The sequence below is a fragment of the Cupressus sempervirens genome, chromosome 7 (assembly GCF_028749045.1).
Source record: "Cupressus sempervirens isolate cs-2001-9-10 chromosome 7, ASM2874904v1, whole genome shotgun sequence".
Classification (NCBI taxonomy): Eukaryota; Viridiplantae; Streptophyta; class Pinopsida; order Cupressales; family Cupressaceae; genus Cupressus; species Cupressus sempervirens.
In genome coordinates, this window is record NC_143124.1 from 332,192,445 (window position 1) to 332,336,623 (window position 144,179).

General features: G+C 36.9%; 1 long non-coding RNA gene across 1 annotated transcript; it reads left to right on the forward strand.

Annotated features, from left to right (window-relative positions):
* Window positions 1-12,860: 12,860 nt before the first annotated feature.
* On the forward strand, window positions 12,861-87,481 carry LOC149546783 (uncharacterized). The gene is made up of 5 exons (XR_016354371.1): window positions 12,861-13,304; window positions 13,659-13,741; window positions 13,957-14,068; window positions 14,210-14,304; window positions 86,238-87,481. It is a non-coding gene; the product is annotated as an uncharacterized LOC149546783 (long non-coding RNA).
* The last annotated feature ends 56,698 nt before the right edge of the window (window positions 87,482-144,179 follow it).

The window sequence follows — 144,179 nt, forward strand, 5'->3', positions numbered from 1 at the left end:
TCTTCAAACTCAACAGGGATTTTTGCATTCATTATATATAATTCTATATGGAATAGATAAATATAGAGTTAAAGTGAAGTGAGAAAGAAATAATATTTTGAATAATACTTGAAGTTAGCATTGTGAATGCATTGCAATATTAAGCATTGACACCAATATTTTATTTAGCATGTGAAATATGGTGCAAACTAACAGAAAACATATTTAGAAAATATGAATTCAATTTTCTCATACAAGAAAATTCAGTTATTGATCGATATCTTAGTACCACTACACACATATATTGGTGAGAAAATAAGATGTCTTCCAAGACTTTAAAAAAAAATTGATTACGCATCTATTAATAATTGAATATCACAAATTTGTGCTATCAAATATATATATATATATATTCAGATAAAATAATTTTAAACAAAATAAAATATATTCTATAATATCAATTTTAATTGTACTTGTAGCTTGATTCTTTAATCTCTCAAAATAATAAATAAATTTATATTTGTAAAACTTAAATAAAAGAACTTTATTAAAAAAAATTGATTATGTATCTATTAATAATTGAATATCACATATTTGTGCTATCAAATAAATTAATATATTAAATATTTAATGAAAATAATTATAAAATACAAAAAAATAATTTTAAACAAAATAAAATAAATTCTATAATATCAATTTTAATTGTACTTGTAGCTTGATTTTTTAATCTCTCAAAATAATCAATAAATTTATATTTGTAAAAGTTAAATAAAAGAACTTTATTAAAAAAATTGATTATGTATCTATTAATAATTGAATATCACATATTTGTGTTATCAAATAAATTAATATATATTAAATATTCAAATAATATAATTTTTAAATATAATAAAATAATTTAAAACAAAATAAAATAAATTCTATAATATCATTTTTAATGTTACTTGTAGCTTGAATTTTTAATTTATCAAAATAATCAATTTATTTATATTTGTAAAACTTAAATAAAAGAACTTTTATGATATGACATATGTTTAAAATAAAAATTAGTAATAAATAATTATTTTAATATTATTACAATTATAAATCTAAGAAGTTATAATTTATGGATAAATGATCATTCTTCTACTTTATTATCTATTTTGAAATAAAATTAACTTTGCATTAACTAAATATATTTTATAATTGTTTTGATTAAAATTCAACCTAAATGTAATTTTTGCAACACAATTTCATAATTTTTGCAATTCAATAAAGTTCTAAAACTGATTTTGATTTTCCAAATTTTTGATATCAACATTTAAAAAAATACATGAAAAGAGGAACAATTTTTTCAGTCACTTTTTTTTTTTCTCCAAGATTATGATTTTTGGAAAAAGGATATGGAAATTCTCCAAGTTTAGATAAAGTACTAAAATATTTATAAAGAAAAATATAAAATTATAACATTTATTGTTGCTAGATATCAGAAAGATTGCACACTAGAGCATTTTAATTTTAATAATTTTTTAAAACTAGAAGATATTAGAAAATGGAATTTAGTTTCAATTTTCAAAAAACATGCCAGTTGGCATTGATTACTGAGAGTTGTATGTGGCCTACTAAATGCTTCCCTAGTTTGCATGCCAAACACGTATGTTACCTTGGCTTGAACATTTTGTTTATTGTATAGCAACTTTGTAATGTAACATTTGGTCAAAAATAATTAGTAGAGTAGAAGTTAGGCTACTATGGTAGTAGTTTGCAGACATTTGAATATCTTTATTCGATTCTATGCTACAAACACAATGCCCATTGTTGTAATTGGAGTCACAATGTATGAAACACTTCTTAGGATTCTCTATGATGCAAGGGAAAATACGAAAGGAAGAGGACTTAGAAAGCTTGTGGTAGCCACCCAATAGAAAATCCTTAGTGTTGTCCCCTATTTTTTTCCACACGCTTTACAAGCCCCTTCACAACAGATAGAATGTGTCCCTCTACCTTGGAAATTGAAATTTCAATTTGTGTCTTTTTTTCTTCACATTTCCAAGTTGCAAGATTTGGGTTTTGGTAATGAATGCTCTACTATTTTTATTTTGCATGATAGTTTTAGAAATGTTGTTATAGAGTAGGGTATTTAGAAGAAAATGAGAGAAGTCTACAATGTTAGATGGAGGATTCACAAAAGAAGGCATGACATTATAGTCTTGTACACAACAGATTGTAGAAGATGAGAGAATGGATTGCAAATGACAACCAGATTTGAATGGAGTGAATAGAACAAGCAAAGGGCTATAGACTAGGGCATGTATATATGGTTTGTTGGTATATATACATTGCATGCATATATATCTTTACATGACATGTCACTCAAGGTCAGATGATATATATGTCATCTGACCTTGAGCGACATGTCATGTAAAGATATATATGCCATGGAATGGGTGTGTTGTACAGATGGGCTAGGGGGTTAGTGCATTATTATGATGCTCATGGTTACAAGTGCATTTTCATGGTGTTTTTGCATAGATTTTGAGTGTGGTTACAATGGGTATGCATACTATGTTTGCACCTAGACTTAAATGTAAAACCTTCCACGCTTCTAGAAAGATTGAGATTCGGATTATAAATCAATGTATTTGCAAAGGTGTTTGAACAATCTATATTTATATTTATATGTAATGAAAATTATTTTTACTCCCAACCTATCACACTTTTTTTCATATTTTAAAATGATAGATAAATGTACGAACATTAGACATTTGTATATAAGCATTAATTTACTATCGGTCAGATAAAAAAATTATTTGCATCAAACCGATGTGTTACACTACCATTAGTGATGATTGCACTTGGAGCTGTTAAAGAGATTGTACTTCTTTGTAGAGTAGAAAAGCCAGTCATTTATGGGAATTCAAGATATTCAACATTTTTTTAGACTCAATTGATATTTACATTGACAGTGGTCAAGTACTATTTTACATTTATGAAATATGCTTCTTTCTTTATATGTTTGAATTGGTTATGTATCATGAGTTTAATGCTTTTAGTGCAGTTTTTAAATCTCTTTGTAGTGTTCAAACTTGCTTTATTTTAGCAGGAGTGAATTCCCTTGTTATTGTCTTTGTTTTGTGTAGGATTATATAGCTAAGCTATCTGATTTTGGACTTGCAAAAGATGGACCTTAGGGGTATGAAACCCATGACGGGCACACATGATTATGTTGCTCTTGAATATGTTATGACTAGTAAGTTTAAGAATATTAAGTGTTTGTGCGCATTAAGCACTTTTAATTGGTTCCCTTACCTGTCGTGTCTCTTGCAATTTAACTAAAGTCTTGAAACACTCAATTGTGAGAAAACATACATGCTTTAGATTACTGATTTGGCATTTGGCATTAAGATAATGCCTGAAATGATTTTCTGATACTCTTGTAATATAGTTGACATTTCAAGACTCAATTTTAAGAAAAAAAGTGGTATTTTTATATTACTATTTTTTCATTTGGCATTAGGCCTATGTCCAAAATGCTTTTTTGATACTCTTAGTTTTATGTCTTTGGTATTTTTTGCCATAGGTCACTTGATCGCTAGAAGTAATGTCTATATCTTTGGTGTTGTGTTGGTCAAGTTGCTTATTGGGAGACAATATGTGGATAAAAATAAAACCAATAGGCAACATAATTTGGTAGAGTGGGCTCGATCACTTCTAAATGATAGGTGAAAGATGGTACAAATTATTGATCAAAGGCTTCAAGGACAATATTCTATGAAGGGTTCCTAGAAAACTTGTAGCTTAGCTTATCATTGCCTCAGCCAAAATCCCAAAGCAAGACATCTGATGAGTGATGTTATGGAGACATTGGAAACTCTACAAAATAGGAAGGAGACAATAAGTGCTTTATGCTTAAACACTAGAGTAGCAATATATCAGATTCATAGTAGTGGTAATGGTTGTCATAAGTACTAGGATTCTTCTCCTATAGATAGAAATGGTCCTCTACTATGCAGGCTTAGGTAAAGTATGAATAACCGATTCATATAGACCACCATAATCATTAGCCATGAAAACATCTGCAGCCATTTAAAGGTTGGGATTAACTTTCACAGTGGCTTTTCCAGTCACAAAGGTCACATGTATACTGTTCATTGTGAGGCAATATGTAAAGATTATTTCTAGTTTTGGTTGCTTTACAAATATGATGTTATATTCTGCTTCTTCTATTGTATATATGGGTGTCCTAAGTCACTAGTTGAATCTATTTTTGTTTGAGGAAAAAGTTCTTACTAATCTCAAGCCATTAATAAGCAATAACCTCACATATTATATGCCCATGACTAATAAGTGTAATAATTTAGGTTGACTCTAATATGATACTGATGGAAGTCCTTTGTATAAAACAAATACATCAACATCCACAAAATATAGATTTATTTGGAGAATATCTATCTTTAGTAGGCATGAAGTTAATAGGTACAATATCTATCAATTCAACTCAAATAGATACAATTTCATTACGGCTTCCTTTGATTTAATTATTTACAACCAACAAACCCTAATGCTCAAACTAGGAAGAACCAATATAAAAGCCTATTTGATGCTACCATATATATATATATATATATATATATATATATATATATATATATATATATATATATATATATATATATATATGTATGTATGTATATATATATGTATATATGTATATATATATGTATATATGTATATATATATGTATATATGTATATATATATGTATATATGTATATATATATGTATATATGTATATATATATGTATATATGTATATATATATGTATATATGTATATATATATGTATATATGTATATATATGTATATATGTATATATATATGTATATATGTATATATATATGTATATATGTATATATATATGTATATATGTATATATATATGTATATATGTATATATATATGTATATATGTATATATATATGTATATATGTATATGTATGTATATGTATATATGTATATATGTATATACATATATATATACATATATACATATATATATACATATATACATATATATATGTGTATATGTATATATATATATATACATATATATATATATATACATATACATATACATATACATACATACATACATACATACATACATACATACATACATACATACATACATACATATATATATATATATATATATATATATATATTCTCTCCAAATATAAAACAACAAATGAGGGAAAGTGAATCGAGAAGAGATTTGAGGTACCTATGTGTGAGTAGTTCAAGGCCTATGATTTTGATGCAATTCCCTTAAATTTTATATGATGACATGATGAAGGGTGCTCCGCTTAATACCATGAATGCATAACAGAAACAAAGAAACAACAACAAATACAAGAATAAAATATGGACTTCTTATTATCACCACAAATGTGGAATTACATAATTTACAATTACAATATGCTAACCCAAATGGGCACTTCATTATAGTAATCTACTAGATAATGTTGTGAACTATCACCCAAAGCTGTCCTAGACAATGTTTGGGCCTTTCTTAAATAGGCAATTTTACGCTGTCTGGGAAGGTTCTAGATGCTCAAACTTAACACCTAGGGCCAATAGACCCTAGCAAAACATATAAAGTCAGCCAAATACATCTTTAACATTTATTTTTGAAATTTCAGGTAGCCCAACTGTGGAAGGCCATAACTCTCAAACTATTGCTCTGATCGGTTATTATAAGTTCCACTTTTTGGAAACACCATCTCTTGATCTACAAGCCCAGTACACTACAAGTGCCCTTCCATTGAGTTTTTGGACCTCATTCGGGCACTCTAAAGCTTCCAATGATAAGCTTAAAGATTTTTCTACAAATTTTTCCACCTAAAATCCATGATAATTTCATTAATACTTAAGTTGGACCAATGAGATTTTTATGGTGGGCTTATAATTCTAAAATGAACCTTAATGTAGAAAATGAGAACATTCTGAGCTCGTATGACAAACTTACTAAAAATAGTAAGCTCCCATAAATAGTAACCACCTTGTCTACTAGTCATTATTAAAATAGAAAAAAATGAAAATAAAAATATTTTTTGGGTGATGCAAGATTGCTCTTACACCTAGGATGCTTCTACATCAGACACCCAGGGTAATTTGAGAAGTGATCCTATTACGCCTCAGGTATTCAGAGGAAAATCAAGATGGTTAACCTCCTCCCTTTCTAGCCATGATGAATCCTCTACTGGCCTCACTTTCCATTTGACCAAGTAATCTTCATAAGTTTTGTTCCTTGCACTTTTGCCAATACGACTATCCAATATCTCCTCAATCTCCTTTGTACTTTGCTAATACAACTATCCAATATCTCCTCAGTCTCCTTTGTAGCTAAACTAGCTACTAGAATACTCCATTATGCTTCTGGAACTTCATCTCCATCACCTCCTTCATAATACTCCGTCAAATTTGAAATATTAAATATTGGTGAAATATTCAATTTAGCAGAAAACTCCACTTCATAGGCATTTCCAGTGCATGCCTTTTCATTATCTTGCACGGTACAAACTTCTTCTTCATCTTTAGCTTATTATATGTACCCACTAGAAAACACTCCTTTCTCAAATCGACCAGGACTTCATCTCCAATCTGAAATTCCTAATATCTCCTTTTTACATAAGCCTTAGCCTTGTACTATGTATTCATCTTTATAATGCGCTTCCTCACCTCCTAATGGATATTCTTCAAATGTTCAACAAATTCTTTTGCTTCTACACTACTTATCTCTCCTTTATCCAACAATTGCAATCTAGAAGCATTTTTGGGTCTATTCCCATATGAAATATGGAATGGTGATTCACCAGTATTTTAGTTGACAGAATTATTATATGCAAATTCTTCCTGTGGAAAAATCAGATCCCATCCTTTTGGCTTGTCTCCAACCAAACATCTTAGTAAATTTCCCAAACCCCTCTTCACCACTTCTGTTTGTCCATCAGTTTATGGATGATGCGATGAACTAAACTTCAAATTTGTTTTCAAGTTCTCCCATAATGTATGCTAGAAATACCCAACAAATTTGGTATCTTGATCTGAAACTAAACTCTTTGGCAGACCATGTAGTCTCACCACTTCTCTAAAAAACAACTCTACCACATGAACAACATCACTAGTCTTCTTGGAAGGAATGAAAAGTGCCATCTTTGAAAACCTATCAACAACCACAAAAATAGAATCATTCCCATGTTGTGTCCTCGGTAATCCAAGAATAAAATCCATGTTGACATCGTCGCATGACTTCTTTGGTACAAGTAATGATTGATACAACCCTGTATTCTACTTCACTCCTTTTGTCATCTGACATACTCTACAACTCTGTACAAACTTCTTCACATCTTGCTACAATTGCTGCCAGTAATAATTCTCAATAACTAAAGTTATGGTTTTATCTCTTCCAAAATGTCCAACCAATCCTCCACTATTCTTCTCCTAGATGAGGATATCTCTCATTAAACTTTGGGGAATGCACAACTGACTTCCTTTGAACAACATACTATCCTGGATCATGAAATCCAACCACTTTGTCCTATCAAGTGTAATAGGTTCTATACAAGACTTCCACGCTTCACCAAAATCAAGATCATCTGGATACAATATACTGAGTTCCTTGAACCCAACCACCTCTATCTTTATTTTTGTTAGCAAAAGTTATCTTCTACTAAGAACATCTGCAACTATGTTAGGCTTCTCACTATTCTGTTTCAAAACAAAAGTATAACTGAGAAAAAACTCAACCCACTTCAAATGTCTTTGGTTTAATTTTCCTTGACAATTCAAATATTGCAAAGCTTGATGACTGATATAAAAAAAAAAATCCTTAGGAAGAAGACAATGTCTCCACTTCTTCATGGCTTGAACTATAGCATAACATTTCTGATCATAAACAATATTTTTTTGCATCATTCAATTTCTCACCAAAATAAGCAACAAGTCTACCTTCTTGGCTCAAAATAGCTCCTATTGTAGTACTACTAGCATCAAAATCTACTTGAAACGTCTTGTTAAAAGCAACAAGTGTTAAAACAGGCTACTCAATAACTTTCTATTTCAACAGATTAAAACTCATATCTGCTCCTACAATCCACTTAAATTCTTTCCTATCCCCTCTCATTGTTTTAGTCAAGGGTCCACAAATACTGCTCAAACCTCTTATGAACTTTTTGTAAAAACTAGTTAGTTCATGAAAATATCATACCTTAGTCGCACTCCTTGGAGTAGGCCATTCAAGGATAGCCTTCACTTTCTTTTGGTCCATTTTTGTTGAGACTAAAAATCTCAGGTACACCAACTCCTTCTTTACAAAATTACACTTCTTTAGGTTTATCAATATCTTTTCTTCCCTTAACTTATCGAAAACACCTTTCAAATATGAATCAAATACTCCTTCAATGTCTTACTAAAGATCAAAATATCATCTATGTAAACAATGACAAACTTACCTAGAAACTTTTTCAATACCTCATTCACAAGTCTCATGAAAGTGCTTGGTGGATTGGTTAGTCCAAAAGGCATGACTAACCACTTGTACAATCCTTCCCTTGCCTTGAAAGCAATATTCCACTCATCACCTTTTCTAATATGAATCTGATGGTACCCACTCTTCAAATCTATCTTTGTGAAATATTAAGCCTTACTCAAATAGTCCATAATATCATCCATCCTTGGCAATGGAAATATGTACTTGATTTTGATCTTGTTGATAGCGCAAGAATCTGTGCACATCCTCCATTCTCTATTCTTATTTGGTTCTAATACAACTAGTACAACACATGTACTTAGACTCTCTTGAATCAACCCCTTCTGCAACAACTCATGAACTTGTCTGTTCAATTATTCACTTTTTGCTAGTGTCATTCTGTGCACTACGTTGTTTGGCATACTGGCTTCTAGAATCAAATCCATCTGGTGATTGATCTTCCTCACTAGGGGCAATCCATCATCTACCTTAACTAACACAATGTCAGAAAACTCTCCCAATATATTTGCAACTTTTGCAAACACCTCCTCTACTTCTTCTTCACTATCTTTTGGAATCATAGAAAAACACATATGCTCACACTTCATTCCTTTGAGAAACTCTTTTTCATCAACAAAACATATTCTAATAGTACTACATACCTTTTATTCTTTCTCTGTCAATGACTTGAACTTATGTTTCACTCCATCCTTGGTCAAAGTGTAGTTATTTGCTCGCTCATCGTATACAACATTCCTGTCAAACTGCCACAACCTACCTAGAAACATATGGCATATGTCCATAGGTATGATATCACATAGTACCTCATCCTGGTAGCTCCTAATCTTGAACTTCATTGAGCATTGCTCATTGATCATGACCTTGTGGTCATTTTGCACCCAAGCAATATGGTATGGACGTGAGTGTTTCTATCTCTTCAACTTTGACCATCGTTTCTAACACCAAATTGTTAGTACTTCCACCATCAATGATCACATCACAAAATTTATCTTCATATTTGCACCAAGTGCGAAAAAAACTCCTCTGTTGATCAAGTTCATTCTCAATACTCAGTAGGACTCTTCTGTTAACTAGGACTTCTTCTCTTTCAACATGTTTAGAATGTGATGATTTGACATCTTCGTCAACATGTGCAACTCTAGCCTGGGCTTTAGTTCTTTGATCTGTTCTTCCTTGGTGTTGGGAACATTCAAATGCTCTATGCCCTTCTTCTCCGCAGTGAAAACATTTCTCATAGAAGCCTCCTCTTCTAGATCCTTGTCCTTTGCCTTTTCCTCTCTGATCTCTATTATCCTGATCATGGAAATGAGTTGAATTATTTTCCCTTTGGTCCGGAGTAATACTTCCAACCTCATCCTTGTTCTTTTGGTCATCATTTTGGTCACCATAAGATCATCTACTAGGCCTTCCACCATGACCTCTTCCACTATTCTTGTTGTCAAACTTCTTTCTCAGTTTCTCATCATCTCTTAGGGAAAACTAGTATGCGTCCTCAATATTGGCCACTCGAACAAGACTTGAATCTCATCATGAACGCTTGGCCTTAACCCATTAAGATAACCAACCACTTTCTCCTTATTAGCTTCTGCATGGCTGGTTCTAATGAGAACTCGGTAGAATTCTTCGCTATACTCTTGAACAAATTTCCCACTTGCTTCAAACCTTGCATTTTCTTCAACATATCAAGCTCATAATTGACAGGAATGAATTGTTGGTTCAGTTTAGCTATCATCCGATCCCATTTGGTGATTTTGTCATTTCCCTTCCCATTCCACTCCAACTGAACCTCATGCCACCAGATCTTTGTATGCCCCTTCAATTTCACCTTCACAAACTTGACCCTATCAAGATCCTCAATATCTCCATACTCGAAGTACTCCTCCAATTCATTGATCCAATCGATCAGCTCCTCTGGGTTAAGATTTCCCAAAAATGTGAGAACCTCAAACTTAGGTCTTTTTCCAATCTTGGAGATGGCCTTAAAAAGCCTCTCTTCCTCTGGGTTTAGAACTACCTCTGCTTTGACATTTTCTTCTACTTCGTCCTCATCCTTGCTTTCATCTCTTATAGGAAGATTTATTCCTCTGTGCATTTGTTCTTCCAATGCTTGCATTTTTCTTTGGAGGGCTCTGAAACCCTTAGGTGTAACACCTAAAGCTTTTCTGCCACACTCTCTTTGTAGAGATATTTTTGCATTTCTACTAAAACCCTAGAGCAAACTGCCTCACAATCGGTGATCTATCTACACGCTCAACCCAAACCATGGTCTTGGTGCAAACTGCCTCACAATCAATGATCTGTCTACACACTCAAGAACTCTAGCTCTAATACCACTTGATGAAGGGTGTTCCCCTTAATGCCTTAAACTCATAACAAAAATAAAGAAACAATAATAGATGCGAGAACAAAATATGGACTTCTTATTATCACTGCAAATGCGAGATTACATAATTCACAATTACAATATGCTAACCCAAATGATCGCCTTCATTACAGTAATCTGCTAGACAATGCTGTGAACTATCACCTAGAGCTGTCTTAGACAATGTTTAGGCCTTTCTTAAATAAGAAATTTTATGCCACTTGGGAAGGTTCTAGATGCTCAAACTTAATACCTAGGGTCAACAGACCCTAGTAAAACATATAGAGTCGGCCAAATACATCTTTGACATTTATTTTGGAAATTTCAGGTAGTCCAACTTCAAAAGGCCATAACTCTCAAACTGTTGCTCCGATTGGCTATTATAACCACTTTTTAGAAATGCTAAGTTGTGATCTATAGACTTTAGAATAGTGCAAGCATCTTTTCGTTGAGTTTTTGAACCTCACCCAGGCACTCTAAGGCTTCCAATGGTGAGCCTGAATATTTTTCTACAAATATTTTCACTGAAAACCCATGATAACTTTTTTGATACTTAAGCTAGAGCAATGGGATTTTTATGGTAGGCTTATAATTCTAAAATGAACCTTCATGTAGAAAATGAGAACATTCCGAGCTCGTATGACAAACTTACTAAAAATAATAAGCTCCCATAAATAGTAACCACCCTATTTACTAGTCCTTATTAAAATAGAAAAGATTGAAAATAAAAATATTTTTTGGGTGATGTAAGATTGCTCTTACATCGAGGATGCTCCTGCATTATGGCATAAGAAACCTGCAATACAATTTTCATAAATTGGAGAGCCAGATGACAGAAGCAAAATAAGCTAAAAGAAACATTTGGAGAAATTGCTCACCTCAAAACAATGAATGACTATTCCGTATGGACAAGACAAAATGTGTGTGCCCTAGAATGCAGTAAGGAAATTAGCTTCTTAGAATTTGGCGACCCTGTAGGTTGTCTCAAATGTGCATTTATATGCTACAAACATCAACTAGAAAATTGATGTGCTTGCAGTAGACAAGTGTACCATTGTTGATGGGGAAAACTTTATTGCAAACAATATTACGTGGCATGGACATTTATTGTGGGGAACAAGAAAGTTACTTTGCATCTAAGCTCTTTTAAAATGAGATGGTGCACTCAATGATGGTCCTGCTCCTGCAAGCCTATGGAAACCACTATGTGACTACAAAGTCTACCTAACTGTTCAACATCATCATTTAAACGAGCAATATAATCTGTCTACTTTCTAGATTTTTACGTCTACCCATAGCTAGTATTAAATGTGAGGAGATGAATCTAGATACTCTAGTGCCTAAAAAGCAGTTCCATCTGTCTAGTGAAAACATATATCTATGCCTATTCTACATAGGTAACAAAATCCAAACTCAATCATAGACAAGTGATAAGATGTGACAACTTGTCTTCTTGTAACAAAGTATTCAACTCCTATTTATTAGTTTAAAACATTTACCGTGAACAATAAAAGAAACAAATAAAGAAGACCAACAAATCAAATCCAAACTCAAAGCACTGACTATTTAGCAAATGAGAGAAATAGAATTATAAAAATTGGAAAATATAAAGCTCAATGTTAAATATAAAAATCATATACTTTAACAGTGACTATCACAAATATTTGAATTCCATTGGTTGATTAACTATAGCAAATTTACATGCACTCAATGTTACTTCCTTGCGAAGAAACTAATAAACAAGATAGTCAAGATATTACTCATTTAAGAGATTTAGAATTATATTTATATTTATTTATTACTTAAAAAATGCATTGGTTTAGCTATCTCTCTTTTATCATGTAAAACGATGCCATCTAAAATCACGTTGTTAATCTAAACACATCCGTTGGGCGCGACCTTTCAAAAACTATTGATGTGCTCGCGCAATAATAAAACCATTTTTCATATAAGCAAAAAGAATAAAACGATTTTTGAAAAAAGCAAAAAGAATAATACCGTTTCTGAAAAACAAAAATGCACGTGCCCAAGAAAAATTCGCCTGCATGATTTTAAACAAAAATTCTGAGAAGCGGTTCTGGGTCGGCTATGATTTATTCATAGGAGAGAGGAGGTCGAAAAGGCATAATAATAAATGCTGTTTTGCTTGCTAGCTCTATATAATATTTAGTGTTTCTTACTTTGATTTTTTTCTGTTTTGTCTTGAAGAAGTTAGTCATGTCGTAGGAAGGTGGGAGTTCTTCTGAATCTTATATATATACAAACTGAGAGAAAAGCTATCTGTCAAAGAATTTAACCTTGTTAATTTTACAGTGGTGCTTGTAGGGTTGGAAATGCTATCACAATTTCTGTAATCCTTTTCGTTGTGTATCTTCTGTCGGATTTTCAAGACAGCCAGTTCCTCTTTTGCTATTCTCTAACAATTCGAGTATACAGGTTATTTTGATACATAATTTTATCGCTAATTTGGTATATTTCCACATTATTGGGTATAGTCTTTCCACAGTCCATAAAAAGTAGATATAAATCTTTTGGATAACAGCTTTATGAATTTTTACTTTATGATCTAACTTGATATTGGTTTTACTTTTTTGTGCATCTAGTAGAGATTATCATGATTTGCATGGCTCAGAAATTTAGGCTCCTGTTGCGGAGTTATTTTAGATTTCCATATTTGTTTTTCTTCTTTTTTGTGTAATTTCATCGTTAGATTTACTCTGATCTCGGTACTTTGTGCATTGGCCATTTGCATTGTTCGTTAAATCTGATTACCATAATACGAATTATAAGATGAAGGGAAGCAGGGATATTTTGTGAATTCGACCCTGTACCCTATTTGCAGAATTTGAACAGATGCATTCCTCGTCTCACACGTAAGTTTTCTATTATTAGAGTTACTTTACTTCTGTATCTACATCAGTTGAATATATTAAGCAAGAAATTTTTGTAAAACACGTAGGGTGCATTCTGTACACATTACTTGGGCTGCAAATATTTGTAGAGATTTGAAAAACGTGTAATGTAAGCTCGAGGGTTAACCCCATTGCCCATTCCATTATGTACATATCTTGCTATCTTTGTTTTCCAGATTGCTCCGTCTCTTCTTTGCTTTGCATGTTTGCAAGGGCAATAACACTCTATTCCTCGTCATCAAACGAATATGCTTTGGATTTTGTATTCCGATAGTTTGAGGGAACAAGGTTATTCAAATAATATTATCTTATTTAGTAGGTATTTTTATTAAGTGTGAATGCAATTTTGATATTATTGTTTGTGAAGAGTTCCTTAAACTCTCCCCATAACATTGCTTATTATTGTTTTTTGTTTCTATCTTGTCTTAGCATGATCTACGTGAGTTTTCCAAGTGCGTAACTATGTGGGTTTCTAATGACGAGAAATTTGGAGTTCCCATTGTAGATTTTTATTTGGTTATCAGGTAGGGATTGATTCTTCTAATCTCTTTTGTATTTCTTTCTTTTGCTTTATTTTACAGCTGGTACTTTTTGCATTGATCCTTTCCTTTTTGTTTATTAAAATTATTGTAGAGAGGTGTTCATTGGTTACAGAGCTGATTTAAAGCCTTTATCCATTTAATCAATTGTGCACATGTTTTCTTCTTCTCACATACTATCCTGCTGCTGTCACTACGCTCATGCATTACCATATATTGGAAAATTGTTGACAGGCATTTTTTCAGACACTTGGAGCATATCCTACACCATGTCATGCTTGCAGAGTTAATAGTCTCAAGTGTGGCCTTTTTACTCTCTCCCCGAACCCAATTTTTTTGACTCTAGTGTTATACATGCTTCAGACAATTAGCAAAGTTTTACTGGCTAGACAAAAGACATTCTAATTTCATTTTTTGAAAAAGCTCTTCAGCCTTGTCACCCTTTGTGTTTGGTGTCCTGTAATGATTGCATTCCACGATACTTTACCCCTTCCTTGCTTTTTCCTGAATAATGTTAGTCAATTTGTCTCCTGCATTGCTAACAATTGGTTCTAACATTTCATTTTTGTGTTGTCTCCTAGAATCATCTGCAAGATATTTAAGTTCACTGATGTTGGTGAATCTCAATGAGATTCAGATTATTTTTGAAGTGTCACAAGAAACAATAAATAGTCAATAGTCACTCAATATCAAAAATATTTTATTGACTTTGAAGTGTTTGTACCTTACGGTTGAAATGTTTGCTATGGCATTAATATTCATTTTATTTTATGGAATAAAACTGACATTGGTGCATAAATGCAATCAATTCCCTGTGTTGTTGGGTAATGTCTGTTAGGTATTGGCATACATGTCTTTCAATAAGAATGACATCATATGCTTTTCAAATTAATTTTTCTGATATGACGAGTTTATAAATCATGTTTAATGCTCTATATGATTATGTATCTGGTCCTCAGTCAGTAGTTCCCTAGAGAATCATCAAAATTGCTTTCCCAACCTTGCCACTGTGCTTTGAATTTATTCTTTACAACCTCTCTGTTTACTTTCTACAACATCTGTTTCATTCAAATTTAATTGATTGCTTGCTGAAGTCAAAGCAGTGATCCACATTATGTAAGAACCCCTGCTAATTTTGATCTGTATTCTTCAAGTTTGGATATTTGACATTTTGTCAAACACTTGGCACGCAACTCACTGTTATCTGATTACAGATTATGTTTTTTTGGGTTTATAACTATTGCCAATTCAGATGGAAATGCATCGAAAATGAATATAATGTTGTCCACAATCAACAACCTTCATTTTTCATGGATACATTGTTGTCCTCACATAATTTTAAGAGAGAACGTAAACATAATAAAATAATTATAACATATTTGCAGATTATAAATCAATAACGAGAGTATCTGACATTGTTTGCTGAATCAAATTCACGATAGTGCTGTTAAATATTTCAGTCCTTCAAGTCTCATGGAGTATGCCAAAAAGATGTTGATAAACATGCCCTAGCTGGATGAACCTGTCCTTCCAAACAAGAAAGATGTATTACAATCAAATGACATCTAATAAACTCCAGAATTACCTCCTAATGGCAGTGCTAGGATTTTCTGAAGTGAGATATGCAAGGCTATCCCAAAAAGGGATGAAACACTGATCCAAATGTAGGACTCCTCCAAAGGTCTACTTTAAAAATCAGAATGTCAACCAACCCCTAGCAGCCATCATATGCACTAAAACCCTCCTTTGATTAAGTTGCTTCCTTCCTGTGCAAATGGTGCCAAGCTTAGGGTTTGAAAGCCTAAGTCTTCAGGTCACAATGCCACCAAAGAATTGTTGGAAATGTAAGAGGAGTAACTGAGAGGGGAGGGCTGAATCAGTTACGACAAAAACAAATCCAAGTCCCTTAGATGTCAACAATAAACTTCACTGCTTGGTTAGAACTAGATATTCTCTGTAATTTGGTTAACAAAGTAGTCGTAAGATATTATCTTTATCAACCTTTAATAACTTAGTTGCAGAAACATAAACCATAAAACAAATATCATGAACACAAGGAACATCGAGATTTAATGTGGAAACCCAATTTGGGAAAACCCACCAATGCAACTAGTTACAATTTTTCACTCTTTTGAAATGAGCTCTGTTAGGAGCCAACCTTGTTAAAGGTTACAAAACACACTATTAGGTTTGACCCTGTTAGAGGATTTGAATCACCTTATTAGGAGTGGCCTTGTTAGAGGTCTTTAGATACTTCAATAAGGAAATGCTACCTTGTTAGAGGATTTGCAAAATGACTATTAAGTCAAGTCCGTTAAGAGATTTATTCATTGTTACAGTTGTTAGAGAGTAACAATGATTGACCTGATTATTGATGACCTGATTATTGAAGCAATTGACTTTGCAGATTCAGGTCACTGTTCTAGTTTATCCTCGTGATCATCCCTAATTAGAATATTCTTTGCAGCTCCTTGGATGTTCTATCTTTAATCAGATATCAGAGCCAAGGTAGATCAGACCCGAGGCTTTCAGATTTGTGCAAAATTTAAAAATCATATATATATAGATCTATATAACATAACATTTCTCCAAATGTTCAACGCTATTAGATTTGAAGATAGACTTGATGGAGGAAGTAATTTTGTCTCTTGGAAATTCAGGATCATGATGGTACTTAAAGAAAATAGAGTACAATCGTTTGTAATTGAAAAACCTATAGAATTACAAAGCGATCAAGAAAAATCTGCTTGGAATGATGGCAATGATAAGGCTTTGAAGATAATAGTGGATGTAGTTAGAGATCACATTGTACCTATTCTAATGAAATATGATACTGCTTACAAAATGTTTAAATCACTTGAGAGCACTAGCAAAACCCTAGCATAAAAAAGACAAATGAATCACATAAGCATGAAGAAGGGAGAATCCATCAATGCCTACTTTATGAGACTTTCAACCCTAAGAGATCAACTCTCTAGTCTCAAATATATAATTGAAGGTAAGTAGTTAACCCTAATAGCACTAGATGATTTACCTAGCACCTGGGAAACCTTTGTACAAGGGATCAGTGCCAGATCTAAATTTCCAAAGTTTGACTGTCTTGGAGCAGATTGTCCTAAGGAGGAATCTAGACAAGCCAAGAAAGGGTTCAATCGCAAGAGTATTGATGAAGACCTTCAAGTTCTTAATACCAACTTTCACAAGAAAGGTAAGAAGAAACAATTTAAGAAGAGGAAGGGTCATCAAGGCAAGAATAACTCCAAGAAGGATCTCTCTCATATTCAATGCTTTAGATGTGACAAATTTGGGCACTATGTTGCAAAATGCCTTGAAAGATTAAAACAACAAGCCACATATGCTTGGGTTGGAAAAATAAAGGGAGATGAAGACTTTGAGAAATATGTGTTATACTCAACACTTTCAAATCAGGTATTAAACAAAGCCAACTCATGGGTGATTGATAGCGGTTCATCTAGGCATATTACATGGATTAGGGAAGTATTAGACTCCATGATAGAGGAGATTGATGAAGAAGTAACAATTGGAGATGATTTTGCACATCCAGTTAGAGGAATTAGAACCTGCACCATCAAACTAAAGACAAAGATATCACTATAACTTACAAGAGTACTATATGTTCCAAGTATCAACAAGAACCTATTCTCTATTTCAACACAAGAGGATGATGGGTCTAGAGTAACCTTTATGCACAACAAAGTGTTGACTTGGCCTAAGAATTCATCTATTAAGAAAGCCAAAACCATTGGTCAAAGACAGGGCTACCTATATGAGCTGTACACAGAACACAACTAGTCCTAATCCATGAAGTTGCAGATGCGAATGAAGTTTGGCATAGAAGACTAGGACACTTGAATTTCAGAGCCTTATCATCTATGGGAAATCTTGTCACGGGTTTACCCAAGTTGAAACAATATCATTCAGGTGCTTGTAATGGATGTGCCCTAGGTAAAAATATTAAGGGATCCTTTCAAAATAGTACTAGGAAAACAAGTAATGTTTTAGAAGTAGTACACTCTGATGTATGTGGACCCATGTTTGTACCCTCTTTTGGGAGTTTTTTTGTACTATGTAATATTTGTAGATGACTACTCTAGAAAGACCTAGATCTACTTCCTAAACTGTGAGGAATCAGAAGAAATCCTTAATAGGTTCAAAGAATTCAAATCTCTAATTGAAAACTCATTAGGAAATAAAGTGAAAACACTAAGAACTAACAATGCGGGGGAATACACTTTAGATTTGTTTAAAGATTTTTGTAAAAATGTTGGGATTAAGAGGGAGTTTACTGTACCCTATAATCCTCAACAAAATCTAGTAGCTGAGAGGAAAATAGGACAATTGTAGAAGCTACCAAAGCTATGCTCCTTGATCAGAACTTAGATACACATCTTTGGGCAGAAGCCATCAACACTGTAATATATGTACAAAATATATGTCCTCACTCCCACCTTGAAGACAAAACTCCTGAGGAAGTCTTCACTAAAGCAAAGCCAAATATCAACCATCTTAGGATATTTGGATGCCTTGTTTATATTCATATCCCCAAAGAGAAAAGGACAAAACTAGAACCTTCTGGGACAGGGGTATCTTTGTTGGGTCTAGTGAAACCTCCAAAGCTTACATAATTTATATACTTGGTCAAAGGAATATTGAACTCAGTAGGGATGTAACTTTTGAAGAAGACTTAGCTTTAAAAAGAGCCCAGAGTTCCATAGAACCTAAAATCCTTATTCCCATTCCCAGTATAGATATAGAACCTACTCTTGAGTTTTAGATGGAGAATCTTGAAGAAGATGAAGGTGAAAATCAAAACCTACCTAGAGAAAATCTTACGAAAAGACCTCTATGGGCCACCAAAATTGTAGAAGTTTAGTAGTATGTCGCTCCTTCAGGAAACTTCAGAGAAAGCAAAAGACCTAACAAATTCTCAAGCTATGTTGCACTCATGAATGATCTTTCTAAAGCTGAACCTACTAATGTATCAGAGGCACTCAAAATCAAGTATGGAAGGATGCCATGTTTGAGGAGTACTAGTCCATAGTGAAAAATGTTGTTTGGGAAATTGTTAAAAGGCCAATTGGATTATTATAAAATAAAAGTATTTGGTTTCGATTTGTTGAGACATGAGTCTTGATAATATACTTGGCCTTTCATACATGGATTCAAATTGTAATAGGTTATGTTAGGTTTGATATTAGTGTTGATTGATAATTCATAGTATATTTTTTGTTGTTTTGTGGGTATTTGGTTATCTTCGAGCTGTTTAATGTAAACCCAAATTATAAGGGTTTTTTGTGCTCTTGAGATTGTCCATGAATATTCTATCGATTGTATCAATCTCATTTCTCCTTTGTATTAGGTAACAACTGAAGGGTTTCTTGCTGTGTTCTTCCTTTCACGAGCCTTTGAACCAGCTTTTAGTAATATATATATATATATACATATATATATATATATATATATATATATATATATATATATATATATATATATATATATATATATATATATATACATATATACATATATATATATATATATACATATATATATATACATATATATATATATATATATATATATATATAGTGGCTTGCCACTTTCACCAAAAAAAAAGAAAAAAAAAGGCCAATTGGAAAATCTGGTGTTTCTTCCAAGTGGCTCTTCAAGATCAAACATGTTGCAGATGGTTGCATTGAGAAACAAAAGGCAAGATTTGTAGCTAGAGGGTTCTCACAAAAGGAAGGTATTGATTATGAAGAAACCTTCGCACTTGTAGCTAGATACACCTCAGTAAGAATAACCTTAGCCATTGCAGCAACAAAGGGGCGGAAAGTGCATCAGATGGATGTAAAGACGACATTCCTAAATGGAAAAATTGTAGAAGTATATCTAGAATAACCTGAAGGGTTTGAGACGGCACAACAATCAGACAAGTATTTCAAGAAATATTAAAGTTCAAAGTGACTTAATAGATTTATTTAAATATTTTAATGTTATAAAGTTATAAAAAGACGAAATAGTCTTTTATCCCACATTGCTAAGTTGTTTGAGCCTCTCCTCATTTCAAAGTTATAAAGGAAAGCATTTGCATTGGGATTGTTACAACGAATATATGATATTTTCATAGATCCTAAGGTTGCTTCAATGTGACTGGATATTTCCTAAGGACGAAACCCGTTGAGGAAAAGAGTGAAACGAGATGCAAACCTAGCATCTCACATTGCACCTCTGATTTGAGATTCCAAATTGATGCATTGAAGGCTTATGAGAAGTGGAAGTTCAGCGACATAAATATAGGTGATTGAAGATATTTCTAGGTAACTAGCATGTACAGGTCAGTAATTGGTATTTTGGAGGTTTATAAGAGATTGAAGCTTGGACGACAGACAAGTGTGCAGTCATCCCATAGCCGTAGCCGAGGAAGGAGAGGTTAATGTGGGTTGTGAAACCTACAGTTTAGATTTACTAGAAGTTGGGTCAACTACAACCAGGCACATTACAGTTCAACAATCATATACCATAGCCCATAGGGAGTATAATAGTCAGCAAGGTTATCAGATAGTAGATTGAACACGAGAGTTGCCTTCATCACAGTGAGATCATAGGCCTAGGCGTCACACTAAGTTTGAATTTAGTAGATAGGATGAATGTAGAGTGTTTGGGTGTTGGCAATTCCGGAGTTGAGATCATTGGAGGCATGTTGTAAACAATAGTACAGATTTCCAGCTATATGCGATTTGACCAGGTTCCAATTATTACTCATTGTGTTTGAAAGCTTGTGTTAGTAATATAAACATAAGTAGTACGTTGGAAATTCTTTCAGTATTCCTCTATGATTCAAGATTGTTAGAATATTGTATAATGTTTGCTATAGTGGAGAATAATAATATTTTTAGAACTATTATTTCTTGAGTTTTCATATTGTTTGCACATTCCTTTGGTCTCGTTACTATATTCCCACGAGTCGGATTTCTTACAGTAGTATCCAAGCGTAAGACACGGGTTACATTCCAACTGTTTAACAAAATACTTCTAGCCCAAACTTGATTTCCTTGATCAGAACAAGTAGGGATTATTAAAGTGGTATCAGAGCTGGTCTTCCTGCCAGCCTGTGGATTTATAACAAAGGAAAATGTTTATAAGTATTTATTAGAAACAGTTTAAGTTGAGAGATGGAGATTGTGGAGTGAATTTGTAAGGAGTGTTTATGCAAGTAGAAGTTTGTTTGTGAATGCAATAGTGCTATGAAATGGAGTACTGTTCAGTAGTAGGTACAGGAAAGAGGAAGTGAAACACATAAAAGACACTTGAATGATTCGTAATGAGAATGAACAAGGACCGGAAGTGAGGGAAACTTTGAGGGCTATTAGAGATGGGCAGAACAATATAGCCACTACACTTCAGTAGCTTATAGGTGCTATAGAGCAGTTAGCTCCGCCTCACAGGGCAGCCCTGAGTCATCACAGTGGAGGTTGTAGTGTGGTAGGATCACCCTAAACTGCTAGGGCCCCCACACGGAAGATTGACAGGCCGTTGATGCCCGTTTTTAATGCAGAGGAAGAGGTAGCACCGCCTGCAGCACCAAACTTACTACTAGATAACGTTATGGCAATGTATGATGAATGAGATTTATTCCCTGATCTGGTTAAGCAAAATTTGTCCTTTGTTCAGTACTTAAATAAAAAAATGGAGAGCTTGTTAGATCCAGAGTCAGTTGAGAGGACAATGTGGTATACGGTTCCTGCCTTTAGAAGGCCGACATTGAGATTGCAAGGAAGGAAACTTGAGTTTTCCCCAACAGTTGTCTATGATGCAGATGTACCTGTACTTAGTACAACACCTGTTAGTCCTATCTGCTGTGTTGATGATGAACCCAGTTCATAGAGATTAGTAAATGTGTCAGTACCCTTGGTGGATAGCGACACTAAGCTTCAACATGTTGAGGCCCCTATAGTTGTTCCAATTAGTGCAGAGACAGTTGATGCAGTTGTTATTACTGATACTTCAGGCTTTCTTGAGGAGGGAATTATTATTGGAGATTTGTATGGAAGTTGTCATAGTGTTGCTCCAATGCAGGAGGTAGTTGCTTCCTCAGGTGGGACCGCTGCATGTATGGAGTCACCTAGTTGGGATGCCAGTGATTTGGGTGTTATAGCGGAGTCAATATATGTGGGTTCATGCTCTAGCGTTATTGATTCACAGCCTGGAATAGAGTCCTGTGTGCAGAGTCAGGTGACGACAATTGAGACTATATTAGGTGATGGGGATGCAAACAGTGTGGACACCTTTGGTGATTGTTGGATGATGCTATGACTTGCACTGGGTATGATACCCCCTGTCAGATATTGGATGATGACTCTCATGAGATTTTGGATGAGTCCCGAGATCAATGTTTATAGGATCTTACTATTGAGGTGGAAGCTGAGACATGTGAGAAGATTGAGATTGCGTCTTTTTCTTTGGAGGAGTTGTTTGAGGTACATAGTAGTTGTATCTCGGATGAAGAGTTGTGCAAGGACGATAGCACATGTATGAGTGATCTTGTGGTGCACAATTCTGATTCAGTTTCTTATCATGGTGTAGTCAACATTGTCACATTTTTAGAGAGATCAGCTATGGATTACGGGGGAACAGATTGATGCTTCCACATATAATTTCTATTGTACTGAGTCAATCATGGAGTATTTGCTTGAGAGCTCGGATTTGTGGGATATTTCATACAGTATATCTGAGGGTGCTCTCATTCGGGGCTCTCATGCTATTCGGTGATTGGTGAAGAAGATTGTAGAGACCTTGGCTACAATACTTCCCAATAAGGATTTTGTGGTTGGGTTTGCTAAAAGGGTTGCCCAGGATCTTGCGCGACCAATAGTTCATAGTCAGAGATTGGAGCTATCTTCTGATTTCTAGTTTGATGACGATGAGCCCTTGACAGAGATTGGGAGTTTTTATCGGCATGACATTGTGAGGAGTGCTCATCACTTTTCTTTTGACCCATAGGTGGAGGACTTGGTTTTCAGTGTTAAGGATGGTGATAGAAGGTTTGGTATTCATTACACCCACAGAGGGCGTACTTCTCCACTAATGGAGGGAGATTTTGAGATACGGAGTATTGTGAAACAGTTGGATATGCTAGTGAATGAGATAAATCAAAATTACAAACAAATGACCCAATTGATTTCAAAGCCGAGATTTGAGCAGAGAGTGATATCACTTTTTCTAAGAGTAGAAGGTGAAAATACAATTGTGGCTTCAGATTTGCGAGACATTTCTTATGAGACACTGCATGTGTTGGGCACAATTGAGGTGGAATGTGATGAAGATTTATGTCAGGTTAAGTTAGATGATGTAGTTGTTGGCATGAGTTTCCCAGATCATGTATTTGATGGCGATGCAATGTAGTGGGAGTAGGAGCATGTGAGGATACTATTCTATCAGCAACCTCTTCTGTGTTGGTTGAGCCATCCAAGGAGGAGTTTAGCAGTATGCAAGCGGTGGTATATGTGTGCTCTGATGGTAATACACTTGTTATTGTTGATGAGGTGAGCAATGTAGTGATAGAGTCATGTCATACTATTGATCAACAAAGTGTTGATGTTCACTTCATGAATAGTCCTATGTTTGACATGGATGCAACATTGCCTTATGATAAATCTGTTGTTTGAGGTTGATGTTGATCACTCACCTGAGTGGAGTTGGGTTCAGTTTTCACCATTTGTAAAGATTTAGTTTTGTGTTGCGGCAATTAGTGATGTTCCTGTGTCCACAGATTTTGACGTGGCAATAGCTATGGTTGATACAGTTGGCATGAGTGCCTATGGTTCTCCCATAGCTATGTCTCTTCAAGGGATTGTTGATCTAAATTCCAGTCCAGTTTATATTATATGGGTGAGAACCAAGATGAGGATATTTCTTGTGGGGAATTCTTCTGGTGATACTCTAACTCGTACATCATTAGAACAAGTTTTGAGTGCTATACTGCAGGTTATGTTGTTGGTTTTGATGATGTTAGTGGTATGCAATTGGTTCAATGTTAATAGGGGTGTCACATACTACTTTATTTGGGATCTAGGTGGAGGTTGGAGTTCACTGTTATTGCTAGATTGCTTGAGGCAAAGTAGTATCGGGAAGGGAGGATTGTAATGTCCTCATTGGGTTTCAGCACCAAAATTTTAGGGATTAGCCTAATATTGGATCCTCGTAGGCTAATGAGGATGGTTAGAGGGTCTTCTGAGGATTGATTCATCTCTAGCATTCAATGATTTATGGATTTGACCTTCGTTCGATGCCATTTGGAGTCCATTTGCCATACTATGTATAGTAAGTTAGGGGTAATAGAGATGGACCCTTTCTATTTTAAGAAAGTGTATTTGGTCACATGGAGAATTATGAGGAGAGATTCCTATTTCAGACGGGACGACAATCAAACAAGTATTTCAAGAAACATTAAAGTTCAAGTGACTTAAGTGATTTATTTAAATATTTTAATGTTATACAGTTAAAAAGTTACTTAAGTGACTAAAAGACGAAATAGTCTTTATCCCACATTGCTAAGTTGTTCGAGCCTCTCCTCATTTCAAAGTTATAAAGGCAAGCATTTGCATTGGGATTGTTACAACGAATATATGATATTTTCATAAATCCTAAGGTTTGTTAAATGTGACTGGATATTTCCTAAGGACGAAACCCCTTGAGGAAAAGAGTGAGACTAGACGCAAACCTAGCATCTCACATTGCACTTCAGAATCGAGATTCCAAATTGATGCATTGAAGGCTTATGAGAAGTGGAAGTTCAATGGCAGAAATACAGGTGATTGAAGATATTTCCAGGTAACTAGCACGTACAGATCAGTAATTGTTATTTTGGAGGTTTATAGGAGATTGAAGCTTGGACAATAGACAAGTGTGCAGTCATTCCATAGCCGTAGCCGAGGAAGGAGAGGTTAATGTGGGCTATGAGACCTACAGTCTGGACTTACTAGAAGTTTGGGTCACCTATAGCCAGGCGCATTACAGTTCAACAACCATATACCATAGCCCATAGGGAGTATAAGAGTCGGCAGGGTTATTTTATAGTAGATTGAACATGATAGCTGCACCTTCATCACAGTGAGATCACAGGCCTAGGTGTCACACTAAGTCTGAATTCAGTAGACAGGATGAACGTAGAGTGTTTGGGTGTTGGCAATTCCAGAGTTGAAATCATTGGAGGCATGCTGTAAACAACAGTACAGATTTCCTGCTATATGCGATTTGACTAGGTTCCAATTATTACTCATTTTGTTTGAAAGCTTGTGTTAGTAATATAAACATAAGTGGTATGTTGGAAATTCATTTAGTAGTTATTCCTCTATGATTTAAGATTGGTAGAATATTGTATAAGGTCTGCTATAGTGGAGAATAATATATTTTCAGAACTGTTATTTCTTGAGTTTTCATATTGTTTGCATAAACCTTTGGCCTTGTTACTATATTCCTGTGATTCGGATTTCTTACAGCAGTATCCAAGCTTAAGACATGGGATTACATTCCAACTGTTTGACAAAATACTTCTAGCCCAAACTTGATTTCCTTGATCAGGGATTATTATAGTTTCTCCTTGAAGTATGCGAGTGATGTTCATACTGAAGATGTCATTTAGCCTCCTATAACTCACCCCTCCATGTAATTGCAACCCAGGATGAGAATCATAGATCTTGAATTGCCCTTTTCCATTCCCAACGTCGCCCTGACATATAAGGCGTGGATATTTTATGTTCCTTGCCAACAGGTAGACTATGCAAGAACTCATGTAGAACTGCATTGTTTTCCTTAGGTCTCTTAATTGTGCATTCATGTTTTCACTTATCATCTTGGCCCAATTTATTATTACTTCACCTGCGGATATCTCCCCAATGAAGTAGAACATCCAAGTATCGAAGAAGGCTCCTTGGGGTGATCCCATTACTCTGTTCAACATGAATACCATATCATTGTATTCATCCTTGAAATCTTCTCTTATCAACTTCTTCGGTAATTCGGAATGGTACTTCTTTGGCTCATTGACCCATTTCTTATTTATGATATCCTTGCAGGCATTTGGCCTTTCTTAAAGCCTCTTGGTCTCTTCCTTAGTCCTGATCCACATTGCAGAGTAATATGGGATTCCAAAAGTCTCTCTTATTGCCTCCTCGCCCAAGAATGCAAGTACCCTTCCTTGAGCCCTGATTTTCCTAGTGTTTGGATCATAGTTCTTTGCACATTTGATCACGAGCTCGCTGAACTGGATGGCTGGAGAAAATCTAGCTGCCTGGTAAAAGCCATTCTTCACTATATTCATTGCTATCTGTGAATTTAAGCAATAGCTGTGCCCATTCATTCACCTCCTTAACTTATTCAAATCAAGGTGCTCCATGTTCATGTCTATGACCTTTCCCCACTTGGATACTATTGAGGACTCCAGATAAAAGCCTTTGGATAGCCTCTTGACAAGCACTGTCCTTGCTGTGAATTCCTTAGGTTCTGCCATCCCTGTACAAAGCTTGAAGTTAGTAAGGGTTAAATAAATAAACAAAATCATAAATTTCAGACTTCACAATTCCTGAATTAGTCCATGGATTCAGTATGAACTTAATCCCCTCAAAGGTTGTAATTAAAATAGATGTCTTGATAAGAAAACTAATACAAAGTTTGGTCAATTCTTAGCCTCAAAATAATAACGAAATTAGTATTGCATCTAAATCTGATTTTCTGAGGACAAATTGGTTAAGTCCGAAGATTGGCTATGGATTTAGCCCAACAACTTGTTAAATGTATCAAACATCATGTTCATGAATTCACTAGAGAATGATCAACCCATTTATTATACATTGAAACCATGTTCACCATCAAAGCCAACCTTGAAATGTCTGAAGACATACTTGCAACTGCCTTTTTGTGAATGAATCCTTACACTAAACTTATCATTCTGATGCTTAATAGCCTCAGGAATGACAAGCAATGTCAAATTTATGAGTTGGAAGGGCTGGGATTTCATTCATTTTAAAGGGAATTGCCTATTTTGTTTATATCTGCAGACCTGGGTCTGCAACTCAAGGTTTTCAGACTACAAAGTGGCTCAAGATGAGCCTCAGAATGCCACCATAAAATCTGCAACAAGTTCAAATTGAATACACATCACAAAACAAACCCATGTTTAGGTACAAAAATACCGATTTTCACACCTGGTCTTCAGACATTTGCATGTAGCAGCCTTACCTTAAACCCCAAGTGTTTGCAAATGGTAGTTTTTGGTGTGGGGATTGATTTGTAAACAAGTTTGGAATGCTTTGGGGACTTAGTGACTTAATATTAATTTTTTGAAAATCTCCCCTGTTTGAGAATATTCAGATACTAGACCTGCAACATGCTTCTATCTTAGTCCCTTCATAGCTGCAAAATGGTGCTGAAAATGATGGGAGAGGTCTGCAATAACTTTGGATCAGGATGCAAACAAAAGAAAACCCAGATTTTTTTGAAAGAAAATTAGGTTTTCAGACCCATGTCCTTAGATTTTTTATTAGGCAGTCTTACTGCAGACTTTCACTGTCTAGAAATGGTTTGAAATGATGAGCAACGGGCAGGAGAAGACTCAGCAAACAATTTTGGACAGGTTGGGCATGCTTGTTTAATTAATTGGTCTGAAAACTAGAGTTTACACTCATAACCTATGGATTGGACATCCATAAGTGGCATCCAAATACCTCATTGAACTCATTTAATTGATTAACTAGGGATAAAGAGTTGCAAAGTATACGCTCTAAACCTTCTTAGTTGCCATTTCTAATCTATAAGAATGGAAATGCTGAACTAATGGAAATGAAAATAATGGACTTAAATACATAATTAAACAACTGATCTATTAAATGGAAATTGAAATACAAACATGACTCTACATCGTTTGCCTTTGTTGCACCCTAAACCAATAGTTCTGTTACCAATGGCTGTAAGAGCAACATAGTTCTATCTATTTTAAGAGCAATGAAAAACTACTACTAACTAGATTTACTCACCAAGAGGGCCCCCTTGGATGAGCAAATGAGTAAAAACTCAAGATAAAGTGCTAAAAAGTAAGAAAATCATTTTTATTGATACTGAACCATCAACAGTATGAGCTGAAAATAACAAACTATATATTGAACGTTGTCGTGAATTACAATCACTTCTGAACTAACTAGAAGTTCAAATCAACAACTTATTTATAACATCTAAGGAAAACCAACTTCCCTAAATCTAGGATCCTTCGACAACAAGGATTTAGCAACAACATTAATGAAATACATAGCGGAACACTTTTGTCCTGATTGAACAAGTCTTCATCAAATTTAGGGCACCATAACTCTGTATTTGCGCATGAGCGATTTATGGTGGCATTGACCCGATCTTGTGGTAAACCATTTGTATAGGGCTGCTGGAGGAATCTGTCATTACTTCCTTTGATCGTGCTTCTTCCAGTTCTTTTTGACTTGTTCTTGCAAGAGATTAGTGCAAATGCCAAATATCGAAACATATATTCATCTCAATAACTCATAGAAAGCATTAATTATACATGTAGACTAATCTTTAATCATGGCATATGGGTACAAGAACCCACCTCATAAAAGTTTTATGGAAGAAAGTAAGATGTCTACTAATAGACAAACATGATCTCATTTTTCACACATAAGTTCTAACCATAGCATTATATATATGAAACCATGTTATGTCTTCAAAAACCATAGCAGAGCATAGTAATTATAGGTTTATACAGAGTATATGATAAAAAGTCTTTGAGCTTAAAGGAAAAGACTCTTCCAAATAACCATAAAACCCATAAAATTATATACTATTATATGGCCCATCATTCCCCCCAACTTAAGGTCTTGCTAGTCTTCCAACAAGTATATGGTTTTTGACCTGAGCTCTCATTCTGAAATCTATTGCAATGCTTTGTCCTACTCTTTTGTCCTAGCTCCAATAGAATCCCATAGAGTCCCTCAACTGTTCCCAGATTTGTACTTCAACAGCCATATCACGTTCAGCTGCATCTTCATGGATACCTAAGAGTGGATGCATAAGGAGAGGAGGCTGAAATATGAGTGGAATCTAATAACTCTTTCTAGATCTTCCCGATAGTACATAACATGGAGCTTGTCTACTTGCCATAATAAAATTTTGAAGTGAATGTGGTTCTCATACTGGTAAATGATGGGGAAGTCTTATCCACCTCTGGATAATTGATCTTTCTGCTTCCTGCAGCTCCCTTGCCTATAATTCATCAAACTCTGCATGGACAACTTTTTTGAGAGACTTAATCTGTCTCTTCCCTGCTTTGTTGTCTGCTATCTTCAGCTAATCATAATAGTAAGTCCTTGGATCCCTTGCTTCACACGTAAGAAACAAAGGTGTTGTCATTTCCTCTTCCCGGTATGGCTTGGCTTGATTTTCCCTACTGATTTCATTTTGGACAAAGGACATAAATGCCCTTGGCTGAATGGCTCATACATACATCAAGGGATTCCAATCCCCATCATCTGGAACTACTAGATTATGCAAATATAACTCGAAAAAATGATTTTTAACTACTGTAGGAGAGTGTTGGAATGCATTATAGAATTCATGTGGTGTATTCAAAGATGTATTGAGACCCTGAACAATCCTTGTCAATTTAAAATTCAACATCTGCACTTGAAGGAACATAGTGTATACCTGCGGTGAAGGCCTACATTGAAGCAATTTAGGTATCAGCTTAGTGATTTGAGTGACCTTATCCTTGAGAATTGTGATCTCGTCCTCTTTGTCCAATATTCCCTCTGCTGATTATTAATAATTTGCTGAAGTTTCTATTTCTCTTCTAACCACATGGCCTTTTCCATCAAAACATGTTGGTATAAGCTCAATCCTGCTGCTAATGGTGTAGAGAGATCTGGAGGAGGCATTGGGCCTTATTATTAATATCAATCCATCTAAGTCCTGTAGTATCTTGTGGTTCATCCTTTTTAGGTTTATCTACTGGATTTCTAATTCCTAAGACTAGTGCTCTTTCAGTGTTATCATTTACTGGTTGTTGTGGAGGATTTTCCACCTCCATTTGTTGAGCAGCTTGTACCAAAGTATCCAACCCTTCATTAACCATCTGCTCCATAATTTGATCAACAATATTCACATTGAATGTAGGATAATCCTCATTAAGATCTTCAGGATTATCAGTTGTGGTTGTAGGACATTATTCTTGTTTCTTACGAGAAGCAAAACTAGTTGCATTATTCAAAACTCCTTGTTTATCTTCAAAAGATTCATGCACAACTTGGGGAGCCTTTCCTTTCCTTTTAAACACAAAATTATGTGGACCAGATTCATCATTACCACTCTCATCTTCAATATGAACAATATCTTCACTTACTTGAAACTGGCCTGAATCGTGTTGATGATTATGTGGAACATTTCCTGAACTCCCTTCCAACAAGGAAGGTTTTTAAATCAAATTCAAGAATTTATTTTCAACTTCAGGAACAACAGTATGAGCAAGATTATCAACAAGGGTGTCAATTAGGCTAGGGTTTCTAGCAATTCTTTCACTCCTCATAGGTGTTTCATACAGAGTTTTTGACACTTTCTTCCTCCTTGAAGACTCTCCTTTAGCAGATGCTGCAGGAGTTTCGTTTTGGACTTTCTTCCTCTTAATAGGAGGTGACATTAATATACTCTAGATCCCTTGATTCCTTTGGTTGTTCTATGTTTTCCCCTACTGGTTCCTGGACCACTTCTTTCCTAACTCTTTTTGCAAAAGACCTGGTTATAACACCGGTTTGAATTTGAGTAGTAGGGTTTTCATCTAAAACAAATTTATCCTTACCCTTCCCAGAGGCAAAAATAGATGGGGATTTCTCAACCTTCTTTTTAGACAGCCTAGGATTTTCAGAAGAACAAGAGGGTGAGGGCTTGAACTGTTCTACTATTTTCACAGTGCCTGTTGCTGTAACAACTCTTCTTCCTAGTCTTTGACCTGTAGGCCCTAGTAGCTTAGGTGCATATTCATTCATCAATAAGAAATCATCCTATGAAACAATAGAATTTTGTTTCAAAGCCCTTAAGCAATTTAATCAAACGGTGATTAGACATAAAGTTTGGCTTACCTTCCTGTACAAGAACTACTCTCTTTTTCAAAAGACTGAATAGAAAATTTAGGAGGTTCACTGACCTATTTTCATGACTAAGGCAATTGAGAAGCTTAAAATGTAAGTCGTACAACCATTGATGCCTACCCTCGCAAGTGATATATCACATGATGTAAAAGGCACATTGACCATAGGGTTCTTGCAAAGATATTCTTCTTGTGCTGTCCTTCCTATCAATTTCCAGCTGCCTATCTGTGTGTAAGATAAATTGGGCCCTAGCTGATCTCGAGTGCAAATCTTCTTTGAAAATTTCCCCTTCCCGTGGCAACCAAGAAATGTTATTGGCAAAAGTATAGCATAGTCGATGGGATTAGTTAGGTATTTGTAAGGTTGCATGACAATTGAGTCACCCCTTCGGGATATATATGTATATCGTCCTATTGAACTATGGATCATCATTATTGTACTAATGATTGTATACTCGGCTTATATGAATAAAGTACTATCTTGTTCTATGTCAATTTCATGGTTTTGAATGCAATAACTTTCTGTTTACCCTGTACGATAAACATTTGGCGCCATTGCTCGTCGAACTTGGTATCAAAGATGTGTTATGAAGATTGATGCCTAATTTACTAAGGATTGAAATAAAAGAAAAGAAAATGATGATTTACACACAACACATGAAGCATTACTTCGCACACAACAAGAAGAACAAAGGTATAGACTTCAACAACTTGTCGACGGGTACCGAGGGGGTGTCAGTGAAGGTGACCACAGTGCCATGGGACCATAGATGGACGGAGTGCATTCGCCTAACCATCTACGAGAGGACATGATAGAAGAGACAAGGGAAGAGTTTCAAAGACGGAGGTTGATCGAAGAATCAAGGGAGGAATTCTTGGAGTTGTATACGCGAAGGGTGAAGAATCCAAATAGAAGAGAAGGAATCGACACGGTTCGAGGTGCTGAAGGAGCACAAGCATGAGGTGAACTCTTTGTCCCCGACACACCAGACGAATGGATACAATTTGATAATCGAACAACTCGGTTGTTAGAAGAACTCATCACACCAACATAGAGTAATGCGGTTATGCAAAATGTTGGCTAAATATTTTGTAAGCCACTGTGACCACAACTTACAAAATGAGATTTTTAGGCAATGATATAGTGAGATAGATCTCTCCTTTCAGGAATTGGGGAGGTTCCCTTCTTACCGTAGGTGGCTACAACAAAGACTTAATTGGAATTAACAACAGGGTGGTTCACTGAATCAATTCATCTTTCTTCAAGAATGATCTTATATTACCAACTACTACTTGCAATTAAACAAAAGGAATTTATTGCTATGGTAATACCGGTGGCTTGAGTGTTGATGTAAGAACAACCTTAAGACAACAGTTATGTCTTGACTTGTGTAATTGATAGCAAGAGCTCAAAATCTCCTACAAACAACCTTCTCGAAATAAAAGAGCGAAGAACTAACAAAGCTCAAAGTCTTTGTTCAATTATCCAAATATGAAATAATATACTAAGAAGTTAAGCTCAAAGTCTGAAATTCTTAGCATTTGCAGCCACTATTTAACTAAATCAATCTCGTTTATGAAAGCTCAGAGTCTTTCAAAAACATCACCAAAATTCTCAAATGCTTTCAAAGAGAAAGTAATAAATATGAACGAATCAATGTAACATAAGAAACAAAGATCAATTCCAAGTATCTCAACACAATGTTTGGGAAAAACTTGCTTCTTTATTCACTTCATAAACTTGTAACAAGAAATACAAAGCCTTCTAGTTACGAGCTCAGCCTTCTCCTCTATAGCAAAAGATGATTATTTATAATGAACTCTCTCCTTTATATAGGAAAAATGAAGAGAGAAAGGTGGAGGAAAAAATGGAACAACCTTAAGCACCCATCCTTATCCTATCAACTACTTCAACTTTATTCAAAATCGCTTGCCTAATGCGATTGCGACTACACTACATGAGCTGGATATATAGGTACATGTTATCCTGTATTCACAATTTGGATGCTTTACATTTAGTCTTCCTACAACTATTCTACTAAAAGCATATGAAAATGTAATTTGGAGTTTTCACATGGTATCAACCAACTCTCCAAATTTACATAGGGACTCTCGTATAATTGTAGCATCCGGTTCACTAATGTGTTGCAAAATCATGATGACTTTTCAGAGTGTGCTTACTGCCCTAGATGTTTCCTTGCTTGAATCCTCCACTTGATTATGCAAATTCTTTAGTGAAAACTTCCAATTTGCAAACTTGTCAAGCACATGGATGTTGAAATCATCCAACTCAAGTTGTAAGCTAATGGCTTCTACAAGCTCGGTGAGAACTTCTTGTTGATTTCTTACTTTGTTGTCCTCATCAATTGCTTCACATGGAAATTGTTGTAAAGCTCCTTTAATCTTATCTTCTTGAGTAGACATTATGAGTGTCGCTGCCTTTGCGAAAACTTGTTTTCCATCACATGCATGAAGTCATGATACATTTCAACAAATTTAATAACATTATACTCACACAAAAAGTCCAAATCAACTTCCATCATGCTGTTCCAAGTACCAAAATCTCCGTCTATCAACTCAAATTGATGATAAGCGATTTCAACATATCATTGAGTTTAGCAGTGATTTCAACATGTCATTGAGTTTAGCAGAGATTTAACCTTCTTTCTTCAACTCTCAATACACTTTGAGAAACATTCAAATTCCCTCTTTTTCAATATTGCTGCCCCACTCATCAACAGTATGTGCCTTTTGCTTCTCCCTCTCTATGCAGTCAACTGAAACAGGTTCATTGGCAATAGAAGACCTCTTCATCTCTTCAATGATCCTCAACAAACAAGCATTCTCTTTTTTGAGTTTTGCTTTCTTTTCCCACAATTCATCATTCTTTCAAGAAATAAAGTTTACCGCCTAATGTGCATCTTGTTGATAATTTAGCGTTGTTTGTTTACCAAATTCTACCCTAGTAATTCTGTAATCAGCAGGTTACATATCTTTGGTAGATTTCTTCACAAGCGGTTCAACTACTTCAACATACTTAATATGATTATCATCAACTACCACTCAAGAAACCATTTTAGCCTTCTTGTTCTTTGGAACCCTTGGTTTGCTTATTTGTTTGTCATCTTCTTCAAGAGGAATTTTTTATTTTTATTTTTTGTGTAACAACACTCAACCACGAAGGGAGACTAAAGGAAGATGCACTAATTGAAGTAGTAGTTACCATAGTAGGATCAGTTTGCATTACAGTAGTAACTATAGCTGGTGTCTTAGTTTGAATGGCCACAGGAGGAGTGCTATGTGTGACCTCAGTCATAAATTGTTCAAACTGAGGTGAAGTTACATCCAACAATGCTATGGACAGAATAGTGATAGAAGGAATAGACAGAATATGGATCAAATCCATTTTCAAAATCATGCTGATCTCCTTGTGCCTCTAATGCGGGAGCGACCGATGATATAGACAAAGATGGTGTAATAGTCACAAAATCCTCAAAGGATGAATGCTTAACAGAGAATACACCCATAGCGATGCCTAAAGGTGAATCATGACATTCATCTGATATTGGAGCTGAATCTGAAAGACAAGTTGTAGCAAGAACTTCCAAAGGGTATGAAGCAAAAGGGGATGATTCCTTTGATTTCCTCACTTGGTCATCATTTGAGTCAACTTGAATTGATTGAGATCCAATCTCTTTCACTTCAAGTACTCTCGAATCTTTTTCGCCTTTGATAGACAGCTTAGGAAAACTTTGAATAGGGGTTTCAAATTCAGATGAGGATGTACCATCTTTTCCTTTATCCTTTATCTTTGATCTCAAATCAATTGGACCGACAGGATCAAAATCTTTGCCAAGTTTTATCATTATGCATTTACGACCTCTTCTCTTCATCCATGTGTTGGTATTAGTGAGAATAGACTGAAACCTATCCCAAATGGATGTATTTTCTTTCTATGACCATGTAGGAGGAAGAATGGGGAACTTCTCCACATCATGCTGAAAATATTCAGGATCCAGAATTTGATCATCATCTTCAAAACTAGGGGGAATTGGTGCCAAATGGAAATGTACAATTTGCTTCGTAGTTAATCGGGTAAAATTCATACGCTGTATTTTTACCTCAATACGTACATCAATCCATAGATCTAAATGATGTATGTGCAAGAACTGCTTCCTCATCTTGTCATGCAATCCCCTCCAATCAAAACAACTTCTGGCTGCAATCTTTTTCAGTATGATCCTCTAAAGTTCAAACTCCATGTTATTGGCCTTAGGAATAGTGTCAATTGAATATCCTCCACTCTTTAATGGGTTTCGAGATAAAATTCCCACTCCGAGCCAGTGCAAACTAGATTGATAAGCCTGGACTTGCATAAGTTGTCTCGCTAACTCCATCACTATAATTCTGTTAATAGGATACCTTGGTAATGTGCATGGTTCTCCTTTGAAACAACCAACTTGCAAATATGTAAAGTTGGGAAATTGTAAAAACATGTAACCATACTTATTAACCTTGTTCTATGCCTCATCATATATTGATTTGTTAGGGAGCTCTTTATCAAACATGCACATAAAATGCCCAAAGAAGGCATCGTGAACTCTTCTGAAGTGTATCCGACTTTGTTTCAAAGCCATCTATTCATTAAATTCCCACACATGAACTATAGACTTGTCATGCTTAGTTGATAACCTAGAGAAGGTACCGAGAGCAACAATAATGTATACCATGTAGGAGTTCATGTTGAACACACTAGTTGAAAGAACATTTACCAATTGTTCACTGTTGTCGGTAAAATCTATATTGTAGCTGATGGGTAGAATTGTATCCAAAAAGGCGCGTGATGGTTGAGTCACCCCTTTGGGAAAGTATATGTACACTGTTCGGAAGGGACTTTGGATCATCATTGTCATCATCATAATCATATTGTAAGCATTGGAGTGCATATTGCGTATATGAATAAAGTATTTGTCTCGTGTTGTATCTTACTATACTATATGCAATAAGTACAATCTATGGTAAACATTTGGCGCTATTGCCAGTTGAACTTGGAATTAAGGAAGTGGTATGAAGATTAATGCCGAATTCGCTTAACAAGGATAGGAATAAGATAAAAGATAAGGATGACATACGCACAGCATAGGAGGTTTTAATTTTAGCACAACAGGTGGAGCGCAGCTAGAAGCTTCAATAGATTACCAATGGACACCGAGGGAGTGAAGGAGCATAGATGGAGGGAGTGCATTCACATAGCAGACTAACGAGTGCCAAGGAATTGCTAGAAGAGACTCGACAGCGATTGAATTTGGTGGAAGAGACAAGGGAGGAGTTCCTTAACTTGTATACGCTGAGAGTAGAGAATTCGAATGGAAGGGAAGTAACTCGCACGGCTTGAAGTGCCGAAGGAGCACGAGCATGGAGTGAACTCTTCGTTCCCAATACACCCGACGAACGAATACAGGCAGAGAATCAAACTTCGCTTGAGGAAGATCTTTTCTCACCAGGTAACACGGTTGTTGAAAGTAGGGTGGTTGTCCGAAGTAGCACGGTTGTGTAGAACAATGCCGGTGCACAGAACAATGTGGGTACTCAGAACAACGTAGGTGTGCAACGAGCACCACCACTTCAGAAGAAAGTAGTAATGACAGGACCAAAGCAAAAATTGTTGAAGTTCAATGGTGACGGGATGATAGATCCGATCAGACACTACAAGACATGTGAAACAATATGGATGGCAAACGGTGTAACAGACAAGGATGACTGGGTCTGATAGTTTCCAGCGACCCTATAGGGTGTAGCAATTGATTGGTTCGCGGATGTCGATCCTTAGAAATTAACTACATGGGCAGACGTTAGGAAGGAGTTCATAGCAGAGTTCTGACTGTTAAGGGACGATAATGAAATTGTAGCAGAAATATATAGTAAAAAGTAGGGAAATAATGAAACGATTTGTGTATATGTAAGAAGGCTGAAAGAGTTGGTGGGGAAGATGGAGAGCCCACCAGTTGACGGATTAAAGAAACGATGGTTTGTTGAAGGGCTAAGACCAACACTAAAGAAGAAAATGAAGATTTTACCTCCAGCATTGTACACATATGCGTATAATCGGGTGATAGATTTGGAGAGTGACTAAAAAAAGGCAAGAAGAAGCACAAATTGTTGGACTTAGACGATTCATCTTCCGAAAGTAGCAGCAGCGACGAAGAATCAAGTAAGAAAGTTCGTGTGTTGCAGAAGGCTATGCTACGAATGATGAAGGAATTAAAAAATCTAAAAAAGAATCCTGACTCGGTGAAGGGGGAATTGTGGTGTACGGAAAGCACAAATTGTCGGACTCAAACGATTCATTTTTCGAAAGTAGCAGCAGTGACGAAGAATCAAGTAAGAAAGTTTGTGTGTTGCAGAAGGATATGCTACAAATGATGAAGGAATTTAAAAATCTGAAAAAGAATCCTGACTTGGTGAAGGGGGAATTGTGGTGTATGGACTATAAGGAGGGCCACACAAAGGGCTCTTGCCCAAAAAAACAATTTTGCGATATTTGCTAGATTGTGGGACATTCCACAAAGGAATGCCTGTTCAATATGAAGACGAAGGGACACTAGCAAGTATTGTTGACGTAGGAAGTGTCTATTGCAGGAGCAGGAACAAACACAAACAATGACCCAACCTTAGGAGGGTATCAGAACAATAACCTGTGCAGACAAGGTGGCAATGATAACAATAACAACAATGGAGGCTGAAGTCGGATAAAGTATGACTCGAGTGGATGGCCAATGATACAATGCTATGAGTGCAACCTCTGGGGGCACTTCGCCAGAGATTGTACCACGAAGGAAGCACCACAATTGTTATGCAAAATGGTGTGGTTCGGGAGACCACAAGGATTCAAAATGCCCTAAGCAAGGGGTGAACTTGTTAAGCATCGAAGCATGTGATGAGAAGACACCAGCCATCACTCACGGATAGGCAAAGAAGGCAAAGTACCCTGATGCTAAGGAAGAAAAGAAGAGGTTGCAACAAGCGCAAACGGAGTTGGAAAAACAAATGGAAACGGAAAAGTTATAAACAAAAGACACTACAGACACCTCGAAGAGGAACTTGGTAGAACAAAATATGATAAGGTAGGTAATGCAAATAAAAGTTCCTATAAAATTAAATGACCTTATAATGCCTCAGTTGCGGACGAAAAAACAAAACATGACACCACTTCTGAAAGCAACGGAGGGAACATGAAAGGATGGCAGTGAAACGACTGCAACTAACCCAATGCTACTGGCACTCGTGACGGGAAGACATCCGACAGTATTAGAGATGGGTATCTTGGGAACCGTACTTACGGACACAATTGTGGACAGAGGGTCAAGCGTAAACATGTTATGGGAGGATATATGGAAAAAGTTGGGACCTACATTATGGCCACCTACATTTTAATGACTCACTGCAGATCAACACAGAATCAAGCCATTGGGAACCCTGATGGCATAGCCTATAACTGTTGGCACACAATCATTCCTATTGGATTTTGTGGTCATTCCGTTAAAAAGAAAAGGGTATGACGCCATCCTTGGATGGGGTTGGCTGGTACAGGCGAAGGTGAAACATGATTGTAAATGAAATAGCCTGTCCATGGAATGTGAAGGTCGAAGATTTGTAATTGACTTGCACACATAGATGATAGGTGAGGAGGTAGTGTCGTTGGATTTCGTAGGCAAAGGTGGAGGGGACGACGAAAGGAAGTAGAGAATGGAACCTGATGAAGAGGGAGTATTGAGATTGGAAGGAGGGTCTAACGATGATGACCTGGACTCACTGAACGACCTACTCCATTGGCAGATGGAGGACTATGAGCTCTTTTCGAGTTGTAATATGTTAAGGGTCAACAAAGGTAAGATAGGAGGGGAAAATGAATGTTCGAAGGAATATAGAGAAGTGAAAGAAGGCAACGGGGTTATGGCTGAAGCTGAAGGAAAGAACATATCATATGGCCAATACAAGAGGAAGAACATACCATACGAACCTAGAAAAAGGAAAGATTCCACTGTATAGTACACGATGAACGGACTGCGCAAAAAGAAAAAGTTACAATGCACCATGGATTTAGTAGAAAGGTACCGGTGGCAAGGAAAACACATTGTACGGTCTGCATAGGAAACAAAGAGGAAGGGCTTAATAAAAACTGTAGCAGTACGGTGTGAAGGTTCTAGAATCAAGAATACAGTTATTGACGGCAAGTAGTGGTAGCCAATGGAATTCATGGTACCAAGTTCGAGGATTGCGATTGAAAACAAGCCAGGAGATATGGAAAGCCTAAGGGAAAGATTGTATAATTTAAATAAACTTGATGAGTGACGACTGCAAGCACCATGAGCCACAAAGGTTACATAGAATAGGTGTAAGGCACAGCATGACAAGCACTTGAAGTTGAACAGATTTCAACCAGGCCAGTTAGTTTTGAAGTATAATGGGCAGAATGAAATCAAACCAAGAAAATTTAAAGTTAAATGGGTCAGACCATACAAGATACGTGAAGTTGGCAATAATGGAGCAATCAAATTATGGACGTTTGACAGGAAGGAAGTAGCTGATGCAGTGAATGGGTCAAAGCTAAAAAGTCTATCATGAGAAAAATAACATGCCTCAGCGGACGAACACTTCAGAAACAATATTAAAGGGAATAAAAAGTAGTAATGTATATATGTAAGATAAGTAGATGTAAATAATGTATAAAGTTAAACATTAGTAAATATAAAAGAAAATTATAATATAAAATAAGCTAAAGGCTATATAAGGTACCGTACGACCATGGAAGACTAGAGATAACCATATAGTACAGTTGCAATAGATCATATGCATGAGTGCAGAGGAGATTGAGCCACTGTATGGACACCAAGGAGAAAGACGACAATAGGGAGATATAGCAAACTATACTGTACGACTGTATGATATGAAGGAAGCATGACCAACAAAAGATGCATAACACTGTATGGTCTGAGTGTTTTGAACGGCTTTGAAAGGACACCGTACAACTATTAGTTGGAGGAAGAGATCACCGTAAGACCCATGCAATCTCAAGAAGGATACCATTCATAGAAGCGATCATTGTACAAACCATGTGGACAACAGGAGAACACTATTAGAAACCAACCGCATGACAAGCAAGTTACTGGATAACATAAAACAAAAGTAGATGTACGGACTTAGGAAGCATGAGAAGAAGATTACCGTACACCGTATGGTAGAGAAAATAACATCATATGGTTGGGAAGGTTGCAGGAGGGGCTTGTAAGCACACTGTATGACCCTACCATCAAAGGAATACAAAATGCATGAAGCTTGAGGAGGGGACCGTACGATGAAGAATAAGGTGAGCGACTGTACGACAAACTCCAAAGAAGAAAGTAAAAATCGTATAGCTATCAGTAGTGAAGATCATCGTATGGCCTCTGAGAGTAAAATAATGGCTTCGAGAGGGAACTTGAGACAATCGTACGACCCGATAGGAGATATATAGACCATTGTACGACTTTTTGAAATATGGAGCATGGTAATTCGGAAGGGAAACATGTGCTAGATGTGCCATACGATCAAGAAGGTTGATCAAAGGGAGTGACCGTACGGCCATACAACAACAGGAAGGTATAGAAAGAACAACAATAACATCGTACACCATACACATCTCACATTGGGTACCGTACGACAAGCAAAAACAAAGCCAGTCAAAGCATAAAATAGTAACGTACGACCTACACAATCAAGGAAATAGGGCTATAACTACAACATACCAGAGTATGGCAGGTAGGTGCTAAAAAAAAAATGACAACAAATTGAAACAGTTCACAATGAAAAATGTACGATACCGAAGGGAAGGGAAAGATTTAAATAGGTAGTAAAACGTAAGCGGTTGGCAGAAAGAGTATGGGATTGGAAGAAAATCACAAAAATGGTGTGTTCCATGGACTTTTCTGTGGGTTTGAGGGTGCTAATTTGGTCTTGGCGGCGGAGGCGCTGCCCCTCGACCCCACGGAGGGCATTGTCCCCTAGACCCCTGGTCAGTTCAGTTATCAGTCATGGGAAGTGTGCCAGTTGATGAGACCTGGAGCTACTACAGGCATGGAGTGTTTGTTTGCCAGAGGTGGAGAGAGCATTGGAGCAAGCCTTTCGAGAGGGGTGCTACGTTTTGAGGCACGCTTTGAGACACTCAAAGTAGGTGTTGGACGTGAGTCTATCTTGGTGGATGCATAGAGAGCTTGGGAGGAGCTGACCATCTAGTTGGAGGCAGTAGAGTGACACTTGGCTCAATGTACCCAGGCATTGGAAGTAGAGAAGGCAGCATAGGTGGCTATCAAGGTTAGATTGGCTAGGGAGACAATATTGTGTTAGTAGAGGCTACAAATACAACGTGCTTTTGGAGACCAGTTTGGTGTAGGCATGGGAGGAATGTGAATGTGATGTGATGGAAAAAGATCTATCCTATTATAGTTAGTCACAGATAATGTATTCTATTTTGTTAATTTGTCTTGGGAATGTTGTAATTTTCGTCTGGAGACGACTTTTTGTTTTTTGGGGGATGACGTTGTTGGTAAAATCTATATTGTAGCCGATGGGTAGAATTGTATCCAAAAGGGCATGTGATGGTTGAGTCACCCCTTTGGGAAAGTATATGTGCACCGTCTGGAAGGGACTTTGGATCATCATTGTAATCATCATAATCATATTATAAGCATTGGAGTGCATATTGCGTATATGAATAAAGTATTTGTCGTGTTATAGCTTACTATACTAAATGCGATAAGTATCCTTTACCCTGTACGGTAAACATTCACATATGGAGTCACTCACCTATTCAGCCCAAAAAAAGTTTTTTTTTTATTGTATTATGAGTGAGATGTACTTGTACATCTAGGGTTCGAAGGTGTTTGAATCCTTCAGCCCTGCCAAGTGATTGAGAAGTGTGATGAGGTCCTTGATTTCCTCTTTAAAATCACATCTGTAGACTCCCTTGATCAGCCATCTGACAAGATTCAATCTCTTTGTAATTAAACAGTTAACATTCACAAACTTGGTGCAAGATGAAGTATCTTCATTCCATCGCTCCATAGCTTTCTGTCTTGTGATGTTTGTAACAATAGGAGTTTGAGGAACATGAAATATATGATTAATAGTCTCGGGATCAAGACTATTGTCATCTTGATCTTTGCTGGTTGGTGAAGCAACATCAAAATGTCTTACGCAAGCAAGGATGAATTCTAGTTCATGAGCCGACAAGGGGAAGATAGACAAATGATGAATATGATTCCGTTTGATCCACACCATCTCCTCGGTAGTTGAATCCTCAAGTCTTACAAAAAAGTCTTCAATGTTCATATAAGAAATATCAGTATTTCGTACTTCATTACAATATGAGGTTACTTGTGATGAAGGGATGGAGTTATGATATTAATCATACTGGTACCTCATCTTCTTTTTGTCTTTTCCCTCCATTGGAGTAGATTCTCTTGACATTGCATAATGGTACACCTCTAAAATTGTTGCATGAAAATCTCATAAAATGAGAACATCAGCATATGAAGGATCCATAGCAAGATTTTGATGGATTTTGAACAAAGTACGAGTGGAAAAAATGATGAAATGAACCGGGATGGATAATGAACAAATGGGTCAAACTCAAAATGGCTAAATTATGTATAAATTTGCCCAAAACATTTTTTTAGGATGAATTGTATATGTGACCAGCAAGCTTGGATTTGAGTGAACTAGGAGAAAAATGAATAACACATTGAACACCTCATGTTGAAATAAGTGCAAAACGTGAGATATTATCCAACAAGCTTGTGGGAAAGACTTTATCCATAGGGCAGCCATATGGTGATACATGAAATGCATAATGGTGGGGTTTTAACTCGCATTTGTATGTAAGAGAAGAGCCAAACTTATCTTTTTAGAATGAGATTTTACACCCGACTGCATATGCAAGTAAGATGAGATCTTGCATATGCAACTTGGAGAAGAAGACAAAAGATAGAAGGAACAACTTCAAGTATGAAAATCATACAAATCTCAAAATGGAAATGTCAGTGACTTGCATGAACGTTCAAACAAAAATTTACAAATGCCTTATAGAAAATAAGCAAGAAAAATGACCTCCACTTCACCAAAAATGAGAAAGACAAAAACCTTGTCCAAACCTTGAGCAAATCTGAAAAAATCCAAGAGATGTTCGAATTTTAGAGTTGCCCAAACCAAGACTTAAATATATTTAGAAATCCTCATTACATGGTTCAAATTTGGACATGTGGATATGGTTAGAGAAATGCAATGCCCAAAATGTGGAACAAATTTTGACTTAGCAACTTCAAATGCAAAGGCATATAAAAATGATGTCTAGGGCAAGGTTGAGCTTGTAAAAATGGTAAACAACAAGTTTGGAATTGATTTTACTTACCCTAGATAACCTCTTGAAGAGATTCAATACCAAAACGCACAAGAAAGAGCTGAAAACAATGGAGAAAATGCCTTAGATGGGCTGTTTTGACCAAAACGCATATGTTAAAACATATGCAATCCCTCCAAAAATTGCCACTTGCTATGAATAGGGAAAATGCAGATTTAAAATGCCTTTTGGGAAGCATTTTCATGTTACAAGATGCATGTGTTTCCTTTAAAAATCGCCGCTTGTTATAAATGGAAGTGTTTGCTGGTTTAAAAAGCACTTTTGATATGTCAATGCATTAATAAAACTCATGCATTTTGAGCAAAAATCACCACTTGCCTTGGATAGAGCAAATTGCGTTTTTGAAAGAGAAATACATGTGTAAAAAACATGTAAACTCACCTAAAATCGCCACCACTTAAAGGCCTGCCTCTAAACGCACCTTTAGGAATAAAAAAAATTCATGTAATGACATCAAAAATCACCACTTCTGCCCTTCTAGAGAAAAACACATTTGAGCTTCATTAACATGTGTTTAATATATATGCAAATCCTTTAAAAATTGCCACTTTTGGCTTGAAGACCAAAACACACCTTTTAAAGGCAAACACATGGGGTTAAAAACATGTAAAATTGTTAGAAAACACCGCTTCAGTCTTAATCGCATTTCTAGAAGGCATTTACATATATATCAAACATATGCAAAATGATAGAAAATTGCCACTTTTGTTTTGAGATCAAAAGAAAACATATTTATAATTAAAAGCATATATATTTGGGTACAAAATTACCATTATAAATTAAAATGAATAAAGAACTCATTTCAATTTAATATTTACATGTGAATGAGTTTCAAAAATCCACTTTTAAATGATGATAAAAAACACATGTATTTAATTATAAAAAATGAACTTTAAACACAAACATATATGTAATCATATTTAAAATACACACTTTGAATGATGTTGGGGCCTAGATTTTAATGAAAGTGGATTTTCATGAAGTAATTTGCATGTGGATATATGCAAAATGGAAAAAAAAATTGCACTATATTTGCATTTAATATTTAACAATAGTTTTTGATAAAGTAACCTGAAAAATAACCTAGAAAAAGGCTATTTTCATAAAACAAAAAACTATGGTCAAATTACTCAGAATGAGCTGAAATTTTAAAATGGACCACAAAATCCACTTTAATTATCAAATATAACTTTATATTGTGCAATTACCAATAAAAAACCCACTTTTATGGATTTTTTAATAAAAATATGTAGTTGACCTGAAAAACCCCACTTTTTCCCTTATAACTTGAGCTAGGCAACTCTGATTTCAACCTAAGTTGGCTCAAATCGAGTGGAATTCCAAGGGCTATTCACCTAAGGCAAAAAAAAGAGCAAAAACTATTTACAACACAAAGAAAAACAAAGAAAAGACATGAAAGTTAAAAAAAATCGAGTGTTTGAAGTGCAAGAAGGAAAACTCTTACCTACAAACAATTGAGGATCATCTTGATAGAAAATTCTAAAAAAATGCATAAATAAGACTACACAAAGAAAAACCACGAGATAATGAATCGTCTTCATGACGTCTTATCAATGCATTGAAACAAAGAGGATGCAACTACGAATCCATGAGAAAATTCCGTAGGGTTGCCTCAATTTTGTGATGTCAAAATTGAGGACAACAATTGGTTCTTATTGGGGAATGTACCTTTTTTGTTGCTAGAAACAATGAGTGATGTAGAATCTAGACCTTTAAGTGCCTTTATCTACTCCATTGGGGGCTATAGAGTTAGGTGACTAAAAACAAAAAGACTCTAAACTAAAAAGACTTGGACATTATTTAGTTGGAGCTTATTCGAATAACACTTCAGATGTTGTACACTATATGGAAGTGCAAATGGAGTTCCATTAAGGTATGCCAATAGGAAATTGTTTTCTCCTGCAACTGAGTGAATAGTGAAAGGATAGCGTCAAAGAGAATTGAACTTGCCACGCATGCCTTTTGGTTCTCGCCGTTTATCCCATAGTAAAACTCAATCTCCAACTTGAAAATCTTTGGATTTAGCTATTTTATCAAACAAGATTTTAACTTGTTTTTGATGTACAACAAGCCTATTTACCACCTGTACTCTTGTTCTTCAAGCTGCTGAAGATACATGATTCTTTTATACAAAGAACTTCCAAAAGTTCCACCTCAATTGCTTTTACTAACTTGTGAGTGGGAAGCTCTAAAGTTATGGAAATTTCTGCATTCAAACCATAAAGAAGTTGAATTGGCGACATCCCAATAGCTCTTTTTGGTGTGATTCTATTTGCCCACAAAGCATCAAACATTGCTTTGTACCAAGTTGTCTTATTATCATCCACGAGTTGGCAAATGATTGTAATCAAGTTTTTGTTACCGGACTCGGCTTGTCCATTAACTTGTGGGTAATAATTGGATGCATGAGCTACAGTAATACCATGTTCAAAACAAAACTCTATAATCTCGGATGATGAAAATACTGAAGCATTGTCTAAAACAATCTTATTAGGTATGCTAAAATGAGAAATAATATTCTCTTTTAGAAACAAATACACTACTGATGATGTTGCATTCTTCATAGGAATTGCCTCCACCCACTTAGTGAAGTAGTCAATAGCAATCAAAACATAAGTATGTCCCGCACTCGTGTTGGATTAATTGCACCAATGAAATCTAAACCCCGTTGCTAGAATGGTTCTTCTATTAGCACCAACTTTAATGGAAGTGCTACTAACTTTTGTTTGCCACAAAATGTTGACATCTTTCACATTTTTGTACGCATTCACAAGCATCTTGAAAAAGAGTTGGCCAGTAATACTTTTCATAAGATCTTATGAGCAGTCTCTAGTGCTGAAAAATGACCTCCACAAGCTGAATCATGAAAAGATTCCAATAATCTAAGTTGTGCTTTATCAACACAATGAAGGAAAGTGCCATCAATTGCATGCACCACTATCCCAAAGAACAAATGAGCTGCTCTAAGCTTTAAACTCCTTTGCTTATAAAAAAATGAGAAGAACATTTACCATAAGTAAGATAGTATGCTATATCGAAATACCATTCATCAATTGTGCTGACAAACAAAACCTTTGGTAGTACTTCAGGTGCTTCTTCATGCTCTAATTCATTTTCAGCCATGAGTTGACATAAGCCTTTATGTCGAACTGACATTGTAGGCTTAATTTCAATATCATACTCTTGAATTTTAGCAATTCAATTGCCTCTTTTAGTTCCGAACTGTTGTTGTGTCAAAATGAATTTGATAGTTGTATCAGGAACAAGAGCCACCACATGTGAATTCAATTTATAAAATCTAAATGACTTAACTGCTTTCACCACCGCAAAGGCATTCTTTTCCATCAATGAATATTTTAACTCATGTGATTTGAGGGGACAACTCATAAACACAATAGGAGATTCTATATCTTCAGCATTCTTTTGCATGAAAAAAGCTAACATAGGATGCTTTGATGCATAACTGTGCAAGATAAAATCTTTAGAAAAATTAGGACAACATAGTACTGGCGCATGTGCAATTGCTTCTTTGATCTCTTTAAAGGATGCCTTTCCTTTTGGACTCCAACGAAACATTGTTGATCCTTTCATCGAGTCTTTTTTGCAAAGTTTGGAATTGATCTTTTCAGAAAATTCACCTTCCCAAAGAAAGAATGAACAATTGTTTTATTAGTTGGTAGAGAAAGATTTTGGATAGATTTCACCCTTTCAAAATTAGTCTTAATTCCTTCTTTAGACACAATATGTCTTAGAAGCCTTCCTTTTGTATCTCCGAAATAAAACTTCTTAGGATTAAGAGAAATCCGATGTCTCTGACAATTCTGCAACACTTGACGTAGATGGTGAACATGATCTTGCCTTTGTTTAGAGAACACAGTAAAATTATCCGAATACACAACAATAGTTTTGTCCTTGATATCATCGAAAGCAAAATCCATTGCACATTGAAAAGTAGCACCAACGTTAAGCAACTTGAATGGCATCCTATTATAAGCAGATATGCCCCATGGAGTTGTAAATGTTGTTTTGTATTGATCCTCATCTTTGACTTTAATTTGATTATAGCCAGAAAATCCATCAAGCATGGATAACATTTGTGAATCAGTAACTGTTTGCAATACATGATCCATAATTGGTAATGGCTAATTATCATTCAAAGTTGCCCAATTTAAATTGCGAAAATCTACACATATACAAATCTCCCCATTCTTTTTCCTTACAAGAACAATATTTGCCACCCAAGTAGAATGCTGAATCAGAAAAATTATTTTTGCATCCAACATCTTTTGAATATCTGATTAGATGGTACCAGAAATCTTGAGATTATACTATCTCTGTTTTTGCCTAAATGGAATTGCACTTGCTTTTAGGGGAATATCATGCTACAACTCCTTTGGACGAAAAGACTTGACATCATCATATGAATATGCCAAACATCTCTGTATTCTGTTAGCAGATCAATGAAACGATCCCTTTCTTCAGATGTACAACACTAACCAATGTTCATGAACTTTGAATCAGCATTGGATACAAGATTGTATTTCTTAAACTCCATTGCTGAACTTGATCTAGCTTCATGTTGATTTTTAACATATCAATAATGCTTATCAAACAATCTTTCTAGATAAACTAAACCATGAGGAATCTTGTTACCTTTGAGCTGAATGAATTCTTCACTTGTGATAGGATCCTTGTTAGGAACATTCTCTTGAGTAGGTGAACTACTTCCTCTAAAATAAAAATCATCAAAATTCTCTTTTGTCTCAAAGAAGTTGATAATTTGATTATCATCATTGAAGATTTGCCAATGCTCACAGTTGTTTGCAACACTGGGATGAAAGACCAATTGAATATAATATCTATTTTGCTCAAAAATCTCATGAAGAACTAAGAGTGTTGCCGAAACAACAAGGGAATCAGCTTTACCATTGAATTCAATTGAACCATAGAAACATTGAAAGCATCCAATCCATCAATAAAATCCCAAACTAAATTTTTGTAATGCTTAAGCCTTTCATTCTTTGTTTGATACTGATTTCGTACTTGACAAAACTTGAGCTTAGCATCTCAAGCATGCAAATTACAAATTCATTTTTTTTGTGCAGCATTTATACCAAGTATCAATGCTTGATATTTTGTAGTATTATTGGTGTTATCGAACTGTAACTTACAAGAATAAGGGACCATTTCTCCATCTGGTGAAATTAGGACCACCCTATCACCAACACCAATTGATGCACAAATCCCATTGAATTCTAAAATTCAGACATCATTACTATTAGTAGCTTCATCACTTGGCTGGAAAATGCTTGTAATATCTTCCTCTTCCATTGTAGGATGCATAGCTTCCTCAACCATAGTAATAGGCATTGTTGGTACAGAAACCTCCATGGCATCCTCACTTGCATTTGCAAATCTATCACTATCTGAAATACATGATGTAATAGAATCATTGGAATGATAATCTTCAACAAATTTGTAAATTTCATCAGCATGGAGGTAATAGTTTCTCATTCTAGCTGATTCGAAAAGAACTTGTGCACGAGGATCTTTTGATTTGATGATTGTTTACTTCGTTTCGCTTTCAAGAAGTTGTTTCTGCGTAACACCCTTAATGGGTATTCTTGCTTCAAGCATATCCATGTTAAGTTTCTGTACTTAGAGAGTGAACACAAAACCGAGAAAAAGAAGAAAGAAAGATCTTCGGAGTCAGAAGACTCATCCTCCGAAAGCAACGGTGAAGAATCGAATAAAAAGCTACAGGCATTACAAAAAGATATTTTGCATATAATGAAAGAATTTAAAAACATGAAAAACCCTGGCCAAAACAGAGAAAGTGTTACATCCCAATTTTTGACCCAATTTAAAATGTTCATATAGTCATTAAGGTTTCACGTGAAGTTAGTTGACAGTTAAATTTTTTTAAGATCATGTGAAATGGTAAGATGGTTAATCGTTATAATTTCATATGAAGATGACATGTTAGTTAATCGTTACGATGCTACTATATGATTATCTTGAAATCTTAAAAAGTTGGTTATTCATCATGGGACGTAGAATGATGGTTAGCTGTTATGATGGTTTATGAATAATAACTTGTTATGGTAAACTGTTATTATATTGAGGAATATGATATAATTGTGGAGAATTCACTGCATGAGCACGTCGAAGGGGTGGAAGCATTGTAAGAAAAGAAAAGAATTGGGCATGGAGGCACCACCATCACTGGGAAAATAGGTATGAACCTTGAATCACCATGGCTAAGGGTAATTGACTTGGCAAGCAAGAGTGTACGTTGGACTATACCATGAGCTACTTGGTCAAACATATAAAATATATAGCTATCATTACCATAATTCATGTTCAGAACCATTACCTTTGATTGTTCTATGTTGGCATCTTCATTATATATATATATATATATATATATATATATATATATATATATATATATATGGTATGATGCCACCATGATATTAAATCTCCAAGCTCGTCTCTATTAACATATGTATAAATATATACATGCATATATATACATCAGGAGGATATGAAGTTAAGAGAAATCATAATTCTTTGAATTATGCACGTATATAGATATGCATATTCTAATAGGTATGACCTTGGACATAATAATAGTATGATGACATTATTTCGAAGATTATATATATATATATATATATAGCATTCTTCTTTTTAATAAGGAGCCTTTCAATTTTGTTTATAAATTATAAGTCTCTATTAGAGATGATGAGGTACACTTGGCGCTATTTTTCTTATTTTTGAATCGGGGAACTAAGAAGCCGATGATCTTGTTTTTAACTGCCATTGTGGGCTGCCGCTTAAGTTTAAGTCTTCTTTCTTTTCTTAGAAATATATTGGACTCCATTCTTCTTCCTTTTAGTTTTATCTTTCCATCCGACTCCCTCTTCCTATTCATTTTTATTCTTTTCTTTTGACTCCCAATATTCATGTGAAACTAAGCCTTGCTATTAGACAGAACTCTATATCAGACATTCGCCTTGGCTGTACATAACATTGAGAGCTGGCCAGTCGGGACTACCCGGTTCCTACCATCATTCTTCAGGTTATGTAGATACCTCTACACTTATCTGATATATATGTCCAAAACTCGATGCAAGTTTGTTTTAAATATGCCAATTTCATTCCTCAAGGAATGTCTATGATACAAAATGATAAATAATGTTCAGTTCAGTACGACCAAGCTTTCTCATTTATATTGAGCTATTCCGAATTAGAATCAGATCAGATATGCAATGTGGGCATTCTTATTCTTGAATAGCTTGTCTTTTCCTTCCGATAATACTGATAATGTTATAATTCTGTCGGATAAATTATATTATATATATGAGATATGTAATATATGACAAATATTATATGGAAAAATTAACTTATATTAAGAGTGATATATATATCTTATTATATAATCATTATAATATATTGAGGGTATATTAATTGTGTTACAACTATAACTAATGTAAGTTAATATATTAAAGAGACATGTCTCTTCAAGAGGCATGCCTCTTTATATCACATGTATATTCATTCGTATAGTAACTTGGAAAACACATAAAGTATCCACAAGTGCTATTACAAGTTACACAATATATTAATCGATCCTATTTCACTAACATGGTATCAGAGTAGATACATTCCTGAACTTGTGCATTAGTTGACAGCAAGAAAGGTTCAACAACTTTGTTGATTCATTTGTCGATTATTGTAAGTGGCTTGATTTCACGGATATTACTCTATTGCATGTTTGACAATTATAAATCTTTGGCTTCATAGCACTTAGCGATGTAAGGAAAGAGGGACATATATTATTGATAGAGTGAAAATTCTTCGAGCACTTTACCTCACAATTATCAAGCATTATTATGAGTTCACAGGAAGCCTTACTAATAATGTCGTGATTGGACACATCTCTTCAATAATCATTGGAAGCACTGAAATTTATTTTTTAGTCTGAAGTGATAAGAGACTCCTTGCAAAGACTTGAATATTCTTGAGTTATATCCTATCAAGGGTTATATTTTTCTCCAGGCTTGGCGATTATATATATGCGAGACGCAAAGTACAGACTAGCATAATGCACTTTCATGATATTCGCATCTTCATATTGGAAAATACTCTAATTCCCTATGTTGAAGATTACAGGGTCATTTCTTTGAGAGTCAATGTCGACTTGCTTGAAAGATCAAAATAATTACTTTTAGTCTGGCAAGATGTTGATATCGGTGTTACCATGGATTGGCATATAATATTATATTGATGAGGATAAATCATTATCTTATTGTAAGCGTTGTTGAATCTATTCAATAGGAAATTTGTGTCGTTTGTGGAAGGAACATTATGATATATGGAATTATAAACTATAGGATTAGATTTGTGGATGACAATATCACAGATCGAAAGCTTATTGAGAAGTTGCTCAAAATCTCGTCTTACCAAGTGATCACGGTTGATAGTGGAAGAAGAGTAGAATTATGATCTTGGAGGAGTTATTCTCACAGGCATATCAATATTGATAGGGTTATCAACATTCATGTAGATAAAGTGAGTTAACAAAATCCTTGTGTTGCGTGCAAAATCAGATCAAGTCATAGTAGGATCTCTATTTCTCAGCGTGAGCTCCACTTACAGGCCCCTATGTGGAGATGGAAATAGTGATTTGAATGTTGATATCATAGTACAATTGTCAAAGATAGATCAAGAGGCAATAATCCATGGATAATTTGATGTCATGCGAGTCTTCAAAAATCAGATATCTTATTTGCATTCAAGAGATGCTACCAAGATCAGTGAGTGTTGTAAACAAAGCCCATAGACAAGGTTGCAGGAAAACATAGTCATTATAGAAGTCTAAAAGCAAGATGCTATTGGTAGGTGTTGATTCAAAATCCACAACCTTTGACTCTTTCTGCCCACGCCAAAGAGGGACTGCTAAGAAGGGTATAGGAAAGAGATTATGGTTGGGAACAATGTTATGCGTGCAAAGTGATTCATACTTACCCATTGTTGAGTATTACTGTAAAATGACCTAAATAAGGAGGAGTTGATGTATTTGGTGGAATGACATTGATGTCTAGATGGTGTGCATATTGATAATGACTTTCTTTCTTGGAAATGGAGAAAGGTACCCTCCAAGAGGAGAAACTTCATTTGTAAGGACTATATGATTAGCAAACTACAGTTTGAACCATGGTTGTAATTCATGGCAATATTGGTCTTGTTGGACATTCTACTAACTTACACATTTCTCAAAGATGCATTGTAACTATTTGTAGAAATGATGGTAAACAAGCACATGGGCATGGGACACATTGCGAAAGCCATACCAATGAGGCTTGAGCTACAAGGAAATAGGTTGTGTGTCCAAATATATGCAACTTTGTTGGTTTACCTCATGTTCAATAATATGAGAGTGGGAATCTAACATGTAAGGGGGAATGGTAACCAATGTTCTATTCCCATTTGAACCGTCTTTATATGGGAGTAGAAAAGACGTTCTCAAATTGTTTGACAAATTCTTACATGGAGGCATTTCCTAATTTGATGCATATGGACCTTCATTGGAGCAACTTGTTCATGTGCAGATAAATATTTATTATCTTTGGGTATTGCATGTATCTACTCATTGTAGTCTCTCTCTTATTTTGTATTTCTATAATTATTATAAAGAGCTATTTGCCTTGATCTTTTCTTTTGTCTTTGAGGATGTTCTCGTAGGAAAAGAAGATTGGTACATTAGGTATTCTGCTGAATATTGTGTAAGATTCAATCTTATGACAATAGCTCTAAAGAAGTTTATGATCTAGAATTCATTAGTCACTTGATGATCATGCTAGATAAAGTAAGGCTTCTTGAAGTGAATATATTTGACTATTGAGATTATGAGTAACCTTCTATATCAAGAGGGAGTTTTGGCAGTTCATTAGAGACAATCTTGGATAGAGAGAGGGAGCAGATAGGTCAGAAGACCTTATGATATCAGGATACCCATTGAACTAGGGAAGCATGACATGACTTGCTACCAAGAGGTTAGAAAGATGATAGCAGATTCACAAGAAGTTTGACACTTTATCGGAGAGAACCTCATACTAAGAGGTCAGAAAAGTTGATATCAAACTAAGAGGGAGAAACCTTATTCTCTGATATGTTTTATGGTGAATATTGTGACAAGACCACATGACAGTATTCGTGGAGACTTCATGCGAACTTTTGATGTCATACATCTATGAGCCTATCTGCTGTGTACATCATGAAGAAGTGACTACTTCTAAATGATTATCACTTGTATTAGAAGAACTTATTGAAAGGTGGCGACCTTACAATAACTTGTATCATGATATATATTTTGTGTAAATGTTGAAATAAATCATGAAAAGCTTTATCTTATAAATCAACAACTAGGCATTAGATATTATTAATTTAACTATCTACAAGTTGTTTGTATAGATATATTTTAGGTATTTGGTGAATATCTTGCCTTGATATTCTGATAGGCCATTCCCACATTGAGTACTTGGTGAATATCATTTAGTTGATGTTCTGATAGGCCATTACTAAGAATATTTGGTGAATATCATTTGATTGATATTCTGATAGGCCAATGCTCATGCTACCTAATATGATATCAAATAGTACTTGGTGAATATCATATGTTGATATTCTGATAGGCCAATACTGACATGATATCATATTTCTGATCAAAGATTTCTTATATGTATTATTTTTGAAATATTACCTATGGTGTAATATCTATGTGTTTTATCCTTCTTCATTAAGAGGGAGTGTTAATGTTATAATTCTGTTAGATAAATTATATTATATATATGAGATATAATATATGACAAATATTGTATGGAAAAATTAACTTATATTAAGAGTATATATATATATCTTATTATATAATCATTATAATAAATTGAGGGTATATTAATTGTGTTATAACTATAACTAATGTAAGCTAATATATTAAAGAGACATGTCTCTTCAAGAGACATGCCTCTTTATATCACATATATATTCATTCATATAGTAACTTGGAAAACACATAAAATATCCACAAGTGCTACCACAAGTTACAAAATATATTAATCGATCCTATTTCACTAACAAATGCAAACCTTTGATTTTACAAGAGTGAGGTCTTTGAGTCACAAAGACGATTTGATGCTAGTAATGAATTATCATCTTTGCATTGGCTAAGTGTCAACAAAGAGCTGCTAATGGAAGGATTCAATTAACAATCAAATACCAAGGACTCATCCTGGTTGGATGGCCAATGGAAGAGGGTGAAGAGGTAAAGGGATTCCTGCAAGAAAAACAAAGATCAAAAATCAGAATTATCATGATAACTTATTTACTTAAACATAAAGAACTTTCTAGTAAGCTCATGTTTGTCCAATTCATATGCCCTATTGCCAAGTTGAGTGGTGGAATTAAGAAACAAAATGCTTAGTGGCTGGACAAGGTGACCCATGTCTAATCCTGGTAGGGAGGGCCTTTTTCGAATGAGATTATGTGGGGATATTTTAAGGGTCGGCAGTTGGGAGGTTAAGCCCCTGGCAATGTTTCCCCTCTCCACAAGATATTAGGACTTGCACTAGACAAAGATAAGTTATGCTTTCAAACATTCGTTGATAAAATGTATTTCACTTTTATGATGTTTATACAAGTAGAAGATATGATAGATTGATTTATATCACTGATTCAGTTATTTCCTTTAAATGAAAACAATTTTTCTTATCAATGAAATTGACAACTAATTAGATCGGTTGATCTTTGAAATAAACATGGAATATATCTTTATGCAAGAGATAGGATTATTTGATGGATTGCTATTTATGTCTTTCATTTATGTGAACAATGAATATAAATGTATCTTCATATTGTATGTTATTTGATGATACAATGGTATTTGTCATTTCAATAAAGTGATAGCTATTTGTTCCTAAGCGATATTTATAGACTAACTTGAGTTTTGCAAAAGCATCCCTAGGCGAATTTCAATTTTGAATTCTACGGTATGTAGATCTTTAAATTTCGTATTAAATTCATTGACGATATCTTCAATTGTTAGTTATGAAATTACCCTATTACTGAATGTAACCATTAATCTAATTCACATGGATATATCTGTTATAACTATCTTCCTATGAATATGAAGTATTAACTATACTTCTTTGATATGCTAGTTGTTAGTTAAGACCCAAGAAAAATGTTTGTTATAGAAGGGGAACTATGGTGTACGTTCTGCAAGGAGGAAGGCCACACAAAGGCCTCTTGCCTCCAAAACCAGTTTTGCGATATCTGCAAAATTGCTGGACATCCCACCAAAGACTGCCTGTTCAATATGAAAACAAAAGGTCACCAACAATTGCTATTGACACAAGAAGTGTCCACCTTGGGAGATATAGGAACAAATACAAACAATGACGCGACAACTTTAGGAGGGTATCAAAACAACAACCGACGTGGAAGAGAAGGCAACAACAATAATAAGGGGGGTTGTAGCCAGATACAATATGATCCAACTGGATGGCCAATGATACAATACCACATGTGCAACCTATGAGGCTACTTCATGAGAGTTTGTACCACGAAGGGAACCACAACTATTGTGCAGATGGTGTGGTCTTGGAGACGACGATGACTTGAAATGCCTCGAGCATGGGGTAAACCTATTAACTATAAAAAGATGTGAGGATGAAATATTGGTAGTCATTTGCATACAAGTGAAAAAGGCGACATACCTAGATCTTGAAGAGGAGAAGAAAAGGAGATGGTGGCTGAAAGAACATGAAAGAATAACACTGCGGGTAGCTCAAGGAGGAACCAAGCAGAACAGATCATTATACAAGTAATACAAGTTGAGGTTCCTATAAAATTAAATGACCTTGCAATGCCTCAGTTACAAACAGCAATCTTAAACATGACACCATCCCCAAAGACGGTGGAGGAGCCAGGGAAGAACACCCACGGTGGAAGCGAAGTTGCCACGATAGATCCAATGCTACTCATACTGAACACAGGAAGACACCCTGCGGTAATGGAGATGGGCATCCTTGGAACCATCCTAACGGACACCATTGTAGACGGAGGGTTGGGCCTAAATGTATTACTTGAGGAAATGTGGAAGAAGTTGGGACAACCAACTTTGTGGCCGCCTAAATTCCAATTTCTTAGTGTCGACCACCACAAAATCAAACCCCTTGGGACTTAAATGGCGCAGACTGTAACAATCGGGACACAACCCTTCCTATTTGACTTTGTGGTCATTTTGCTCAAAAGGAAAGGTTACAACGCCATCCTTGGAAGGGGCTCACTAGTACAAGCAAAGGTGAAACATAACTGGAAAAGGAACATTCTTTCGACATAGATAAGCAGTCGCAGGTTCTTAATTGACCTACACACCTAAATAGTGGGAGAAGATGTGGCCTCCTCGTTAGACTTCGAAGGCGAAGAAGGAGACGACGAAGGAAAGAAAAGGATGGAACTTAATGAAGAAGGAATTCTTAAGCCTAGGAGGATCTGACGATGAAAACTTGGACTCATTGAATGACCTACTTCATTGACAAATCGAGGACTCTGGACTCTTCCCAAGTTGTCACATGTTAGGGGTGGAAGAAGAAAGTAACAAAGATTAAAAGAACGATTTTCCGACAGAATATAGAGAATTCAAGGAGATGCACGGATAGATGAAACACTTGCGCACACATTCAATGAAGAGAAACCTATTAGATATGAAGAACCTACAGTGAAGATTGTGAACTTAGGGGATGATGCCAACTCGAAAAACATTTTTGTGGGTGATGACTGGAATCCTGTACTAAAAGCGACAACATTCAAAATATTCATAGAGTACAAGGATATTTTTGAATGGATGTATAAAGACCTAGAGGGAGTGTTGCCAAAATCATGTGTCCACCAGATCCCACTAATACAAGGAGCGGTGCCTGTACAAAAGTGACCATACCGGATGAATAAAAACTATGTTGCATAGGTAAATGATGAGATTAATTGAATGCTCGAGGCATGCATTATCTTTTGAGTACAAACAAGTGAGTGGGTGTCTCCAATGGTAATCTCAATAAAAAAGGATTCAACCCATATAAGAATATGGGTGTCTCCAATAGTAATCTCATTGATAGCATTTTGGAGGAAGTTGCCGGGCATGAAATATACTCGTTCATGGATGGATTCTTTGGCTACAATCAAATATCCATTGTCGAGGAGGACAAGCTGAAAACAACCTTTGTAGTGGAAGATGGAGTTTGCGCCTACAACTGGATGCCATTCGGTCTGTGCAATGCCCTGACAACATTTCAAAGGATCATCTTGCACATATTTGACAAGATGTCAGTAGGTAATTTCAAGGCTTTCTTTGACGATTGATCAGTTTTCAGCATGGAGGACAAACACCTGACCGCACTCAAGGAGTGTATGGAGAGATGCAGACACGCATGACTTGCACTAAATCCTAAGAAGTGCAGATTCATGGTCCCTCAAGGAAAATTGTTGGGACATATCGTGTGTAAGGTAGGCTTGAAGATAGACCCAAACAAGGTCCAAGTGATATTGGAAATGCCATCGTGGACGAACGTGACCGAAGTAAAATCATTCCTTGGACACATCGGGTACTACAAGAGGTTCATTAAATTTTTTGCCAAGGTGTCTTACTCTCTTGACAGACTAACTTGCAAGGACAAGTGGGAAGCAGAATAGAATGAAGCCTTCCAAAAGTTGACAACAAGATTGGTCACAACACTTATTTTGGCTTTCCCAAACCACCTGCTGTACTTTGCAAGTAGACTCTTGTCAAAAGTCGAAAAGAACTAAAGCACAAGTGAGAGGGAAGCTCTTGGAATGGTGTATGCTGTGCAGACGTTTAGACACTACATATTGGTAACCTCGTTCGTGTTCTAGATATACCATCACGCTTTGCTATAGTTGGTGAATAAACCAATCAGGTAGGGGCGGATAAGTAGATGGTTACTTCTCCTACAGGAATTCACATTTAAGATTATAGTACGCCCCGAAAAAAGCCATGTGAGCATAGACCACCTCTGTAGAATCAAGTCAAGGGAACCTTTTGAGGGAATCAATGATGACTTTCTAGACGCATAGTTGTTTCAGATCGTCGTACTCCCATCTTGGTATGCAAGTATTGGAGAGTATCTTTCAACGAGTCAGGTCCCTAAAGAAATGAAACCAAACAAGAGACGAAAACTCATACTGAGAATTCAAACATTCCAATTGATCAACAAACTACTATATAAGATAGGACTTGACCAATCCTATGGTGATGTGTTCTCGAGGAGGAAATACCGAGAGTATTAAAGGAGTCACACGAAAGGCCCGCAGGCGAACATATGAGGCTAGACACAATTGTGTGGAAGATACTTCTAGCAGGCTAGTGCACAACGACACCAAGGATTGGGTCGTTGGATGTTATACATGGTACTTGAACCAGGGAGAGGGATTTTATGCCCCTGAACATCTCACAGGCACAGGAACTTTTCGAACGGTGGGGATTGGACTTTGTTGGACCCCTGAAGCTAAGAAAAGCTCGTAGATGTTGAGACATTGTGGTAGCAACCAAATACCTTACAAAGTGGGTAGAGGCACGAGCCCTACCAAATAACTATGCATTGAGTATGGCAAGATTTATATATGAACAAATCATTACAAGGTATGGAATATCAATTTAGCCGACAAGCGATTGCGGATGACACTTTGTCAACCATGTCATTAGACTACTTACGACGGAATTTAAAATCAACCATTCCCTTTCAAGCCCATACTACTCAAGATCGAATGGGTTGGGAGAATTTGTAATATCCCTGTCCAAATCTGATTAAAACATGCTATATTTGCTTTTAGAAATTTTGTCAAACACTTGTACAACAGAGGGATATATGACTGATTTTATTTTCAATTTGTTTTTAGAATAAGAAAGATGACTTCTCTTCCGCTTAGTCTACACCTAACATGAAATGCAACTCTTTTTTTTGATGCAATATATGACATCTATTCAATGCAAATTAACACTTACAACCAAGCGACATTATGTCAAATAATTGGCATGCAAACTAACATTATATTTCAAACTTCAAAATTGATATTTTGCTGATATAAAAATTCCGATATAAAATCAGGTTACAATGCCTTCAACAATCTAACTAGATTGTCCATACAGAACCATGTAGATGTATTTTCAAATAATGCATAAACATGAAGATAAAATGAAGAGAACCTAAGATTGGTAGGCAGCTTTAAAACTGATCAAATCTGTTATGCACTATAGTGGTAACACTATTCACGATTCCTGTAGCGATGGCACTGTAGCAGATGGGTATAAACTTCCTAATATGCCTCCGAATTAGCTGCTTAACTCCTTGCAAAGTGTAGATAAAATGAGGGCATCGAATGACCCTTAAATCTGAAGTGTATCTTCTTCATGGATTGCTGCAAAAACTCAATAAGCTTCAATAAGATGACTGAAATATCACCTCCAGCAAATGCAACAATATCAGCTAATATTTTCATAGCCTCAAAGTTGCCAATCAAAGAGAATTATCGTTCTCAATGACTGAAATGTCCTGTAGAAACCCTTGGCTCCACAAGTGCACAAGCAAATGTCAATATCAAATCGGGATGCCCTACAATGAGGCTCTCTCCTCTATTTATTCTATTCCTTCACCCCTTCTAGAAGAACATAAAATATTATTTTATTGCACTTTTCTAGAAGCTTCCTCCTTTCCAACAATAATTAGTTGTTCCTCTAGAAGATTCTCTTTTTCATATAATATTATTTTAGTGATTTATGATTTAATATTTATTTTAGTCACTTTTTAATTAAATAAATTAAATATGTCACCTTTTAATTTTTAAATTATTTAATGACTTTTTAAGAAATTAATTAAATTATTTCACCTTATTTCTCCACTTAGCCTTCAAAGAATGAAAGGCTAAGAATTCCATTGAGAGGCTAAAAAGATGGGGACATTACAGAATCAACAAATAAGATCTTAGTTGTAGTAATATAAAAATCTTGCGGTGTTGAAGGCAAAGATTGGGAAGAAAAGTTGCCATCAACATTATGGGCATACTGTACCTCCTATAAGGTCACCATGGGACACACTCCATTTCAGTTAATGTATGGGCAAGAGGCTATAGTACCAACAGAGATTATGTTACCAAGCTTACAAATAACAATTGAGAATAAGGTGGGGGACATGGAGAGTCTCAAGGAGAGGTTGTACAACCTGAATAAGCTCAATGAATGAAGATTACAAGCACAATGGGCTACAAAGATTTCACAGCTTAGGCGCAAGGTGTGGTATGACATACATCTAAAACTAAACAAAATCACGACATGCCAACTAGTACTGAAATATAACAGGTGTAAAGAGATCAAATCCGGTAAATTCAAGGTATGTGATGGGCGCACAGGAGAATCCCACAATAGGCCCATCAACGTCCATTGGTGAGGATGTAGAGGCATACTTAGCTGACATGGTGACTCGAGGTTGCCAAGTGGTGATTTTTGCGCAGGCACGTGCATTGGAGACAATGGTGTAGGAGTTGGAGCAAGCTCTATTGTTTATGTGAGTCGGCTGCTCAACTACCTTTACAGTATGCTTCAAGGTATGAGGGTGGCCTAACACAGAGACTCCGGAGATGAGGTAGGAGTAGACTGATAGAGAGCCCATAATAGAGAGCCGAGTGAAGAACCTTACCCGAGAGATAGCACAGGTGTATCGAGATGCCTACTATGCTCTATAGAAGAGTTAGGTAGATCATGTAGCAACAAAGAGGGCTAGGGAGGAGACAACTACCTGATTAGTGGTAGTAGAAGCCAGTTTGGCTATGCAATAGTCAGTTTGGAGGTCAAAGTAGGCAACACATATTGCCCAGTTGGAGGCAGTTAAACAGGAAGGGGAATTAGAGAATCCAACATTCTTATCTCAGCTTGATGAAGCAAAGCAAGCAAACAGTCAGCTACAGATGGAGTCAGATGCAAAAGTGGTGGAGCTCGGGAATATAACAGAGATGATGAAGAGAGCTTTAGAGATTTAGATGTAGGTTGAGGCAGATCTAAATACATGGACTGAGTAGGTGCACGAGTTATGAGCACAGTTGAAGGTTACTACACCTGCACCACTAGGAACATACCCTTCTTCTTAGTCTTGTTTTGATGTACTTAGTTGTCTCTATTTTGTCATCCAGAGACTACTTGTCTTTTGGGGGGGATGATATTATCGGAAAAGTTATAACACAGTCGACGCGATTAGTTAGTATTCGAAAGGTTGCATGATGATTGAGTCACCCCTTTGGGATATATATGTATATCATCCAATTGAACTATGGATCATCATTATTGTACTAGTGATTGTATATTCGGCTTATATGAATAAAGTACTATCTTGTTTTGTGTCACATTCTGGTTTGTGAATGCAATAACTATCCGTTTACCTTGTACAGTAAACAAGAAACTTGTGATTATGTCTTCATTGCATTCCACTTTGAGCCCTTTAACTATGACAATGCCATTGTGTAGAGAATTTAGAAATTAGAATACTACCTCGTCGTTCCATGCTGTATGTTTTAGGAAATACTACAGCCATCCTCGACCTTCAAATAAAGGTCGACAAACATTGTCTTGCAAAGAATGTCATGAATTGTTGGCTCATGGTGTATCAATTCTTCTCCCATAACTACTATCCTTCAATCTTACCAAATTGAGCTAAAACCCAAGACAAGTAATGACACAAACATTAAGGAAATTTGTTTTGGGAATTTGCAAAATAAAGGTTTTTGAATTTTTGCTTAAAAGCAATTTGTGAAACAGAGAAAATAGAATGGGTTTCTAAAAACGCAGCCATCTTTGGCTCATGTCATATCATTATTAAACTTTTACTAATGTCCTACCTTTTAATAAATTCATTCCTTTTGTACTAGCTCGTATGATTAAGTTGTCACATCAACTCATGATTTTTAATCTCTTTAAAAATATGAGATGTCCTTAAATCATTTCACCAAGATCGAACTAACATATGAAAATGATATAGTATATGCATAATCAATAGAAATATCACACAATCCCTCCAACTAATATAGAGCATGGATCCCACCATGCGAATGTGAGCAAAAATAACTATGTACAAAATAACACTAAGCTATGAAATTAAATAAAAGAATTATATGTACGAAGGCGTCATATTGACCTGGCAATGTAATTGATTAAAAGTTTGCTGCTTCATTGTTTTAATGTTGAAGTGAGGATGAAATGGCAAATTGGAAGAGAGAGAAGGTGAAATATAATTATTACAGAGAAAGGTGATTATTATGTTGCTTTGAGCAAAGTCAAAGAGATAATGCGAATTGGGTAGAAGGCCTAGATGCCATGGCTACAGGAGGAGTATGTGGTTCGTCAAATTCAAACTATTACAAGAACTCCTCCTTACTTTGTGGCTTATGATAAAGCTTAAGCCTATGACCATTCACCAACAATTTGAAACAGATAGGATCAATTGTAGAGAGTTGTACTGCACCTTTGTTAAAGATTGATATTACTTCGTATGGCCCCAATCACCATGTTTGAAACTTGCCTGGAGTATGCTGATAACAAGAATCATACAATAATGCCCAATCACCAATAAAAAAGCGTTTATCCTTGATAGACTTTTCATGTCACTTCTTCCTTTTCTACTGGATAACTTCAGTATTATGCAGGGCAAATTTCCTATACTCATCTAGGCCATTTAGTTGTAGGATTCGTTCTCACCATGCCTCAGTGAGATTAATATTGAGTCTTAGCGCTGTCCTTAGTGTTTTATGCTCAAACTCTACAGGCATGACAACTTGTTTACCATAAAACAACTCAAAGGGAGTGAAGCCAATTGTAGTCTTCCATGTCCTATAAGCCAAAATTGCTTTAGGTAGATGGTATGCCCAATCTTTTTTATGGATAGCTATTGTTTTGGTCGAAATGGGTTCAATTTCCCTATTGGTAATTTTTGCTTGGCCATTGGCTTGAGGATGATAAGGGGAAGATGTGCAATGTCTAATGGTATATTCATTCATGAAAGCAATAATCGGATTGGAAGTTAATTGTGCACCTTGATTAGTTACTATTTCCCTAGGGACATCAAATTTAGTGAATATTGCTTCATAAAAAAACTCTGCAAGATTGTTGTCTCTAGCATGTTTCATAGGTTTAGCCTCTACCCATTTAGTAACATAATTAGTAAAAATTAAAATGTAGGATTTCCCATTTAATGAAGGTTCTATGGGGCCAACAAAATCAATTCCCCATTTGTCAAAAGTTGTAACAATTACCTCTGGTTGCAGGGGCATTTCATCAAACTTAGCAGGCCTTCCCATTCTTTGGCATCTGTCACACTTTTTAGTATACCTATTGCATCCTTGTGTAGAGTGGGCCAGTAGTAACCTAATGTCATAATTTTGAATGCTGTTCTCTTGGCTGCAAAGTGTCCTCTACATGGCTCATCATGACATGCTCTCAAGATATCTCATGTTTCATCTTCCCTAATACATTTGTGCATCACTTGGTCAGGTCTAGTGTAAAACACACAACCAACAATCGAAGAAGAGTTGAAACTTTTATCTGCTAACAATTTGCTCTCCTTAAGAGAAAAAATGAGTTGGTCTCCATTGTGTTGTAAGGTAATTTGTAATATCAACATACCATGGGTTTTGTGCTGATATAGAGAACAAGGTTCATCTGGGAAGCTATCATTAATTGCTGTAGGATCTTTTGGAACATGTAAGCATGAAAGGGAATGTAGATAGAATGGCTACCGAAAAATAAAATAAATATCTGCCTTAGACAAAACAAATGTATCAACCACTACATTAGCTTTCCCGAGCTTGTCTACTATGGTCAATTCAAATTTTGCATGAGCAACAACCAACAAGCTGATCTTTCAGAAATAGTAGGCTTATTCATCAAATACTTGATAGCAGAGTGATCTATATGCGCAAATATTTCATAACTAGTTATATACTGTCTGAACTTGTTAAATGTATAGATCACTGCAAGTAGTTCCTTTTCAGTGACATTATAATTGAACTCTGCTCCTTGCAAATTCTTACTGATATAATAGATTGTATGTTCAACAACTCCTTTCTGTCCCAAGATGACTCCTATAGCATAATCAAAAGCATTATTAGCATGGATATGGAATGGTAGGCTCTAATTAGGACCACACAACACAAGTGTTGTAGTCAGTACTTCCTTTAATTGGTTAAATGATTTGTCACAATATGAATTCGATAAAAAATCAGCATCCTTTTTCAAGAGATTGTGTAATGGAGCCGCAATTTGGCTGAAGTCTTTAATGAATCTCCTATAATAACTGGCATGCCCAATGAAGCTTCTAACATCATTTTGCTTTTCAGGAGTTGGCAATGTGCTGATTACTTCAATCATAGCTAGATCAGCTTGAATACCCAGGGAGGAAATGTAATGCCCCAAAACAACTCCTTTGATCGTCATATAGCACCTTTCACTATTTAGAGAAAGATTATAATGTTGACATCTTTTGAGATCCTTTTCGAAGTTAGCTTCTGCCTCCTCAAGGGTGGAACCATACACAGTAAAGTCATCCATATACGTTTCCGTGGAATTAGCAGATATGTCAGAAAATATACTAATTAGTACTCTTTGAAAAGTGGTAGGTGCATTGCATAGTCCTTAAGGTAGAACTGAATAAGAAAAGATTCTCCAAGTGTAGGTGAAGTTAGTCTTTTCTTGATCTTCAGGTGCTATTTTTATTTGATTATAACCACTAAACCTGTCTAAAAAGGAAAAATATTTCTTACCAGCCAAGATATCAAGGACATGATCAATGAAAGGTAGGGGAAAATGGTTCTTCTAGTTGTTGAGTTTAGTTCCCTATAGTCCACACAAACTCTCCATTTACCTCCCTTTTTAGGTACTATAACTAGAGGAGAAACCCCTTGACTGTTAAAAAATTTTGTAGTTCAGTTTTCGCTATATCCCTTAAGGCTGGATTCATTCTTCTTTGAGGTTGTTTAACTAATTTGTATTTTGGACCGATATATATCCTATGAGTACAGAGTTTAGGATCAAGGCCCTTCATGTTAGTATAGTCCCATTTGAATGCTTGCTAGTTTTCCTGTAGCACTTGAGAAGACTTTGTTGGCAGATGGGAGAAAGACTTTTGCTAACATTCAAATCTTTCCCTGGACTGACTTCAACTTTGGATATTTTATCTAACATGGTTACTTTAGAAAAAGTACGTGTGAATCTCATGAGGTAGCAATGTATGAAGGCATTGAGATGTCTCAGAAAAGTGGGGTGTATTCGGAGGTCGAAGGATTGTTTCTAAGAAACAATGTTTGTCTTGACATGGAGAAAAGTTAACACTATACTCATTTGCCAAAATAGCTATAATGATATCATCATCCTCCTGTGATACCATAAATGGATTCCTATCAATTACCATGAGTTGACTGATTGAGTCAACTTCTAATTCATTGTTACCTAAATCAAGCCATACAACTTTGTCATCTTGTAGGAGTGGTTGAGTAGGGGAATACAAAGTTAATTTCTATGTGTTCATTCCATTGGAGATTGTCATTTTGCCAAATTGGCAAGCCATAAAGGCATCAACAGTGGCGAGCCATGATCTTCCTAGGATAATAGGATAGCCATCGAAGGTGACTTTAGGGGATAAAATGACAAAGTCCATTGGGTATTTGTAGGAATCTAAGGTAACTATTACACCTTCAATCATTCCATCTGGTTTCACGGTAGAGCTATCAACAAGCTGAAGGATTGTGGGGGTTTCTTTGAGGCCAATGATATTGAGTTGAGACAAGACTTCCCTTGTCATGACATTAATTGATGCTCCCAAGTCAACTAAGGTATTTTGAACTTGAACCCCATTAATAAAAATAGTAACCATAGGGGATTTAGGATTAGAGTATTTGGGAATTGATAACTTACCCAACATCAAGTCTGACAATTGACCCATAACATGTACTGCTTAAGGATCCTTTCTCTTCCTACTAGGTTGTTTAATGCAGGCTTCTCTAATGGCCTTTCTGTATGGTGGAACCTCTTGAATAACATCCATCAATGGAATTGTAACGATCATTTGCCTTAACTGGTTATGTAAGTTAACAGGAATAGAAGGATTAGGAAGCCTTTGAGGGAAGGATTGAGTCTTTGTTGCACATGTAGTTGCTGCAAGAGTGGATGATGTAGCATGTGCGTCCTCATTTTCAGTAGGAGAATCATCAACAATCACCTCTGTAATGAAAGGACCCTCGGGTGCAAGAAGAGAAGTCCCTGACTGCAAGTGTATGTCATTAAGAGTAACAGAATATGTTTGTTGGGGATTGGGTCGCTTACTATTAGGATTGGGATTAGGTTAAGTAGGAATTTGGGTTTGCTTTGACTGATTTGCATTGGCTGCAGGAGGAGGCAGTATAGCTTGCTGTTGAGGTAATATCACTATGGCTTGCTAGTTAAGTTGATTAGCTCCCTATTGAAGTGACGGTTGCTAGTTTCCTTGTCTATATCTTATTCTGAAAGCAGTCTTAAGAGTGTCTTCATCTTTAATGCAAAGCTGACGATATCCCGACCTTAGGTCGATCTTAGAAAATATAGTTACACCTCTCATTTGATCAAATAAGTCATCAATTCTAGGAAGCGGATAGCTATTCTTAATGGTAACCTTGTTAAAAAATCCTATAGTCAATGCACAATCTCATAGTACCATCCTTCTTCCTAACAAACAACACCGGAGCTCCCCAAGGTGAGATACTAGATTGGATGAGTTTCTTATCCAATAAATCTTGTAGCTGCACTTGTAGCTCCATTAACTTAGTAGTGGTCATTCGATAAGGTGCTCTAGGTATAGGTTTTGCCCCGGGTACCAAATCTATGGTAAAATCAAATGCTCTCTAGACGAAGGTAATCCAGGGAGTTCTTCTGGAAGCACATCCTAAAACTTGAGGTAGCGATTCTTCTCCCCAAAGGATTCCCTTTGTTTTTCTCTAATTTTTCTATCTTCGAAGATAGAGTCACCCTCGCAAGTGGTATCTATAGGTTCAGTCAGATCTTCAATTTTTACTACAAAGATCTCACATCCCTTCCTACTACATCTTCTAAGTTGCATCTTTAATATCTGGCATGATTTGATCTTATGTATAAAATCCCTTTGATTGTTACAGGTTTGCCTTTGTCATCTAAACATTCTACTTTCTTGGCAAGGCAATCGAACTTAGCCATATGTTCACTAAGCCAATTTATACCCAACATGATGTCATAGGACCCAAGAGGTGCTACATACATATTTAGCTTTGTTGGAAAATTTGGAAAGTCAACCCGGCCCTCAAATAGGATCTTCTCTACCTTGCCGCTTGACTGGTTTGCATACTCAATAGTCCATGGGTTTTGCATAAAACTAGTTCTTTTAGGGAATGTACTTAAATAACTTTGGGGATATAAAACATTTTTTTCACCTTTGCATTAATTAATATAGAGATAGGGTTTCTGTAGATCTTACCCAGAGTTTCTAGTAGACCCACTTGCTGTTCTGCTTGCTGATTTTTCAGTGCTGCATGAATCCTCTGCTAGTAGACAGTCTGCTGCGGTGGCAACGGGGGTCGATGTGGCTGATTGGCATTTGTCTTGTTAGGGCACTTGTTGGCATAATGATCCCCACCACAATCGTAACATGCTGATGATTTGATCTTATGTATAAAATCCCTTTGATAGTTACAGGTTTGCCTTTGTCATCTAAACATTCTACTTTCTTGGCAAGGCAATCAAACTTAGCCATATGTTCACTAAGCCAATTTATACCCAACATGATGTCATAGGATCCAAGAGGTGCTACATACATATTTAGCTTTGTTGGAAAATTTGGAAAGTCAACCCGACCCTCAAATAGGATCTTCTCTACCTTGCTGCTTGACTGGTTTGCATACTCAATAGTCCATGGGTTTTCCATAAAACTAGTTCTTTTAGGGAATGTACTTAAATAATTTTGGGGATATAAAACATTTTTTTCACCTTTGCATTAATTAATATAGAGATAGGGTTTCTGTAGATCTTACCCAGAGTTTCTAGTGGACCCACTTGCTGTTCTGCTTGCCGATTTTTCAGTGCTGCATGAATCCTCTGCTAGTAGACAGTCTGCTGCGGTGGCAATGGGGGTCGATGTGGCTGATTGGCATTTGTCTTGTTAGGGCACTTGTTGGCATAATGATCCCCACCACAATCGTAACATGCTGATGGTGGTCCCTTCTTTTCATTCTTTTTACTGCCTCTGTTTGAGTTGGAGTTACCTTTGAAATCTTTACCATCATTTCCTCTAGACTCTAGTTTATTGGGCTTGAAAATTTTAAAATGCCTTTTATGGAATCCTAAATCTGATCATTTTGTGTTCTAGTTAGTTTTCCTCTTCTTATTCCGGATAAAGGCATCCCTTTTCACTTTGCGTTCTTGACGAACAACTCTCTCAAGGCCTTCCACCATAGTTTGGGGAGCAAGAAAATCCGCTGCTTCCTTGATCCTATTGTTCAACCCCATAATGAACTTCCTAACCTTCAGGTTTTTGTCTTGCTGATACGGGGGTTTATACTCCAACAACTGAGTGAACTTCTCTCAATACTTATGTGGAGACATATCCCCTTGTTTAAAGTCTAATAGTTTCTGGTCGTAGAAAGTCTAGGGTAACTATTGTGACAAAAGCTTGCACGCTGGCCTAAAGTTTTTATCTAAAGGCAACCTTGTGAAACATGGAAACAATCTCCAAGTTGTGGGACTTGAACAATGAGATTGAGTCTTCAGAGAAGGTCAACTTCCTTATTATCAAGGTGCATCTAACTACTTCTTGAGAGGAAAAGGGAGAAGGAATGCATGAAAGCAAACTACCTAATCTAATCTAGAGGGGATGATACACCGAAATAGTTTGTTCAGCTTTATCTCTGCCTAACGATGCACTATTCATCAATACAATCTCAAAATACATTGATTTAACCCTTGTTTTAACTCCACAACCACATGCAAATCAGGAACCAAATGAGATGCTACAAGGAAGGAACTTCACTCTATAACATTCAAGGTAAAGCAGATGCTATCATGCAGATTGAAGAATGAAAACAAAACATCAACAAAGGCAAGAAGGTTTTGCACTTATATTAATGGGAGAATGAGGTATAGCAAAGAATACATTCACTCATAGACAAAAGGAAATTATAGTAGCAAAGCATAGAATACAATGCTATAGAATCAAAGAAAAGATCGTCCCTAAGAAGGGTTACAAAACTTGCTTTGACAGTTCAAGCATAACTGAGATAGCTTTTGCCCTAAGGCAAAGCTCAACTACTACCATTAAGGCCGCAGAGAACAATCACTACAAATCTGGAGAAGATTTGATCTTGGTACACATCCAAATGCAAGGAATCATATCTTTCATAGCCAACAGAGTCTTGAGGAGAAAGAAACGATGAACGTTATCGTTCTAATTGGGTAGATGGATTACTAGGCGGTGGGAGGAAGTAAACTGCATTTAAAAAGGCATGGAGAATGCACAAAAGTAGTTGTAGATGATCCAAAAGATCCACTTTGCCATTAAAGAGCTGTCTTTCTTTATTATCAATAGGCCAAGTCAAAAAGATCAGCAAGTTAATTATATTCAACCTCCACCCTGTACCTTTCCTACAATTCCATTGGTGAAAGATCCTCTGTCACATTTCAGCTCGGGCAAGTAAAATACCTTTATTTTGGTCAACCTAGGAACCTACGATCTTACGATCGTTCATGTAGTCAAACCTTTCGTATCATCTTCAATTGAAAATCCAGCCCTTACGATCTTACGATTGTCAGTTTATCTTATGCAGTCAAACCCTTTGTATATGGTCGAAGGTGCCTTTTATAATCTCTACAATCATACGGTTGGAGCTTATCGATACATTGGGCCCTCCTTGAAACTCTCTCACGATCTTACAGCACACCATTGCTTCGTAGCTTTGTAAAGCACTGAACTTGCCCTTGTGATCTTATGATCATGCCCTTCATTGTATCATTAGAAAATTGCCTTTGAAGATTATACTCATGATGCTATGGCAATTGGGTTGACTGAGTTGTGTTTGACTTTCGCAAGGTCGCAACTTAAACATTAACTCTCATCATTAACCCTACGAGTGAGCGATCAAGGGAATCGCAATTTTGCCACCTAAACGTAGGTTAGCTTTGAAACTCCTGCGATGATGCGAAATAGAGAAGATTGCTCCATCACCACTTAAACCCAAGTTGATTGATTTAACCTTGTGAATGTGCAGACAAAGGAAATACGCAACTTCGTTGCCTTGATCATGGTTAACTGTTGACTCCTTGCAATAATGCGAGAGCACTAAGATTGCCACCTCGCAGCTCAATTCCTTAACTCAACATTAATCTTAGTGATCACGCGATGAAGGCATTCGCGGCGTCGCCACTTGGAACTGCATGTTTATAAAAAAAATGTTGTGAAGCTGCACAAATTGAAAAGATAACCTTGTCGCATCCTTGCAGCTTGAAAGATGGTGAAGGCCTAACCACGTGCGACTGGGCGATGAAGTGGTAATCGCAGGATCGCAACTTGAAACATTCACCAAGATATATCATGAAAGACTTGAAACTTAGGGATATAAAGGATAAGCTAAGATTTTTAATCTATCCCTATAACATTTGAATAATTGAAAATATGATTGTTGGCCATGCTGGTCAGACCTAAATTCAAATTTTGACGGGAGGGCAAGGATGGCTAACAGTAACCATTAGTTCTTAAAGATGGATATAAACTTGTCCCCTGTAAACTTAGTTGTCTTAATGCTGGATTCTATCTTGGTGTTTCCCTATCAAGTAGCCGCTTCACTTGAAAGGTGGTATATTCCCCATACTGCCTTTGAAGTTTCAGAAAAAACTCTTGATTTCAAAGTATTGTTCTATCTTAGTTAACCAAGCTTTTGTACGCTCTCTAGATTTAGAGCCATAGAACCTAGGTGGTTTGATCTTTTTAATATTAGAGATCGCTAACTATTTCAAGTTTCTTTTGTTTCTCAGTTTTTGTGGGTGAGACTTGTGCGCTCTTTTCATTGTGGCCAAAATTTTCATGTTCGGTTCTAGGTGGAGGTGATGATTACATCTCCTCTTGACCTCACCCTATTTGAGCTGCTAGATCATTCATTTTCTTTTTTATGTTTTCCAGCTTCGTTTGTGTGTCTTGCAAAACTTGAAGCAACAAATCCAAAGGAATCTGTGGGTTGACTTCATAGGTTGCTTCATTATCTATGATGTTCCCATTGCTATTCATGCTCCCTATTTTGAAAGCCCGTGAAATGTAAATAAATTTCTTAATGAACTTCATGTTCATAGTTTTAAATGTGTATATGTTTGTTCAAAAGAAAGTACAAAAACAGTAAGATATTACTAATTTCTCATTTGATTGAATTCACCAATTTTCTAGTTACATGTGTAACAAATTTTATGTACAAAAATCTTCTCTTCTGAGGACACTACAAAGGAAATACTAATTTGAATGTTCAGATACTCTATTCCTGAGTCTTTTGTTCAATTTCATTTCTGTGCTTATCCTACACTATCCAAGTTTTACTAAAGATCACGAGGGGATCAGTCTGTCGGGCATTCCATGCCTTGATAAGTTTGTTCCTTGGTATTGTCTTCCTGGCAGGAGTCTATTTAACCTTTTCCTTCTTCATTCGTTTCATGGCTTGAGCTAGGGTTTCATCATCTTGGGGTATGGAGCAATAGGAATAATCATGCTTCGACATGTTTTTATCAAATAAAAGAATACGGGATGTCGGGTTTTCTTGTGTGGAGTCTTTTGGAGATACATCCTACTACATTTAAATTTGTATTTTTAGTTTTCCTAATTTTGTTAAGTGATAAGCTCAAGGTTCAAAGTTATTCCCAATGCTCTGATACCATATGTAACATACCATTTTTACTAAGCTGAAAATAAAGAACATATTCTAAGATTGTAACTAAATATCATAACGGAATGACAAAGTAATTTAAAATCAAATATCACATAGGAATGAAACTATTTATGAATTTATTATACAAGGTATAAAATCAGATTTAAGTAATGACTATATCCTTTTCATATGAAGGCAACGGAATTAACTTCCATAATTGACTTCTACAATTACATTTTGAAAGAAACAAATCAAATTAACCATATTTACAACTATACATTTCAAAGTAATATAAAAGTACGTACAAGTAATAGGTTTAGAATTTCATACATGAATTGAAATAATTGAGGATGTGTTGTGCAAGCCTCAACATCTGGTGAAGAGGAGAAGCATTGCCATAGGCTTAACCTCCCAACCATGGACCTTAACATATCCCCACACAATCTCTTACGGGAAAGGCCCGCCCAACCTTGGGTTAAGCTTGGGGCACCATAGTCTATCCATCTTGAGCATATTGGTGTTAGAGTGTCGGCTAAGTAGCAGACAAGGTTGAGGAATTCTTTCGTCAACCTTCCCTCTATTAGTTAGTACTCTTGACCTCTATTGATCATTTGTGGCAAGCACGCCTCTAGTCTACCTTGGGCAAGGGTTTAGGTGGGCATTGAACAACCCGATCACCACCACTCGACTTGACAACTGATTATATCTTGGACAATAATGAGCTAACTTGGACTTATGCAATTTCTTTCTTTAAATGTTCATACAATTAAGACATTGATTAATTGTTTATCTTTCTTGCAGGAATACCTCTCCTCTTCACCCATTTACACTTGGCTCTGCTAGCCTTGGGTGTATCCTAGGAGACTGCTGGTAATTATGAGATTCTTATCAATCAGATTTGTTTGTGAGTACCATTCTGATTATAACCACAGCTGGTATATAACAAGTACCAGAGTAATCAAAAGATACTTCAAGCCAAAGATGTAGCATACCTTATAAAACATAAAAATATTATGCATTAACAATTGCTGAGCATTCCTTTCCAAGGGGACTATAGTAGTTCAGTCCCTACGAGCACACACCCGATATACATAGATAAGAACTTGTCATACATAAATAAAGAGCAGGGTCAATGCTTCTCAGATACGCAATCGAGCTTATAATCATGATACTGCTTCATTTGGAAATGACAAAAATAAAAAGAGAAGTTTGGCATTGAAAAAGGCATAGCATGAAATGAGAATAACTTGCGAAATGTTTCATGACCTGAGAAAAGAAACAATGCAATCATTGACGTGATTCTTCGGCAACAAATCTATGCTCTATGGCTTCCACCTATGCGGCTCAATACTGTAGATTTAGTGTTGTATTACGCTCCAGAATATAGGCGGAAAGGTGAGAGGATACTTGGTTCAAAGAGTAATCACATGCAAGAATGGGGCGAAAAAAGTGAGAATGATCCTTCGGCCACATGAAAGGGAGATAAAGCTTCCCACCTCCGGTTACAAGAAGGAACTCGTTATCGGTTACAAGCACTCCATAAATTCAAATTTAAAAGTTGATGCCTATAAGGTAGCAACACTCATCGATGTGGAGTCATAATAAAGCATAAAGATTATATTTTTTCATGGTTTAAAACAAATATATATGTGTGTGTGTGTGTGTGTGTGTGTGTGTGAGTGTTATGTCATCATGCTATTGAATTCTATCTATAATGGTACTTACATATACATATATCTATATGCATGTGTAATTATGAGAGTACGTATAATTCCTTTTTATCCTTATATTCTCTCTGGGTACAAATGCATATATGTATATATGCGTTTAAGTTCAATTCATAGATATTATTAGAGTATCATGGTGGCATTATATATATATATATATATGTATATAAAGGTTATAATGTTTATCACTTCCATTGTCTCACAACAAGAGAGAGGTAATAGTTTTTCTCATGATATTAAATGTTTAATATTTCTCTTGTTATAAAAATTGACCAAGTAACTCATGACTGTCCAAGGTAGACTCTATTGCCTAGCCGCTAAATCCTTCATCAAGGTAGTGAGAGCCCAAACCTGATGGTTTGACAAAGGACTAAATTGGTGCCCCATCCCTTCAATCTTGTTTAGCAATGCTTTCCCCCCCATCGTCTACTCCTACAACCAAAAATGTATATTCCACAATAATAACATGTTCCTCCATTTAAATTGAAATATCAAGGAAACACAATAGCTGATATTTGTCTCAACGACTAACCACCACTAACATTTATCTTAAATATAGGTAGTTGAAATAATAATAATCAACTAACAAGTCATTTACACATGAATCAGTTCAGTTATTCATAACTTCCATTTTGCAAGATCATGATATTCGAGAGTTTCTAACTAATCATCACGATGGCTATAATATTGTTTTAAAAGATCAAAAATTTGGGATGTAACATAGATTGAAATTACAATTTGGATTTGTCCTTCATGATCAATAAGAGGATTATTGAATTATTCTGTCAAAGCTTTTGCATTGGGTATTTTCTACATTCGTGTGAACTATATATAAGTTTCCTCATCTCTGGCAAATCAGACTTCCCACCTAAGAAGTTTAATTACTTTTGCTAACATAGAATTGCATATTAAATTTATCTCTTGATCTCTTGTAAAGCACACAAGTAATTGATGATATTTAATAAATATTTTCTCATAAAGTTGTACGTAATAATCCTTTTACTTTACTATGTTGCCTGGATAAGCATAGGTACTGGTCTTTTAAAATTATTAAAATATAGTTATTGGATTTATAATTGAAGTCACAAAGCTATATACGTTCTTCTTGCAAGTATCTGATCAATTATTTATAAACATTATACAAACATTCTTTGTTACCGGATTCGCGCCCTAAAGGCTGGATCCGGATCCAGATTCTTTCAATTTTTTTTTTAGAATCATAGATTCATACTATGAGATGATTTAGAATCATAGGTTCATATTTTGAAATGATTTAGTTCTAGAATTATGTATATTTCTCATTTTTTAATGTATATAATGCATATATATATATAAATATACAAGAATCATAAATTGGGAAAAAAAATTACGAATCCTTGGATCCATTCATATGCTCAAATCGGATTTTTTTCACAAATCAGTAGCTAAGAAAGCATTCAACCATTTCAAACAATGACATAAGTTTATATTGATCGAGTTTGAGGATTTTGCCAACCGAATAACGCACAATCTCGAAATTTGCTATATGAAAGCTTTGAGCAAGGTGATTAGGTTTGAAGTGAAGGTTTACCCAGCTAGGTTTATCGAAGGCTAAAGTGCAAGGGAATTGAAGTCATTCCCGTTCGTTGGCCAGCACTGATTTAGTAACCCTATTTGAGAATTGGCGAAGTTCTTGGATTACCAATCCATGGTTTTGGGAACCAACAAAGACAAGAAGTTCTAGAGACCCATCCAAGCCATGGTTAGGATCTGACCTAACGTTGGATGCTCCTCCAAGTCAAGATCGGGTTCCTAACTAGGCTTGGACAACCTTCATGAAAGCTATTCAATTAAGTGCTATGCGCTTGCACTTAGACATATAAATTCAGTTTCCCTTTTTGCTACTTCACATTTCACTTTTTCTGTTCAAATGCAGATTGGACTTTGAAGTTGAGTCAATGATTGCTAAATGCATAAAAATCAAATACATGTGTTTGCAACCTCACCATTAAGCCCGAATTAGACTTTGCCTTGATATTTATTGGTTATAGATGCTAGCCAGAGTCAAAGGATGGTTTGGAACCTTGTCCAAAGCAAATTGAGAGTCTGACATTCTTATACGCTAGTCACAGACTCCCAAGCCAGGCTGGGATTCAACCTGGCTTTGGACAGCCATATCATGCATCCTCAAAAGTTTCTTAATGTTGTAATTTAAAACATAGAACTCCACTTTTTTATTCAAAATCTAGGGTGAAGTTAGTCTCTCTCTATTTCTCTCTCTTAATAACTTGATCTCCACACTTGGTCAGATTTCTTCATCATTTCAGGGCTTCCTCTTACCATTGAAATCAGAATCTCCAATTACTCATTAACTTAAATCACAAAAGTTCCTTCCTAGTCAAAAATTTGTCTAGAGTGTTGTTGAAAGTTCCAATTTGTCAGTGTAAACTCAAAGAAAAATTTGTTTCTTTTTCCTTATCATCATGCATTTTCAAATAAAAGCTTGAACAACGTTTTGAATTTTATGTGTAAGTAAGTTACTTGTATCCTCTAAAACCTTGCTCAAACTTGACTTCACCATCTTTGAGATTCCAAAATGTTTCCAACCTAGGCCAAACTAACAAATTGCTACCCCTAGGAAGTGAAAAGTAGGGTTCCCCATTTGCAATGGGGCAATGGTGTGAACAGCTCACAACATCTAGTGTCGACTTGAAAAAATATTTTCAAACACTTCAATGTTAAAACTTGTGTGGAACATAGATTCTTTGCTAATCTCCTTTTCACCTCTCAAGAAACTAGGAGGGTTATTCAAAAGGGAAGAAAAATCACGATTCAAACTAAGAGCCTTCATCTTCCATTACCTATGTGTGTGCAAATGTATTCATTCCCACTCGAAAAAGAGCATTTAATCCACGTTAAGGTCCATCAAAATTAGCTACATAAGATATCCATACTTCAAAAGCATCCTAGATAGAGCCTAACTGCCATTCAAATGTTCATGGCCTTGACTAAGTTATTACTCTAATTTCTTAAAGATTGCTTTACTTTGGGAATTTTTTTTTTTGAGTTCTAGTAGAGATGTACGAACACCAAAAAGACAAATAATTTCATGATAACTCTTTTTTTTTTCTTTTTCATTTTTCACTTTTTTCCTTTTTCATTCAGTTTTTTCTTCTCTTGATTTGGTTCATTTTTTAATTTTAATTTTTATATTTTTAATTTGGCTCATAAGCATTGAAGGTAATAGTGAGTTTGAGAATTACAATGGCACTAAAATAGGCATAAAGGTTTTCCTTTGTGATGATGTCCCCCAAGAAACCTCATTGAGTCAAAGCAATTAATTGTGTAAGATATAGTAATTGAAAGACTTAGCTATTTAGAGCACAATGGGTGATTCTCTTCCAAACTGAGGGCAAGTTCTAGTACAATGATGCAGTTATTAGGATTAAATTTCCAATTCATGAGAACTTCATAGAAAGATATCTAGGAAATACACTGAACAAATCTTTTGGGAGTATGCCAAAGTGTGTCTTATGAACAGATTGTCTTCTTCACAATTTGAGATCCACAAAACTAAACTAACCAAAGCAAGAACACCTAAACTAAAGCAAACTAAACAACCAAACCACTAAAGTTCTTTGGTGAAATGACTCAAGGTGTCTGATCTACAACCTAATTCTCTGAAGCACAATAGACTAATAAAAAAGGAAAGCAAACAACTAAACTAAACCAGAAGCAAACTAAAAGTAACAGCTAAAACTGAGCCTCTTAGCAATCTTAAGCCAAATGAGTCATGGAAAATTAATCACTAGACTTTACAAGACAACTAAAACTAAAACAAATCGAAAGAAAATTTACTCTAACCTCTTGAGCCAAATGGTTCAAGATAGACCTATTCCAACTATGTACAATAAACTCAAACGAACAAAATCCAAAATACTTGAATATATACAAGATCTAAAATGGTGTCTCAAAATGTATGTAATAACAAGACAATTGTGATGGTCGTAAGTCTTGCAAAATTATCCTTATAGTTCGAGAATTTTCTTATCACATCAAATTCAAATTCAAGAAATAAATCATTAAAAATAATACCCGAGGCAATTCATTAGTACCTATAGAATAATACTTGAGGCAATTCATCGGGACCATGATCTATCTGAATACAAGTTTTCTTTCCTAATTTTCCACAATCAAAATGATAAAACTTTCAAAATTAAACTTGATGTGCTTTGTCTTTGGATGAAAATTGTTGTTTATCATCCACATTTTTAGGAGGTTGAAGTTGATCGGTGTATCATCCCACTTGCATTAACATTGAACTCATGAGTGATCAGGATAGAAACTCAATTTTGAAGTCAGGTCCATGGAATATCTGGTCCACTTTTTCATCTTTATATTGTACAAACCATGCATCTTCATGTAACTCCGTAAGCATATCTTCAAAAAGCAAGGATTCTTTGATGAGTTAGTCTTGAAATACTTCTACAATCTTTTCTTCGAACACAATCTCAAATAGTGATACATTGGGAGGTTAAACATGATGATGATTCCTGCCCCTTGCAGCAACTCGTTTGTCCTGGACCATCTTTGGTAACGGCTCCTTTTTACTTCTTCCATGAGATCTTTCAATCCTGTCTGAAAAACATTGTAGTGATGATTTCTTTCAGTGCCTCTTCAAATTTTTCTTCATACTTAGGCTGATTTCTTGTAACTTGTAATTCCTTATCCAACATGTCTACCTGATTTTCTTCCTCTTGAAACAGATTGGAATTTCTTGATTCATTCCCAAGAATCTCCTTTTGTAATGTGAACGACAATTCATGAAGGATTTCCTCTTTTGGGAGTACATCAGAATCACTTTCTCTTTCTTGTGCTAAGCCTTTTACTTCAAACTCTTGAGGATCTTCTCTTAGTATGATGCTTGAAAAGTTTCCATTCACTTTAATACTTTGATCATTATGCTCCATTGCTTTTTGCTTGTAACTTGTTTCTGTTTACCGTATAGGTAAATAGATTAATGCACACAGATAATGAGCAAGAACTGTAGTACTTCTTTTATTATTCGCATATGCCAAGACATTACATTATGCTTGAATGATGATTACAATGTTTTCCCACGGTGTACATATACTGTTCCAAAGAACCTTCCTGAAGGGGTCCGTTGGCTAGATAACAATTATGAAAGGGGTTCGTCAGCTACATAACAATTACTGACGACATCAATCTGTCGGCTACACAATATTTATTGACGACAACACCCTGTCGGCCACACAATATTTATCGATGACATCATCCCCCCCAAAAGAAAAAGTCGTCTCCGGACGACAATTACAAAATATCCGAAGCAAATTAACAAACAAAATACATTAATTGACTAACTACAACAAGATAGATCTATTTCTGTCACACCACTTTCACATTTGTCTCGTGCCTGCACCAAACTATCCCCAACCCACGTTGCATTTGTAGCCTCTTCTAACACAATACTGTCTCCTTAATCACGTTGACCTTGATAGCCACCTGTGCTGCTTTCTCTACTTCCAACTCCTGGGTACACTTAGCCAAGTGTTGCTCTACTGCTCTCAATTGGATGATCAGCTCCTTCCGAGCTCTCTATGCATCCACCAAGACAGCTTTACGTCTGACACCTACTCCAAGTGCCTCAAAGCTTATCACCCCTCTTGAAAGGCTTGCTTTGTTGTTCTCTCCACCTTTGATATACAACCACTCTATGCCTGAAGCAGTTCCAAATCTCATCAATTGATCACACTTCCCATGACTGATAACTGCACTGACTAGGGGTCTAGGGGGCATTGCCCCCAACGGGGTCGAGGGGCAGCGCTATTTCTTAGCACTCTCAAACCCACACAAAACTCCATGGAACACACCATTTTTGTGATTTTCTTTTGATCCCACGCTCTTTTTGGCAACTGGTTATGTTTCCTACCTGTTTATATCTTTCCTTTCCCATCGGCATCATACATTATTCATTCTGAACATTTTTAAGTTTAAAATTTTTTTTTTTTTAAGGTTCCTTCCTTTGCTCGTCCACTGCTGTGCCTCTTTCATCTGTTCTGCCTCTCTATAATGTAGGGTTCCTCCTCTTTTCTTTTGTCTTCTGTGGCAAAGGTTTTGACAATGTCTACTTAGCTGCCTGAAAATCTTCCTTAATGCTTCTCTTTCTCCCACGGTGCGGAAAACATGTCCGTAGGATGCTTGGATAACAATGCCTTCTTTCCCCACCTTCCTTTCACTTTTCCCATGGTGGCAATAATTAGTTTCTTGAAACTTTCCCCACGGAGAATATGCCTCAATATATAATTTTCCATTGCTTGTTTCTTTCCTCGACGGTTCCCTTTTCAACTAACGGCTGGAAGATTACTTACTCCATTTGCAGATGAGAAAAATACCCCTTCAGCTGAAAGTGTCATATTCACTTGTTGCTTTAAGATGCATCCGTGGGAGGTTACAACATCAGCCATGGGAATTGATAGTCCATTCCACGGGATTTAAAACACCTACCGCCGAACTCATAAACACCTCCGCAGAACATATAGTGTTACCTAGCGGACATAAGAGACATGCCATGGAAAATAACAAAGGGAAGCCGCAATTATGAAAACAGCCCGTGTGGAATAGAAAGGTACCCCACAATACAAAGTCCATGGGAGGGAAAAAGTTTAGCCATGGGGGAAAACAAAGAAAACCCGCTGGATTGGCCGCGGAAACCTCTGCCCGCAGGGCAGACGTCCGCGGGTAAGTCCGCGGGACACCTTGCCCGCGGGACAGGTGTCCGTGGAATAGTCCGTGGGACCCCTGTCCGCGGGCAGTCTCCTTTTTTTTCTTTTTTTTAATAAAAATTTTAATTTTAATTTTTTTTTCATAAAAAAACCAATTCTCTCTGACTTTCTCCATTCTCTGACGACGACAGGATCGTTCTAGCATGGTACATTTTTAGCTTCGAACTGTTGACTGCCTCCAATATTTCTTGGCCATCTAAAGTCCACAACTTTATTGCTCTATTATCACCTACCTCCTGGATCTGGTATGGCCTGACCCATTTGACTTTAAACTTGCCTGGTTTGATTTCATTCCGTCCATAATACTTGAACATCAACTGTCTCGGTTGAAACTTGTTCAGTTTCAAGTGTTTATCATGCCACGCTTTGCACCTATTCTGTGTCACCTCTGTGGCCCATTGTGCCAGTAGCCGCTTCTCCTCGAGCTTGTTCAGATTATGCAATCTTTTCCTCAGGCTTTCCATGTCGCCTACCTTGAATTCCGTCGGCTGCCATTCCTTGCCATCAATAGCTGTATTCTTGATTTTAGAACCTCCACTGCTGAAGTTTTTATTAAACCCTTCCTCTTTGTTTCCTGTGCAGACCGTACGATGTGTTTTCCTTGTTGCCGACACCTTTCTACTATATCTGTGGTTCGCTGTAACATTTTCTTTTTGCGCGGTCTGTTTACTGTGTACTAGACGGTGGAGTCTTTCCTTTTTCTGGGTTCGTATTGTATGTTCTTCCCCTCAGCTTCAGCCGTATCCGCCTTTCCTTCTTGTGCTTCTCTGTATTCCTTCGGACATTCATTTTCCTCTTCTTTCTCACCTTCGTCGACCTTTAGCATATTACAGTTCGGAAAGAGTTCGTAATCCTCCATCTGCCAGTGGAAAAGGTCGTTCACTGAATCCAAATCATCATCTGTCGATCCTTCTTCCAACCGTAGGACTCCTTCCTTATTTGGTTCCATCCGCTGCTTCCCTTCAACTTCTTCCTCAGAATCTGATGATAGAGCTTCTTTGCCCACCATTTGCGTGTGCAAATCAATGATGAATTTTTGTCCTTTGCTCTCCATTGATAGTGTATTTTTCTTCCAATCATGCTTAACGTTTGCTTGCACGAGCCATCCTCGGCCTAGAATGGCATCATATCCTTTCCTCTTTAGCACGATGACGACAAAATCGCTGTGTGCCAATCGTCATTGGTTGTGCCATCAGGATGCCGAGAGGTTTAATGCCGTGTTCGTCCGCTATTAGCAACTGGAATGTAGGTGGCAACAATGTTGGTTGTCCCAACCTTTTCCAGGTATCCTTCGGTAACACATTCACGCCGGACCCTCCCTCTACAATTGTATCTGTTAGAACCGTTCCAAAAATTCCCATCTCGACGACTGCCAGATGCCGTCCGGATATAAGGGCTAGCAACATTGGGTCCTCTGTACTTGCTCTACTTTCTTTCTCCTTTCTTTGTTCTCTTGATAATTTAGCATTTGGAGTGATGTTTGTGAGTGGCAATCGGAGCTGAGGCATTGTGAGCAACAGATCGCTTATTTCGACTGGTACCTTACTTTGTAGTATCTGCTGTACGATGTTCTATTCCACGCAGTTCTTGGTCGAGGTACTTGTGGTGTCCCTCAAATGTACTTTCTTCACCTGTGTCGCTTTCTCAATTTCTGTCTGCGCTTATTCCGACCTCTTCTTTTCTTTCGTCGGGTCGGTGTATAGTTTTGCTTGCTTCCGTGTGATTGCCAGAACCTCCTCTTCGTCCGTCCTGATGGTGATCAAATTCACTCCTGACTTCGGGCACTTGGCATTCTCATGATCTGCATAACAACTTTGGTGTGTTTTCCATTGTATAGTCTCGGGCAAAGTGGCCCCACAAATTGCATGCGCAGCATTGTACCATCGGGCGGTCGTTCGCATTGTACTGAATTCTGCCACGACCCCCATTATTATTATTGGCATTGTTGTTGTTTTGACCTCCCCTATTATTTCTGTACCCTCTCGATGTGGCACCCTTGTTGTTGGTGTTTTCGCTTCCTCCTGCTGTGGAAGCCTCCTATGTGAGAAGTACTTGCTGAGGTCCTCTTGTTTTCATGTTGAAGGGGCATTCTTTTAAGGAATGTTCCATAATTTGGTAGATCTCACAGGAATGGGTTTTCGGATAGGATCCTTTCGTGTGTCCTTCTATCTTACATTCCGTGCACCAGAGGTCATTTCCCTTTGTCTCTTTCTGCATGTTCTTAAATACTTTCATCATCTGGATCATATCTTTCTGGAGAGCTCGGACCTTCTTGCTGTCCTTTTCTTCATCGCTGCTCTCTTCTTTCGAAGATGCATCGTCGTCTGACTCGGATGAGCTACTCTTCTTCTTCTTTGTTTTCTGCTCACTTTCTAAGTTCATCGCTCGATTGTATGCTTCAGTGTATGACAATGGCGGCACAATCTTCATTTTCTTCTGCAACTTCGGGTGTAGTCCTTCAATGAACCATCTCTTTTGCAGCCCATCCGTCGGCTTACTTTCCATCTTGTTTATTAAGTCTTTTAATTTTCTGGCATACAATCGAACTATTTCATTTTTCCTTTGCTTCGTGTTGTATATCTCTGCTACGATCTCATTGTCATCCCTCAACAATTGAATTTCGGTGGTAAATTCCTTTTTAATATTGTCCCAAGTGGTTAATTTTTGAGGATTTGTATCGACAAACCAATCAATTACTACACCCCTTAGGGTTGCCGAAAATTGTCGGACCCATTCATTTGTATCTGTTATGCCATTCGCCCTCCAAATTGTTTCAAATGTTTTATAGTGTCGGATTGGATCAGCCGTTCCATCACCATCAAATTTTGGCAACTTTTCTTTTAGTCTAGCCATTATTACTTGGTTGTGTGTACGGGCACTGTTCGACACTCCCACACCGGTGGTCTGCACTCTCACACCGACGTTCTGCACTCCCACACCAGCGCTCTCTCCAACAGTTGTCTTATTTCCAATAGCTGTGTTCTTTGGTGAAGAAGGGTCTTCTCGTTTCAGAAGTGTATTGAGAACGAAGAGTTCACTCCACGCTCATGCTCCCTCGACACTCCAAGCTGTGTGAGTTAATTCCCTTCCATCTAGATTCTCTTCCCTCGACGAATACAGGTTCAAAAACTCCTCCCTTGCTTCTTCCACCAATTCCACCCGCTTTCGAGTCTCCTCCAATAATTCCTCAGTGCTTCGGTATTCGTCGGCAATTTGCTGAAACTTCCGTCTACGTTCGGCCTGTTGTGCCAAGATTAAATTTTCTTGTGCAGTGTGTATTTCTTCTTTTCCCTTTAGCTTATTTCTATCCTTGTTAAGCTGATTTGGCATTAGTTTGCATTCCTCTACCTTTGTTCCAGGTCCATTAGGCAATGACGCCAAATGTTTACCGTATGGGTAAATAGATTAATGCACACAGATAATGAACAGGAACAACAGTACTTCTTTTATTATTTGCATATGCCAAGACATTACATTATGCTTGAATGATGATTACAATGTTTTCCCACGATGTACATATACTGTTCCGAAGAACATTCCCAAAGGGGTCTGTTGGCTACATAACAATTACGGAAGGGGTCCGTTGACTACATAACAATTACTGACGATATCAACCCGTCGGCTACACAATATTTACCGACGACAGTTTCCTTCACCATTGGATGATACTTGCACATTCTTTTTTGTTGATGCCAAACGTTTTTGCTGAATATTGACTTTGTTGCATTGTTCGGAGGACTCTTGATATCATCCTATTTGATACTTGACTTGGTCGATGGTTTCTTGGTAAGATGAACAATGGGATTTCAAATTTGAGAAATTGTGTACACTACACCAAAGATAGGACCAAATAATTCATATCTATTTTTTCCCATGCTTGGTGCCTTCTTGATCCTTTCCTTGTACGCATGAAAATCTGATTCTTATCTCACAAGTACCATTGCTTTACGTACTTCTAAGAGATTTTCCGTTGGAATGCTAATTCCATCATCAAGAGATATACCAACAGAACATCTCCTAATGCTCCGTGGAGCCATACATTTCACACTCTTAGTGATGCAAAGTTTGGCAAACCTTGTTGATGCAACCGGTAGTTCAAATCAAACCTTTTTGGAAAAATATCAACTTGATGACTATGAAAGTGCTGACTATCCAATAAGGAACCTTTTTTGTTTTTGTTTTGATTTTCTGATTTTTTACATTTTTTTTTGCTTTTTTCTTTTTGTTTTGGATTTTTTAATGTAGAAGAGATCTCATATCTCAGATCTACATTTTGAAGGCTCATACTAATTTATACTTCCATGAATGAACTCTAACAACCCTCCTACTACCAACATGCATAATGAGACAGTTAGTATTCCATGATGAAACACCAAATATAAAATCCTGTCTTGAACAAAGACACATTGTATGCTAAGAATGCAAAAGATCATAGAGGTGACTCCTAGGTTCCTATTCTTGTTAGACACAACCCAGTATTATGATGTGGTTTTCTGGTAACCATGCTAAAAACCTGTCCAAGAGCAGGTTGAATTCTGAACTGGCTTTGGATAGCTGTCCAAGGCTAGGTTCTTTTGTTTATTCGATTTTGCACTTCGTTTTTCAATTTCCTTAGCTTGATTGCATGTTCTTGTCTTGATTGATTCGGATTTGATTACAAATATTTGAATTTTTGCTATTAGTTTTCCTAGATCTGCTCACTCTAATATTTGAATCCATATTTCAACAGCATCATTTTCAATTTGGTTTTTGTGTAGGTAGCCTCCTCTCATGCTTTAAGGTGGAGATCACAAGTTTTACAGACCCCTCCAAGCAAGGCCAGGATCTTACCGGACTTTGAACATTCGTCCAAGTCAAGATCAAGATCTGTATTAGGCTTGGACAGCCTTCATCAAAACCATTTGATCAAGTGCTATGTGCTTGCACTAAGACGTGTAAATTCAGTTTCTCCCTTTTTCTAGTTCAGATTTTTTTTCATGTCCCCTCCCGACTCATAACACTTAGCACCATTACCCAGCATATTCTCTCTTGCATCCTGATAGGCTGGGGGAGCAAGCTTCTGAGGGATGTCAGTGATGTAACGAGGGAGATAACCATCATTCTTAAGGAATAAATACTTTTCCTGACACTCCTCCCTATTGAGTGCTCACTGGATGATTGACCATGATCTCTGTAGGCGGATTGCCTTCTTAATAGTGAAGTGTTATAACCTGGTACTAGGCTGGGAATTATTCTGCTGGCATTACTCACCTTCTCCTTGGTACCAGTCGACTATACTTAGCACGCGATGACTGTGGGCTGCGATTACATCTCTCTCTTGCTACACCACTTGGCGCAAATTCTGTCTGGTATTTGGTAATGTCTCTTGCATGTCAAGGAGGCTATATGTTCGCTGGAAAAGGGTGGGAGATGGCATCAGATATTCAAGTTTATCTGAAGGACAAAGACCCTTCACTTTGTGTCTTGGATGACAACGTGGCCTCAGTATTGTAATGCAGTGTTTTTAAACGTATGGTGATAATTTTGCAGTACCCATGGTGAAGTTTGTTTGAGCTGTGTGAAAGGCGAGCCACGAAAAGCTTCTAATAGTTTATGCAAAGTACAAAGCTCAGGAGGTTTAGGTGCATAGGTGACAATCAGTTACAGCTGAAGAAAGACATTATTGGGTGTGGAAAGTTGCAGAAATCATTGTCCCAGGACCAGCGCATGAACGTCAGCAACTCATATCAAGTGACTACAGATTTGAGAGAAGGGTGCCGACAATGTTAGGAAGTGAACAATGACAGTGTAGGAGAACAGAAAGAACATACTCGTCTAGGCCTGGTGGATGCAACACATAGCTTACCAATTTGCTAATGATTTCACAGGTTCTCAAGTCTGGCACGTTCAATCAGTTCTTGCACATTTCTATTCAATATAGTATGATTTCCAGTATTTGTGTGATTGCAATCTATGAAGTTCAAGCACTCTTGTTGTTGAATATTGTCAGAATTTAATAGAAAAATGCTGTTCATGACTTTGATTATGTTCTCCAATGTGATTGAATTTATTATCTGAGAAGTTGCATGTTAGTTCTTGACAAAGCATTACAATACATTACAGGAGTTTTTAAAGCAGAGTCTAAATGATAATTGTTTGAAATAAGCTAGTATTTACAAGTTTCCAGTTAGAAGTAAACTTTGTTCTTCAACTACCCATTTACAATCTTACGGATTTCATATATATTCTTTCAAAAATAGATTGGACTTTCAACTTGATTTAAGGATTGCCAAGGAATAAAATATCAGATCAAATGTGTTTACAATCTCATTGTTAAGCCTGAATTAGACCTTGGCTTGATATTTTTTTGGTTATACATGCTGGTTGGAGTCGAAGGATGGTTTGGAACCTTGTCCAAAGTGAGGTCGGAATCTGACCTATGCTTGGACACTTGTCCCAGACTCTCAAGTCTGCTCTGGATCCAACTTGGTTTTGGACAGCCATATCATGCATCCTCATAATTTTCTAAGTGTTGCAATTCAAAATACAGAACCCTACTTGCTTATTCAGAATCTTGGGTCTATTAATCTCTCTCTTAGTTACTTATCTCCACACTTGGTCCGATTTCTTCATCATTTCAGGCCTTCCTCTTACCTTTAAAATCAGATGTCTCCAATTACTTAAATCAGAGTTCGACAGAGTTTTCCCAACAGGGAGCGATGGGAACTGGAAACATGTTTTTAATTGTTAAAATATCGATTCAGTTTGTAATAGGTTGGAAGTTGTGGCAGTTGAAGGACACAATGGACAAACAATTGACCAGTTGTTTTCAACTGAACCTTCTTGAGATGTAATCAAGTCTATATATTTTGGGTCCTTGTTTGAATTAAAAAAAATGGGGGAGGGGGAATTTCAAGGAGTCTGACATAACTGCAGAGAGGGTGCGAATGTCTCTGAAAGATAAGAAGTGAGAGAGATTAATGCTGAATAAAGGCTTATTGTGAGTTTGAGAAGTATATATCCTGAAAAATATCAGTTGTGTAAAGTTTTATGTATGTACTTGGACAGATGCAGAGAAGTATATGAAGTTCAGAATTCACAGAGAAGTTTTTCAGTAGTTCCTGAAAGGGGTCAGAGATGCAATGAAGATGATCCAGTCAATAACAACAACCTGTAGACTATGATTGTTTGTATTTCAATACATATTTTCTAAGCTATATATCTGTAGCATTCGGTTGGTGCAAGTCAAGCATAATCAAAACATCTTTATCTTGAAAGCTATTAATCACAGTAATGAAGGCAATGTGAGAATTCCAATCTTTATCAGAGGATTCACATTCGACATTATCATTGCAAGCTTCTGTGGTCGACATATAAAATATGGAAACATAGGAGAGACAACGTCAATCATGAATTAAAGAAACATCTGTACGTCAAAGGCATGAGATCAGTCATTGTAGATTAAACTTTAATGCAGTGTCTTGCATTTAAAGACATTCCTGAATACACAACATATGATGCTATCTATATTTAACATCAGTAGCAATAAATGAATTCAACAGTGATGATATATGCAGGATATGATTATATTCATGGACTTTGGAAAAATAGTAGAGCGATAAAATCAATTCACGACAATGATGAGTAAAGGAAAAGTAGACAACAGAAATTGACAGTGAAAGAGCTGATTTATTTTCCAAACTGTCAGCAATCCAATGACATTGACACCACATCAATTGTGGAGCTGAGCTAAGTGAATTGCCGATGAGATTGCGATTATGCGCTGGTGGCATGTTGTCTATAATATTGTTACATTGTAGAGGAGCTCAGAAATGAATCTGCAAATGTGATATTACCCTTGAGAATCATAGAGATCTCCAATGTAAAGACCAAACACAAGGATAGGGAAGACTATCATATTGTTTTGAGTATATAAGTGTTGTTGTATGGTGCTATGTGCTTTTCTGGCATGAAGACATGATGTTTGGGTGCTAAAGTTGCAATAGATAATGATTCCATATGAGGATTAAAATAAGAAGCAAAATGTAATGCCCCCACTTTAGCAGTCGATCAAGTGTGTGTGTGTTAGCCTAGTTCTACATGGTCCCGAGGGCTAACGGAGGGTTTAAAGGGATCTTAGAGTGTTTTGGCGTAGTCATTTCTAGTTTGGGCCAAAATGGAGTTGATTTACCTAGTCTCAGGCATACTTACTATTTTTAGTAAGTCACCAAGACATAGGGGAGGTTAGTTTTGGTGATTGAATTTTATACTCCGCGGTGAGAGCTTTCCGACGAGCTATCACTCATGCTATTTGGAGTCCGATAGCTAATTTATTTTTATGCCTGAAGTATTATTAAAGTAACAGCTAATTTAATTGTAAAATATTAAAGTGTTACTTTAATATTAAATTTTATGGGAATGTGTGCAAATCAAAAGGGGTGCCTAAGGGAGACATAAGTGATTATTTTAATATGTTTTATATTGCACATCTTTTATCCCACATTGCTCATGTGAGTGGATCAACCTTGGAGAATGAATAAAAGGGAGTGTGAGCGGCTTAATTCGACAGGTTGAATATGAGAAGAAGATTGATGTTTGAGTTGTAGATCCGTTCTTGGCATTAAAGGATGTCTATCCTCTCTTGTGACATTCTAGACATCATTCCCTTGGGGTTTGGTCTTTGGAATTCATTGCTATCAACTTCATTAACAAGCAGATTGGGCGCATTTCTAGCTATAGGCGGATTGGGTGTTTGCTCATATCATTCCCACTTCTTGTCCAATGCTTATGCCATTCTAAAGGGATGATTTTATGAGGGTCTTGGATTGATTGATGGCAGATTTTACTATAGCAGCATTATAGCACAACACTATTCACGTCACTGTAGCGCAACACCTTTCACGTCACTGTAGCACGACACTATTCATGTCACTGTAGCAGCAAGATGGGAAGTCTTCATTGGAACATTATCTTATAATACTCGAGTAATTAGTTTGTTGAAAAGTGTGCTATGTATTTGGATTTATTAGTTTGAAAATTAATATTATTTCAGCAGTACTTCAATCTTCAGTTTGCGTATTATTCCTTTTTGTTCATGTTATGTGGTTTCAAATCTATGCAACAAACATTTAATTTCCGAAGCCATAAAGGGGTTTAAGCATTTAACGGAGAAATTAAGAGTTGGATGCAAATTATTTGACTAAATTCCTATCAGTAGTTGGTTCAATTTTTGGGCATTTCTAGGGTGCCCATTACAGTGGTATCAGAGCTTTAAGTCTTGCCATCCTGTGGAGGCTTTACAGGGAATTTGGAACTATTGGATAGAGGGAAAAGTCTTTGACGGAATATCAAGACACTAAAGTCAGAAATAAAACAGGTTTAGAATGTGTGTTTGAGCATGCGATAGAGGCCATTAACTTCTTCCATACTAGAGCAAGACAACAAAGATTTAGACTCACAGAGTGAGAAGTCTTGTTCATCCGTGCAGGTGGGTATAGAATCCAGTCATATAGACACATAGGAGATATTCTTTGAACAAGACGACAATATGGGTGACCGAGATGACAAGAATATAGGACTAGGCGGACGTAGGAATGCCGGTCCAAATCAGGAGGAGTTAATGTTCAGACAGTTATTGGGTACGTTAGAGCAAGGGCAGTGTATGCAACAGGAGCAGAATAGGTGAATGGATATGATGTTGTAGCTTATGGCTAGATAGATGGGCATCAATATTGTTAATGTTTTAGAGTTTTGTCGGATAAAACTTAAAGAATAAATATAACATTCAACCCTTGATTAATATTATAGATATTAATAATATCCTTATCTATCTTTCATGAGTTTATCAATGGTAGTTATATTACTCTCATTTAATTTAATCCGTGTTTTGGTAAGTGCAAATCATATGTGCTTTCTGTTCCATCGGGAGTCACAAACTTGATTGGATGTGACCTCAATATGGAGTCACAACCCATCGGGGTCGTGACTCCCTTTAATCATACATATATTACCTCATTCAATTTGCGATGATTATAAAGAAGAAAAAAAGGTAGATCTCACATATTATTTTGTCCTTCAGTTTTGACTGTCGCTCACCACCTTTTCCTTGTGATGTCATCAATATTCATAAAGTCTATGTAAAGGGTATAATCACTCAATTATATATTGAGTAAAGTTATTAACAAGTACAAAGTCAATATTATAAATTGAGTCAACTTTATTAATATATCTAGCAAAGTCCTTTCTATTGCAAGGTCCTTTCTATATTGCCTCAATATATTTAATAAAGATAGAAATTAAAATTGTTATAAGGATTAAAATTAAAGTCTGAAAATCAACATGGTATCAGAGCAGGTCTGAAGAAAAGATCAGATCAGATTTTCTTATTGTCAATTTAAATAAACTTCTAATATATCATTATATTATTTCAAGATGGTGAACAACATGAGGCTCAAAGATAGGCTTGAAGGTGCTTCTGATTTTGAAGCTTGGAAATTATGAACGATGCTAGTTTTGAGAAACCATGAACTACTAACTATAGTAAGTTCTCCTAAACCTGAGAAAGACAACGAAAAGAATCAATGGAAAAAGGACAACACAAGAGCGATGGAATTAGTAGTGGATGGAGTGAAAAATCATTTACTACCTATTATTACCGAGTTGGACTCTGCATATGATATGCTGAAAGCACTTGAAGACATGTTTGAGATCAACGGCACTAGTAGGTGTCTTACTTTGAAGAACCAACTTGCTTATATAAAAATGAATAAAGGAGAAACCATAACCTCATACTTAATGAGGATAACAGATTTAAGAAACCAACTCTTAACAATTGGTCACATCTATGATAGTAAGGAGTTGATCATTGTAACATTAAATGGACTCCCTTCTTCATGGGAAAATTTTAGACAAGGAGTATGTGCCCGCTCCAAACTGTTGATGTCAGTTTTGTACCACTACATAACATATAGCAATTGAATACTTGATATGGGATATCAAATCCTCAATTCCTCTCTTGAAAAGTTAATACTTATGAAGACATAAGAATAACTCCAATGTTCCTTACACCTGTGGATACTAACTCAGTTATCGATGTGATTTGTTGGTAATCACGTAGGCAGGCTTACATTATTCCTTCAAGGAGAACTTGGATTTTGGGATGATGGTAATGGTGATTTGGTTCGAGTGCCAGATGATGTTGCTGGAGAAGGTGATGGTGATGGAGGGTGAATGTTCATATGACTTACGCCTTTCTAACTTTCCTCTTCAAAACTCCAACTCCTAACTACTTGCTATTCTACTCCTACTCCTATGAATGGAAAGATTAGCAAATGGACGGGGATCGAATCTAATGAAAGTTAACAAACGGCTCCACCTCCATAGATGCAATGATTCAAAGGAAAATGAATTAGTTTACCACACAAGGCTTCCCAACAAGCCGCTAGGATGCTAGTGGCCTAGCTATTGATCCCTATCAAACATCCACTAATGCTACCATGCAACTCTCCATTTACTCTTAATCTTACTTAGCAACTTGAAATGAAATCTATTTTAGCAACTTTAAAATGAAAATTTTATTCTAACTAGTGGAAGTAGAAACCATGCAACAATACCAAATGTTCTTAATCACCATGCAAGTCACAACAATGATAAAGAGAGGCAATTTTGGCTCTATCTTATGCAACAATTTTCTCTGACCATTACAAATGAGAGCAAATGGCCTTATATAGAGGCCAAAATGCACAACTGACGGTTGAGATAAAGAGGCAAAACTAAGGATCTAGATTGAATCCTAGAAACCCTAATTAGGGTTGCCACCCCATCAGCCAATGAGAAGATGCCACCTTGTCAATGGACCAATGAAAAAAGTGGAAAAGTAGCAACCAATGTGATGGGGACATAACCCAAGAACCGAATGGAAACAACAGAAAAGGGAAATTATATTAACTGAGAAAATAAGCTAGTACAAATAGTACAGGATAATAAACTTCAAAACATGCCCTAAGGGCTTACAATAGCATAAATCTGGAGATAAATTCTCCTTATGGTACCTCCTCTCAAACTCCACTCCGAACTGCCTTTTACAATGCCAAAAATCTCCTTAAATAGACCCCGGAGGGTTAAGGACTAGGAGTACATTCTAGAAAGTGCTAGTAGGCATTCACCGACCAAATAGAAGGTTCCAGAAGCGGCGTTAGAAGTCGGTGCAAATCTAGAAGAATCCAGAAACGGTAACCGAACTTCCGGGAGGCATAACTTTTGAACCGTAGCTCCGATTGACGAACCGTTTACATTTTCGGAAAGCTCTCGAAGCGCTCTATAGCCCTATGGACTAGCTTCGTTCATCCCCCATTTTTTGGCCTTTTTCGAGGTCATTTAATGCCCCTAACCTGACTTTGAAGCATTCTTAGGAGGTCTCCAAAACCCGAAAAACTGCAATAACTTTCAAATCGTGGGGCCTTTTGACCTGATTCTTTTTCTGGAATGCTCTAAATCACAATTACATTCATTTGGCCAGTTCACACCTTCTAGGTCACCAAAATGATGGCCAAATTGCATGCTTCTATTTTTTCGGGATTTTCAAACACACTGATAGTGGAACTGTGAGAGTTGGAACCTTTGTTTGACCCAAATGGGTATCCAAAAATGTAAAGACATGAAACAGAAACTAAGTCTAAGTACATTTTTTTGGGTGACACAGGATTGCCCTTATACCTCTGGATGCTCCTGCATCAGACACCCAGGGTAGATTGAAAAGTGACCCTGTCACTTTATAGATGGTAGAGGAAATCCCAAATGGGAAACCTCAGCTGCTGAAATCCAAGTTGAGTCCTCGATCGGCTGTCCTTTCCATTTGACCAAATACTCTTCATACTGCCTGTTTCTAGTACTCCTACCCACACGATGATCTAGAATGTCTTCTATCTCCTCCTTCTTAGAAGCAGGAATTGGACATGGCTCTAACACCAGCTCCTCATCTGCACCATCATCATGATACTCTGTTAAATCTGCAATGTTAAAAATGGGAGAAATGTGAATACCATCTGGCAGCTCCACTTCATATGCATTTCCTGAGTCATGTTTCTTCAAAATTTTGCAAGGGCCAAATTTCTTCATTTTCAGCTTGTTGTAAGTACCGGCTGAAAATCTTTCTTTTCGTAAGTGCACCATGACTAAATCTTCTACTTGGAATTCCTTATGTCTTCTCCTTTGATCAGCCCTAGCTTTATACTCTTGATTCATCTTGGTTATGTGTGCCTGAACCTCCTCATGTAGATGCTTGATATGTTCAGCAAATTCCTCAGCTTCAGCACTTGTCCTCTCCCCTTGTTCTATCTTCCTCAGCTCTGGTGCAGTCCTTGGGCTATTCCCATATACAATTTGGAATGGTGATTTTCCAGTACTCCTATTTATAGAGTTATTATAAGCAAACTCTGCCTGTGGTAGAATTAAATCCCATCCCTTGGGCTTATCCCCAACTAAACATCTCAGCAAATTGCCCAGACTTTTGTTTACCACTTCTGTTTGACCGTCAGTTTGTGGGTGATGCGTGGAACTGAATTTCAAGTCTGTTCTAACCTTTTTCCACAATGTCCTCCAGAAATACCCCACAAATTTAGTGTCTCTATTAGAAACTATACTCCTTGGAAGACCATGTAGTCTTACCACCTCTTTGAAAAACAAGTCTGCAATATGGACAGCATCATGAGTTTTGTGGCATGGAATGAAATGTGCCATTTTGGAGAACCTATCAACCACCACGAATACTGAGTCATTACCCCTTTGTGTCCTTGGTAATCCAAGAACAAAATCCATACTTATGTCCTCCCATGGCCTTGATGGAACAGGCAACGGCTGATATAGACCAGTATTGTGACTAAACCCCTTAGCAACTTGACAAACTTGGCAACTCTGTACAAACTTCTTCACATCCTGTGAAATTTGAGGCCAAAAATAATGTTCTCTAAGAATGGCAATGGTCTTATCTCGAACAAAATGTCCTGCCATCCCTCCACTGTGTTTCTCCTTAATCAGATTTTCCCTCATGGAACTCCTTGGAATGCACAATTGACTACCTTTGAACAACATGGCATCCTGAATCAAATAGTCTAACCACTTGGTTCTATCTACAGCAACAGGTTCTTTACAAGCTTTCCATGCTTCAGCAAAATCAGGATCCTCAGGGTACAAATTCTTGAGTTCATCAAACCCAGCTACTTCAACCTGCATTACTGTAAGCAGTGACTGTCTCCTACTTAGTGCATCTGCAACCCTATTAGATTTTCCACTTCTATGCTTCAACACAAATGTATAACTCTGCAAGAATTCTACCCACTTCATATGCCTCTGATTCAATTTACCTTGGCTACTTAGGTACTGTAATGCCTGATGATCAGTATACAAAACAAATCCTTTTGGCAATAAATAATGCCTCCATTTCTTTAAGGCCTGAACTATTGCATAGAACTCTTGATCATAAACAGAATACTTCTTCTTTGCATCATTCAATTTTTCACTAAAATATGCAATAGGCTTACCTTCTTGGCTTAATACAGCCCCAATAGCGCTGCCACTAGCATCACAATCCACCTGGAAAACCCTTCTAAAATCTGGAAGTGCCAACACAGGCTGTTTTGTTACCTTCTTCTTCAGCAATTCAAAACTTCTCGCAGCTGCTGCAGTCCATTTGAACTCTTTTCTATCCCCTCTTATTGTATCAGTTAGGGTTGCACATATGCCACTGAAATTCTTAATAAACTTCCTGTAAAAACTAACCAGACCATGAAATGATCTTACCTCAGTAGCAGACCTTGGAGTAGGCGATTCCAAGATGGCTTTTACCTTCTCTGGATCCATTTTGAGACCTTCAGGTGATATAACAAACCCCAAATAGACTAACTCCCTTCTTGCAAAGACACACTTCTTCAGATTAATTAACCGTTTCTCTTCCCTTAGCCTTTCAAGGACACTACGAACATGCAGTAAATGTTCTTCCAAAATCTTGCTGAAAATTAAGATATCATCCAAATAGACAATAACAAATTTTCCCAAGAACTTCTTAAGTACCTCATTCATGAGCCGCATGAAGGTGCTTGGGGCGTTCGTCAATCCAAAGGGCATGACTAACCACTCATAAAGACCCTCCTTGGTCTTGAAGGTTGTTTTCCACTCATCTCCTTCTCGAATCCGTATTTGATGATAACCACTCTTCAGATCTATCTTTGTGAAGTACTGAGCTCCACTCAAGCAGTCCATAATATCATCCATCCTTGGCAAAGGAAACCGGTACTTGATGGTGATCCTATTTATAGCTTGAGAATTTGTACACATCCTCCATTCTCCATCCTTCTTTGGTGCGAGTACTGCAGGTACTGCACATGGACTCAAGCTCTCTCGAATCAAGCCCTTCCTCAACAGGTCCTGAACCTGTCTATTTAGCTCCTCTGTTTCAGTAGGAGTCATCTTGTGAGCAGCCTTGTTCGGCAAACTAGCTCCTAGAATCAGATCTATCTGATGACTGATTTGCCTTATTGGTGGCAATCCATCTGGAACATTATCAGAGATAATATCTCCAAACTCCCCTAGTAAATCTGAAACTTCAAGTGGTATTTCACTACTACCTTCTTTATCTTTCCTAGGAATCAAAGCATAGCACATATGCTGATGTTTCATGCCATCTAAAAACTTCCTTCCATCAACAAGACAAATCCTAGCACTGCTACATACCTTTTCACCTTCCTTTTTCATGGGCTTCAATTTGTGGCGAACTCCATCCTTTGTCAAAGAGTATGTGTTTGCATGTCCATCATGCACTGCATGTCTATCAAACTGCCATGGTCTACCCAACAATAGATGGCAAACATCCATCGAAATAACATCATAGAGAATTTCATCATGGTAACTCCCAATTTTGAATTTCACTAAACATTGTTCACTTACCAGGACCTTATGATCATCTTTTACCCAAGAAATCCGATAGGGCTGGGGATGTTTCTCCCTCTTGAGTTTCAGCTTAGAGACCATCTCTTCTGATACCAAGTTATCAGTGCTACCACCATCAATGATCACATCACAACATTTATCCTCACACTTGCATCTGGTACAGAACAAACTCCTTTGTTGTCTTGGTTCATTTTCACCACTTAGTAGGACTCTTTCATTTACCAAGGTCTCTCCTCTTTCTGCATCTTCTGAATGTGATGATTGTGCATCCTCATCCACATGAGCAACCCTAGTTTGGCCCTCAGCTCTCCTATCTGTCCTTCCTTGTCGTTGAGGGCATTCAAAGGCACGATGACCTTCTTCATTGCAATGGAAACAGGTACCACGGAAGCTTCCTCTTCCTTGTCCACGTCCTCTACCTCTTCCTCTCTGATTTCCAAAGTCTTGGTCACAGGAGCGGTTGAAACCGTCATTCCTCTGGTTCCTGCTAGTACCCTCATCTTCATTTTTCTTTTGGGTTTCATTGCGGCCTCCAGATGATCTACCGCTTCCCCTTCCTCCTTGACCACGCCCTCTTTGTCTTCCTTCAAACCTTTTATTTAGCTTCTCTTCAACTCGTAGGGCAAAATGGTATGCCTCTTCAACGCTGGTCATTCTTTCTAGACTTAATTCCTCCTGGATGCTAGGTCTCAATCCACTGATATAATGAGCAACCTTCTCCTTATTTGCTTCTGCATGCCCCACTCTAATCAAGAGTCAGTAAAATTCCTCTGTATATTCTTGGACTGATCTTCCTGCTTGCTTTAACCCATGCATCTTCTTAAACAAATCAAGCTCATAGTCCACAGGAATGAACTGCTTCTTCAATTTGTCCACCATGCGATCCCATCTTGTGATCTTCTCCTTTCCTCTTCTGTTTCTTTTCAGTTGAACCTCTTGCCACCAGATTTTGGCATGGCCTTTCAGTTTGGCCTTTGCAAACTTAACCCTATCTGGGTCCCTTATATCCTCATACTCAAAGTATTCTTCCAGTTCATTGATCCAATCGATCAACTCATCTGGTTTCAGATTTCCTGAAAATACACCCACTTCAATTGTAGGTCTTTTCCCAAACTTAGTAATGGCCCTAAAAAGCCTTTCCTCTACAGGATTCAGAACTTCCCCGTTAACTTCCTCTTCTGGTCCCATTACTTCTTCTTCATTGTCATCCTCACTGTTGTCACCTGCGGCAACATTTGCTCCTCTACGAAGCTCCTCTTGCAATGCTTGTACCTGCCTCTGGAGGGCTCTAACCTCCTCAGGATTAATAGCTTTGGCCCTTCCGCCACGCTCTCTTCGTGGAGGCATCTTCTAACTCGAACCCACACCCACACAGTCCTGGTGCAAACTGCCTCACAGTCGGCGCTCTGTCTACACACTCAGGAAAACTTGCTCTGATACCACTTGATGGGGACACAACCCAAGAACCGAATGGAAACAGCAGAAAAGGGAAATTATATTAACTGAGAAAATAAGCTAGTAAAAATAGTACAGGATAATAAACTTCAAAACATGCCCTAAGGGCTTACAATAGCATAAATCTGGAGATAAATTCTCCTTATGGTACCTCCTCTCAAACTCCACTCCGAACTGCCTTTTACAATGCCAAAAATCTCCTTAAATAGACCCCGGAGGGTTAAGGACTAGGAGTACATTCTAAAAAGTGCTAGTAGGCATCCACCGACCAAATAGAAGGTTCCAGAAGCGGCGTTAGAAATCGGTGCAAATCTAGAAGAATCCAAAAACGGTAACCGAACTTTCGGGAGGCATAACTTTTGAACCGTAGCTCCGATTGACGAACCGTTTACATTTTCGGAAAGCTCTCGAAGCGCTCTATAGCCCTATGGATAAGCTTCGCTCGTCCCCCATTTTTCGGCCCTTTTCGAGGTCATTTAATGCCCCTAACCTGACTTTGAAGCATTCTTAGGAGGTCACCAAAACCCGAAAAACTGCAATAACTTTCAAATCGTGGGGCCTTTTGACCTGATTTTTTTTTTGGAATGCTCTAAATCACAATTACATTCATCTGGCCAGTTCACACCTTCTAGGTCACCAAAATGATGACCAAATTGCATGCTCCTATTTTTTCGGGATTTTCAAACACACAGATAGTGGAACTGTGAGAGTTGGAACCTTTATTTGACCCAAATGGGTATCCAAAAATGTAAAGACATGAAACAGAAACTAAGTCTAAGTACATTTTTTTGGGTGACACAGGATTGCCCTTATACCTCTGGATGCTCCTGCATCACAATGAGAAGGCACCAAAATGGTGGTCAATCAAAATTAGACACTTGTCCTACCCTAGAAGAAAGAGAAATTTCCGCTTGGGCTTACATCAAATGATCTTCTAGTATAAATCTCCCTTTTTCTTTCGTTGTTTTAGCTAAGGCAAGGTGTATGCTTTATCTTGAGTTCAGTTGATTTCATCATGCTGCTTGCTGCTTGTAGTGTCTTCTCATGGTCCTTCTCATACTCTTTTGCATATCCAATAAAGGCATTGAGGGAGGAAAAGGTGCCCAAATGTTTCTTCTTGATAGCATCCTTTCTTAACTCACCCAATTTTGATCCAAGCCCTATCTCATTGATGCTGTTCTCTTGTCCACTTGAATTAACCTCTTTGGCCTCTAGCCCCAAATATTTTCAAATCACTTCCTCCAAATTTCCTCTTCCTTGAAATTCACTCTTCCTTGAGATTTACTTTTTAAATTTTCACCGCCTTGAAATCAAATAAAAGAGGTAGGACCCCATATAGAATTGCTTTTGATTTTGCACTGTTCTAAGTTGCAACTCTAAATTCTCGCTTATGATTCTAGCCCAATCAGATCTTCTTTTTCCTTTTCAATTTCATCAATAAAGAAGTACATCCAGTTTTCGAATTGCATACCTTGAGCTAGGCCCATGATCTGGCTGAGAAGCCGAATGAGAGCTTCATACTTTGATTTGAAATCTGCCACGGTGAGCCTTGATGACCTAGTGACTCCTCTCTTGCCTTCGTGTAGCCAATCCTACCTTCGTAAATCTTTGCCATGGGGAATTGTCCTTCCTTTAGTTTGTCCTTTACCTGTATCATATTTACTGTACCGACATTGGTATCAATTATTCACCTCATTTTCGAGAAGAAAGTTGTTTTGGGCATCATATCCTCTTTGTCTGTCTTAGTATTTGTTCCCTTAGGTTTTTTGCTTGCACTAACATCTACCATCCTAAGCACTTATTTCTGCCCCTTCGTTCTAAGTGATATGGACTACCCTTATCGATCTCCAACCTTCTTTCTATCGATGGATTCTACACTTATTTTTGCCTCGCCAAGTCCTATCACTACACTTATCAATCTCTAATCTTCAACCTAGGGGTGGAACTACCACTTATTTTTGCCTCTTCATTACCTTAGGATGGACTACACTTATATCTCCCAACTTCATTCCTAGGGTGGTCTAGCTTATTTCTGCTTCTTCAAGTGTCCTATCATGGATTCTACAGTTATCAATCTCTAATCTTCAACCTATGATGGGATGATGAAGTGGTGGATGATGAATGCAAGAAGAACCAAGAGAAACAAAACTAGACAAGAACAAAAGAGTGAAATCTGTTTAAGGACCCTTTTCAACTTTAAATGAATTAAACTCACCTTTACCAATGGCTGGGTCTTCTTTTTGGAATTTAGGATCTGACTTAAGAATTTCAAATCCCTTGCAATTCTTGATACCCTAGCTGGAAAAATCAAAATTCTATCCTCTTGAAATTGCCCATGTATGTGAAAATTTAGTCCTCCAAGCGAGAATGTGAAGTCATGGCAAGTGAAATAAGACCTTGGAATTCTGTCCACCTCAGGCAAATGCTGAAAATACTTATTAAAACTCCTTGTCTAGGGCACCAAAATGTGTGAAAATCTGCCCTTATGTTGTCCAAATCAGACTTCATCAAATTCTGGAAGTTGTCATTGAAATACTTGATCTAGGGCTCCAAACAATGTCCTCAAATCTGCCTTCAATATCCTCCAAAGCACTATCCGAATTCTTCCAAGATGCCCTAGAAGTTGTCACCAATAAAACCCAAACATACATATTCAAATCGCCCAAAATGAAGGGTGCCCAGATATGATGGATTTTTCTGCCTTATGAATACTAGAATTGACGCCAAGGATCAGATCTGAAAATGAAACAAATACTGCCCAGAACAGTCCACAAAGGAGGCACCAAAACCCTAGATGCTTGCCCAAAATCACCAAAATGGAGTGCTGAAGTAGTGCAAATACTGTCCTCCTTAATTGCCAAAAGTGGATGCTAAAACATACCTCAAAACCCTTGTTCGCTGCCCATGAATAGATCTGATATGAAATTGCAGCCCCTTTGTAAGAAAAAAAAATCAATCCTCTACTAAATTCGCCCAGAAATTAGGCCTCCACAAAATTTGCCCAAGCAAGAAAAATCTGAATTTGGCCCCAAAAATCGCCTAGCAAGAGAAGGCTTGTGATGGAATGAGAAAATGGGAGAGGGAGGAGCCCTCTTATACCACTTTCCCTCCTTGAATAGGGCCTACCTACATTGGAGGGAAATAAAATTAAATAAAGGGGATTAAATTAGCCAAATCCAAAATTACCATAAGCCCTAAAATTGAAAATTAAAAAAAAAGTCATATAGGCCTCTAATATAGCTTTAAACCTTCCTCACTGTGGACCCAATAATTTACCTTCAATTTTACACCCCTTAGGCCTTAAAATACATTGAATTTAACACATAAAGGGGGCCAAATTAAATTTTCAAATTACAAACACTTAGCCCAAAAATATGATTTTAATTTCAATTTCACTTCCTATTAAAATTTCAAAATCCCCCCAATTAATGGCCCAGATTTAAATGCAACATAAAATTAATTTGCCTATAGTGAAAATTGCACATTTAATTGCCGGTTAGGACCAAAAATTGCAAAATAAAATTAAGAAAGCTTTGGAGATGATAAAATTTTCATTTAATGATGTTTTGGTGATTAAAATATCATATAGAATCAGATTTAGCAAGCTCAAATCGATTCTCAACTTTAATTTACCAATCTTTTTTAATATTTTAAAAATCTTCAAGGCAATTTTAACCAATTTAATGCAAAATTTTGCAATTTAGTCCATTTTTGATTTTGCAATGCAATTTTAATTTTTTTTTTCAAAATAAATCATTTTCTCTAGCATCCAAAATTGATTTTCCAATTTTTATTTCACTATCACGAAATTTCCCTCTTCACCAAAAATTCAAGATTTTTCAAAACAATTAAATCTAAAATTTTCATTTGAAAATGTCCAAGTCTATACAATTACATCCAATTTCCAAAATTCGTCTAAGTACAAAATTTGCAATTTTATGCTGCTGAGTGTTATTCTAACCATTGAAAAAATGTTGCTTTGAAATTTGCTTAGCCTAAGGATAAAATTACAGGCTCTGGAAAATCAAGTTGGCACCGGGTGAAAAAAGAAATTCAACCACATCCCTTTTGGTCCGAAGGCGTCCAAGGTGTGAAATGTTCAAATTTGCAACCTTTGGACCAAAAAATTGCTAAGTCAACCAAAAAAAGGGGGTCCCCAAAATTTTGGGGCAATGGTGTGAAAACCTCACAACAAAAACTCCCTAAATTTGATTGACTAAAGGCTGACTGCATTCAAGAAGAATGTAACCTAATATCTAGAGGAATCAATAATGGACCCAGATGTGAAGGTGTTCAAGCTGTAACCACTAAGTTGAAAAGGAAAAAGGGGAAATACTCTGATAGTAAATCCTTTCACAAGAAACAAAGAGACTACTCCAAAGTTCAATGTTATAGATGCAACAACTTTGGACACACTGCAACAATATGTCCTGATAGACTTAAACATCAAGCTTCTCTCGTTGAAGTCAGCAATCCAAACTTGAATTCAGAGTCTTCTCCATTCTAAAGTTATATTGGATTAAGAGGGAGTTCGTAATCACCAAACCTTTGAAGGTAAAACTTTGTATGTTATAATTATTAAGACAAAGTCTCAAACATTTGATTATTGTACAAATGAATTCTTATTTGTTTTATATGGGCTCTGTGTACATCATAAGGAAGTGACGACTTCTAAAATGATTCACTTGTATTATAAGTTATTAAAAGATGACGATCTCACAATAACTTAAATTTTCTATTATTATAGGCTATATCTTGCATGGTGGATTAAGTTTCTTAAACAGACCATGGCCTTCTATTGTGATGGACATCAATGATGTTTAAGTAGATTACAATAGAAGATATATTGCATGGTGGATTAAGTTCCTTAAACAAACCATGGCCTTCTATTGTGATGGACATCTATGATGTTTAAGTAGATCACAATATAAAATATTTTGCATGGTGGATTAAGTTCCTTAAATAGACCATGATACTGCTCTCTAATATGATGGCCATCTTATGATAATTGAGTTAAATCATGATAAACTATGATGAATATCTTTTGATCTAAGACATTTCCTTTGTTAAATTAATGTTGAAAGTTATATCTCATCTTGTATTTATCCTTCTTAACTAAGAGGGAGTGTTCATGTTTTATAGTTCTGTCCGATAAAACTTAAAGAATAAATATAACATTCAACCCTTGATTAATATTATAGATATTAGTAATATCCTTTGTTATGTGTTATATATACATATTTATATATATATATATACCTCTATTTAACCCAATACATATCTATCTTTCATGAGTTTATCAATGGCAGTTATATTACTCTCATTTAATTTAATCCGTGTTTTGGTAAGTGCAAATCATGTGTTTCTTGTTCCATCGGGAGTCACAAACCCGATTGGACGTGACCTCAATATGGAGTCACAACCCATCGGGGTCGTGACTCCCTTTAATCATACATATATTACCTCATTCAATCTACGATGATTATAAAGAAGAATAAAAGGTGGATCTCACATATTATTTTGTCCTTCAGTTTTGACCATCCCACCACCTTTTCCTTGTGACGTCATCAGTATTCATAAATTCTATGTAAAGGGTATAATCACTCAATTATATATATTGAGTAAAGTTATTGACAAGTATAAAGTCAATATTATAAATTGAGTCAACTTTATTAATATATCTAGCAAAGTCCTTTCTATTGCAAGGCCCTTTCTATATTGCCTCAATATATTTAATAACGATAGAAATCAAAATTGTTAGAAGGATTAAAATTAAAGTCTAAAAATCAACAAATATTAATCCAGGTGATGCAAACAATGGAAATGGGGGCAATGATAATAATGGAGGACGAGGCGACAATAGTGGTCTTGAGAATAACATTAATGGTAGTAATAATGGACATGGCCACAATGGGAATGAGGCTGATAACTTTAGACAAGTTGCATGCCCAGGTTGGACAGTGAGCTCGAGACCTCTTCTACCCACCTTCTCACCTAGAGATCTGGTTCAACCATTAAATGAACCACATATTATAGAGTTACAGGATTAGTTCAAGAGGGACTAGGAGGCTAGTGGACCGGAGTTTCAGGCCGATATTTTCCTCAGAGATTATATGGACTTGAGGATGAGACACATGAGTAGAGCAGGAGGGAAAAATCAAAACTTTGAGCCGAGAAAGAAAGTTGGAAAACTTTCTTTACCTTATTATGATGCCTTAGGGAAGATGACTACATGAGCTTGGGTGCAAAAGGTAGATACATACTTCTAGCTGAATTCGATGCCTGAGGAGGAGGCTATCAAGTATGCGGCTATTCATTTGGATGGTCCAACACATGAGTGGTGGCACCATGACATGGTAACCTTGGGGCATAATCAGATCACATCTTATGAGGAGTTCGCTGAGAGATTGATAGAGAGATTTGATACCAAAGATCCTGAGTTACAGTTTAAAGAGTTGGCACAACTCAAGCAGTGGGGATCAGTTGAGACATACATCTATGAATTTCATAGGTTAGCTATGTTGGTTACAAATATTTCAGAGAGGAGACTAATAGTTCTATTTATGGATGGATTCTCAGATCCCTTGAGGGGTTGGGTGAAGGGGCATGACCCAACTACATTACAAGAGTCCACTAAGAAGGCTCATGGCTCTGCACCTTCTTTTAAGAATAGATTTCAGCCTAGGGATTCACATACAAGGAAGGATAAGGAAAAGGACAAAAAACCATTTTACCAAGATGCATAACCAAAAGGGGATGATAGGAAGTTGGATAATGACACCCTAAATGAGTTGAGGAGGAAGAAGCTGTGTTTTCATTGTAGAGAGCCTTGGGACCTATCTCATAAGTGCCCTCTCAAGGCTAAGGCAAATCAAATGGAGTATTTTTCAGCGGAGGAGTCACAGTCAGAGGGGGAGGATCAACACTTTGATTTCGATGATAGTACTCCAGAGGGGAACGACATTCCTAAGGATGATAGGTCGTTGGCACGATTGACGGGGGCTTAAAAGGCGATCACATTTAGGGTCAGGGGTACTAGCTAGGGGCAGAAAGTGATCTCTCTCATTGACACCAGGGCAAAACATAACTTCATAGATGCACGATTGATAGCCATGAGAGGTTTATAGATTGAGGAGCATGCTGGGTTTAGAGCAATGGTAGCTAATGGTGACAAATTATTATGCATTCGAAAGATATTTAATCTTCACATCAGGTTTGGAGATGGCTATGAGTTGGAGGATGAGTTCTATGTAGTAGATTTTACAGGATTCAAGAATTGGCAGATTAACAGATTTCTAGATGATTGATTGATTAATAGAGGAACAAATGTGTTCCTTAAAAAGAATTACAAGGACGTTGTTTCTAAAAGAAACAACGTAGACTCACGATGAATATAGAAACAAAACTGAAGATAGGATAGGAAATATTCCTATCTAGACTGAAAGATGGACTATAGACAAGTAGTTGACCATTATAGAAAGTATTTAACTAAGGAGATAATATCTTAATAAAGATATTAAAGATATTATCTTAATACCCTCCCTTAATGGTCAATGTACGGATGTTGGAACATTTTGGGATAACCGAGACCCTCCCTGGATTTACAAAATGCTGAAACCAAGAAGCTTTGCTAGAAGAGTGCTATGACTCAAAACAAATTGCAATTGCAAAACTTCATTTTTGTGGAAAAAATGGTAAAACTCAGAATCTCACGCAACCTTGCGTATTATAGACAACATGAAATGATTTTTGAGGAGAAAATCAACAAACCAAAAAAAATAGAAACAGATTCAGAAGGCGAAAAATGCAGCTTCACCTTGATCAGGAAGCTTGACAACTTGTGTTGTTGGCTGGGAAGCATTTTGCCTTGCTTGGGCAGCCAAACGTTTTCGGCACTCGAACTTCATATGGCCAAACTTGTGATAGTAATTACACTGTACATTTTGCTTCGTAGAGCCATCCATCGATTGAGCAGAAGGTTGATGCTGGAAAGGCTGAGAAGACTGATGGTTGCCGATGTTTTGTTGAAAGGATTTTTTAGCAAATGCCTGCTCTAAGGAGGCTGTAGAAACATTGCTGCCAAACTGTTGTTTCCAACAATCCTGCTGCAGAAGTTTGGTGCATAATTCTGAAAAATTTAGATCAACATTAGTTGACGTAATGTTGAATGTTTCTATGAAGTGCTCATAGGACGATGGTAGACTTTTCTGAGTGATAACTACCATATCCTCTTCCTCCATTTTCCGACCAATAACTTCGAGCTGATTGCGGATGTCCTTAATCTTTGTCAGATGCTCTTGCAAGGACATACATTCATCCATCATAATGGAGAACAACTGATTCTTCAGAAAGAATGCTTGACTCTTGTCAGATGTTTCATGCAGCTCCTTCAGATATTTCCAGATTTTTGCAGCTGGCTTTCCGTAAGGAATTTGTGGTAGCTGATCATCGATAACAAAGAGCTTGAGAAGCATAATAGCCTCTCGATTGCGATCATCAAACTTGTCCTATTCTGCTTGGTCGAAGCTCGGACGAGTCTTTGTGCCTAGAACAAGCTCATCTAGATGACAATACTCGAAGATGGTTAACATGCGTTGCTTCCAGTGGTTATAATTGTAGCCATTGAATCGTAGATTGCCCTCCAACATCAGATTAGTCAAAGATGCCATTTCAAGAATTCAGGTACAAACTTCAAGATTGAAATTCAACAGGCACAAATTTCAAGGCAAAAATACAAAAAAACCCAGAAGAATCAAATAGTGGCCTATAAGAGAGCTCAAAAAACCCAGAAGGAATCTACAGTAAACAATGGAAATCCACTGGCCTGAAAATCAAGGCATGAAAAACGAGGCACCTAGAAAATTCTAACAAAGACCCAAATGAGGTCTCGAAAAACCTACCACAAATTTGCAAACAAAAAATTTGTCTGGACCCAAAAAGTAGGGTTTCGAGAAAAACCCTAGTCGTCAACTTTGAAGGTCGATTGAGCAAAAAAATGGTGGTTTTATAGTCGACCAATGTTGGAAGGAGGTCATGACAGCATGGAGGAAAAAAATGAGAAAATCAGAATACTGATGCCTAGAAGTCACATGAACGGGCAAAAAAGACGACCATAAAATGGTGGATGTCAGACCTAAAAATTGTGAAGTTGCAGTTTGGATTTTGAAGATTTGGATGACGTTGTTGAATGGCAGACGTAGGCCAACCATACATAGAGAGAACCCACAGGTATGGAAGAAACTCAGACCCAAAAAACACGCCCAGAAATTGTGGTTTGGTAGCTGAAAAACAGACCTTGCGATTTTGAGTCGATTTGTAGACCCTTGATTCAAACAGATGATACAAAAAATAGAAACCGTAGACAGGTTTTTGTTAAAGATCATAAATAATTCCAAAAAATCTTAACAAATAATTTCAATAGAAATTATAAATTTTTTGAATTTTTTTGAAACATTGGCTCTGATACCATGTTACAAGATTCAAGAATTGATAGATTAATGGATTTCCGGATGTTTGATTGATTAACAGAGGAACAAATGTGTTCCTTATAAAGAATTATAAGGACGTTGTTTCTAAAAGAAACAGCATAGACTGAAGACGAAATTAGAAACAAAATTGAAGATAGGATAGGAAACATTCCTATCTAGACTAAAAGACAAAAGAGACAGGATAGGAAACATTCCTATCTAGACTAAAAGACAGACTACAGACAAGTAGTTGACCATTATAGAAAGTATTTAACTAAGGAGCTAATATCTTAATAAAGATATTAAAAATATTATCTTAATAGTAGACATGGGAGACTATGATGTCATCCTCAACATGACATAGATGGCCTCGCTAGTTGAGTTCACACTCAACCTAGCAAAATTGAAGATGAGATTCCAACACGAGGGAAGAACTGTTGTACTTAGAGGTTTCAGATGGGAGTAGTAGAGTAGTCTCCCTAAGGAGAATGTAGAGACTTTTTCGGCATAACGACATAGAGTGAGCAGTAGTATGTTTCATAATGCCAGATCCACAGGAGCCATAGGTAAAGAGTCATCCACCAGATATCCAGGAGATACTCGACAGGCATGCCAAAGTGTTTGGCGATATTCCACATGGGGTCTCTCCTAACAAGGGAATAGTCTAATGTTATTGAGCTCAAGGAGGGAGCCAAACTGGTCATGATTATCCCCTATCGTTATCCTAAGAAACACAAGGATGAGATAGAGAAGGTAATTAAGGAGCTATTGGAGGCATAACGACATTAGGTCTAGCAAAAGCCCTTTTGCTTCAGCAGTAGTTATAGTAAAGAAGAAGGATGGGATGATGCACATGTGCATCGATTACAGGGCACTAAATAAGAAAACAATTAAAAATAGGTATCCCATTTTTAGGATTGATGAGCTAATTGATGAGTTGCATGGTGCATGCTTCTTCACCAAAATCAATTTATGATCTAGATACCACTAGATCAGGATAAGAGCAGAGGACATTGAGAAGATGACCTTCTGATGTCACTATGGCCACTTCGAGTTTATGGCTATGCCATTTGGGCTAACCAATGCACCTGCTACATTTCAGAGTTGATGGAACCAAGTGTTCAAGGGGTAATTGAGGAGATTTGTCTTGGTCTTCTTTGATAACATCTTGGTTTTCAGTAAGACCTGGGAGAAGCACTTGGAATATTTGGGGGAGGTGTTATCTATTCTGGATAGATGTAATGACCCAAACCAACACTATAATGTATGAACCAAATTTTTTAGTTTTCTCCCTTAATGTTAACCCAGAATATAGACCCTCTAATCAAATAACCAGCAAAGGTGAATAACAAATGATAACCCGGAAAGATATTTCTGCAATTCTTAAATATAATATTCAAGAACACACACATGAAGAAGAAACACGAACAACAAATATAGGCCAAACTCACTCCAATCACTCGTTCTTCTTCAAATTGACATTAAAGGTGCAAGCATATAAAAATGCAATACAAATCAAAGTACAAAACTAGTAACTTTCTCACACTTCAAAAGTACGTTATTGCATTAGATATCAATGCTACCATAACCATCAACTTCTAGATAGCTCATAAGTCGTTATTGTATTATACATCAGCAATACAATAACCAGAAACTATAAATCCAATCTTAAACACAGTTCTACAGTCAGATTGGAAAACTAAAGAGTAGAACCTGTAAGCACAACTGAGACACCTGAAATGATATCTCCCTTGACAATGGGTTTTCGTCCACTGCCTGCCTGCACGAGGGGCTACGTCCTCACACTGACTGAAAGCTGAAGCTTTTTGAAAACTCTCCCAAGAGAGAACTGGAAATCTGAATAGTAAATCAAGCATGACAAGGGATAGAGCCTCTTCTCCTTTTATTCTCGCAACAATGACTCTTAGACTTCTTTTCTGGGTTTCGTCTTATCTTTCCATGTCCTCTTTGCCCATTTGGAATATTAATTTGACTTTTAATTAATGAAGTTTCAGCTCTCATAGTCAATTTAAATATTATGGTGATGACCCCCTTAATATTTCTAATGTCCTCAGAAAAGGGACATTACAAGTCTCCCCTCCTTGAGATTGCCTGTCCTCAAGCAATTAATACCAGGATGCCATATGAGTCTACAGTTTACCCTGAAGCCAATACTGAAAACAATTCTGGCCGAACTAAGAAGCAAGGTGCCACTATGCAAACCACTCGTCAATCGGATCCCTGGATCCCATATTATTCTATGAAAAAACGTTGCACCTGTAAACTGTACAACTCTAATCATCACCACATTCGACCTCAAACTGAGCAGAACTACTGTAAAATCCATGTTTAACCATAGATACATATTGCCAACACCGGGATCCCAAATCTCACCATAAAGGTACGCCAACTGCCATGTTTTTCTACTCTGTGAACCAAAACCCTCAGTCAACATAAGGGTCTCACTCCATGAGTGACTCTGCGAGTATCGATTGTCAAGTGAAGATGGGAGCTCAACAATATACCAGTATCTACCCCAAGATGATAACAACCAAACTCTCCTCGTGGCTCCCCGATGCAAAGCAATACCAAGGGATGCTCCCCCTGGATCCCAAGTGAGAACTTGCGTGCTGTCTGAGATACCCCTGACCAACTCCTGTAATAGCTGCACCATTGTACCACTGTACCACCTTTGCAATAACCGTACTGATGGTAATGATGGATCCGGCCAATCTAACTCAATCACTATACCACCCAGGTGGAAACGAAGTAATCCTGATCTCTGGATCCCTGATATGTTAGACGGCTGAAACATACAGATCATAATCCTGTGACTGTGTAACAACACAACATAAACCACCAGATGTAAGACACTATTAGCACTTGGATCCCCGATCACCCAATCAACATGATCCTGGGTAAAGGAAAGAGTGGTTGGTGAATCACCAACATCATGAGTGCTAACACTGCCTCCAAAATACTGCTGAGTAAAAATGTGAACACCTCATGTGGTACGTAAGGTAATGTATGCTCTCCCCACTCGGCTGCAAATAACTCACTGGCCCTTGAAGACCAAATAGGATCAACAGATATACTACCAGCATACACAGGCAAACCACTTATAGCCAAAATATACCAACAAGTGAAATCACCAATCAACAAACAGCCCGTGACCATCTCATAAGAGCTAGGTGATAAACATTTGGGCAAGCTGAAAAATCCCTCAATGCATGCAAGAGATAAATTTGAATTTCGCACTCCACCATAAGTACTCTTGTTCATGTCAAAGTCTTCATAAAAGGGAGGTTCACCAACACTTGAAAACTCTGCATTATCTTCACTTGTACCACTAAACATGTTCTCCTGTGAAAATGTACAGTTGCTGTCATAAAAATCAGAACTTTTAGTCTTGTCCACTTGCTGATCCATAAAAATTTTCTCACCATAGATATTCTCAAATGGGAGATACGTGATTGAGTCACATTGCTTGCCTTCCCATCTACCCACTCTATGAATTCCTTCAATGATTTGTGTGATTTCTTGTGCTCTTGAACCACTGCCATCTTCTTCATAAGTGGCTGCCCCACTTGTTTGATTTTCAGTTTCGTGGACGGAGTAATGTGTTAAACTCAATTGAAGACATAACTCATCCACCTCACTCTCCTTGTCCCTTCCAAATTTTATTGCTAGATCCCGGTCCATTAATAGCTGCAAGTGTTCAAATTTAATCATTTTCAACGTTTCAAAGATAGTATGTAATGGAGAACTTGTGATACTAGAAACATTCCCATGCCTCTCTTCTATCACAATCTTCCACATGAGATCCTCAATCAGATTGGAAGAATCATCCAACCTCGTCAACACTTGGATAATCTTGTCCTCTTTGACCAAAAGCATATCCAATAAGTCAAAGAGTGATAATGGTTTTTGACCATCTCCTTCAAACACAAATGGGTTGTTCTTCATAGAGTTTACTGATTTTTCAACCCCCGGGGAAACAAAATTTTCAGATATATCCTCTAACTCGGTGTGTCCTGGGTCATCTATCTTGCCAACATCGCGGTCCATTTGCTCCTCCTCAGAACTTGACATAATCTTCAACTTGTTTTTATCATAAAATTCATCCAGGTTAATTTGCATGTCCCCAAATAAGATGCTGGTGTATTCCCCGTTTGAATAAGATGGGGGGTTGTCAAAGTTGGCAGTTTGGTCAACCCTTCTACTTGTTCCATCAATCTGCTCATCAAAAAGACTAGTGGAAACAACTTCATCAGATAATTTTGTCTCCCAATTACCTGCTAGTACACCTGTGCCATTGTTATTGTTTTGAATATTAGCATGGAAATATGACTCTTCTTTTTCAATACTACTATCAAGTTGATTAATGCCTTTTTCATGCAAATTCCAGTAACTGTCCTCTGCAAGGAGATCTTGAGCCAAATCAAAGTATTTGTTTCTTATCATATCTGGCTTGTTTTGCAGATCCAGCTGAAAGTCCACATAATCAATGAAGGGTAAGTCTTTTTGAAGCTTTGACGGGAATTTGTTATAATCATCGTATAGTCTCCTTACTTTAGTTTTAATATCGAGTTGGAAGTCTCGGGCTAACTGGTGCTGCCATTTGTTAATATCCTTCCTGACTTTTCCCATAGTTGATAATGGTCGCACTCGAGTTACTCCACTTTGTTTTGGCTACAATATCAATACTTACTGAACTTCAGAAGATTGTCCTTGTCAACAACCCAAAATGTAAAGTACACATATCCTTTCAGTTCAGTGTCAACTCTCAGGCATAATCTGATTCGAGAACTGCTGACTGATCAAGTATTCTACTCAAACTCTAGTAGGCACCTCTTTAGTGAAATCGATGTTTTCTATCTGCATTCAGAGCTTATACTTTAACAAATTCTCTGAAGAGCTCAAAATGTCTCCAAATTCTTCAATCCAACTGATTTTATAACATTCTCAAGAGGTTCCACTCTCTTCACGACATTATCCAACACTGTATGAGTAGAACTCAATGATGTAAGGAACAGCTTGTCATCTTCAGGAACTGCTAATGTACATGTCATGGCTAATGGTGAAACTTCTTGAAGAATATATAAACCACTCAAGAAGTTGCGGCTGCGGAAATGTTTCTTGCATATATTACTACAAAAAATATCTCCCTCAAAGGGACTTCCAAGAGAAGGAACATTTGGATTCTTGCTTACTTTACACACAACATTACGCTCATTAGAAAATATGCCTTAATTGCAAACACAATCACCTTGCTTTTTTCTCTGCAAAAGATCCTTTGAATTTCGAACAAGTTGATTTGCCTGTTTCACCTAGAATATTTCTTACTTGTGCAGAGCCTACAGATCTTTCAATCCTGCTTGTTCCTGACAACCAAAGGCCTTGATTGCTGATGCTGGAGACTTCTCCTCTATCCAATCCATTGTAATTTCTATCCCTCTACTCAACTGGTAACTTGATTCCTGCTTCACCAAAAGTGTTTGGCAGCGGTTACATGTGTTATCAACCAGACTCGAACATATTTAGCAGACAACAGATTCTCTCCTAAAATCTGGCTCTGGTCTAGACTTGCGCCTCACAACTTCTGGTTTTTGGCGTTACACAAACAATTGTGACAGGTATTAATGAGTAGGAAAAAGAACTGCAATTTTTTCCCAAGCTACAGTCTCACAATCCCGTAGCTAATACAAAATCGGACCCCCTTCAGGAAAATGTGGCATCTTTTAAATTATTAATAAATCAGGTTTTCATTAAATTGTCTTTTGTCTTTGATACGTGGCCTCTTGGCAAATAGACGACAACTACTTGATAGCTCTTCCGTGTAACCGCTCTACATCATTGATATTCGGCGTTGGTGTGCTTATCGACTCCCAATAATATCTTCACGAGCTCCTCCACGTGACAGTTACTCTTCCACGTAACCTGCGCAAAGAGTTCCTTTCGTCTGGCAAAGAAACGTTACTTGTTCAGTGCTTCTATTGTGCATATTGCCGTTACAATACTTATGTGGAATATACATTGGCACATCTTTCCAAACCTCCGTGTTGAGGTCTTTCCAACGCTAAAGATAATGACATCCGGCTGTAAAATAGGAAATTTGAGTCGCCACGTCCCGTTCCACTGTTATCCCTTTCTGTCACCCAAGAATCTTGCGGTAGGTGTGGTAACATTTCGATAGCCCACCACCGCAGAGCAGTATTGTTTGAAAAGCATGCAACGTTTTTCCAAATCCACCTCGCAGACCTTAACTCATACACTGGAGCTTCGTTTCTTCCAAGTTAATGGAAATATATTTTTCCCATATATCCATGTGATGGCCAGAGTTTATTTCTTTCGATTTTCCTAAATGTCTTTCGGTTTAGAATGTCATACGTAACTTGTATCTGCCGTGCTCATTCAATATAGTTATTACTTTCAAAACCTCACTTAACCAAAACATGGACTACACTGAGTATGATGCTTTGTTGAATACAAATTTTACATAGAGACACGATGGGCATGGCTTCTCTCTGGTTTCATAGATTCAACTTGAAATCCCAAAATTTTGTTCAGGGTGTTTATATATGCACACACACTAGAGACCATAGTATCCATTCGAGCTCCTGTCCCACTAAAGGTTCGTTGAAATAGTTGCTCCAGTAATTGTGTGTGTTGAAGAATGTCTTTGATGTGCTCGGATCACAACTCTTGTAGAAGCCAATGCATCAATACCTTCCGTCACAGCATTTAGTGAATACTCCAGAAGAGTCACAGGTACCTTAACAATACTATCAATAGCCAGCTTGTATGCAACATCTACAGGACCAGTTCCAATAGTACAACACGCAACATGCTCTTCTCCATTTGGACCCAAAAGTTTGACAGTCCTCGTGGAAAAACCCAATAGCAGTAGAGTAGTTATTGGTTACGACTGACAGACTTCATTAATACGATATCAATGCACGAAACACTCTTATTGCATAGTGAAATGAATTGAAATTAAGAGCATAGCACAGTTATGATGTTACACCTGGCACTGATATTCTACAGTCCCAAGTTTACTTCTAGCTGGAATGAATATCCATTAGTATTTCTTTGTGCCGTCTAATAACCGTGTAAATGCAGAGGAGTACAAACTTCACAATAATCAAGGTTTTAGCAGACTAACATTGTTTCAATGTACCCCCACAGACTGGCGGAATAACGAGGCTTTGTTATAGCTTCATAGGCTGGCAGGAAGACCAACTCTGATACCACTGTAATGACCCGAACCAGCACTATAATGTACGAACCATATTTTTTCCGTTTTCTCCCTTAATGCTAACCTAGAATATAGACCCTCTAATCAACTAACTAGCAAAGATGAATAGCAAATGATAACCCAGAAAGATATTTCTGCAACTCTTAAATATAATATTCAGGAACACACACATGAAGAAGAAACACGAACAACAAATATAGGCCAAACTCACTCCAATCACTCAGTCTTTTTCAAATTGACATTAAAGGTGCAAACATATAAAAATGCAATACAAATCAAAGTACAAAACCAGTAACTTTCTCACACTTCAAAAGTACGTTATTGCATTAGATATCAATGCTACCATAACCAGCAACTTCTAGATAACTCATAAGTCGTTATTGTATTATACATCAGCAACACAATAACCAGAAACTATAAATCCAATCTTAAACACAGTTCTACAGTCAGATTGGAAAACTAAAGAGTAGAACCTGTAAGCACAACTGAGACACCTGAAATGATATCTCCTCTGACAATGGGTTTTCGTCCACTGCCTGCCTGCACGAGGGGCTACGTCCTCACACTGGCTGAAAGCTGAAGCTTTTTGAAAACTCTCCCAATAGAGAACTGGAAATCTGAATAGTAAATCAAGCATGACAAGGGATAGAGCCTCTTCTCCTTTTATTCTCGCAACAATGACCCTTAGACTTCTTTTCTGGGTTTCGTCTTATCTCTCCATGTCCTCTTTGCCCATTTGGAATATTAATTTGACTTTTAATTAATGAAGTTTCAGCTCTCATAGTCAATTTAAATATTATGGTGATGACCCCCTTAATATTTCTAATGTCCTTAGAAAAGGGACATTACAATAGAGAGTCATTGTATGCCAAGGAATCAAAGTGCGAGTTTGGCATGACCGAGCTCCTTTACCTTGGGCACATCATTAGTGCCAATTGTGTTCGGGTTGATCCTGAAAAGATTAGAGCTATTGTGGATTGGCCTACTCCTACAAACCTCACACAACTTAAGGGATTCTTTGGTTTATGTGGTTTTTATAGGAGGTTTGTTAGGGGATTCTCAGAGATTGCCGAACCTTTGACAAATCTTACCAAGAAAGGAGCCTTCACATGGACAAAGGAAGCACAAAGATGTTTTGACCACTTCAACAAGGTGATGTCATCTTGTCCGTTTCTAGTTCTGCCTGATTTCACGAAGCCATTTGAGCGTTAATGTGATGCTTCGGGAGATGGGATAAGAGTAGTATTGATACAAGAGAGACATCCCATTGCATTTGAGAGTAGGAAGCTCAAAGGAGCTGAGAGGACTAAGCTTATGAGATCTATTAAATAGAAAGAATTTTTCCATATTTGATGTGATGCAAAAATTGTTCAACGATATAAGAGTGGGAATTTTACATTGTGGGAGGAATTATAACCAATGTCCCATTACCATTGTTTGACAAATGATTATATGGAGCCATTTTCTGATTTGATGCATATGGACCTTCATTGGAGTAACTTGTATTAAGGATGTTGATGGATGATCTTATAGCAAAAGAAAAATGATGCATTAGGTATGCTACTGAGGCATTGTAGAGGACTCAATCTTGGGATTATAGCTCCAAAGTGGTTTTGGATCTTAGTCATATGTTGATCATGGTAGAAGATGCGAGTCTTTTTAAGAAAATTATATTTCTATGATAAAGGGAGCAGTTAGAGGATCTGATTCAATTGATTTTGGGGGATAGATGCATACGTATTTGCTTACAATCATGGGACGAAGTTGATAGCTAAATTATTTTTGAAGAAGAGGAAAAGAGCATTTAGAGGGACTCTGACATTACATTAGAAGCAATCTTGGATGAGGAGGTTAGGAGGTTGACTAATGTATTTGAAGCTTTATAAGGAAGCCATATCATGAATGCCTCATGTAGCCAAATTCGGGGATAAATCCATAGTTTATTAAATTTAGTCATGTTACTATGGAATCAGACAAGTACATCTGTGTATAGGAAGTTGCTCTTGTGAACACTGTTGTGATTATTGAACTAATAAACCATGTCCTTGATGATGATTCCCTTGGAACAAGAAATTTTCCATGATTGGAATATATGAATAGGACATGCCTTTGTGACAGAGGGAGCAACTTTAGGGTCTACATCTATTGACATCCAAGATATTGGTTTAGAGGGAGTGGACCATGTTGAGACAGTTTCTCTATGTTTCAGTTGAGGTACATTATCATTGAGGAATAGATGACCAACATCCTCGCCAAGCTTCATGCTAGAAAGAAGTTGTGTATTTTTGGGGCAAGCTTGATACATTAGAGAATAAAGCCTTAGCTGAAAAAGAACTTCAACATCAATGATGTATTTTTTGTATCGTTGCATATTCTTTCCATTAAGAGAGAAGTTTGAGGTGAAAGCCATTCTTTTCACCCTATGGATTGAGCCACAATGCATCGACCCTTTGATATGGTTCATGGTGGATGTCATGTGTGTGACGCCATGACAACACTGTGTGAGAGAATCTGTGGTGACTTTAGGTGAAATCTATTATTGTCATGTGGGTGACTCTATGACATTGTGGGCCCCCTGTAGATGTTATTGAAAGGTGACAATCTTTCAAATAATATACACGTATATCTAACATTGTAAGATAACGACTTTACATTGATTGGTTCTGTATCATGATGAATATCATGTTGCTTTAAATTTGTGGACATGTGATGATACTATCTCTTGAACATTTTGATAGATATCATGAGACTTGATATCAGTTTGTTGCCATGATTTCAGTCCCCCCTATATTTTTCAAACTTCTAGAATTAGGGTTGAGTCAATCTGATGTCATGTCTATGTCTAGATTTCCCTTAAGGAACTTCTCTTCTCATCTATCCGTTTGTGTGCTCCTAGGTGGGCATTCAAAAGCAATCTAATGCATTCGTTCATATTAGGTGATTAGGAAAGGGAGGGTAAGTCTATGCATTTCCTAGATGAGAGGGAAGTTGTTTAGAAATCCTAAATCTATGATCAAGGGTTTCATTGAAGGCATAATACAGGTAGAACAGAGAGATCACAGGCATATTTAGAGCAAATGGCAATGGACAACATCGAAGACCGAGGCTAAAAGATGATATGCAGATCGTGAGAACAAGCTAGCAACAGTATCAATTGAATTTGATGTAAAGTGAACACTGAAAGATGTAGAAATAGTGAAGAACATGGTCAAGGTGTAATGTCCCCTTGTCTAACTCTTAAGATTTAGAGGACTATTTACTTTAACTTTAAGAAACTTCTTCCTTTAGAGTTCTAACATTAGTATTTTGATCATGTATATAGATAGTCAATTATCTCTGAATCTCCTTTATTGATTTCCACAATGTATTCTGGCTAGGTGTTCCTTGTTGATTCTCAATGTAAATAGAAAAAATGATATGTGGATTTATTTGAGCAATTTATGAATAAGTTGTTGTGTCTAATATAATAGCTTAGTGTCTACAACATTGAAGTTGCCTCTGATCTTTCTTTGTATTGATATAATTGGTTAATACCAGATTATAAATATTGAGCAACAGATCAACAAAGATATTAAAAGAATAGATATGTTCTCTTCATGTTCTATTGATGCCTCAATGAATGAGCCCCAGATTGGATTGATTTTCTCTCTCACACTTCTTTACATATTCTGATTAAATATATATCAGATCTATAATATCTGAATATATATTTTTATTTCTGGTCTTCTCTGATCCAAGCTGCTGACTTCTATTTTTGAGCATAAAAGAGTCTTATTTATATCTTCACCCATATAAGGTTGTGACTTTTCAAAATGAAAACTCACAACTCTTAAAAATTAATTATACTTTTACACAATTATAATTGCACCACTTCATGAACTTTGTATTAAATTAAAAACTACTACATCCTGTCAATGAATCTTTTAATCTCTCCGTTTAACCTTTTAAAAATAATTTGTTTGGCTTTCATGGCTGACTTCACAAGTTTAAGCACAATATCATTGGTATCATCGAAACTCTAGTTTTCAAACACTATAAATTACTGTGCTTTAATTGGTATTGCTGCAGCTTACAAATGAACCAATGAGGTTAAATTAATGTCCTTCAACATCACACTACACATGGATTCTGTTTGTTTTTATATCTAGTATTATCTCCAATGACGCCTCTTTCGTATCTGTCAATGTCTTATTTATACCACTCCATTTTTACGTGATCGCTTCCTCTATTGGCCAAGACATTGATGTTTGACGTTTATTTTTTTGGGTCTTTATTATATTTATAGTCTTTAAATACAAACAATGATTCATTGTCTTTTATATGCCATCAACTTGGCTTGTTTGTTTGCTGACTGCAATTCTTTATAACATATGTTTGAATTTTATGACAGGGCAAATCTTTAGCCGGCTTGATGTACATGTCGGACTCCTCTATTACTTGCCACCGTTTAATATTCAACCACTGCTCTGAATGTTGAACCTGACTATGTGTAAGCCTTTCTCAATGTTTGAATACAACACGACATATATAGTTGACTAATATCTCTGCTGTGTAAATCGTTGCTGTTTCTAATCACTGAATATAATATGTTTGTATGGCCCTTTCTATATTCTGATCGTTCCTTATACTGATTGCATCTGTATTCAATTATATATTTTATTTATTGATAATACTATTTAATTATAATATATTATTCTATTATAATAATAATTCAAAGAATATAATAGACATGATATAAGATAACTTAGTTTAATATTATCAATCTATTTATTAAATAAGAATTTGGATACTCTATTCTTATAAGATATTATTAGTATTTATCAATATAATTATTATTATAAATTATTCGTTCATTTATTTATTCCTTATGTTCACTCTATTATTAAAATTGATCTTGGAAATGGGGACATTACACAAAGGTGGCAAAGATTAAAGTTGAAATTGAATCGACGGTCCAAAACACATTTGAGTATCCACATCATTAAGTTGAAAAGTCAAGTCATCTTGGAAATAAGTCACGACCGTCGGATCAAAAGCAGATCAACGCCTGTCCCTATCTTGCTTTTTAAAGTTGCACGAGAAATAAGAAAAGCGAGATAGCGATGAGTTAACAGCTGTCCCTGTGGGCTCCTCTTGGTTTCGAAGCGATGTTACATGATGCATCTCCTCAGCTGTCAGATCTTAAAAGATCCATGCTTGTCGTTATGTCACTTTCCAAATTTGCATGAAGAATAACCAAAGAGACATAACGACTGCATGACACTTGGAACAGGTGGGTCCTTCCTTGAGTCTTGCGCAATAATAAAGAAACAAAATGAAGATCGTTGATCTTAGGACAGATCTACGGTTGTTGTTTTGTTGTTATGTAAAGTTGCTCAATTGTTAATCATGGCAACATAGCGATAGAGCAACACGTGTCCTGATATACCCATCTCATTCTCCCAGTTGTCATATTCTCTAGACAATGAAATAGTGTCGCCTTTCTACCATGATGTACATAGTTGGAAGGTGGACCCGCATTGCAAATCAAACATGAGAGTTTATATCTTTTTCATAACCTTTGAATCTTGAGAAAATGAATGCTTGTCGTTATGTTGCTTTCAAAAGATGCAAGAAAAATAATCATAGCGACATAATGATGATTCGACACATGTACATGGGTGGACCTATGAAGAAAGTTATAAAGGGAAATTGCTAGGTGTTAATCGTGATCATTGGTTTAGGATCGATGACCAAAATTCAAAAATTGCTGTGACCGTTGAGATACAAATTATATGGATTTGGCACCAACATCAAAATATGAAGGAAACGAAGATTTTTATAGGGTTTTCTGAGGCCGCATGAAGATAAACGGTTGCCAGGTGTTCTCAGAGGTGCCATGGGATCAAGATCATCGCTAGGAATGATGTCACGTGTCTATACCATATTGCAGAATAGATATTTTCATATTTTCTTGCTATTGTGTGACTGTTACGCTACCAGAATGGAAGAATGATGGAAAACTATAAATGTAATTTCTTCTGATAATACAAGATTCGGCAAACTTGATGGGGAATTGGCTTTGTAATTCCACACACCTAATTTCTTGTTTTGTTGCCCATTCAATAGATTAGTTCTGCATTGAGAGTTGAAGGACAATTACATGTGATTTTGTGATAACCACATGGATTCCATTTCACTATGGTATTTACAATATAGGTAATTACATTTACTTTTTCATATCTGATTCTGCTTCTCTTGCTTGTTTCATGGTATGTTAAAAGTAGTTTCATTGGAAATTGAAGAATAAATGTGGATGAATCTATTAGCAACTTGTTGAATACCATTTCACCTAAGTCTAATAGTTAAAGCAATTCCATTCGCCCTCATGTGCATCTCTTCTTCCTTTCCTCTTTTGCATTTAGATGATTAATCTGAATTTAGAATAGGAGTAAGGGTTAGAAAATCTCAAGACAATCTACTATAGTCATTCCATTGGGTGTGATAGGTTGTCCTAATCCATTTTGCCTAAATTGTTTTTGTCTACAAGCAATTTGGTTAGCCTCTACTACTCTTAGGTTAAGAGCCTCTACTGCTCTTAGGTTAAGAGCTTATTTTGTCATAAACTCTGATCTAATAAAGACATATTCATTAGACATCATCGCAAATGCTAAGGGAGTTGTACCTTGTAATTTAGAGGGCAGTGATAGAACACATACATTGACCCATTTGTTGGTGACATCCTTTTGTTTCTCAAAAACATTGGGCATTAAAAGAGTCAGGTTAAAAAATCTAACAAGAGAACCAACTGTTAACCAACACAGTTGCAGATCATAATGCTCTTTATGAGATAGTCATGGTGGATATTATGTGATGTAATATCCATGGATATTGCATTGCCTCTAGGCAGTTTGCACTAAGGTTTCAGCAGAGGCGTGAAAATGCCTCCACAAAGAAAGCATGGTAGAAGATACCTAGGTGTTACACCTGAGGGTTTTAGAGCCCTCTAGAGACAGATGCAAGCATTGGAAGAACAAATGTACAAAGGAATAAATCTTGCCTTAAGAGGTGAAAGTTAGGATGAATGAGAAGAAGAAAATGGTGAAGAAGAGGCTGAAAGAGGAGAAGTCTTAGTTAACAAAAGAGTCTTGCTGAATGGTGAGAATGAACTTGGTCAGAGGAGGAGTTTGTTTTATACAAGGTGCAAATGGGAAGATACGTGTTGTGATGTGGTCATTGATGGTGGAAGTACTCACAATTTGGTGTCAGAAAAGATTGTCATGAAGTTAAAGGTCAAGAGACAGAAAGACCTGCTTTTGTACCGTATTCCCTGGGTGTAGGATGCCCACAAGGTCATGGTCAATGAGCAGTGCGTAGTGAAGTTCAAGATTGGAAACTACCAGGATGATGTAGTTTGTGATAGCATACCAATGGACATATGTCATATGTTGCTTGGTAGATTGTGGTAGTTTGACAGGCATCTTGTATATGATGGGCATGCAAATACCTAGACATTGACAAAGGATGGAGTGAAACATAAGTTAAAGCCATTGAAGGATACAGACGAAAAGTATGTAGTGCTGCTAGAGTATGTTTTGTTGATAGAAATTAGTTCTCAGAGGGTATGTGGTGTGCACATATGTGTTTTGCTATAATTCCAAGAAATGGTAAAGAAGTAGAGGAGGTGCTTGTACAAGTTGTAGATTTGTTAGAAGAGTATCCAGATATTGTATTTGATAATGTACCTAATGGATTATCACCAGTGCGGAAGATCAATCACTAGTTGGACTTGAATCTAGGACCCAGTTTGCCAAATTACACAACAAGAATGGAACCAGTAGAGAGTGAGGAGTTAAATAGACAAGCGCATGAGTTGTTGCAGAAGTGGTTGATTCCAGCGAGTTTGAGTCCATGTGTTGTACCGACAATATTAACATGTAAGATGAATGAAGAGTGAAGGATGTGCACAAATTCGTAGGCTATCAACAAGATCACAATCAAGTACATGTTTTCATTGCCACGAATGGATGATATTATGGATTATTAGAGTCGAGCTATGTATTTCAAAAAGATAGATTTGAAGAGTGGGTACCATTAGATTCGCATTAGAGAAGAAGATGAGTGGAAGACTGTCTTCAAGACAAGGGAAAGGTTATACGAGTGGTTAGTCAAGCCTTTTGGGCTAACCAATGCACAAAATACTTTCATGCGGTTCATGAATGAGGTACTAAAGGAGTTTCTAGGTAAGTTTGTCTTTGTTTACCTAGATGATATTTTGATCTTTAGTAAGACATTCGAGGAGCATTTGATGCATTCTAAGGTGTTTGATAGGTCAAGGGAAGAAAAATTGCTAATAAATCTAAAGAAGTGTAGTTTTGTGAAGGAGTTGGTGTACCTGGGATTTTGTAGTTTCAGCTGAAGGTCTAAAAATGGATCGTAAGAAAGTGAAGGTACTAAAGGAGTTTCTAGGTAAGTTTGTCTTTGTTTACTTAGATGATATTTTGATCTTTAGTAAGACATTGGAGGAGCATTTGATGCATTCGTAAGGTGTTTGATAGGTCAAGGGAAGAAAAGTTGCTAATAAATCTAAAGAAGTGTAGTTTTGTGAAGGAGTTGGTGTACCTGGGATTTTGTAGTTTCAGCCGAAGGTCTAAAAATGGATCGTAAGAAAGTGAAGGCCATTCTACTCCAACGAGTGCAAGTGAGGTAAGATCTTTCCATGGAATGATTAGTTTTTACATGAAGTTTATCATAGGTTTTAGCAATATTTGTGGACCTTTAACTGAAATAATGAGAGGGGATAGAAAAGAATTAAACTTGACTATAGGACCAAATAAGAGTTTTAATCTATTGAAATAGAAGGTTACAAAGAAGCTTGTTTTAGCACTACCAGATTTTAATAAGGCGTTTTAAGTAGACTGTGATGCTAGTGGCAATGCAATAGGAGCTATTTTGAGTCAAGAAGGTAGACCTATTGCTTATTTCAGTGAGAAATTGAATTATACCAAAAGAAAATATTATGTTTATGATCAGGAGTTTTATGCTATAGTTGAGGCATTGAAGAAGTGGAGCCACTATCTTATTCCTAAGGAGTTTTTTTGGTATACTAATCATAAAGCTTTGCAATATTTGAATAGTCAATGAAAATTAAACCAAAGGCATTTGAGATGGGTTTATTTTTTGCAGAGTTATACATTTGTTTTGAAACACAAGAGTGAGAAGTCATAAAGGGTTGCAGATGCTTTTAGTAGAAGACAACTTTTGCTGACAGTGATGCAAATTGAGGAGGTTGGATTCAGGAACTCAAGAATTTGTATCTAGAAAATTCTAATTTTGGTGAAGCTTGGAAGGCTTTTATAGAACTTGTTACATTTGATAGGACAAACTAGTTGGATTTTATAATCCAAAATGGTATGTTGTTCAAGAGAAGTCACTTGTGTGTTCCCAAAAGTTCTATGAGAGAGGATCTCATTAAGGAGAAGGATAGTGGAGGATTAGTTGGACAACTTAGTAGAGATAAAACCATATCTTTGGTTTTTGAGAATTAATAACTGGCCACAATTGCAGCAAGATGTGAAAATGTTTGTACAAAGTTGTAGAGTATGTCAAATGGTAAAAGGAGTGAATAGAAATATGGGTTTGTATCAGCCATTGCTTGTACCAGAGAAGCCATGGTAGGATGTCAACATGGATTTTGTTCTTGGTTTACCAAGGACCCAATGAGCGCATGCTTTGATATTTGTGGTGGTTGACATATTTTCAAAGATGACACATTTCATTCCTTGCAAGAAGAGACTAGTGATGTTAATGTGGCAGAGTTGTTTTTCAAAGAAGTGGCGAGACTACTTGGTTTGCCAAAAAGATGTTTACCGTATAGGGTAAATGGATAGTTATTGTATTAAGAGACTAGAATGTGATATAAAACAAGATAGTTTATTCATATAAGAAGATATATAGTAACGAGTACAATGATGATTCATAATTCCATTTAGATGATGTACATATATCTCCCGAAGGGGTGACTCAACTGCCACACACCCTTTCAGACACTAACTAATCCCGTCAGCTATAGTATAGTTTTACTGACAACATCATCCCCTCAAAAGAAAAGTGGTCTTCGGACGATAAAATAGAGACTGAACTACTAAATACATCTAGACTAAGAACAAAACTAAGAAAAAGAGGGGTACATCCCTGCTAGGGCTGGTGTAGAATATGTCCTTTGTGCCCGTAACTCATTCAGCTGTGCCATCAACTTGTGTACCTGCTGCATCTAGGCGTCCAGATCCACCTTAGCCTGTATCTGAAGTTCCAATGCTCTCTTCATCATCTCAGCTTTCTGTCGGAGCTCCAGCTCCTTTGCATCTGACCCCCTCTTCGCATCCTCATCTGAGATATGAATGTTGCCTTCTCTGATTTTGTCTCAGCAATGAGTGCTGCCCGCTCCTCCAATGTTGCCTGTTGTGCTGCCAAACTAGGTTCTACTACGGCTAATCTGGTAGCTATCTCCTCTTGATCCCTTGGTGCTACTACTTGATCCGCCTCACTGCTTTATAGAGCATAGTACTTCTCCTAATATACTTGTACTATCTCACACGTCAGGTTCTCAACTCTGCTCTCTAGTATAGGCTCCTTAGCAGTACACTCCTTCCACATCTCAGGGGTCTCTGTGTTCAGCCATCCCCGTGTCTCGAAACATACTAAGAAGACTGCTGGACAACCAACTTGCATGAATGACAAAACCTGCTCTAACTCCCACACCAGTACCTCCAAAGCACGTCTCTTTGCTGAAACTACTACTTGGTAACCTCGAGTCACCATGTTCGCGGAGTACGTCTCGATATCCTCCTCTACAACTCTAAGAGGAAAAAGTGGAATTGCGAACTCTAAAGATGCACACCTACAACATGAAACAACCTAAGTGCATGTCTTTAGCTTAATGCACATATAGTATGATATTGCTATAGGCATGGAGTATGAAACATGGAGTAGATAAGGAGAAGGTGGTGAATCAAATTGGAGGAAGTTGTGCCTGGTTGCGAGCATTAGCTTGACCAGTTAGGACATAGCATGTGCGACATATACCATTCCAGGTGTTGGTTCCTAAAACCGGAGGTTGGAAATCTAGGAGCCTGCCACTTCTTCGATAGGATTCCACAATCAGTTTTGGCCAATGAACAAGAATACTTTTCAATTCCCCTGCACTTCAAGCTTCGCTACACCTAGGTGGGTAGACCTTATCCTTGAACTTGATCACTTGGTTCAGGGCTTTTCTAAAGCGAATTTAAGCTTTGGAGTTCTTCGGCTGGCAAGGTCCTTGAACTAGATTAAAATGAAATTGAATGTTGAGTACTTGAAATAATTGAATGTTTTGTACAAGGTTTTTTAATAATGAAATTGATACTTGTAGGAGGGAGAATATATATTTTTTGACTTCAATAATAGAAAGACCAGTGCCTTTTCTCATCCGAGCAATAGAGTCAACTTCAGTGAAGATTTTCACGTACAACTTTATAATATTCTATGCACTTATATTGCTAACAATTAAATAATCAAGATGCGATAGATCAAATATATATGCATTCTTAAATTATTCCAGATTGAACTTTAACTCCTCTAGTAGGGAGACAAATTGGACATAGACACGGAAACAATTTGATTTTTCACAATATCTATGATGATTGAATTTAAAATGCTAAATGACTATGTCCACTTATCTGACATTTAAATTGTATACAAAATTCTAAATAATAATTACAAAGGATGATTCATTTGCATTTTAAATCTCCATGCCATTTAAAAATAAACATAAAACATTTTATTTTATTATAAAAATAAAATAAAATAATTTATATTACAAACTCATATTATAGCCCTTATTCCTCGAGACCAATAATAGAAAATACTTCTTATAGAATATAGATGTTCTTCGAATATGTCTTGTGTTTTCAAGTAAAAGAATCTCTTACTTATAAGAGGGCAAACAGATGAAAGGTTGCCTCTAAGCAATATACTACTCCATAATAAATAATTGATTGATAATTATATTAGTGCGGGCTCTTAAACTTAGTTTATAATATAATCTATACTTTTCTTTGAGTCTGGAAACCATAATGTTTAATTTGTGACCACTCTTTTATTATCGAGTGAACGCAATCGAATTCCTCGTGTTTGGTAATGGATATAGACATTAGTCAAACACTATGTAATAGTTTTGATGTCGCACATACTCTCCATCGAAGTGTTTTCAGGCAGGTACCATATGCAAATGATTGCTGTGTAACATTGTTGTAATTCATTTTGCAATCAACTTCATACTTTGTCCTCAATTCGGGGCTCTTTATTGTCTTGGTATTTGAAGTGGTTCACCATATCCGACTTCATACATATCACAATCGAGATCATTTTTAGTGTATTTCCCCATACCTATGGCTTAAAATTGCAAGCGACAAGGTGTGAAGACATATCATCATGCGCTACGTACTTGCACAAGCCCGTTCTATTTGTTGTATTTGATACCCAAATTCAAATCTTTGCATCATCTGAACTGTGTTGGGTATGGGTGTTGGGTGCAAGTTCTATGAATATTTGATTGTTCGTTCGATGACAATATAGCATCAATACAGGCAAATAGTCGGGCCTTCATTTGTCTTCTCATGTTCTCTCTAAAAACTCTTCTTTTTGCTGGAATGACCATTTATTTTCTTAAAGTGATTGTTGCTTGCATATCGTCAACAAACCCGTTCTCAGATACTCCCAGAATTGGTTTTCTTCACATACTTCAAATATTTTAGTGGAATTTATATATTTAGTATGTTCCCTTTCATCAACGCTGTGTATTTGTATCATATTGCTAACTAGAGTTTGTAACATTTATTCTGGATTAAATCACTATTGTTTAATATATCACTATGTCTATGTAGAGTTTGCATACTCCAATGTATGCTTAGGGAGATAGTTGCGTATGTGCTCTCAAGGATTAATCTTTTCAACAAATCTATAGAAGGTATCTTCATGTACATGGTTAATAATTGTTTCATCTTTATTTGGTGCTATTTTGTGAGATTTAATATTATGTTGATTGCAAACCATGTGATATTATTGTTCCTTTTGAGCTCTATTTTAGCAGAGATATCATCGTATGATATAAATACACAATAATAGTTTCTTATTTGTGAACAATTTCTAGTGGGTGAGTTTTCTACCAACGTTGAATTCATTCCTATTGATGCTCTCTATTGCTGCATGACTTTGACAGCTGTTAGAACCCCACCGCTGATTCATGGATGACTCATGATGCCTTTAGTATTCATTGTGTCCATTTACGGCATGCAACACATTTGTTTTGTTTTGTGTCTTCAATATTATACATTCATTTTACATCTTCCTTCAATACCTTGTCATCAACTCTCTTTTTGACATATTTGTTTGATTGCTTGACCAGCTATTTAGTCCAGAGTTAGTAAGGGTATGGGTTCCTTGGCCTTCTTAGAAAGACAGTGCTTCAGACATCATTTTAAGGATTTTTGTCCAAGCTGTCCCTCTTGGACTCCTTGGTTCGACCGACTGTTCTCTATGGCTCAATTGTTTGGGGACCTTCTCTACTTGCTTCAGATTGGGCCTCTATTGAATGTGTTCAAACGTTGCTTTTACGATGTATCATTAGATGCCACAAACTCACCCCTCACAACATTATCTTGGCCGATTTTGGAGGTCAGCCTTTCAAACTTGCAGCCATTTTTGACTCGATTTGGTTCCTTCATTGGCTTCGAGGTTTTATGAAGTTGGAGACTGATCAACATAGATACTCTTATTTGGCATACTGTTTTTCTCTCTAGATTATGAGATCCGACACTTGTAGTAGATCTTGTTGTTGGTACGCCTAGGCCACCTCTCTGTTGGGTTCGATTGGGATTGAGATTGACCGTCTTCCTCCATACCAGTTTTCACATGATGCTCCAGCTCATCTCCTCTCCTCATGTCAGGAGTTGAATGAGTCTGTTAGATAGGATATCTATAGATAGTACATTATTACTACTTGGCGTAATCCCCTGAGGGGGTTGCGTTCTAGGATGGCCTTCTATGTTGAGCATTTTCTTGAGGTTCAAAATGGTATTGTTGTTCGTCCTTCTTATCTTTATCGACGTTGGAGTCACGCTCTACAGATCTCTTTGGGCTCTTTCAGAGTTGGCTCTCATTGGCTTCGGGTTCGGATCGATCACCATATTGATAGGGATGATTGGATTTGTCAGTTGTGAAGTTTGGCAGAAGTTGAGGCTGAGAACCACTTTCTATTTCAATGCCCTATCTACTACGAGATCAGAGGGAGATTTTAATGCCTTTTTAGAGATTGTTTTTCTTTTTCAGAGTTCTTCAACTATATTGACCAGCGGTGTCTTGCACTTTATCTTCAAGAGGCCACCCAACTTGTGGTGAATACCCTGTAGTCATTCATACCTCAGGGTCATATTTCAAACCAACGCATCATCGCCTTTTTCTCTCCCTTGCCTCCTCGGGGATTGAAAAGGCCATCCAATACTCCTCATTCCAGATTGGTTAGACACTGTACTAGTCTTTCCAGGCAGCAACATTCAGATAGTGGTTCTCGGCGGCATTTTAAGGCTCTTGATCGTTCACGGCCTTATCTCTCTATTTTTGATTTTTTTGTGGCAAGGATCCTTAGTCCTTACCTTGTTTATCTCTGTGCTTGTGTTTTGTTTATTTCTTCTTTGTCACCATTTTGGTGCTGCTGCTTGGGCCGACTCTTTTGTTTGTATGCTCAGTCCCATCCCTCACGATTTTTCGTTGGATATTAATATTATTATCTTATCTTATCTTATCTCACTTCCATGATGATCTTTGCATACGCATTGACTTGTTCATAGTTACAATGTGATATTTCTATTGCGACAACTCTAGAAGTCACAGTCCTTTACATCCTTATAAATATGAATGGTGAAATGTTGAGGTATATGCATGTTGTTGAAGTGTTTGCCTTTGGTGATATCACAGACTGTTATCTCAACCCTTGTTCATTGCCTATATTATGCGAAACTCTTGGAACTTATTTCATTCTTCTATTATCACTGATGTATATGGAGCTTCACCTAATCATGCTATTTGTATTAGTTGTTTTGGCATCCCACTCAATGATAATACTATTAATTTTTCAACATTATTTCAAAAATGGATACCTAAAATTTTAGGCTCCATCATTAGGGAGAGCGAATAGGAGGGTATAATATGTAGGGAGATCCATCGACAGCTATAAGGGAGGATGTCAAGACGTACTTAGTGGATGTGGTGACTCGAGGTCACCAAGTTTCACCACAGAGACGTGCTTTGGAGGAAGTGTTGCAAGAGTTAGAGTTGGTCTTGTCATTCATGCGTGTTGGTTGTCCAACAACCTTCTCAATATGTTTGGAGGCACGGGGAAGGCCGAACACAGAGACCCTTGAGACGCGGTAGGAGTGGACTGCTGAGCCTGTTGTAGAGAATAGAGTTCAGAACCTGACACGAGAGATAGTACAAGTATATCAAGAGGTGTACTATGCTATATGAAGGAGTGAGGCAGATTAGGTAGCAGCAATGAGGCTTGAGAGGAGATAACTATCAGATTAGCCGTAGTAGAAGCTAGTTTGGCCGCTCAGTAGGCAGCTTGGGAGGAGCAGGCAACACTCATTGCTGAGAGGGAATCAGAGAAGGCAACATTTGTATCTCAGTTAGGGGACGCGAAGAGGGAGTCAGATGCAAAGGAGATGGAGCTTCGAAACATAACTGAGATGATGAAGAGAGCATTAGAACTTCAAATGTAGGCTAAGGTGGATTTGGATGCCCAGACATAGTAGGTACATGAGTTGAGGTTACAACTGAATGAGCTACGGGCATAGAGGACATCTGCTACACCAACTCTACTAGGGATGCACCCCTCTTCTTATTTTTGTTCTTAGTCTTGATGTATTTAGTAGTTAAGTTGTCTCTATTTTGTTGTCTAGAGATGACTTTTCTTTTGGAGGGGGGATGATGTTGTCAGTAAAATTATACTATTGTTGACGGGATTGGTTAGTGTCCGAAAGGGTATGTGATAGTTGAGTCACCCCTTCAGGAGATATATGTACATCATTCAAATGGAATTATGAATCATCATTGTACTCGTGATTATATATCTGCTTATATGAATAAAGTATCTTGTTCTGTGTCACATTCTAGTCTTTGAATGTGATAACTGCCCGTTTACCCTGTACGGTAAACAAAAGCATAGTTTCATATCGAGATACCGAGTTTGTTGAGTATTTCTAGCGCACATTGTGGAAGAAGTTGAAGATAGATTTGAAGTTCAATTCATCACATCAGCCACAAACTGATGGACAAACAGAGGTGGTGAATAGAAGTTTGGGGAATTTGTTGAGATATTTGGTTGGCGATAAGTCCAAAGGTTGGGATTTGATTTTATCACAGACAGAATTTGCATATAATAATACTGTCAATAGGAGTATTGGTAAATCACTATTCCAGATTGTAAATTTGTGCAGTCCCAACAATACTAAGTTGAATACATAGTACACAACTAAGGTAGTTGTGAGAAGGAGGTATAAGGAATTTCAAATTGGAGATGGAGGTCATGATTCATTTGAGCAAGGAGCGTTTTCCAGTGGGTACATATAATAAGCTGAAAATAAAGTTTGGACTGTGCAAGATAGTGAAAAAGCATGATTTGAGAAATGCCTATGAAGTAGAGTTGCGTGCCAAACTAAATATTTCTCCAATATTTAACATTTTTGATTTGATAGAGTATCATGATGAAGGTGATGGAAATGAAGTTGTAGAAGCACAGTGGAGTATTCCAGTAGTTACTTCAGCTACAAAGAAGATACTAAAGAGTTCTGTTGGAACGAGCACAAGGAACAAAATGTATGAAGAGTATCTTGTCAGGTAGAAAGGGAGACCAGTAGAAGATCCATCATGGCTAGCAAGGGAGGAGGTTGACCATCTTGGTTTTCCTCTGAACACCTGAGATGTAATGGGGTCACTTCTCAAATTACCTCGGGTGTCTAATGTAATGGGCACCCCTGAATGCCCCAAAAACTAAACCAAATTGCTGAAAGGAATTATGTCAAACAGTTTGCATTCAACCTCTTATTTCTTCGTTTAATGTTTTAAACTCCTTATAACTCCAGAAATCAAACGTTTATTTGTTTGTTGTGTTTTGTGCATGGAATTGGTATCATACAACATAAACAAGAAAGAAACTACAATAATATGCAAAGTGGAAATGAACTACAGCCAAATAAATGTTATTTTCAGAATTCATAAAACCAAATACATGGTAGATTTATCAACTTACTAATTACTTCAGCATCATTGACATAATACTCCAACCCATGCTTTCGAACTTGCTGCTACAGTACTTTGTCCTTCAATCAGTCCACTACCTTCGTAATATCGTTCCCTCAAAGCGGCATAAGCGTCGGACAAGTAGTGAAGAAGATATGAGCAAAATACCAAATCCTCCTGTAGCCGGAAATGTAACTAAACTGCCTGATAATGAAGCCGATAACAAAGAATTCCAAAGGCCAAACCCCAAGGGAATGACGTCTAGAATGTTACAAGAGAGGATAAACGTCCTCAAATGCCAAGAACGGAGCTGCAACTCACACACCAATTTCTTCTCATATTCAACCTGGCTAATGAAGCCACAAATGCTTCCTTTTATTCTATTTCCAAGGGTCCGCCCAACTCATATGGGCAATGTGAGATAAAATATGTGTAGTATATAAAACATATATTAAAATACCCCTTATGTCTCCCTTGGGTACACATCCCCATAAAATAAATATTAAAGTAACACTTTAATATTTACAATTAAATTAGACGTTACTTTAATAAAACTTCAGGCATTAAAATGTATTAGCAATCGGACTCCGAATAATGCGAGTGATAGCTCATCGGAAAACTCTCACCGAGGAGTATCAAATCCAATCACCAAAATTGACCTGCACTGTGTCCTGCCGACTTACTAAAAATAATAAGTATGCCTGAAACTGAGTAAATCAACTTTGTTTTGGCCCAAACTGGAAATGACTAGGCCAAAACACTCCAGGATCCCATTAAACCCTTCGTTAGCCCTCGGGACCATGTAGAACAAGGCGAACGCACACACACTTGGTCAACTGCTAAAATGGGGACATTACATCTAATGTAGGAGCATCTTGGGTGTAAGAGAAATCTTGCATCACCCAATATTTCCTTTTTTTTTCTTGATTAAGGGTTGTCTCAGTAAAAAGTTGTTGTTTCTGGAGGCTTTCTACTTGGTAAGTCAGTCATACGAGCTTGGAATGTCCTAATTTTAGAGGTGGATGTTCATCTTGGATATATCAGCTGGCCAGTTGAGGCTCAGTGCCATATGATTAGTATTCACGAAGTTATTGCGAATTTTTGGTGTACAATTTTGGTATAAAAACTTAAAGCTCAATTTTGACATTTACAGTAGAAAATGATGTGCCAGTTGATGTTAAATAGAATTAGAAGCAAGTAGAATTTTCTAGTTATTCTATCTTAAGTAACTCTTTTCAACAACTTGTTCTTCATGATGCTCAACTCCTTTTATGCTTTGGTCAGCTTCAATCCAAAAACCTAATTAGGGTTTCAATTCCCTCTAAAACTTCCTTTACAATCCATGAATATTCATACATTCTCGAATCTTTGACTACATTCACATTGCCATATTGATCACATGTTGGATTAATAAGTCTAAGTGAGCTAACATAAGTCACCTTGTACAATCAACATACATTAAGGCAAACAAGCTCATCTCTACACTAAAGCTACAAGTTTGTAGTATGAACCTTGGAATTGCCTTTATGATCTTGTCAATCTTAGTATATGTGGTGATTTTGATCAAAAGAGGATTGTGTGTTGGCACTTTATTTTGTGTTGGTGTGATCATGAAACATTCATTAACACGACTGAAGATGAAATTTGTATGGCTAGAGGTGAAATAAGTATGATTAGAGGTGATGTCCATGCAATTGAGGGAAGAGATCAAGCGAAAACATATCACAAGAGTTCCCTATAGAAGGAAATGCTGAAATTCAGTTTTGAGATTACTAGTGGAGGTTGTTATTCGATAGAGGAAAGATGTTACGTCACACAGCCATGACAACAAGAAGTAGCAAAAAGAAGAAAATTAGGTTGAAGGTGTAGAAGGACAAAAGAGCAACTATGGACATCTTGACATTTGAGAGTTTCACCTGTAGCGATTTTTCACGCATGGTGAGATAACATTGCAGACAACCACCAGTCAAATGTTTCTCAAGAAGGCAAAGGTAGACAAATGAATTTTGATGCTTATTTTCAACATATGGGATTTTGAGCCAATAATATGGTGTTAGTGTATGACTTTGACTTACATTTTCATAAGTGCATCATGCAGTTCTAGGGAAATACTATTCTAATATTGTTTTGGCCCAAAGAAATTCTCTAGGGTTCTTTTTATCCTATTGAGGGGTGCCAAAGTGGCCAAAACCTCGAACAAGATGCCCACCGAGGAGGAAGGTAGGTTCCTCAGACAAATATGTCAAAGGGACCTTTGGTTGGGACAATAAAATACTATAAAAAGTGGTTGTAGTGGCCGAGGGGTGAATTGTTTTGCATTGCAATAGGATCCATTAGGAGTTTAGACATAGCTATTGAAAGCTGATGAATTGCATCATGTAATTAGTCCTACTGGCTCACACTATACGATGTTCAAGTAAATTATTTTTTTATGTTTTGTAAATTTTATATATTTTTTTGAATTTATTCAACATATGATTTTTTGGTAGTTTTTTAGAATATGAGATAAAAATGCACAAAAATTGGAAACCTATCACAACTTGCAGTTCAACTTTATTTGCTATCATAATATTTGCAAATATTATTTACAATGACAATCAATTACTGATACATATTTGTGATAACAGAATAATTAGAGGAACTTGGTAATGTTGTAATGCAACATGGGGTCCCGTGACTAGTCGATGATTGTCATATAACTGCCATCAGCGATTAAGATCCTTTTGTGGATGAAATGCAGGCCTAGTATAAAGGTCTCTAGACTCCCTTGCACCCACAATACCTTGTGCAATTCTGATTGCAACCTCTAACCCTTAACGCTGCTACTTCATAATTGATCTAGCCCTTTTTAAACTTGACGCTAGGAAATAGGGATGCCCCATAAATTGCCAATCTTCTAGAGGCTTGTCAATAGGCTAGCTGTCCCCACTTCTTAGTGATAGATTAATGTCCAACAACTACTACCGAAGGAAATGCCGAAATTGATTTTTAAGAATCCTAGTGGAGGTCATGATTCAACAAAGGCAAGATGACACATTACACAACCATGGCAACAAGCAGTAGCAAAAAGAAGAAAATAAGGTTGAAGGATGAGATGGTGACCATGGAAACCTTGATATTTGAGTGTCACTTAGTGATTGTCACACATGGTGATATAACACTATAGGCAATAACCTAGTGAAATCCTCTCTCAAGAAGTAAACAAAGCTATCTTGATGCATATTTTCAACATATGGAATTTTGAGCTGGTACTATGTTGGTAGGATATGACTTATGTTTGCACATCCAACTTGCAACTCTAGCAAAATACTATTTTGTTATTGTTTTGGCTAAAGAAATTCACTCACGTATCATTTATCTTGTTAAAGAGTTGCAAAGTGGTCAAGCCCTCGACCAAGATTCTCACCAAGGGGGAAGGCAGGTTGCTCATACTAGTATGTAAAAGTGACCTTTGGCTGGAACAATGAAATACTATATGGAGTAGTCACAATAGCAGAGGGGTGGATCGTAATGTTCCCGTCATAAAATAAATACTAAATCAAACCTTTGTTTATGGGCTGATTGATTTAGTGTATCTCGGACCCATTTTTATTTTATTGTTTTCATAGGTGTTCCCGTCGGCTATATTTGTAAACCCTAGGGAAGTTCCTCCGAAGGGTATTTAAGCATGACTTGTAGGAAGTAGTTGGTATGCAATATGAATTATTTCTTTGTACTACAAATTTCTATTGGAGTTTAGTATTGTTTGCTATATTGGAAGTGAAAGGTCTTTCCTACCTGGGTTTCTCCGATTTTGGTGGGATTCAACCTTACCTTATTTCATCTGTGTACTGCTCGATTCGGTTTTGGCAAACTGGACCATTAATCTTGTGTGCTAAATATTATGGTCTTTTGGAGTATTGATTTTGCATAGTTTAGGTGCATTGGTGTGTGTGTTTTGTGATGGTATTAAGATCCTGCGATTGTTGAAGGCTGGACATAACTGCCATCTATTGTCACCCTCCTTTCCTGTTCTCCCTTCACTCTCTGTGCACTCTCCAACACTACCATACGGCCAACCCAAGTCATCATTCCTTTCCCTCCCTTCCTTGCATATCGTATGACACTCACCTCTCCCCACATACACTGTTCGATTGCCTCCACGCCCACCGTACTGCATCTTCCCTTTACCATACAATAACAAATCCCATCCTATCATACGGTCTTCTGTGCCCATCGTACACACAGTCCAACATCTGACCGCACAACCTTCTCATGCATATCATACAAGCCCCTCACACATTGTACAACCCTCACTCATGCCGTATTGCCTTTGCAATTTGTCCATCCTGAACGGGAACATTACAGTGGTATTAGAGCTTCTGATCTTGCCAACCTGTGGACAATGAATGAATGTTTATAGGCAGAAAGGAAGGAGATCCTATTTAGTTGATAGAATGGTAGATCAAGAACACACTTCTGCTGTACTCATGGTGCTACTAAGGGATCTTTCGAGGAATCAAGCTCAGATCACTGATACTCAGTGACTTATGGAAGAAACTCTCAAGAAACTGACAAACAATAAGATATGTGGTGAATAAAATGGTCATAGTATGGACTTTGTGTCGAGTAAGGCAAACCCTCATCCAGCAAGCTCTCGAACTTCCATGCTGACTTTCCCCCCTTGGATGAAGTTGCCACAAAGAGAAAGGGAACCAGCTTTCGCGTAAATACAAGAACAATTGAGAGAAGACTAGAGGTATGCCAATTTGGAAGGAGTCATTTCATATAAAGATTATGCGGAGTTGAGAAAACATTATTCTAGATCTGGAAATAGAGGATATTTTAATGATGATTTGAAAAGGAAGTTGAGTAAAGTAAACCTATTGTCATTTGATGAATTAGGATCTATGAATGCACAAGCCTAGCTAATGAAGGTGGACATTTACTTCAAGCTCAATCTTATGCCAGAAGAAGAAGCAATTAAGTTTGCTGCTCTCCATTTAGAAGGAATAGCTCACAAATGGTGGCAACATGGTAGAATTACACTTGCACATGACCAAATAAACACATATGCAAAATTTACTTAGAGATTAATAGAGAGGCTCAACAACCAAAATCCAGAACTCAAATTCAAGGAGTTGGTACAATTGAGGCAAACAAGATTGGTGGATGAATACATCACTGAATTTTGGAAACTTTCTATAGTGGTCATTGATATTTTAGAACGACGTCGGGTGGTATTGTTCATGGACGGATTGATGGAATCATTAAAGGGATTGGTTAAAAGGTTGAATTTAGCCACCCTCTTGGAAGCAATCAGAAGGGCTTGAAGCATGGCACTTTCATCATCTTCTTCCGTCTGAAGCAACTTTCACTCAAAGCCTCCATTAGCACCAAAAGGAAGCTGACCTCTAGTCCTTGATGGATGAAGCCACGCAGTAGAATCTATGATGGAAGAAATTATGTTTTATTTGCAAAGAACTGTGGGAGCTTGGACGTAGATGCCTTTGTAAAGGGAAGGTACATTACATTGAGGTCATGCCAGATGACAAACAAGAGGACTCTTCTACCGAAGATGAACACCACCAGGAGGTCCTTGAAGACATTAGTCTCAACTGTATGGAGAGAATAGCAACATTAGTGAAATGCGGAGGAACCATCGCCCTTGCCGACAACCCAAAGTTTTTAAGGTACGGGGAACTCTCCAAGGTCAAAGAGTGATTGTAATGTAGGACAAGGAGCTACCTTGAATTTCATAAACTCATCACTCATGAAGCGAAGGAAATCGCCCACAGAAGCTCACATAGGGTTCCAACTCAAAGTTGTTGGAGGGTCAATGTTACCTTGCACACACCTTGTTTCCGAGTTAAGCATCACCATGGGTAACCACACAATAATAAAAGACTTCTTTGTAGTAGGCTTGGCAGATATGGAAGTCATTTTAGGCATACAATGGATGGAATCTTTGGATGAGTACATACAAAGCTTCAAGCAGATGGATTTCACTTTTGTGATTGATGGGAAAAAGGTGGTCCTGAGAGGGATGACGAATGAAGGCCTGAAGGAAGTATCCGCACTGAAGATGGAAGCTATTTTTCCGACATGATGGCATTGTGTGGGTGGCGCAGTGCTTCATGTCTACAAAGCCAATCAAGGGTCAACAGGTGTACTATCCAGATAATAAACTTCAAACCATTTTGGATAAGTATGAGCTAGTGTTTTTCGACATTCTGTTAGGTATACCTCTCGATCAAGGTTTTGAGCATACCATCGAACTAGAAACACTAGCAAAGCCGGTTATCATCACTCCATACCGACATCCAAAAAAATTCGAAAATGAGATTGAGAAGACAATTTAGGAACTGCTAGAGAAACAATAGATCCATCCCAGCTCCAACCCTTTTGCGTCATCAGTAGTATTGGTTAAAAAGAAGGACGAAATGATGCACGTGTGTGGACTACTGTGTGTTGAATAAGAAAACAATAAAAACAGATGCCCTATTCCCAGGATCGATGAATTGTTGGATGAGTTGAACAGTGCGGTTTATTTTTGTAAAATTGATCTCTATTTCAGATACCATCAGATCCGCACGAGGGAAGAAGACGTGGAGAGGACGGCTTTTCGGTTTCACTACGGGCATTACGAGTTCCTAGTCATGTCATTTGGATTAACGAATGCACCAACTACTTTCCAGTGTAGCATGAATCGCATCTTCAACAAACAATTGCACAAGTACTTGTGGATATTTTTTGATGATATCCTCATTTACAACAAAACTTGGGAAGAACACCTGAAACATTTGGATGAAGTTCTAGGGATCATGGAGGCTTAGTCCTTGTTCGCCAAGCATCCAAGTGTGAATTTAGAATGACATAAATATTGTACCTAGGGCACATTGTCAGTAAATACTGAGTGTAGGTCCACGAGAAGAGGATTCAGGCAATCTTTGATTGGCCCCCACCAAAATTGCTCTGTGAGTTGTGAGGGTTCTTTGGGTTGTGTAGTTATTATTAAAGGTTTGTGAAAGGATTCTCTTAGCTTAGTGCACCATTAACAAATTTGACTAGGAAAAGCTCTTTCCAGTGGAATGAAAAACCGCAACACACTTTTGATAAATTAGAAGAAGCAATGAGCACTTCTCGGTTCTTGCCTTACCTAACTTCACTCAACCATTCAGCGGGAGTGTGATGCATTAGGAGAGGGTATTGGTGCAATATTGATGCAAGATAGACACCCTATAGCCTATGAGAGTTGTAAAGTTCTACAAACAAAGCGTCTATATGCCATCTATGATAAAGAAATGTTGGCCACCGTACATGCACTGACCAAGTTCCGACAGTGTTTGGTAGGTGCCAAGTTTGTCATCCATACTGATCATAATAGTTTGAAATTTTTTTTAGAGCTACATGATCTAAACAAGAGACAACAAAAATGGGTAAGTAAGATTCAAGCTTTTGATTTCAACATTGAATATGTGAAGGGAAAGAAAATTTTGGTTGGGGATGCCTTGTTGAGAAAACTCGCCATCTACTTACTCTCTCAAGTTTCAGCTAACTGGAAAGCACACTTATTTGTGGAATACTCGAAAAACACATTTGCATGTAAAATAATGGACGAAAACATTTAGGATGACTGATACAAGATGGTGGATGGCACCATTTATTATAAGGATCGAATAGACTTATTGCCTAAGTCCAAACTAAAGCTGAAAATCCTGAAGGAAATACATGCCTCACCCTTGGCCGGACACCCGAGCTTTCTCAAAACCTATAGATAGCTCAGAGAGAGGTTTTCATGGAAGGGACTTTAAAGGAGATGTATTGCAGTATGTAAGGGAATGTGCAATCTGTCAACAAAATAAATCTGAATACTTTACCTGTTGGATTACTGCAACCGTTACCTATCCCAGAATAGAAGTGGGAAAGTATCTCCATAGATATCATCACTGAACTTTCAAAGGTAGAAGGGAAGGATTGCATCTTTGTGGTGGGTGATTGACTGACAGAGTATGCACACTTCTTTGCCATTTGCTCAGATTTCCAGGCTGTACAGGTAACTAAATTATTCTTCAAAGAATTTTTTCGCCTGCACGGGTTGTCCCGTAAAATTGTTAGTGACAGGGATGATCGGTTTCTCAGTATTTTCTGGACAAAATTATTTCGATTTGCAGCAACAAAATTGTTGCCAAGTACTAGCTACCGCTCTCATACTAATGTACTAACGAAGATTGTGAACAAGTGGCTAGAGGGCTACCTCTGGAACTACGTTTCAGCACAGCAATGGGCATGGATCAAATGAATGCATCTGGGGAAATACTATTACAATACCACTTATCACATGTCCATCGGAATGGCACCATTCAAAGCACTATATGGATATGAACCCCTTTCATTTATCGACATGGTACTAGGTGACAATTGTGCACCTAAGGCGAGGGACTGGCTTTAGGAAGGGCAAGACATCCTGAGAGTCTTGAAGGAGAAATTACAAAGGGCACAAAATCAACAAAAAGTCTATGCTGATAGACATTGGATCAAGAGAAGTTTTGAAATGGGAGACGGTGTATCTCAGACTCTAGCCATACAGGTAGTCCTCATTGAAGGCAAAGGGGAAATAAAAGTTGAAGCCATGTTTTTATGGTCCTGATCGTGTAGCTCGCAACATTGGTGAAGTTGCCTATGAACTAGAACTTCCTAAAGTAAGCTGCATCCATAACGTCTTTTATGTCTCTTGCTTGAAGAAAGCCGTGGGACAAAACATAATAGTAACCACCGATTTTCGACCGCTCAATTAAGAACGAAAGCTCGTATTAGAACGAGATCCTTGATGTACAAGAGAAGACTCTGCAGAACCACACCTTGAGGGAATACTTGGTACGTTGGAAACAGTTGCCGTTGGACGTTGTAACTGGGGAAGGTGAACACATTCTGTAGCATTCGATGCTGCATTTTCTTGAGGACAAGCAAATCTTGGGACAGGAGGACTGTAATGTTCCTGTCATAAATCAAACCTTTGTTTATGGGTCGATTAATTTAGTATATCTTAGACCCATTTTTATTTTATCGTTTTCGTAGGTGTGGATGCCGGCTATATTTGTAAACCCTCGGAAAGTTCCTTTGAAGGGTATTCAAGCTTGCTTTGTAGGTAATAGTTGGTATGTGATTTCGATTATTTCTTTGTACTGCGAATTCCTATTGGAGTTCAATATTGTTCGCTGTTTCGAGCGTGAAAGATCTTCCCTACTTGGCTTTCTCCGATTTTGGTGGGATTCAACCGTCACCCTATTCTGTCTGTGTATTGCTTGATTGGTTTTGGCAAATTGGAACATTAATCTTGTGTGCTAAATATTATTGTCTTTTGGAGTGTATATTGATTTTACATAGTTTAGGTGCATTGGTTTGTGTGTTCTGTGATGGTATTAAGATCTTGCAATTGCTCAAGGTTGGACATAAATGCCATCTTCTATTAGCCTTCGTTCCCTTTCTCCCTTCACTCTCTGTGCACTCTCCAGCACTACCATACGGCCAACCCATGCTGTCATTCATTTCCCTCTTGTCCTTGCATACTGTACGACCCTCACCTCTCCCCACATACACCGTACGGTTGCCTATACGTTCAATGCACAACATCTTCTCGTCACTTTACGGTCACAAATCCCACCCTATCATACTGTCTCCTGTGTCTATCGTACTAGCAGTACAACATTTGATCGTACGACCCCTCACACATACTGTGCGACCCTAACTGAAATCGTATGGTAATTTTCAATTCGTCTATTGTGAACGAGAACATTACATGGATTGGTTTCAATTGCAACACCAGAAAGGAGCATTCTTTACCTAGTAAGGGACTGACTCACAGGATCCATTAGGACTTTAGATATAGATATCTAAAGGTCATAAATGGCATCATGTAATGAGCGTTGCTGGCTCACATTCCTGTAGGTTGAAGAATAATATTTTTAGGGCTTCTTTGATTCTTCTACTATTTGTAAATTTTTTGTATGCTTTGCTCATACCTTGTGAGTCTCTTATTGACTTCTTTCTTAGCCTTCAAATCATTCTTCAATTGCTCATTCTATTGTCTCAGATTTTCATTGTCAGCTAGTATTTGCAGGTTCTGATCACCGGTTTCACTCAACTGCTCATTCATTGTATGATTCTCCTATTGTAGTCTTTGTAGAATTACATCCTTATTTGTAATGGTTTTTCCAGCATTTCTCTTTTCTATTTCCAAGGTCGCTTTTCCTTCTTTAGTTGTTCTCATTCTTTCAAGTACTTGTGTCATTCTTAGGCCTTGGTTTTCTTGTTCCCTTTTCATCTTGGTCACCTCTTCATTCAATGTATTATTCTTATTCATCACATCTGCTATAGCTGCATCAGATTTCTTAGAATTGCCATTTCCTTCCAACAGTTGATCAATGCTAGTTAGAGTTTCTTGTAGCTTCCCCGACAAGTCCTTTTTGCAAATGAGACCTTCAGTATGTCTTTCAGTTCTTTGATTTGTGCATTAGCTGCCTCCAAGGCTTCTTCCAATTGTTTCTCATACCTATATCTCTCAATCTTCCCAGATCGACTCTCAAGTTGTTAAACTTTCTTTCTAGAGAATTGAGCTATGATACCAATTGTTTGAAATGATAGAAACTGAGAGGAGGGGGCGAGGGGTGGGGGATGAATCAGTACCTATAATTATCCCCTCATTCAAACTATTAACCATAAGCCCTAACAAATGTTCTTTAATTTGCAGCAACCTTTCTACCTATCAATCTAATGATTGAAATGTAAATTAAATGCAATGAACAATAGACATTTCATGCACACACACGACATCAAGATTTTTGGTCTTGCAAAAATCCTTGTTAGAGAAGAATAGTGTGGTGGGGATGAGACCCACAACTTTTCATTGGAGTAGAAAAGTTTTTCACTGTTAGGAGCTACAAATATCACCGTTTGGGTGACTCACCTTTTTAGAAGTGACTAATACATTGTTACATGTATCTGAAAGTCCTATTACAAACAACCTTGCTAAAGGATTTTATCCCTCTATTACAGTGTTCACTTTGTTAAGGGATTTACATGAAAATCGTGTCAGAAACTACCTTGCTTAAAAGATTTTAGCTAATACTTGCTGAAGCTGTTAGGAATTAAACAAGAAATGTGAAGGGTATTTTTTATCCTATTTCAAACAATACTGTTAGGAATCAAACAAGAGTGGTGAAGGGTATCTTAAACAATACTTGGCTTCCTTGTTCTTTATTCATCTTGGTCACCTGTTTGTTTAGTGCATTATTCTTATGTATTAA